Source organism: Rattus norvegicus, chromosome X (assembly GCF_036323735.1).
Source record: "Rattus norvegicus strain BN/NHsdMcwi chromosome X, GRCr8, whole genome shotgun sequence".
Lineage (NCBI taxonomy): Eukaryota > Metazoa > Chordata > Mammalia > Rodentia > Muridae > Rattus > Rattus norvegicus.
In genome coordinates, this window is record NC_086039.1 from 146,630,035 (window position 1) to 146,774,213 (window position 144,179).

The 144,179-nt window shown below is 36.8% G+C and overlaps 1 protein-coding gene across 1 annotated transcript; it reads right to left on the reverse strand.

Annotated features, from left to right (window-relative positions):
• Positions 1-76,110: 76,110 nt before the first annotated feature.
• LOC102547275 (60S ribosomal protein L21-like) lies at positions 76,111-76,419 on the reverse strand. The gene has a single exon (XM_008773584.1). The coding sequence runs from the start codon at positions 76,417-76,419 to the stop codon at positions 76,111-76,113; it is 309 nt and encodes a 102-aa protein (XP_008771806.1).
• Positions 76,420-144,179: the final 67,760 nt, after the last annotated feature.

Genomic DNA, 144,179 nt, shown 5'->3' on the forward strand with positions numbered 1-144,179 from the left:
TTACCGTGAGCAGGACAATTCTACATAGGTTGTCCTGAGATTTATAAGAAAGTAAGCCAAAAAGGAGTACTCCACAGTTCTTGATTAAGTCTGCCTTCAATGTCTGCCTTTAGTTCCTGCCTTGACTTTCCTCACTGATGAAATGTAACCTGGGAACTGTACATTGAAATCAACCCTTTCTTCTTTAAGTTTTCTTTAGTCAATGTTTATTAACTACAACAGAAAGCCAACTAGAACACTGGTGCATCCAGGTTCATACAGAGGTTTGGAAATAATGTTCTTTTGTTTGTGTTGTAATGACTAATGACTGAACAATCTTAATAACCCTACCTTACTATATAGTTCCTTAAACATTAAATTAGCATAAATATTAATATATTGTATAATGGTTTTTTTGTGTATGTTTCCTAGTATATACTTTCATATCTTTTATGCATTCTTAGATACTTTTGTTTTTATACTGAAATAAGACACAATGTATGAGGATATATACATTATGGCTGTGTATAACTGCAGAAAAACTAGAATATACTTATCAAAACTATATGTTAAGTATATGATAAAGTGATATGACTTGATTTAAAAGAACAACCTATATTTTACAAGTTGTTACAATTACTCAAAAATGCTGCACAATCTGACCACTTTTCAAAATAATTTCCTGCAACTCTGCTTGATAATTCCACTGCATTCACACTGACCTCCTTGGTAGTCTTTTAAAACATCAATCAGAAAAGGAATAATGAAAATTTTACTCCTCCTCCTCTTCTTCCTCCTCCTCCTCTTCATCATCATCATCATCATCATCATCACATCTTTTCTTTCTTCTAAGAACAGTAATCCTTAATGGGAGTTGGAATGGAATGTTTCTAAACAAGTATTTTTGCCCTCTGTCACACAAACCTATATCTGTGTGCAAAAAAATATTATCAATTATAAAAATTAGCCTTCATTACTATTTTAGCACTTCTGGCATCACATCAATGTGTGCATGTGTGTGCGTGTGTGTGTTTGTGTGTGTGTGTGTGTTTTCTGTTTGTGGAAACTTGTTTTGCTTTTTCAAACAATATGTTATTCATTTGTGCTCCTGAATGATGCATTTCTAAATCATCCTAGCATTAAGCTGGGAATATGTAACTGCAAAGAAAATAATGAAAAAATAATGATAAATTATTTTGGAAACTCCAACAGTGCAAAAATCTGTATAACATTCCATATTTACTTTCTTACTTTACAATGACCATGAATTTCTGAGTATGGGGTACAGACTCCCTGTGTTTGTCCAAAATGAAAGAAAGTTTTAGGATTGATTTGTTTTGTTTCAAAACAAAGTATGACTATGAATGTAGAGGGATGGCTGAATTCTTTGATCACCCTGTTTCTGTTTTCCAAGGGCTTGAATTGTCATGGAAAATCATATCCTATAATAATCAAGGCCAGAAATCTGATCCAGTTTAGGTATAGAAGTTACTATATTTAATTTTGTATGTAGTCTCAACCTGAGCCAGCTATATAATCTCTTTGAAAAACACTGTTCTAATTATCATTCAGATATATCATGCCGGTTGAATATATTGAGATATAATTCATCCATTCAGATATAATACATGCAGATATAATAATTGGCTGGATAACATCAGTTGAGTCACACATATAATCATTCACTGATATTTGTATTAATTTAATATGGCAATAGGCACACAGTTCAGTTTTGCCTGTGAGGCTATTTCCTTATTGACCACTACATATATGTATTTAAGTTCCTCCTAGTTTTCATCTGTTTCTCAAATTATATATATAACCTTAATTTTATTTATTTTCATTTATCTGTTCTTGAGATATTCATATGATTGTGCTCATACTACCCTTCACAGTCTCCTGAACATTGCTCTTCTTCTTTCTACATTGAATTCTGTACCCATTAAATAATAACTTCTCATTTCTGTTCACTCTGTCCTTTACCAATGACATTTTAAGTTTTGTATTTTTTTAACTTGATGATGTTAGCCATCTCTTATAAATAGAATCTTACCATATTGCCTGTATATGATAAATATATTTAATGTAAGGTAATGCCTTCAATGTCCATGAATGATGTGGTAAAAGTTAGAGTTTCTTCCTGATAACTGAACAAGAATATATTTTATGTACTTAGTCTCTGCTCAATTGCTACGAAGAGGCACCCTGGCAATTCTAATAAAAGAAAAGTTTTAATTGGAAACTTGCCTACAATTTCAGAGGTTTAGTTAATTATCAATATGGTACAGAAAATGGTAATACACATTACAGTTATAGTCTAAGAAAGTAGCTGACATAGAAAGAGAATGGACCTGGCATAGGTTTAGAAATTGCAAATCTCATCCCAAGTATTATACTTCCCCAACAAGTTCACACCTCCTAATCCTTCCAATCCTTTCAAGGAATTGTAGTCTCTGGTGACTAAGAATTCATATATGAGCCTATAAGAGCCATTATTATTCAAGTAACCAAATCTGTATTTTGCATTTTATTTATCCGTGTTTATCACTGGAAATGGTTTTTAAATAACTTTTGACCACTGTTTTTTAAACTTTCTAATTTTGAGATCCTTTAATACAGATTGTCGTATTATGAAGACACCAATATAAAATTATTTTTCTCTCTACTGTAAATTTTATGCTATTAGGAATTTTAATGTAAATACTTTTGTGGACAGAAGTTTGCTATAGGAGCAGTGACCCACCAGTTGAGAACCACTATTTTGATCATTGTGAATATGCTGGCACAAACAAAAATGTAAAAGTAATTGAGTATTTCTTTTCAATGTTTCAAATAAATATTTTAATTTGTTTTGAAGATTTTAGTGCTTTCTATAGTGACTAAATTATTTTATATTCATAACAAAAGTATGTAATGATCCTCATAGATTTCCAATATTCTTGTGTCTTTATTATGGTTTCTATTGCTATGATGAAATATAATGACCAAAAGCAACACAGAGAGGAAAGGATTTGTTTGGCGTACATTTCCACATCACTGTTCATTATTGAAGGAAGTTAGGATAAGAACTAAAACAGGATAAGAAGCTAGAGGCTGGAGCTCATGCAGGACATGAAGGGGCACTGCTTAATAGATTGCTCACAATATCTTGCTCAGTTTGCTTTTTTATAGAACCCAGGATCACAAGACCAGGTTTGACTCCACCCCCAAATGGACTGGGAATTTCTCATCAATGACTAATCAAAAAAAAGTCTACAGGCCGTCCTATAAACCAACTTTACTGAGGCATTTTCTCAAATGAGTCCCTCTTCTCCAGTGACTGTAGCTTGCTTCAAGTTGACATAAAACAAGCCAGTGTATATTAACTTACTTTTCCTACTTTTTAAAATTAGACGTCCTAATAGTAATAAAGTAGTATCTCATTGTTATTTAGATTTGCAAATTATTGGTTATTAACAATATTAAATTATTTTCATGAGTTTCCTGGACATTTTGTATAATTTATTTGATAGACATGTATATTTGAAATCATTTCCAAATTAACATTTTAATTAATTAATTAATTTTTGGACGGAGAATATTTACACCTAGTTTCTAAATCCATCTGGGCAGAACAGTAAGCAGTTTCATGAGTTGGATCTGTTTTAGGATTCTCTTGCCTCAGTGTCAGTAGAGCTGAGGTTAACCAACTTGATTTGTATTTATTTGTTTCTTTCTTTGTTTACTTATTTATTTATTTTATTGGACATTTTCTGTATTTACATTTCAAATGTTATACCCTTTCCATACTCTCCCATCCCCTCACTTCCCCCTCAATACCCTAGCATTCCTTTCCATTGGGGAAATGAGCCTTCACCAGGACCAAAAGTTCCTCCTATTGAAGCCAGACAATGCCATCCTCTTCTACATATGCTGCTGGAGCCATGAGTTCCTCTATGTGTACTCTTTGGATGATGGTTTAGTCCCTGGGTGTTCTGGGAGGTTTGGTTCCTTGATGTTGTTCTTCCTATGGGGTTGAAAACCCCTTCAGCTCCTTTAGTCCTTTCTCTACCTCATCCATTGGAGTCCTCATGCTCAGTCCGATGGTTAGCTGCATACATTCTCATCTGTTTCAGTAAAGCTATGGCAGAGCCCCTCAAGAGACATCTATATCAGGCTGTCAGGAAGTACTTTTTGGCATTATCAATAGTGTCTGGGTTTAATGTCTATGTATAGGATAGATCTCCAGGTATGGCAGTCTCTAGATGGCCTTTCCTTCAGTCTCTGCTCCACATTTTGCCCCTTTATTTCCTCCCTTGAGTATTTTGTTCTACCCTCTAAGAAGGACTGAAGCATCCACATTTTGGTCTTCCTTTTTCTTGAGTTTCATATGGTCTGTGAATTGTTTCTTGGTTAATCCAAACTTGTGGGCTAATATCACCTTATCAAGGAGTACACACTATGTGTGTTCTTTAGGGAATAGGTTACCTCCCTCAGGATGATATTTTCTAGTTCCATCCACTTGCCTAAAAGTTTCATTTAGTCATTGCGTTTAATAGCTAAGTAGTATTCCACTGTGTACATGTACCATATTTTCTGTTTCCATTCTTCTGTTGAAGGACATCTGTGTTCTTTCCAGCTTCTGGTTAATATAAATAAGGCTGCTATGAATGCAGTGGAGCACATGTCTTTGTTGTATGTTGGAGCATCTTTTGGTTATATGCCCAGAAGAGGTATAGCTGGGTCCTCAGGTAGTGGAATGTCCAACTTTCTGAGGAACCTCCAGACTGGTTTCCAGAGTGGTTATACCAGCTTGAAATCCCACCAAAAATGAAGGAGTGTTCCTCTTTCTCCACATCCTCGCCAGCATCTGCCGTCACCTGAGTTTTTGATTTTAGCCATTCTGACTGATGTAAGGTGGAATCTCAGAGTTGTTTTGATTTGCATTTCCATGATGAGTAAGGATGTTGAACATTTTTTTCTTTTTTTCTTTTTTTCTTTTTTGCTTCACTGTGTATTTCTTTTTTTGTACTTTAAAATAATTCTCTTTTTTTAATTGGATTTTTTATTTACATTTCAAATGTTATTCCCTTTTCTAGTTTCCCAGACATAAGCCTCCTATCTCATCCCCTTCCCCTTCTTCTAAAAGGGTGTTCCCCTTCCCATCCACCCAACCTTCCAGGCTCTGTTCTCCCAACATTCCCCTACACTGGGAGTCCAACCTTGGAAGGACCAAGGGCTTCTTCTCCCATTTCTGCCCAACAAGGTCATCCTCTGCTACATATGCAGCTGGAGCCATGCTTCAGTTCATGTATAGTCTTTAGGTAGTGGTTTCGTCCCAGGGAACTCTGGTTGGTTGTCATTTTTCTTATGGGGTTGCAAGCCCCTTCAGCTCTTTCAATCCTATTTCTAATTCCTCCAACAGAGGTCCCGTTCTCAGGTCAATGGTTTGCTGCTAGCATTCACCTCTGTATTTGGCATGCTCTGGCTGTGTCTCTCAGGTGACATCTATATCAGGTTCCTGTCAGCATACACTTCTTAGCTATATCATTCTTATCTAGGTGCTTCTAGGCCATTCGGCATTCCTCAGTTGAGAATTCTTTGTTTTGCTCCCAAATTTTGATAGGATTATTTGTTTCTTTGGAGTCAAACTTGATGAGTTCTTTGTATATATTAGATATTTATTAGCCCTCTATCGAATGTAAGATTGGTAAAGATCTTTTCCTAATCTGTTAGTTGCTGTTTTGTCCTATTGAGAGTGTCCTTTGCCTTACAGAAGCTTTGCGACTGTATGAGGTTCCATGTTTATGTGTTTGTGTCTATGTGAGTATATGCAGTATGTGTGCGTGTAGGTACATGTGTGTGTGCATGTGTGTGTGCATGTTTGTATGTGCTTGTGTGTGTGTGTGTGTGTGTGTATGTGTGTGTGTGTGTGTGTGTATGTGAGTGTTTACTCTCAGAGGTCATAAGGGGTTTATTCTGAGAAGTGTGAGTTGCATGAACTGGATACTGGGAACTGGACTGATGTCTCTGGAAGAGTGGCCAATGTTCAAATCTCTTAAACCATGTATCCACCTCTTTCTTTTTCTTAATTTTGTGGTTTTGTTGTTGTTGATTTGTTGATTTATTTGCATATTCTGAATATCATATCCTGTGTTAATATATAGATAAGTAAAGATTTACTCATAATTCACTGCAGAAAACATTCTCTGTGTTGGTTATACTCATTAGAAATGGTATCATAGTATATCTCATTACTATATTTGTTCACATATAAGGCATTTTATCACTAATCAAATAGTTTTAAATTTTTGAGATCAGGATATTTAACTAAATATTAGTTAACATTTAAAAGCTTCCTATTTATTCATTCAAATAAACATCTCTGTGTATCCACAAGTATTTATCTCAGCTGGGGCTGCAGTGAGTGTAAGTAACAAACATAACAACCTGAAATTTATAGTCAATATCACTGAGAACAGCAATAAAATAAGAAAATCATATTAACATTTCCATTTAGCCATTATGCAGAGTCTATTAGATAAAAAGAAAATAGACAATTTTTTATTATTTATTTAATAAGTAAAGGATAAATCTAAGGCAAAAGCATGTCTCTAATTTCAGCCTCACCACTGGGAAATTTAAGTCATATTTGCTCATATTTACTTTAATTTTTTTAAAAATGTTTTCTAATTTTCTTACTGTATCCGGATAATGATGAACTAAGATAAAATTTTCGACTAAATCTTCTGTAGACTTCCTTTCCAACTGTTTCAAGACCCTAAAAGAGAAGTTGCCCTCAATATCATGAAAGCTCTATGAAAAATCACATGAAACCCTTGGGAAATGTGGAAATTCCCCTAGGTTATTGATTTTCTATTTTATTGTACTGACTATAATTCTTACAGTGTAGCAGTTTGTTTAGAAATAAATAATTTATTGTATTGAGGACTCAACCATCTCTACTGTGAGACTTAACAAGCTTGAGATTTCTAATATTTTCTAAACTGAGAAAGGAGAAAACAACTTGAAGGTAACTTATCCACTACATTAATGAATGAGCAAAGAATAAATACAAGACTGTACAGTATGCTAAAAATGTACATTTTGTTTAGGGTACAAGAAATCTTCAAAATACTGAGAATTTGAAAGAAATACATGTGTTTTGCAAAACAATAATGTATATGGCAAAATCTATGATATTAAATAGAACTTTAACACGATTGCTATTTATGTTATTTATAACAAAGCGGTATCTGGAAATGTTCAAAAAATTTGATAGTTCTAATAATTTTCTAACTGGCATAAATGTGTAATATATGAAATGTCAAATAAAGTTCAATTGAGTCACATTAAATTTTTAAAGATTTTTAATTGATTAAACCCAAGTTAATTAAGATTTAGATTTGACATTAAGAGAATATATGTAATAGATTTCCATATATTATATTTACATTTTATCAGTTCTTTATGAGTCTCATATCATGCACTCAAGTTCTGCGTATTTATTTCCCCACCATTCCCTCATATCTGCTCTTTGCCCTTGTAACCTCTCCCATAAAATTAAAAACACACACACAAACAACAAAAATAAAGTGTACAAAACATCCCATCGTGGAAGCTTTAAGTAAATACAATAAGTCCCACAAGATATGCCTCTGTACACATATCTTCACTCGGCATATTGGGCCACGTACCTCATCTTAGCAACACAGCAGAAGTGACTTTGGTGGAAGGGGCACAGATGATTCTCCAAGAGGGCTAAAGTACCGGATAGCTGGCCTAGCCACTCTTCTAACATGAGATGGCATAGCCGCGAGACTGATGTCCTCCCTCTTCTACTCAAACCACTAGAAGTAGATGAGAGAGCTTCCCCCTCCCCCCACATTTGAGAGAGCTTCCCCCTCCCCCCACATTGGTTGTAGCACTTTGGAAAGCTGGGCACTGCATCTTGCCTAAATGATACAGTGCAGCTGGCCCGATGGATGAGCGAGCTCCCAAGATGCAAGTGGGAGAGCAGGCTTAGCCCCTTACAGGCTGTAGAACTTGAGAGAGCAGGACCTGTGTTTTCATATGGCATCACAGTGGAGCTGACTCTGGAGGCTTGGATGCAGGTGAGCCTGTTCTGAAGGCATGTGATATATTTTGATTATGGTGGCCCTTCCCTTTCCTCATCCCCATTTTCACCTCTCATTTAAATCTATCCCTTCTCTGTCATTAGAAAACAAATCAGCTTTTAATGATTCTCTGTTTTGCTTGTCCTCCAAGAGAATGTCTACCCAGACAGCTGACTGAAACAGATGCAGCCATCCAATGCCAACATTGGAAGGATCTTGGATTCTCTTACTGAAGAATAGGAAGGATTGCAGGCCCTGGAGGGGATAGGAGCTCCATAGGAAGAAAAACAAAGTCAATTAACCTGCACCCTTGGGGACTCTCAGAGACTGAACCTCAGATCATACACAGGCTGGACCTTGGGAGCCCATATATATGTAGCAGATGGGCTGCTCAGTCTTCATGTGGGTCCTGAACAACTGGAGCTGGTGCTATCCTTAAATCTGTTGCCTGTCTGTGGAATCCATTTCCACAAGAAGGCTGCTTTGCCTGGCCTCAGTGGAAGAATGTGCTCCTAGCCTCCTAAAGACTTGTTTAGCTCGGGTAGGGGGATACACAGAAGTGCTCCACCCTTTCAAAGAAGAAGGGGATTTGGCAGGGACTCTATGGGGTGGGGGTAGGAGACAGCACTTAGGATGTAAATAAATAAATAAGTAATAATAGCCAGAAGCTGGAAAGTACCCTGATCTCCTTTAATAAAGAAATGAATACAGAAAAAAAATTCGTACATTTACACAATGGAGTACTACTAAACTATTAAAAACAATGGCCTCATGAAATTCTTAGGTAAACGGATGGAACTAGAAAATATACTGAGGTAGGTGACCCAATCACAAAAGAACAAACAGAATATGCATTTACTGTTAAGTAGATATTAGCCCAAAAGCTCGGAATACCCAAAATACAATTTACAGACCACATTAAACACAAGAAGAAGGAAGACCAAAATGTGGATGCTTCAGTCCTTAGAAGAGGAAACAAAATAGCCACAGGAGGTAATACAGAGACAAAGTGTGGAGCATAGACTGAAGGAAAGGTCATCCAGAGACTGTCCCATCAGGATCCATCCCATATGCAGCCACCATACCCAGTCACTATTGTGATGCCAAGAAGTGCTTGCTGAAAGCTTGATATGGATATCTTCTGAGAGACTTCTTCCAGAGGCTTACTGATACAGATGAGGATGCTTGCAGCTAACCTTCAAACTGAGCACAGAGACAACAATGGAAAAGGTAGAGTAAGGATTAAAGAAGCTGAAGGTGTTTGCAAGCCCATAGGAAGAACAACAATATCAACTAACCAGACCCCCCAGAACTCCAAGGGACTAAACCACTAACAAAAGAGTACACCTGGAGTGACTCAGGGCTCCAGCAGCATACTTAGCAGAGGATGGCCTTGTCAGGCATCAATGGGAGGTAAGGTCTTTTGACATGTGAAAGCTCCTTTCTCCAGTGAAGAGGAATGCCACAGCATGGAGCCTAGAGGCAGTGATTGAAGGGGAGGGGAATGGGATAGGAGATTTCCGGAGAAGAAACCTGGAAAGGAGATAACATTTGAAATGTAAATAAATAAAGAAAAATCCAATAAAAATATACATATGAAATAAAAACGGAAAACAAATCAGCGTAATGTTTTTAAAACAAAAGTTGGTACCAATAGAAATATCTTTATACCTGACTAAAAATATCTGTCAATGGAATTTAGGTAATACATATTTATACTCACATACACACACACACACACACACACACACACACACACACACATACACATAAAAAGACAGCACTAAAATAATTTGTTTGCCTTTTCTGATTTTTTTGAAAAGTAATAATGGACTAATTTCAGAATGCAGTAGTTTAGGATGACCAGGCCAATTCTAAATATTTTAAATTACTTTCATCCAAACAGTAGTGAGTAATTTGATTTCAGTTCTCTTTACAGCTCAAAATACTCTATCTGAAGCATAGATTGGGGTTGGTATATTTTACAAAACATAAACCCAAGATTTATCATACATAAATATAATTGTCCTAAAATTCTGATTTTCATTATGGGTTCACTACTATATGGGATAATATTTTTGATAATAAATTTGAGTTAAGTTTTTTGTTAGATATGGAAAATTACCAGGCAGTAGTAACCCATGATACAGGATGATATAGCTACTTGTAGTGAGAGCCGAATAAACAATAATTAGCAAGATATAAACTATAGTTCATATAAATTAATTTACTTTCTACAATCTATAGTCAAGGATTACTCAACATTCAGTAGAATGTGTTTTGATGTTAAAACAATACTTGGTAATTTGTTTGTATTAGGTATTTTATATCAATATACTTTTTCATAAGACAGTTCAGTATAGGATTCATTCAATATCATTAGTTGCAAGTAAAATAAATGTCTAATATATGTGGATGCCGTATATATAAACATTTTTTAAAAAATGAGGAATGATTGATTTCTTAAACATAGATACTTTTCTGTTTTTACTTTAGTATTTAATTTCTATTTCTTATATATTTTAAAACTTCCTGGATTTAGAGAGATGTAGCAAACAAAGGTAAATGTGGAAAATGTTTTTCATGGGATGGAATAGATAAGACCAACATACAATATGTGTTCAATATAGGATAATTGTATGAAAAAATATGTGTAGACTGTCTAATTTTTGTTATACTGCCAATGTGGACAAAAATCCAACATATAATGTAGAGAGAACAGAATATATTTCCTTGGCTTTAATTTCACTTCCATAGCTTTGATGAAGACAGATACCATCATGAATACTCATTATATACGAGAAGAGAAATGTGATGAGAACCTAATGCTATGAAGGGTTTCATAGGTGAAAGAAATATTAAATCAAATCTTTCCAAATAGCTATATGGGTTAGGAATTGAATAAGTATGGTAATTTAAGAAAGGGAACATGTTAATCATTTGCTTGACGTTTTCCTCCATATTTCATTATAATTTGTGAAAATTGCTGCACTCCATTCCAGCTTTTCGTAGGAAGAACTTACAAGCAATTTCAAAACCAAATCACATTCTTGTTAAAGGGCTACCTCATATTATGCTAAATTAATCCTTTTTACTGTACTTCTTCATGGATATACAAACATTGATGTCAGCTGCAAATATTAAAGCTATCTTTTGATTCCTAATATTTCATTTCCATAGTAGCAATAAAATAAAATAAAATAAATGAAAATGAAGTTTGATTTTTGAAAACTTAATATTTACTAACATCTCTGTAATATTAATTTTATTATGTAAAATGGGTATAACTACTCTTTTCTATGATAATATTATATGATAGAATATGTATTTGTGATAATAACCACTTATATCACTTGATATATGAGATCCTTTCTAATCTGGAAGACGTAATGTATCTAAATGTAGGTACCTTATAAGACAGAAACTATTTTCCAAAAGGGAGAATTCCAGTCAATGAAGTCTATAGGGAATGAGGTAAAATAAGTTTGAGAAAAATAACAGACTTTCTTTTTATCACTATGTGCTTTCTATTTCTAGAAATTCCAAAATATATTTCTTAATGTCTCTGAGACAGCTGTCTAGTTGATCAGGCTAACTCATGAAGCTGTAAAGAAGTCAATGTGGTCACAGCACATGGTTGGAGATGAGGAAGAGGTTCCAAGATGTTAAAACATCTGCTGCTTGGTTACTATGTGACGGATCAATAGACAGTGAAGTCCCATGAAAGGAATGGTTCTTGGGAAATGAACCAGAAACAGTCTAGCTTGATTACTCAGTCCAAAGTTGCACATAAAGAAGCAGAAGCTTTTCTAATCTTTGACTATGGTATAGAAGGAGTAGCAAGATTTATCCTTGAAGAGAATTTAAGAAGAAATATGATATGTCTCTGTAGCTCTTCACAAGTTAAACAACTGCTAAATAATATATGGTGATGCTTCATATAACATCATTCTCAACCATTCCTTTTATTTGGGAACTGGGAAGAACTCACAAATGAAGTTGGGGCAACTAATCATGAAATTTAGTAGTAATGATGACAAAATTTGACTTTCACTGCAGTCATTCTAATACATTAGTTGGTAGGTTATGAAAACAAAATAAAGATGCTCAAGACATAAAAGTTAAATAAATTTATACTACTTCTGCTTTTAAATTTATAGAACTGTATATATCATAAGAATATAAAGGACATAGACCACATACACCTTGTAACATTTTGGAGTCTTATTTAAGGGAGCCACTGTTATTATTATTTTCTTAACTGACTTGTTCTTCTATAATTTCATACATATATAATGTTATTATAATTTGTATGATTTACAATCATAATTTTGTAAGGAAAACAAGCTCTATGTTACCATGCCTGTGAGTCTTCTACTTGGAATGTCGAATTAAGAAGACCAAAATTTTAAATCCACCCAGAGTTACACAACTTATTTAAGACCAGCTTGAGATGCTTTGTCTTAAAACAAAATAAAATAATGGAATAGAAGCTACCTTGAGATGATGCTTCTATTTATCAGTGATAAGAAACTGTGATGAATATCTTTTCACTTATATCTAATCCTCAGAATTATTATTTTGAAATTGGAGTCAGGACTATTGTTAGTTGTCTTCTAATGTTTATTTTCAGAATAGCAATTGGTCAATTGTTATCTTACCATTTTTACCCAAGAATAAGGTTTATCAGACACCTTGCCAAACTGTTACGTGGACATAAATGGTATATTGTTGTTTTAAAGAATATTTCTTTGTTTATTTATTTTATTTCCATAAGGTTTAAAATAAGGTAATACAGGAATGAGAGAATTTTAATATTGTCAAAATACATGATATACTTGAATACTATAAAGCTGGGCCTCCTGCCATAGACCTACCCTTCAATCTATTTCAGAAAGTGAGGCAGGAAATTATAATTCAAGGATTATTTGAGCTACAGAATTAGTTTAAGGACAAGCTTAGACACTTAGAGATAATGTCTCAAAATAGGAAGAAAAAGGAGTACCAAGGATAAAATTCAAGGATAGAATGCTTGCCTTAGCCATGTGCAAAACCTTAATTTCAATGCAGAAGAATGAAACATCACTTTGTTCAAAGAAAAAAACTTTAAAAGACAAAGAACATGCAGTGAAATATATATATATATATATATATATATATATATATATATATATATATATATATAACCTGTGTTATTTTAGTTACTTTTCTTTCACTATGAGGAGATACCATGTCTGATGCAACTTATAAGAGGAAGCATTGATTAGAAGATGTTTGAAGTTTCACAGCTTTGCTCCATGAACATGACAGGCAGACAGGCATAACAGAAGAGCAGTAAATATGATCTCAAATCTGATCCACAAGTCACAGGCAGACAGAGAAAAACTAGGCCTGGTGTGGGCTTTTGAAACCTGAAAGCTCACCTCCAGTGACATACCTCCTCCAACAAGTCTGTACCTACTCCAACAATGCCTCAACTCCTAATCCTTCTCAAACAATTCCACTAATTGGAGATCAAACACCCCTATCGGAGTTTTGTGTTTTTAAACCACCATATGTACACAGACATGGTTGTACATGACTTTCGTCTGACCACTTAGAAGTCAAAGGTAGATAGACTTTTATTATTTAATGAAAAACCTGGTCTACATAAAGCATTTAAGGACATCCATGGCTACATATATAGTGAGATCCTGTCTCAAATAAATAACCTGTATCTAAGAATTTTTATCAAGAAATGTTTGTTATCATTTATTGAGTGACTAATATGTGTTTGTCTGAGCTTTGTTTCTAATGATGTGATAAAACATCATAACAAAAAACAATTTGGGAAGATGCTCCTTTTATCTTAAAACTCTCAGGTCATAGTGTGTCACTAAAGAAAGTCATAGCAGAAATTTGAGGTAGTAACTTGGACAGGAATTAAAGCAGGAACATGGAAAAACTCTTTATTAACTTGCTCCACATGGTTTTTGCTTGCTCCAGCCTGCTTTTTATAGTAAGAAAGACCACCTTGCCAGTGATGGAACTGCCCCCATCAGGCAGGAACTGAAGCAGAAGGCATGGAGGAAGGTTGCTTACATACATTCTCAATGTGGCTTGTCCATCCTGTTTTGTTATACAATTTAGGACTAGCTGCCAGTGGGTGGCATTGCTCATATAAAGAGCTGGGCCCTTTCACATCAGTCAGTCAAGAAATATCCTTCAGACTTGCCTGCAAGCATTATTTTGGAGGCATTTTCTCAATTGGGGCATTTGTCATATAAATTTAATTTGTAGAAAGTTAGCAAAGACTGATCATTATGGCACTGTACATATTCTCAACAATCCTTTTCACAGTCTTATAAAGAAAAATTACTCCTATCCCCATTTTGCAGATAAGTAAAATGAAGTCTCAGTGCTCACTCAAAAGCCCAGTAAATGAATCAGAATGTAGGCTGAGTCACTCTACCTTCAAAAGAGTGATTCTCAATCTTCCTAATGCTGTGGTCTTTTAGTACACTTCCTGAGGTTTTTGGATCCCTGACCATAAAATTATTTGTGTTGCTACGTTATAACTAAAGTTTGCTTGTGTTAATTGTAATGTAAATATCTGTGTTTTTCAATGGTCTTAAATGACCACAGTGAAAGGATCATTCAACCCCTTAAAGGAATTTCAACCCACAGGCTGAGAACTACTGATTTAGAAACATTAAGGTTAACTACTTTATAAAGAATAATGTAATATATGTAATCAAACTTGGAAATATATTGAAAGTTTGAAGCAGTCAAAGCTCACTTGCTTTAGAGTCATCTAAGTGAAGAGTCGAGCAGGTGAATAGTGAGTCATTTATTGTTCAGACACATTCCTCATTCATCAGGATGTTAGTACCTATAGGGTCCATAGAGACTAGCGAAATTAATTTTCTCATATAAATATCCTACATTTAAATTTTATAGAGAGACTTCTTTAACAATTTCTTTGAAAACAAATGAAATTTACAACTAATATTAAAAATTAAAATTTAAAAATGTAATAGGACATACACTTAACCAAATACTGTTATTATTTAGTTGAACAAAAAGAAAATACTAACTTCCATATAGCTCTGGGACAGTTCATAAATCCAGCTCATGTTGTATCTTGTTTCATATCAACAAATAAGACAGTAAAACTTATGGAAGGAAATGTTACTTTGTGGATAAGAAAACTGAGTCACTCTAATGCTAAGACACACATGTTCCAAATAAAAGTCAGTCTGTGACAGAATTATGTAAGTATATGGGGGAGATGTGCATGCACACAGAGGACAAAAAGCAATATTTGGAGTGCTACACTTTCTACCTATTCCTTTGAAATATAGCCTGCCACTGAACTTGAACCTCACCTTGTTTTGAAGGGGAAGGTGAGTAGTCAGTGTGGTCAGCAAACCCCAAAATATCTTTCTGGTTTTGTGATCGCTTTACAACATCACTGGGCTAACACATTCCTGCAGTTATGCACAGTTTTCCTCCATGTGCATGCTGGAGATTTGAACACAGGTCCTCATGCTTGCTTAGCAAGTGTTCTTATCCACCAAACTATCTCCCTCAGTGCATAGTTTTCATTTTTAATTGCAGCCTCAACAATTTCCAAGTTTACTGCTTATAAAATATATTCAAACTCAAAATAGAAGTAATAAAATCTGTGCATTATTGCTATTGGGTTTTAAATATGGCCATAAGTATAAAAACAAAAAATTACAAAGGACAAGCATACAGTTTTGCATAGATACCATAATCGCATTTTATGCTAAAACTCCCAGTTTAAGAAAAACTTTCATTCTAAATGCTCACAGTATTTTCATAGTTTTTCTGGAAACAGAAGACCTGTTTTCATCCATCCAATTGCTTATGTGGAAACAGAAGGACTATTTCCTTCTGAGCAATCTTATAAACATTTCTCAGATCCCTCCATTACCCTGACAATTCCATTAAGGCCATTATATAATTGCATGATGTTGTTTATCCAGTTTCAGGAGTCAAAGTTGAGAGTTGTAGTTAAGCAGCTGCCTGTGAATGGTAATAAAATTATTGATATTTCCAGAATATATGTTTGAATAAATAACTTGACATGTTATATTTTTAGGAGAGGAGTAGACAACAATAATAACAAAGCAAAAATAATAAATTGGATTGTTGATAATCAGTCGCTGATAGAAGACACTAAGTCGTGCGTAAACAAGCACTATTTCGTGGGAAAGAAGACTTGGACTTGGACGTTCTCATCGATTCTCTCACCTGTACCCTCAGTATCTACATGTGCATTATCTGAAGTATGCTCTTAATATTGAATTCATCAGAAATTTATCAAAAGGTCATATTATAGAATGCTTTTTCTAAGAAAATTATATAAACATACAGATTGTTACAAAAGAAGATACCAGGTTACAGAAATAAAACCTAGGAGCATAAAAAAATATTAGTTTGGTAGATATATCAAGGAACAAAGAAGCAGACTTACCTCTCTTCGAGGTTAGAAAGGAGAGACATCTAGCTGTCCTTTTCACCTACATTAGTGCTTCCTTCTGTGACTGCAACACTAAACAGTAATTAGATCAAGGAGAGCTCTGTATGTCCTGCTAAGACATTTAGACAGTGTCCTGAAGGCCATGAAGTCACTAAAGGGTTTTAATTCACAGATGAACACTTACGTGTTAGTTTCAATTATTGCAGATTACTTTCCATGTGCACTTAATGTTGCTTCCAGGCAACTGAACAAAACACTGTAACCCTCAGCTTTTGCTTGTAAACATTTAGTATATTTTATCTTCTACTGAAACAGGAACAGAAAGATAAACTTTGAGTTTATTAACATAAAATATTTGGGGTGATGTTATAAAACTCAGTATTTTTTGGCAAACCAGATACATTATTCTTAACAAGCTGGACACAGAATTCATTACGCTCATTGCCATTTTTCGAGGTCACCAGATATGAAGGCCTCTGGCAGCATTTCTAGTGGGCTAAACACTTTTTAATATATAATGCAAAAGCTTTTTATAGAGGAATGTAACTTTAGCTAGAGTGCCCACTCAGCAGTAAGGCATGCAGGCTTTTTCTCCTGTATTGAATCAAATTTGTTGACATGTTGCTCCTTAGAGTCCTTAAAGTCTGATGGCTTCCTAGATTTATTATAAACTCTGCTCAGAGGATCTTGAACTTCACAGAGCATATCTCTATGCTGCCCTTTCTCTAAAGTAGAGCTGCAATAACTTCATCTGCCTGGAAAGAATTGGCACTATGGAAATGAGACTACTTTTCTTGGCCAGTTAGAGGGCAATGGAAAGAGGTTTACATAGTCCAAACGCATTGATCCATTACGTAAACAATTTGGTTTCTTGCCTCTCAAGAGAATACAAATGTAAGAGGCCGAGCTGAAGCATTTGTGCAGTATAAAGTGCTATCTGTAAGTGGATAGCTATTCTTACTTCTCAGAAAAGGAAAGGTGACTTATTTGAAAACACAAAAACACATTTGTTTTTTTTTTTAATTCTTTAGAATTCTTGCTTTCATAATTGATTGCTGTTTAGATGCAGAGTCTTACTGTGAATCCCAGAAGGCCTAGAACTTTCTATTTAGATCAGGCAAGCCTCAAACTTCTGATGATCCTTCAGAGTTTGGAAGTTATAGTCGTACATTATCTATCACGTATGTCCAAACTGCCAGCCTTCTAGGAAAAAGACCACTGCACAATCTGAATGTCTTCTAATATTTTATAACCATATTCAACAGTACCAAATATTACCATTATCAGTTCCTTGTATTACTACTGAAATGTATTACTGCAAACTTTCTGTCTTTAGAAATTTAAGTCTATTACCCTTCAGTTCTATAGATAAGAAATAGGACCCAACTTCTCTAAATTCAGTTCTCGGGCAAGCTATCTCTTCCTTCCTCGAAGTTTGAGTGGTAATACTGTTTCATTTTCCTTACTATCATCTATAGACTGTTGAAACATTGGCTCATACATCCTTTCTTTCTTAGCTAAAATCAATAGCATACCATTTTCATCTATCTCTGTCTCTGGATTCTGTTTAAATCATGTCCTCTCAGATTAAACTTTCTGATTTTATTTGATAAGGTTCTCACAGTTAAATTGCTAAATAAAAATGTAATCTTAGGATCTTCTGTTTTCTCTATCCCTAATACTTTATTTTGATGTCTCCCTCAACAAATATTTTATATAAACTTAAGTATAAAGATTTAATAGATTATCAAATCTGAGGGAAGTGTTGTGAGAAACATGAAATAGAAAACTAAAGAAAGTGATCAAAGCTAGATGGAAACTTGATAAATTGTAAAAGAACATCAAGTCCATAATATCATTGTTATATATTTAAAGAAATTTCTTTCAAACCCCTGTTTTTCAGGCTTTTTCAGAATAACTCATTGAATTGATCAACCTCACACATATTTATAAAGTCCTACTTGAATTTGATTTTTGGCATTTTGCCAATTGCTGTACTGAGACTTTTCTTTACTCTCAGGTACATATTCTTCTCAGATTTATTCGGTTTCATATCTCAGATCCATCTTAATCCCTATTATTTTAGATTCTCTTAATATTTCTCCCCAAACTACTCAGTCCGTCCTTTATTTTTCTGTTGAATTATGTTCCCCACAAGCTGATTTTTCAATATGTCAAAATTATTATGTTTCTTACTTTAGCAAACTCTAAGTTTCAGAAAAATGGAACTTCAAGTGTTTAAAATTTTGTCAGTATATATCTAAACCTCTGGGTTGTACTACATGGCTTGGGAGATGAACATATATTAACCAAATATTCACTAGGGGACTTAGAGGACTCTTCTGTAGTGCTGTAAAGGACATTTGCTCATTTGGCCTTCTGTTAACATCTCCTTTTTGCTGAAGGTACCATGCAAGCTTCCAAAGGAAGTAAACATTCAATTGCCTTATCACCCATGACAGCTATGGCACAATAACTGTAAGTGTACAGTAGTGGTATACATATTTTAGCAGCTACCAAATAACTTCCATACTAGGCTTAAGTCTTACTAGATAAGAGGGTGTTTGTGTCTGGTAATGGGAACCTAGCTAACTGTTGAGTGCTTGTGAAATCATTTTTACTAGAATAACTCTAAAAACCACAAAATACTAAACATCTATAAAACCTAACAATAATCTATAAAAATATATATTCTTATACTGACAAATAAATGTCTTGATTCCCCATGAAAGCAAATTATTGTTGTAGCAGATGAAGATTATAGCAGAAAATCATAACCGTTTAAAATTCTGAGTTATAGCATCCAGTTTCAATGGGTACATCTACAAAATATTCTGGTATGTAAGGCTTAAAGATCATTGCAGAAAGAGGGGAAAAGAAATATTCTAAGTGCCAGAAAATCATGAAGCTTGCTGTGAAACAGTATTTCCTAGGAATTCCAGGATCTACATCCATAAAGTCTCACCAATGAGATGAGCAGAACAAAGAAAACACCTATAGACATACCTAAGTTGACAGAGCAAAGACCATGAGGCCTCAGCCCTACATACAGAACTACAAGCAACTAATCATTGATGAGAGTGTGAGGGATAGTCTTCTCTAGGGAAGAGTATATCAACTGATTATCGAATACTAGATGGTCAGCCCTGAAAATATACATAGTAGTAACATTATACAGATTGAGCGGGTAATTTTTAGGAATATGTATGTCACATGCATATATGCACATACACATATATGCATATGAATACATTAATACAAAATGAGGCCATGAATTTGAAACCTAGGAAGCTACGTAGGAGGGCTTGGAATAAAGAAAGGGAAAGGGGAAAATCATGTAAATATAATCTCCTAAAAGAGAAAAAAATTAAAAACTCTCATAGGATGTATCACATGGGTTTTAAATGAAGGCAAAACTTACTGTATATCATTAATTTAATGCTTCCTTTTCTTGTTATCCAAAAAGGGGAGCATAACAATATAAGTTACCTTTTGTGTATCAAAGAATTTCATAAGTGTTTTCTTATACAATTTATGATTTTAATCATTTAAGTGAAATCAATGTCCATATGCTTATTTTACAGTGAGGAGGAAATTACCCCTTTTTAAAATTTAAATAAAAATGTCCAATAAAAATTGTCATTTATATAAGATTATATAAGTCAATGTTAAAACTTTGACAGAATCTTGACCCATAATTAATTGATAGCCAAAGCTTTATATAAAAAGACTACCTGAATACATTGAATTGTAAGCGTTCATTTCAGAACTTTCTACCATATCTAATCATAAAGGGACAGAGGAAAACAGAAGTCTGCAACATGGTTCCAAAATCAGAATAGTTGACAAAGCATAAATCTACATATCATATGAATTCTCTGCAAAACTGCCCTGAGTCTCAGTTTATAACTTCAAGAATGGGACTGAATTTTGTTCCAACCAGAACATAATTTTGACATGTAGCATAATAGATTTAAGAATTTTTCATCATTGTGTATTACATACCTTCCAGTAATAGTATGTCTAGACTTGAGTAGACTTAGCAATTAGAAAGAAAATCTGACATGTTAAATTATACTAAATATATTATAGATTGCAAAAATATAATATAGGGAAGATATATAACATATTTAATATGCAATCATGGTCAAAGTGATATAATAATGTCCACAATACGTTGGGGAGGCGGCAATGTGGGTGGATAGGGAGGGGAGCACCCTTATAGAAGGGAGGGGGAGGGCTTAGGGGCTCATGGGCAAGAAACTGGGAAAGGAAATAACATTTGAAATGTAAATAAGAAATACTCAATTTAATAAAAATGGAAAAAATAAGATATAAAAATGAATCTGTTCTTTCCCTTTCAAAATTGTTTCATGTAGCAAATCTCCTTTCTCTGAGATAAAAGATTGATTCCAAATATCATAATCATCACAAATTAAAAAATAACAAAATCCAAAGGAATAACATTTTTTCTTAGAAAAATTGCTTCTGCTTTTTTTAATGAAGACAAGGATAAAAGTACCAAAATTCTGTCAATTCAAGGAAGACCTCCATTCTCCAGCTACCTCTCATCCACCTCCATCAGATTCCTGAACCCTGCAAGTAAGTTTTCCTTCCACCACCCAACTTTTCTGCTGACTAAGCCCTCTGGGCCAAGTCAAGTTGCCATCAGCAGCCTGCCATCCCAGGGAGAACTTCATTCTCCTACCACCTCTCCTCAACATCCATCAGACTCCTGAACTATACAGTTAAGCTTGCCTCCCCCCACCTACATTCCATCCCCTTTGAGCCCTTTAAGTCAAGCCAAGCTGCCATTCTCCTGGCACCTCTATCCACCTTCATCATAAGAGGCTGCTGAGCCATACAAAACTTCAGATCCAGAGGCATGTAGCCCAAAGATAACTAACAGAGGCTTGCCATCCTGGTCTCCACCCCCAGTACCTACTACATCAAGAGTATCTAGGGACAAAACCCATCCAGATGGCTAAATGCCTTTGTAAAACCATAATCAACAAGAGCCATGCCAGTACAACACCTCCATAGCACAGCTAACCCAATGCAGCAAGCTCTGGCTATCCTAAAACAATTGAAACATAAGAAAGTGACCTTAAAACCAATGTTATACAGATGATAGAAGCCTTTAAAAAGGAAATGAATAAATCCATTAAAGAAACACAGGAAAATACATTCAAACACATAGAGGTCTTTAAAGAGGAAACAAATAAATCTTTTGAATCATACAGCAAAATACAATTAAACCAGTGAAGAAATTAAATAAAACTCTGCAAGACATCTGAGTGGAAAAGAGAAGCAATGAATAAAACACAAACTGAGGGAATCCTGGAAATGGAAAACCTAGGTAAGAGAAAAAAAAGGATAGAAAAACTCCTAGTAAAACTAACCAAGAGACAGAGAAACATCCAAATAAACAAATCAGTAAAGAAAAAGGGAAATAGACTGATTTCTCTTATGACCATTGATGCAAAAATACTCAATAATATATTTGCAATCTGAATAGAGAAACACATCAAAAACATCATCCATCAAAATCAAGTAAGCTTCATCCCAGGGATGCAGGGATGTTTCAATACAGGAATTAAGAAAGTAAAAGAAAAAAATCATACAATCATCTCATTAGACACTGAAAAAGCCTTTCATAAAAACCAGCAACACTTCAGGTTAAAGATATTAACAGAATCAGGGACACAGGGCATGTACCTAGCCATAATCAAAGCAATATTCAGCAAGCCAATAGACAACATCAAACTAAATAGAGAGAAACTTAAGGAATTTCCACTAAAATCAGGGACAAGTCAAGGCTGCCTATTCTTTCCCTATCTACTCAATATATTACTTGAAGTACTAGCTAGAGCAGTAAGAAAACTCAAGGAGATTAAGGGGATACAAATTGGAAAGGGAGAAGTCAACATATCTGAATATGTAGATGATACGATAGTATACATAAGCAACCTGAAAAATTTTATCAGCAAACAACTACAGCTCTTAAACACTTTCGGCATAGTGGTTGGATATAAAATTAACTCAAAGATATCAGTATGCATATGATAAACAGGAAGATAAAGAAATTAGGAAAATGACACCCTTTACAATAGCCACTAAAACAAAAACATAAAATATCTTGGAATAACTCTAACCCAGCAAGAGAATGATAAATATGAAAAGAACATCAAGTCCCAGGAAGAAGTAATTGAAGAAGATATCAGAAAATGGAAAGATCTCCCATGCTCATGGATAAGTAGGACTAACAGAGTGAAAATGCCCATTTAACCAACAGCAATCTAGAGATCAATGCAATCCCTATAAAAATTCCAACACAAGTTTTATATACCTTAAAAGAGCAATTTCAACTACATATCGAAAAACAAAAACACAGAATAGCCAAAACAATCCTGAAACAATAAAAGAACTTTGGGAAGAAAAAGCTTTCCTGGACTCAAGCTGTACTACAGAGCAAATGTGTTAAAAATGCATTGTACTGAATCATAAACAGACACGTTTATCAATGGAATCTAATTGAAGGTACAAAGAGAGACCCACATACCTACAGATACCTGATTGTTTTTATAAAGAAGACAAACCATTCAATGCAAAAATGACAACATCTACAACAAATGATATTCAACTACCTGGATGTCTATATATAGTAGAATGAACATAGATCCATACTCATCTTCCTACAAAAAACTAAGTGGATCAAGGACCTCAACCAAAAACAGGTATACTAAATCTCATAGAAGAGAAAGTGACAAATAGCATGAAAACATTAGAATAGGAGACAATTTCCTGAACAGAACATTAGTGGCTCAGGCTCTAAAATCAACACTTGATAAATGAGTTCATTAAACTGCAAAGCTTCTGTAAGGCAAACGATACTGTCCATAGATCAAATCATGAATCCAAAGGATATTCATCAACTCCATATCTGACAGAAGGTTAATATCTAAAATTATAAAGAACCCAAGAAGTTAGACACCAACAGCCCAATTAATCGAGTTAAAAAATGGTATACAGAACTAAAGAGACGTCTCAACAGAAGAATCTTGAATAGTTGAGAAGTACTTAAAGAAGAAGCAGGAAAGGGGATAACATTTGAAATGTAAATACATAAAATACTCGATAAAATAAAAGACAGAATTAGATTCCATTATGACAAAAAGAAGTGGTCAAAGTCCTTAGTCATCAGGGAAATGCAAATCAAAGCAACTGTGATTTTCCATTTTACAGCCATTAGAATGGCTAAGATAAAAAACACAGGCTTGTGAGGATGTGGAGCAAAAGGAACACTTCATCATTACTGATTGGAGTACAAACTTGAACAATCACTTTGCAAATAAATTTGACATTTTTCTCAGAAAACTGGAAATAGTTCTACCACAAGACCCAACTATAACACTCCAGGTCATATACCTAGTAGATGTTCCACCATCTTGCAAAGAAAGACACTTGTTCAACTATGTTCACAGCAGTTTTATTCTTTTTTTTATTGGATTTTTTATTTACATTTCAAATGTTTTCCCATTTCCTGGTTTTCCTTTCATAAACCCCCTATCCCATCCTCCCCTTTCTTCTATGAGGGTGTTTCCCACAACCACACAACCCTTCCCACCTCCCTGCCCTGGCATTACCCTACACTGGCGGTTCCAGACTTGGCAGGACCAAGGGCTTCTTCTCCCATTGATACCTAACAAGGCCATCCTCTGCTACATATGCAACTGGAGCCATGGATCTGTCCATGTGTACTCTTTGGGTAGTGGTTTAATCCCTGGGAGCTCTGGTTTATTGATATTGTTGTTTTTATGGGGCTGCAAGCTCTCTCAGTCCTTTCTTTAATTCCTTCAATGGGGACCTTGTTCTCAGTTCAGTTGTTTGTTGCTAGCATTCACCTCTGTATTTGCCATGCTCTGGTAGAGCCTTTCAGGAGACAGTATCAGATTTCTGTCAGCAAGCACTTCTTGGCTCCATCAATATTGTCTGAATTTGGTGGCTGTATGTATATGGGCTGGATCCCAATGTGAGGCAGAATCTGAATGGCCTTTCCTTAAGTCCCTGTTCCAAATTTCATCTCCATATTTCTTCCTATAAATATTTTTGTTCCTCTTTTAAGAAGGACTGAATCACCCACATTTTGGTGATCCTTCTTCTTGAGCTTCATGTAGTCTGTGGATTGTATCTTGGGTGATTTGAGCTTTTGGGCTAATATCTACTTATCAGTGAGTGCATACCATGTGTGCTTTTCTGTGATTGGTTTACCTCACTCAGGATGATATTTTCAAGTTCCATCCATTTGCCTATGAATTTCATGAAACATTGTTTTTAATAGCTGTGAGTATTCCATTGTGTAAATGTACCACATTTTCTGTATCCATTTATCTGTTGAGGGACATTTGGGTTTTTTTCCAGCTTCTGGCTATTATAAATAAGGCTGTTATCAACATAGTGGAGGATGTGTCCTTGTTATATGGTTTCAACATCTTCCAGTGTACATTTCTCCTATGCATTCTCCATATGATCTCTTTATAACATGATGTGGTGTGACACGGTTTAATCTTTTTAAGTATTTGTGAAAGACTAAAATTTGAGTCAAACTTACTTACAAAATTATGAAAAGTAAGTGTAAATGTGTTAAAATGAATAACAAAGAAAATATAAATTGAGATAGAATTGGAATCAATTAAATTGCATAACAGAATAGTATGCAGAATTGTCAAAGGTAAGTAAATATGTTTGCTTCTAGGTGGTCATGAAAACAGAACTAAGAGAGATTTACATGATCAAATCCTGAGACAATATTTAGAAGTTTCCCAGTGACATGTAACTGATGGCACTAAAGTCTGAAAAAAAAAAAAAAACCTTTGTAGGATTGGTCACTTGCTGTCACTTAAAGTCACTGATTTTGTGAGGAATATAGTTCTTTAAAGTTATGCGGGGCTAGATTTCTTGTGTTTTCTACCACTACATTGAAGGTCTAACCTTCAGAACACAAAGAGTGTACAGCACTCATGTGGTTCAATAATAGGAATCTGACAGAGGCCAAAATAAATGTTTTCTACTTCTCCACCTCTAGATGCTGGCTTGATCCAAAGCCTGACTTTAGAATAGCTAAAGCTGTTACTTTAAATGCCAAACTCTACTCTTCTGAGTCTTGTAGTTGGTTTTGAAACATGTGAGGAAAAATATTTTAGAGTGTGGATTCCAAACTCTGATTTTTTAAACAGCACTGTAATTTTGTGTCTTAATGTTATAATATGATTTCATAAAATATTTTACAATTTACTTGATAACATCAGAGTTTTTAATTTTCTTTAAAGATGGAACATCATCTCAATTTTTTTCTGTAACCCCTCCCCCTCCCTTTCTATATGGGTGCTCCCCTCCCCAGCCTCTCCCCATTACCACTTAAAGTATAGTTGTCAAAGATACAATTTCAATGGTTCTTTTTCCTTGGTTTCTATAAAATAAGTCAAAATCACATGTTACTTCGTATTTTCTATCATTAAATGTAACATAGTAATAAAATACATGGAAAAGCTACTACAGAAATAATCAGAATCACACTTATCACAATGGCTGTGGACGTTTTAATCATTTTCTTAAAAATTATCAAAATAAACATTGTAAAAAATATTTTTCTATTATCAATATGTTGTCACCTGTATTTGTGTATATATATACATTATACTTTATTTTTTTTATTTTTTCTTTCTTTATTTCTTCATTGACCAGGTGATCATTCATTAGAGAGTTGTCCAATTTCCATGAGTTTGTCAGCATCCTGTTTTTATTCTGTTGTTGTAGAAATCCAGCTTTAATCCCTGGTGATCTGATAAGATACAGGGGGTTATTTTAATATTTTTTGAATCTGTTGAGATTTGTTTTGTGAACAAGTATGTGGTCAATTTTGGAAAAGGTTCCATGATGGGCTGAGAAGAAGAGATAGATAGATGATAGATAGATAGATGATAGATAGATAGGTAGATAGATAGATAGATAGATAGATAGATAGATAGATAGATAGATAGATAGATAGATGGATAGATGGATGGATGTTTGGGTGAAATGTTCTGGAGATATCTGTTAAGTCCATTTCATTCATACCTCTTTCAGTTTCATTATTTCTCAGTTTAGTTTCTGCCTGGATGACCTGTCCATTGGTAAGAGTGGGTTGTTGAAGTCTCTCACTACTAATGTGTGGAGTTGATTGTGTGATATAAGTTTTAGTAATGTTTCTTACAAATGTGGGTGCCTTTGCATTTGAGGAATACATGTTCAGAATTGGGATATCATCTGAGATATCATCGTAGGAGGTTTTATACTTTATTTTTAGAAGAGAATTATTTATTCATTTTATGTATATGAGTACACTGTAGCTGTCTTCAGACTCACCAGAAGAGGGAATCAGATTCCATTACAGAGGGTTGTGAGCCACCATGTCGCTGCTGGGAATTGAACTTCAGACCTCTTGAAGAGCAGCCAATATTCTTAAGTGCTAAGCCATTTCTCCAGCCCATACTTTTCACTTTCAAGGGAGAAGCTACCCCTCATCCTCATATATCAGAAAAAGTATTATGAACCCATTACTTCTTGAAAATAGGTAGATAAGAGAATATTTGTTTTTGTAATTCCTGTTATGTTTCTAGTAATTAATCTCAGCAATGTATGTGCATTCTTAAATCATGGCAAAATCCCAAATATTAGTGAATCTAGTTCTTTCTGACAAGATTATTCTAGTTATAGAACATGACCTTCAATAAAGTATTAAAAAAATGCCATGTTTGCTTTTTGTATTTCTTCATATTATAACAGACTATTACAAATCATTTGCTTGCAACATTTATCTACAATTTCAAGATATGGTGGTTTAGAAATCCATACAGAATCTATATTCTGCTCTTGCTTTGGGACTCTCAAGGGGAAACACAAGGAATGTTAAGAAGAAAATCTGTGCTAGGAAACATCATATATAAGCATATATATTTAACCTCTCTAGATTTTGCTGAGTATATGTATGCTACATGTGACTTCTATGTATTGCATATGTAAAATTTACATGTAATGCTCTGTTCAACTTAATTTTTACTTAATCAAACACCTTTTCTCTGAAATATGTGAAAGAGTATTCAGATAGATAAGAAATCAAAATCACACCTATTCTACAGTCATAACTTAAGGGTTGTACTAGAATTATCCTTACTCTACCTTTCTCTCTCTCTCTCTCTCTCTCTCTCTCTCTCTCTCTCTCTCTCTCTCTCTCTCTCTCTCTCTCTCTCTCTCTGCGTTACAGAAGCTTTGCAGTTTTATGAAGTCCCATTTGTTGATTCTTGACCTTAGAGCATAAGCCATTTGTGTTCTGTTCAGGAAATATCCCCCTTTGTCCAGGTATTCGAGGCTTTTCCCTACTTTCGCTTCCATTCTTAATCTGAATATATAAAGTAGAAAGACATACTCTAAACGTTGGGAACACCTTCTTGTTGGAGCCTCAAATAAAATTATATGGAAAAGGAAACATTTGTTTGCCTGCATTCTTAACATCATTTAGCATCTTAGAGCATTCCTTGACTTTTTGAAGTAGATTCTTTGGGTTTTCAATGTAGGTTGACAAAAAGAATGTCTCCAGAAATTCCCATGCACTGGACAGCTCACTATCACCAGATATGGACTGAAATATTTATCCTAATCGATCAAGTGGCTACTGGATTCTCAGCCTCTACAGTACGATCAACTATTGCTGACTTCTTGGACTATACCCTGTAAGCCAATCTAGTATTTTACACACACACATGCAAACACACACATACAATACACACATTTTATATGCAGTACATATAATATATATTATTTAACTTTATATTTATATTTTATATAATACATGTATTTACTAAAATTATATATATATTACTTATGTATATGTGTGTATGTATATAGATCTGTGTTTGTGTGTGTGTATGTGTGTATGTGTGTATGTGTGTATGTGTGTATGTGTGTATGTGTGTATGTGCATGCAAGTGTTCTGAAACGAAGAGTACCAAAGAGGAGTAAATGGAAGTGTATGGAATAAGGAAATATAAGAAGATCTAAAATTAAATCATAATCTCAAAGATAAAATAAATTTTGAAATGGATCATCTCTAAAATCAAACATACTTTCAAAAAGTTATTTGATGTATAGTACATGAAAATGCAAATCATTAATCATTAGGCTTATTTTCATTTTGATTACAAATAGTTGATGCATATTAGTTAATTATCCATAAATCTAGTATGAATTTCAACAGCTCTTTTCTGGTGGGCATAATCCTTTTAGCTGAATACTTGTATTAGAACCTGAAGGTAATCAAGCTCAAATTTTCTATATTGGAAATACATCAATAAATAGTATACTTTGCTTTATTCAGCAGAAGAATGGGAAAAGAGTATACGTGTGTACATAATATGTGACTGTATATGTGCTTAAAAATGTATTAATCCACAAAAGATATTATATTATTTGCACTGACATTAGAAGAAGTGATGGAAATCTTACTAATTAAAATAAGCCAAACTTGGAAAAATAGTATATGAGTTTTTCAGTATGTCCCTATCTAGATTAGACATAGACCACACATATATAGGGCATTACATAGAAATGGTATTATTTACAAGGAGGAAGTTATATAACTAGGTGAGTGAGACAAGAAAAGAAACGAGAATAGGAATGAAGTGAAATAGGAATGTGTGAAAATGTCAAAAGGAAAAATAGTCAATGGGACGTAATGTTTACATGAATTTTAGTGATGTTTTAGTGACAAATTTTATTTTCGACAACTATCAATGTGTCTTTGATATACTGGATATATAATATTTATTATTTTTAAACTTTAATTTTGAGAATTACTTAAACATTCAGAAGTCCACACATAATTACAAACTTGATATTTTTTTTATTAACTTGAGTATTTCTTATATACATTTCGAGTGTTATTCCCTTTCCCGGTTTCCAGGCAAACATCCCCCTCCCCCTCCGCTTCCTTATGGGTGTTCCCCTCCCCACCCTACCCCCATTGCCGCCCTACCCCCAACAGTCTAGTTCACTGGGGGTTCAGTCTTAGCAGGACCCAAGGCTTCCCCTTCCACTGGTGCTCTTACTAGGATATTCATTGCTACCTATGAAGTCAGAGTCCAGGGTCAGTCCATGTATAGTCTTTAGGTAGTGGCTTAGTCCCTGGAAGCTCTGGTTGCTTGGCATTGTTGTACATATGGGGTCTCGAGCCCCTTCAAGCTCTTCCAGTTCTTTCTCTGATTCCTACAACGGGGGTCCTATTCTCAGTTCAGTGGTTTGCTGCTGGCATTCGCCTCTGTATTTGCTGTATTCTGGCTGTGTCTCTCAGGAGCGATCTACATCCGGCTCCTGTCGGTCTGCACTTCTTTGCTTCATCCATCTTGTCTAATTGGGTGGCTGTATATGTATGGGCCACATGTGGGGCAGGCTCTGAATGGGTGTTCCTTCAGTCTCTGTTTTAATCTTTGCCTCTCTATTCCCTGCCATGGGTATTCTTGTTCCCCTTTTAAAGAAGGAGTGAAGCATTCACATTTTGATCATCCTTCTTGAGTTTCATTTGTTCTAGGCATCTAGGGTAATTCAAGCATTTGGGCTAATAGCCACTTATCAATGAGTGCATACCATGTATGTCTTTCTGTGATTGGGTTAGCTCACTCAGGATGATATTTTCCAGTTCCAACCATTTGCCTACGAATTTCATAAAGTCATTGTTTTTGATAGCTGAGTAATATTCCATTGTGTAGACGTACCACATTTTCTGTATCCATTCCTTTGTTGAAGGGCATCTGAGTTCTTTGCAGCTTCTGGCTATTATAAATAAGGCTGCGATGAACATAGTGGAGCACGTGTCTTTTTTATATGTTGGGGCATCTTTTGGGTATATGCCCAAGAGAGGTATAGCTGGATCCTCAGGCAGTTCAATGTCCAATTTTCTGAGGAACCTCCAGACTGATTTCCAGAATGGTTGTACCAGTCTGCAATCCCACCAACAATGGAGGAGTGTTCCTCTTTCTCTGCATCCTCGCCAGCATCTGCTGTCACCTGAGTTTTTGATCTTAGCCATTCTCACTGGTGTGAGGTGAAATCTCAGGGTTGTTTTGATTTGCATTTCCCTTATGACTAAAGATGTTGAACATTTCTTTAGGTGTTTCTCAGCCATTCGGCATTCCTCAGCTGTGAATTCTTTGTTTAGCTCTGCACCCCATTTTTTAATAGGGTTATTTGTCTCCCTGCGGTCTAACTTCTTGAGTTCTTTGTATATTTTGGATATAAGGCCTCTATCTGTTGTAGGATTGGTGAAGTTCTTTTCCCAATCTGTTGGTTGCTGTTTTGTCCTAACCACAGTGTCCTTTGCCGTACAGAAGCTTTGCAGTTTCATGAGATCCCATTTGTCGATTCTTGATCTTAGAGCATAAGCCATTGGTGTTTTGTTCAGGAAATTTTTTCCAGTGCCCATGTGTTCCAGATGCTTCCCTAGTTTTTCTTCTATTAGTTTGAGTGTGTCTGGTTTGATGTGGAGGTCCTTGATCCACTTGGACTTAAGCTTACAAACTTGATTTTAAAAATATAATTTACAAAACATGGCAGATTTAAAGTACTAATATATTAAATTATTCAGGCCCATTAATTTTAATTCACTTTCTTGTTGTAATATTAGTTCAACTTGACACTATCGTGTGGAATTAATAATAATGTGGTGCTGAGCTAGAAATATGATAAAATATCTGATAGCATGTTTGGATTCATGCAGTCTTCCTAATCACACATCTATTCTCTTTTAAAACTATGCCTTAGCTTTTAAGGCTTGGAATTTTTCAAAATTTCCACAGGAAATTTGATTCATAACGTTTGATTCATAAAGTTTCCATACATTATTTATTATCTTATTTATTCCAAATACTAAGTTTGAAATAACTACTGGTCAAAAAGCCCTATTCTTCACTCTTCACTCACTATCATATGTATATGTATTTTGTCTTCTGTGTTGTAAGTTTCTGAAAATGAGATCTTTAAAACAAAATGTCACAGATAATATAAAATATCTTGCAGTAACTCTAACCAAAGAAGTGAAAGACTTTTTTGATAAGAACTTCAAGTTTCTCAAGAAAGAAATTGAAGAAGATCTTAGAAAAAGGAGATATCTCCCATGCTCATGTATTGGCAGAATTAATATAGTAAAAATTGCCATCCTACCAAAGGCAATGCATAGATTCAATGCAATCTCCATTAAAATCCCAACACAATTCTTCAAAGACTTGGAAAGAGCAATTCTCAAATTCATCTGGAACGGCAAAAAACCTAGAATAGTGAAAACAATACTTAACAATCAAAGAATGGTTGGCTGAATCACCATCCCTGACCTCAAGCTCTACTACAGAGCAATAGTGATAAAAACTGCCTGGTAATGGTGTAGAGACAGACAGCTTGATCAATGGAATAGAATTGAATACCCAGAAATGAAACCACATACTTATGGATACTTGATCTTTGACAAAGAAGGGAAAAATATTCAATGAGAAAAAGAAAGGATCTTCAATAAATGGTGCTGGTCTAACTGGATGTCTGTGTGTAGAAAAATGAAAATAGACCCATATTTGTCACCATACACAAAGCTCAGGTCTAAGTGGATCAAGAACCTCAACTTAAAATTGGATACACTGAGTCTAATAGAAGAGAATGTGGAAAAGAGCCTTGAACTCATTGGCACAGGCAGAAATTTCCTAAACAGAACTCCATTGGCTTATGCTTTAAGATCATAATTTGATAAATAGGACCTCATGAAACTGGAAAGCTTCTTTAAGGCAAAGGACATAGTAAGACAAATTGGCATTCTACCGACTTGGGAAAACAATCATCACTAACACCACATCAAAAAGAGGGCTAATATCCAAAATACTTTAAAAAACTCAAGAAACTTACTGCCAAAAAACCAAACAACCCAATCAAAAAATGGGGTATTCACAATAGAGGAATCTCAAATTGCTGAGAAGCACCCAAAGAAACGTTCAAAGTCCTTAGTGATCAGAGAAATGCAAATCAAAACCCTGAGTTTCCACCTTATGCCAGTCAGAATTGCTAAAATCAAAAACTCAGGTGACAACACATGTTGTTGAAGATGTAGAGAAAGAGGAACACTCTTCCATTGCTGGTAGGATTTCAAACTGGTACAACCACTCTGGAAGTCAATTTGGATGTTTCTCAGAAAATTAGAAATATACCTACCGAAAAACCCAGAAATACCACTCTTGGGAATATACCCCAAAAGATGTCCTACCATGCCAAAGGGGCCCATATTCCATTGTGTTCATAGAGGCCTTATTTGTGATAGCCAGAAGCTGGAAACAACCCAGATGTCTCATGACAGAAGAATCAATACAGAAAATGTGGTTCATTTACACAATGGAATACTACTCATCTATAAAGAATGAGGACATCCTGAGTTTTGCAGGCAAAAGGATGAAAGTAGAAAATATCATGACTGAGGTAACTCAAACCAAAAAGGATATGTATGGTATGTTCTCTCAAAAAAGTGGATATTAGGCAAAAAAATAAAAAATAAAAAAGTACAGAATACCCAAGATATAGTCCACAGGTCACAAGAAGGTCAAGAAGCTGAAGGTCCCAAATGAGGACTCCTCAGTCCCAGTTGGGAAGTTTGAGCAACCACAATGGGGGCAGGGAGAGACAGGGGAGGGAAAGGAGATGGGGGTGGGATGAAAGGGGAACATGATCTCGTATTGGGTCCTGAGTACCATGATCTGGTATTGAAGACCTGCGCTCCAGCAGAAAGAATGGAAACAGGAGACCTGGGGAGGAAGGAGGTTGGGATAACCCTCTAGATTGTACCAGGGACCTGGGAAGTGAGAGACTCTCAGGACTCAAAGGAGTGAACCTAGATGAAATACCCTACAGTGGGGAGAGGAAATTTATTAAATCCACCTCCAGCAGAAAGACAGGTCATCAAGTGAGGGATGGGGTTGCTGCTATCCCACAACCAAATCTCTGACCTATAATTCTTCCTGCCTGAAAGAAATTCAGGGAATAAAATGGAGAAAAGCCTGAAAAAAAGAAGGTCCAGCGACAGGCCCAAAGTAGGATCTAGCTCAAGGGAAGGTCCCAAGATCTGACACCATTACTGAAACTATGGGGCGTTCACAAAAAAAGGACCTACCATGACTGCCCTCCAAAAGACCCAACAAGCAGCTGAAAGAGTCAGATGCAGATATGTACACCCAACAAAAGCACAGAAGCTGCTGACCCCTCTGGTTGAATAAGGGAAAGGGGGAGGAAACTGATGAGGAGGGCAAACCTGTAGGAGGACCAGCCGTCTCTACTAACCTGGACTCCTGAGATCTCTCAGACACTGGATCACCAACTAGGTAGCATATACCAGCTGAGATGAGGCCTCCAACACATATGCAGCAGAGGACTCAGGCAACTGGGTTCAAAGAGGATGCACCTAACCCTCAAAAGCCTAGAAGCCCCAGGATATTTAGAGGTCTAATGGGGTGGGTGGGGTGAGGACATCCTTGTGGAGGCAGGAGCCTGAGTGTGGGGGACAAGGGGGGATATAAAATCTGTAGTATAAAAATAAATAAATAAAATAAATAAATAAATAAAATGTTTTGCCATTTATATGTTATCATTAATTTGTTTTAAACTGTGGTCATAGATAAAAGTCTTAATTGTATTATTTTCTTTGTAGTTATCTATGTCTCAACATATAAAATAATTAAATATTTTTGCATGTTCAGATAACTGAAAAGATAATAGCCATAACTAGAGAAGATCCTGCTTCAGTATCTGCCACTTTGACCATGGGCTTTGTTTACTAGGACATGTAGCTCATTGATAGAGCATATGTTTTACAAGTATGGGGTCCTGAGTTTGATCTCTAAGACTTCTGAGTTTTGCTTTTCAGATTCTCTTTCTATACAAGGAAACCCAAACTAAGTTCCAATTACACATAGATAATTATTGGATTGAAGTGCTCATCTGTGATTGACAAGTAAGCTACCCACGTTTTAACAAAGCTTAATGATAAGTCTGTTTCTGGCAGAAAATTATGTTATCTTTGTGGGTAAGTGAAAAATGTTTGAGTCCATATACATATAAAATTCTCAACATAACTATAGATAATTAAAGTACCTCTTCATCTTTCTCAAGTCTTTCAGTACCATTCTATGAATATATATTTACTGGGTAGTCTCAGTTTAGAAAGAACAACAGTTAATTGGTTAAGGCAAAAAGTTATTTGGACCTGCTCCTCTTTTTCTTATTACACTCACTTATGTACTATTGTATTTCCATCCATGAAAGCAATTGCTTGGAAGTTATTTATTTCTCCACCTAGCAAACTTTGGTATTTGGATGTGGTAGTCAGGACTGAACTATTTTTAAGTTGGTTAATCAAATACTTGTATTTGAAATAAATTAGCCATTAGGCCTTTCTTATGAATATTGAGTAAACTAACTGACCTACTCAAAAAGAAATGGGTGGTATAAGATTTTACTTCAAGCTTTTATCAAATGGCTAATATTTAATTAATAATCCTTCTATGAATATATAAAATTACATTTGTGTCAACCTACACAACACAGTTTTAGCCAGACAACTTCATACTGAATTTCTTGACATCAATAATAATAATAATAATAATAATAATAATAATGATAATAATAATAATGGTAATAATAATAATATTTAAAACTGACTGCAAATTCAGAAACAATAATAAAAATTTGTATGGAAGGAAAATACGTAAAACAGAAAGACAAAGAGTAAATGTGGCATCTTCCTTCAGAAACATGCCTGGCACATAGCAGACAATACAAAATAGTTATTTACAACAGTTTACAACACATAGCCGTACCTTATTTTGTTATTACATTATGTTAATGTTAGATGTGAATAATATAAATATATCAGTAATTTTGTTGCAGTTATAAAGTATTTAGGAAAAAATGATGATGAAACCACTATATCAAAATACATATTTTCATCCAATGGGGATTTGTATGACAGAAGGAAAATGGAAATTAGTGAGAGAAGTGATGGTTCAAAAATATAAAATATTTGCCATAGACAAAATGGAAATAAAGCAAGGAGAAATGCTATAGAATAGTGATTAGAGAATAAAATTATACAAAACACTCAATAAAATTCAAAATCTCTGCTGGGAACTGGTGACACATACATTTAATTCCAGAACTTGGAAGACAGTGACAGGTAAATCATTGTGAGTTTAAGGCCAGCCTGCTCTGCAGAGTGAGTTCCAGGACAGCCAGGGCTACACAGAGAAATTCTGTCTCAGAAAACATAAACAAACAAACAAACTCAAAGATTCAATAAAACAAATCTAAACAGGAAATACATATACTAAGAACATTTCCCTTGGTGTTTGTTATTAGATTTCAGTTTTTTTGTTTTTATATCATTTTTTCATCTGAGGCCTAAATCCCAACGTTTGTGCTTGTTAACAAGTGCTCTAATTGCAAACATCAAAACAATTTTTTTCTATGATAAGTATTGTGAGAATATTGTAAAACTCATCACCCTTCTTAAAACAATATAAAATCACATGTCTGAAAAAATACTGATTTCTTATATAAGGCAATGTGACAATTTAAGAACATTGACAAGTTATATAAATTCACTGGAGTCAAAGATACCTGATATAGCTACCCTGTGCCTTACAAATATACAAAGTATTACATTTTTAAAGTATCTTTAAAAAATATTCTAAGGACAATTATTTTTCTAAGAGAACTTTTAAAAACCAACAAGAAAGAAATGTTGTTCTCTTTGTTTTGTTGGACCAGTTTAACTTAGCATCACTTTACAGGAGCAGTCTAAGGAAATTATGGAAGGGCTGGAAACATGGCTCAGCAATTACGAGCACTTGTTTTACTAGGGTTCCCAGCAGCTATGTTTTGGCTAATAATTGGAGGTAAGACTACGGTTAGAGCATCTGACACTTCATGAAGACAAAAACAGTTATTTACACAAAGTAAAATAAATATATACAAACACTTGCCTTTACTAATTTTTAAGAATACAAAATAGAATATTGACATATTTAATTCAACATGAATAAAATGAGTCATCATAATAAATGAATTTCTACCTCAGATTTGTGAGAATGTGTCCACAGTAGAAACTGAAAAAATTCAATACCTGAAATGAAATAAGTATAGATTAAATGCTATGAATAATCTATGAATATAATACTTTATATTAGTTGTATTATTATTATTAATCTGTAACAAGTGGAATTTTGTATTATGATTAAGACCTATCATTTACAAGTTAAGGTCAGGTCAAATCGAAATTAGTATTGGATAAACATCAAGTTCAAGGTATGTGTCTTTGTTACACGTTAGAGCATCTTTTGAGTATATACCCCGGAGTTGTGTAAGCTGCGTCCTCAGGTAGTACTTTGTCCAATTTTCAGAGGAACTGCCAGATCTGTTTCAAGAATGGTTGACCAGTTTGCAATCCCACCAAGGGAAGAGTGTTCCTCTTTCTCCACATACTTACCAGCATCTGCTGTCACCTGAGTTTTTGATCTTAGCCATTCTGACAGGTGTAAGGTGGACTCTCAGGGTTGTTTTGATTTTCATTTCCCTGATGACTAAGGATGTTGAACATTTTTAGGTACTTCTCACCCATTCAATATTTGTCAGCTGAGAATTCTTTCTTTAGCTCTGTACTCCATTTTTAATAGGGTTATTTGGTTCTCTGGAGGCTAACTTCCTGAGTTCTTAGATATTAGCCATCTATCGGATGTAGGATTGGTAAAGATCTTTTCCCAATCTGTTTGTTGCCATTTTGTCCTAATGACAGTGTTCTTTGTCTTACTTGGATTACCCAAGATACAATGCACAAACCACATGAAACTCAAGATGAAGGATTACAAAAGTGTGGATGCTTCAGTCCTTCTTAGAAGGGGGAACAAAAATATTCATAGGAGGAAATATGGAGACAAAGTTTGGACTAGAGACTGAAGGAATAGCCATTCAGATCCTGCCCTACCTGGGGATCCAGCCCATATATATACAGTCACCAAACTCAGAAAATATTGCTGATGCCAAGAAGGGCATGCTGACAGGAGCCTGATATAACTTTCTCCTGAGAGGCTCTGTCAGAGCCTGACAAATACAGAGGTGAATGCTCACAGTCAACCATTGAACCGAGAACAGGAGTCCCCATTGGAGGAGTTAGAGAAAGTATTGAAGGAGCTGAAGGGTTTGCAACACCATAAGAACAACACCAACAACGAACCAGAGTGCCCAGTGACTAAGCAACCATCCAAAGTGTACACATGGACAGACCCATGGCTCCAGCCTCGTAGGTAGCAACAGATGGCCTTGTTGAGCACCAATTGGAGGAGAAGCCCTTGGTCCTGCCAAGGTTGGACCTACCAGTATAGGGGAATGTCAGGGTAGGGAGGCAGGTTGGGGTGGGTGGTTGGGTGGGGAAAGGGAATAACATTTGAAATGTAAATAAAAAATCCAATAAAAATAATATTAATAAATAAGGGACAAAATGAAATATTATATAAAATAATTATAAGTAATATAAATTGTTGTATATGTAGGTTAATTATATAAAATTTAAGAATATCATAATTAATAGGAAATTCCACTTCTTATATGTAAAATTCATGCATTTACTATTAATGCATATATCTTAAAACTGATTAAAATAGTCACCAGTAGTTACCATGCTAGTGTGAAATGAAGTAATCACATGGAGATCCATTCCAAAATGAAGATGTACAGATAATTCGTGGCTGCTGGGAGGAAAAAATTAGAATTTCCTGAGGATAAGCCCCCTAACTGCTTATGCAATAAGAATCAAATCCAAAAACTATACAGATGAATTTGAACAATAGAAGTGGACTCAGCAGGTTGTATCTAAATATTCATTCATGTATATATATATATATATACATTAATATATAATATATATATAAATTGGAAACAAGACCATGACCAAGAAAAAAAAAAAGAAAAAACTCCCACTAAATACATCAATACACTTACAATTAAATATATAAAAATATATTTTATAGAGAATGCATAGGATTAACATATATTTAACAAATTAAAGATATATAACTCAATCTCAAAATTAAGAATTTTAACATATTCTCAGAAAATTCTATCATACTGATGTTAATCCCTTTAAAACTGATTTAGGATTACAATGTACTCACAACAGGACTGCAGATAGGATTAAATAGGGCTTAAAAAGCCAGTTTAATCAAGGAAAATGCTGAGAATAATTGATTTCTGAAGAAAATATACAAGTAGAGGAAGATTTTCATATTAATCACCAACATGTTACAGAGGGAATTTATTAAAATCATTCAAACTTTCACAAGCATAATTGAATCAGAGGAAATGGTAGGAAATTCAGAAACTGTTTCATCAATGGATAACATAAGTGTAACAGAATGGTATCAGAGTATTTTTTAACAATGTTATCATAACTTTAAACTTGGCAATTCTTCTGACTGGCTGTGTGACTGACATGAGAGAAATAACTTACTATTTCTTATATCATTTCACTTAATATTAAGGAATTTATATTAAAATAGATATAAATTTATGTTAAAATATACTGCATAAATTATTGTAACTATTTTAGCAGACAAACATATAATACTATGAACATAGGCTGCTAGTATATGACAGATATAGCAGTTGGAATTTTAATAAATCTTCTACAAAAAATAAGGCGTACGTACACAGGTATGGTTATGTACAACCAAGCATCTAGTACTCGATAGATAAAGTTAGAAAGATAAGGATTTTCAGGTCATTCTTGGCTGCATGGTGACCTTGAAACCATTTTTGGGCAGGTAACAATAATTGCAACAGAAGCCAACATTATAGCAAAAGTATGTTTTAATAAGTACAACAATTATAAAAAAATCAGAATAGAAATATATTTTCCAACCACTTAAAAATAAAATGTTTATAAGCAGTACATACGGAGAAAGGGGAAATGGAAATAGAAATAGTAACAATTTGACATCAAGATAGAACTTTTCTCTAAGAGAAAAATAAAATCATTTGTCAGTTATAATCAGTGAGGTGGAAAAATATGTGAAACATAGATACAGAGTAATGTTTAACATCCTTTGTGTAAAGAAATGGCTGAGAAGATGCAATTTACTGAAGAAACACACAAGGAAAGTGAGACTAGGGTTTTACACAGAAGATTTTTAATATAAAGAATATTTCTACAGTAATATCAGAGATATACTATACTCATGTATGTTGTGAGAATTCTAAAAGTACAACAATTTCATGTGGAAGGATATGGCCAAAAATTAATTTTCTTCTAAACTAAAAATGGTCAAAAAATGTTTAAAACCAATCTGAAGAAGAATTTATAACACCACACAATAAACATGTATTTTTTATAAATAGGAATTGCATTCCCTATGTGCCACAAAGTTAAATATTAAAAATGTATATACAAATATAAAAATGATAAAACTGTGCTGTATCTCTTATGGAATGAATTGTGCCTTTCTATAGGAATTGCATAATTGAGCACCTAACCCCAGTATATCATTCAACTGGAGATAAGAACTTTAAAATGTAATTGTTTAAATGGTGCCATTAGGGTAGTCCCTAATGTAACATTAATATTATCCTGAGAAGAAGAATAAATGTGCATACACAGGCAGACCCGGAATGCATGCATGTTAAGAATATATGAGGACATATTGAAAAGTTGCCATCTGGACGCTGAGATGAGAGACCTTATTAAAAAAAACTTGTATTCATATTACAATAGACATCTAGCCTTCAGAACTGTGAGGAAATTATAGAATAATGCACCCTGTCTGTGGTATTTTTTTAATAGTGATCTTAGCAAATCAATACAATTACATAAATAAAATGTTGATATATATTGTGGTTTATGTTGGGAAAAGCTCAAACATTATACACAATCCTCATTCTTACAGTAGTAGTAGAATATGACAGAATTAAAGGTGTGGAAACTAATAGTTGTCAAGTATGTCGTTTTACTTGTTGAGTTTGATATTGATTATATAAAGTTAGTTTCCTAGAAATGAATATAGTATATATTAAAAAAAACTAACAAACTTGATCTTGATGTCTTTATTTCTGTCTTACCATATGGTCTTGTCTTTAGGTGACTCCTTCTTTTGTTTTCTCTTTTATGTCATGAAAATATTGGTGGTTATTTACCAGAAGCATGACCAGACCAGGTAGATGAAACTGCCATATCTTAAAACGTAGCCCTACACTCACCAAGAAGTACATTTATTTAATTCATAAAATGCCCAGTTTCAGGTATATTGTGATATCAAGAGAAAATGAAGTAAAACCTATAACATATTTTTACATCAAAATGACGTACACGAGGGGGTAGAAAGATAATTCATCTGTAGTGACTGTTTCATGCTCTTCTAGAGAAGTTGAATTCAGCTTTTAGTACCTAGATCAGGAGGCTAGAAACACCTAAAACTCCAGCTAGAGTGCATCTGATTCCCTCTTCTGTCCACCATGGTTATCCCCAAGCTTATGCACACATGTACACACACACACACACACACACACACACACACACACACGCACGCACACAGGCACGCACGCCCATGCATTCATGTGCACAGAATGCACACACAAAGACATACTCATGAGTAAAAATTCAAATGATAAATTTTAAAGTAATGCAGAAAACATAACTATTAGCCAGGAGATAGAAGAAAATCTAAAACAGTTCTGATACAGGGAGATGACCAATTTTCAAGAACTTAATGAACCCAGTAAGGATTTCAAATTATGACATATAGGAAAATGTGAAGTTTGACTAAAATTATCTACTTTTTTCCTTGCCTGAGATTGGGCATTTGTATACCGGGAATAACAGTCTCTGTCACCACAGAGAACTGGAGAGCAAATGAGCTAATATGCTTAATTGTGCTTACCATAATGTCTGATATAACACACAGTGTAAATTTTAGTTTTATAAAAATACAATCATATGAATAAAATAAAGGATGTCAATGAGTATAACTATGAGGATGATTATATTTGGAAATTATTCTGAGTCAAATGTGGCAGTGTTTCTGTTTGTGTGATATTTAAAACTATCTGCAATTTCATTTGTGCTTTTCTAGATGCTTGGAATGCATTGAAACTTATAAAAAGACCGAGTCACTTCAGAGATTTAGAAAGTGTAAGAGGCAATAACTTTAAGGTTGTATTGAAATGATAAAACAACCAGAATTACCAAATACGGACTTTTTATTATAGTCTCAGCTCAGTTCTGCAAAGCTCTTCGAAGATTTACAGAAGCCGTTTGAGGCACTGGAGCAATCTGAGTCCGGCTTAGAGAAAAGACCAGACAAAGCATTATGTATTGGGCCAGGAACTGACACTGGATTCGAAGTTATAAAACCAGCAATTTATTCTCTATATGGAGAAGAGAGAAAATGTATTTTAGCTCTACCAGGGACACTGAGGTGAAGTATATTGAATATGCAATGGGAAAAAATAGTTCAAATATCTCTGTTTCTTTAAAATATTGATGAGGGCTGGAGAAATAGAAAATGCAAATAAATATGTGTGATAAAGGGAATTGATGAGGAAAACATAATCCTTACAAAAAATTGTTTGTAATATGAATGAAAGAAAATATATTTTTTCATAAGGTCAGGGCTATATTTGTTTTATTTTCCAATTAATTGCCTAATTCCCACGTCCACACCTTTGTGGATTATCCACTTCAGAAGTAGACTCAGTGTGTTTATCACAATATTCTAATAGGTGAAATGCATGGCCTTAGTTTTGCAATCACTCTTAACATTGGTCAGTTTTATCATTACTGAATATTTTATGCTATGCTTCCTAAACCTTTGAAGCTAATAGCTTACCAAGTGTTTATGGATAAAATGAATCTACAGGAAGCTAATGCATTAATAAAAGAGCATGCACATTGGTACCTCAGCAATTTGAGGAAATCAGGAGGAGGAATGGTGTAAACAAATGAATCCTGTTAAGATTACACTGAAGTCTGCATTTGAATCCACAGCTTTTATGTTGGCAAAGCCTCAGGCCATGTGAATTTCCTTCTTCAAAAGCACAGTTGTTTGAACCAGAAAATCCATTTTAGAATTCATTTTTTATTTTAGTTTTAGAAAAAGTTTTATTAAGCCTGAGAGCTTTCTAATAGACTTTACACGGTCTTCTAAGTAAAGAATCTCATTATGGGCACATAGGGAGAGTGTGACTTCTTTCCTTCTTAGTGTTCTGCACTTTATGTCTTTCTCTTTGTCTAATTGCTGCAGCTAAGAATTTCAGCTCTATACTGAATAAAAGAATGGGCATGTTTATGAAGCTCCTGAATTTAGATCCAATGTTCTCCATTCGTCTCCATTTGATATAATGTCAGTTATAGGGTTTGTTATTTTGATATATGCTCTACATATTCTTAAACTTTCCAGAACTTTTCCTTTATTAAAAATAATTTTTTCTCATACAATATATCCTGATAACAGTTTCCCCTTCCACTACTTTTCCTACTACCTCATCACATCTCTTACCATCCAGATCCACTACCTTTCTGTAACCCATTAGAAAACAAAGGGTAAGAATAAAATAAATTAAAATAAAATAAAATTAACCCATTGTAATTGGAAAAATCAAACAAACAGAAAGAAAAGAGCCCAAAGGAATGTACAAGAGAGAGATGCTCATTCATTTGGACACTCAGAGAACTCTTAAAAACAAAACACTAAACTGGAAGTCATAATATATATGCAAAGGACTTGATGCAGTCCTGTGCAGGAGTGGTCCTTAACTTAAATCAGATATTTCTACTTGATTTGTGTGACCACTGGATTATCATACCCTGCAACCAAGAAACCACTGTAGTTCAAAGTGTTTGTGCCTGCGTTGCTGGGAGTGTCCCTTTTGGTGGCTTGCAGACTATATTCCTATACTGAAGACACTAGAATCTAACGATAAAGTTTCTATGTATTCACCAGCTCATACTCTCCCTCTTCAATGGGTTGTGTGAATATTGCCTTCAGAAGTGATGCTTTATTGCAAGTTTGTAGAGAGCAACTTATAGTCATGGCAAAAGCTGGTGTTGTTCAGAGATTTCTATGGGTTGCCTTTGGCCAACAAATTAATTGTCATCTAGTTTGAGTACTTGAAGCTTCATTTGGTGACAAAAGATGGCTAGTAGGTGTATAGTCTCCTCCATTACTTGGTAATTTCACTAAGATTACCTTCATAGATGTATGTACTTTAGGAAGCTTTTACTGCATTAAGTTTGCATACTATCCCTCAAATGGTCTGCAATCTTAGCTGGCTTTCATTGTACTCATTCACTCATTCCTCTTGTTCCCACTTCCCCACTTGATACCTCTTATTTCAGCTTCCCATATCCCTTTCCCAATCTGTTCTTGCCAATTACTTACTGTATACCTAACTTTTGTGACTCTACAGAATGTACCTTGGTTATTTTTGACTTAACAGCTAAAATCCTCATACAGGTGCACACCATGTCTCTTCCTCTGGGTCTGAGATTGCTCAAACAGGATGATGCTTTCTAGCTCCATTTGTTTGATGGAAAATTGCACAATTTCATTATATAACAGATGAGTAAGTACTCCAATCCATAGATGTGCCGCATTTTCTTTATGTATTCTTTTGTTGACAGACATCTAAGTTATTTCCCGTTTCTGTCTATTATGAATTGAGTAGGTAGGATGATAAATCCTTTAGGTTTGTTACAAACAGTTGGAGTTTGAATAAGAATGGCCCCAATAGGCTCATATGTTCACACAAATTGTGTCCAGTTGAGGAAAATTTTTGAAGGATTAGGAGGCTTGGCCTTGTTGGAGTCGGTCTGGCCTTGCTGTTGAATGTGACACTGGGAGTGGGTTTTAAGTTTTCAAAATTCCATGCCAGGCTCAGGCAATCTCCCTGCCTCATGAGTTTCATTCTGTCAATGTCTATAGGCCTAATCTTATGCAGATATCCTTATAGGAAACCACAGCTTCAGTGAATTAATGATGCTAATAGCCATGCAATATCAAGAAGACATATGCCCTTCTTTCTCTTATATTTTTCAAGACCCCTTTTCATTATGTTTCTTAAACCTTTTAGGGATTGACTAAATATCACTTTTGGGTGTCAACACTTATTAGTAATATATATTCATCCGTTAGTGCCATGATGTCTTAGTGTTCACCACTGCACACTGCAAGAAGAAGGTTCACTGATCAAAGCAGAGAGCACCACTGGTACATAGGTATAAATGTAAATATTTAGAAAACAATTCAAAAACATGTCCTTTTAGCAAAACACCAATGATAGGTTATCATCTATGGTCTATGGCCTCCCAATCTACTGAATTTTAAAGAAGTTTTTAGTATCAAGCATGAATTCCATCTTATAGAGCAGGCCATAAATCTATAAAGAAGGCAGTTCATTATTACCACAGCAGTAATACCACTATTTTACTAGAGGTACCTACTGCCTGGCTTTATCCAAGGGCCATGCTGAGTAGACTTCTGATGTCTTTTCACTCTCAACAAATTGTCTATTTTCTTCCAACACTATTGAAGCTGGAATGTTTGGGAAGAAGCATCCTTCTTAATTTTTCTATGGCTTTCTGCCAAAGTAAGTTAATTTTCTGATAAGACAACATTAGTCAAAGAATTTGGTATGGGATTAGTAAGGATCTTGTTTTGAATTATGAGCATGGGAAAGAAAAAGAGGTTTGATAGATAACCCATGAAAATTTCTGAGCTTACTATAATTACTTTTCTGGTGAATGAAAATTACATATCACATATTTAATTATAATTATTAATATTCTCCATTTCATGCATATACCTGGTGTGTAACTACTTCTAGCTATTTCCTAAAACCTTTTAAGTATTTGTTGGTCATATTGTCAGTGTCCTATCTCTATGTAATAAAAGAAATATAAGATGCTAGTGCTCAAGCATCTATTCCACATTATATTTGATATAAGTTTTATTTCATCTAAGTTCTATCCTCAAAATTTTAGCTGTAAATAAACACAAAGTAGAGATATACACCAAATGTTTGTAGATAAATTTTATTAAAACAAAAAACAAGTTCATAAATTTTGATAATATCTATTTCCTTGACTTCTCTTTCTTTGTATGATATATGAATGAGTGATTTGGCCCTAATCAAGGGCCATATAGTAATCATTAATAAAAGATTCATATTTCTTAAGCTACTATTAAACATAGAAGAACACAATAGACATGGTAACATGGAAGGAGAATAATTTCATTTGTTCCAACCAATAGACGAAGTACTCCAAAATATTATGCCTGCTAGAAAGAGAATTAACCTCTCCCAGGGATGAGCCTCCTTATGGACAAGCCAGTGACGATTACTTATTCTGAACATATATACAAACATATTGCAAAAATATACTAAGGACATTATATTTATACATTTGTACATAAAATGCACATGTACATATGTCCATGTGTAAAAATAATAATGGAAAATAGGATATCATTTTAAGAGAATTGGGAGGAGTTGGAGAGAGGGAGAACATGGAAGGGATCTAAGAGAGGAAAAGGAGAGAATGTGATGTAATTCTATTCTAATTAAAATATAATTTAAAAATGAAAAATGGAGGATAACCTAAGCTATGAATCATATCAGGATTTTGAAATTAGCACAAAATCATCTGGAAGAGAAAAGAAAAGGTTTACTATTAATTCATAGATTAATTTGACTCTATTATTCAAGGTCATCTGTGAAACAAACACCAGTAAAGAATTGGTCATGTAAATGACTATTTTTTTCCTATTTAAAAAATAGTTATTTATAGTGTTTTAATTTTTGTTGAATATCTTTTTTTAGATTTCAAAAGTTATCCCTTTTCCCGCCCATAAACCCCCTAAACCATCCCTCCTTTCTCTTCTTCTATGACGGTGTTTCCCCCCAACTACCCACCCCTTCCCCACTTCCTGCCCTGATATTCTCCTACATTGGAGGGTCCAGCCTTGGCAGGACCAACCGCTTCTCCTCCTATTGGTGCCCAACAAGGCCATCCTCTGCTACATATGCAGCTGGAGTCGTGGGTCTCTGGTTGCTCGTATAATCCTTGGGAGTTCTGGTTAGTTGGTATTGTTCTTATGGGGTTGCAAGCCCCTTCGACTCCTTCAATCCTTTCTCTAACTCCTTGGACGGGGATCCTGTTCTCAGATCAATGACTGGCTGCTAGCATTTGCCTCTGTATCTGGCAGAGCCTCTCAAGAGACAGCTATATCATGCTCCTGTCAACATATACTCCTTGGCATCTGCAATATTGTCTGGGTTTGGTGGCTCTATGTTTATGGGTTGAATCCCCAGTTGGGGCTTGCTCTGAATGGCTATTCCTTCAGTTCTGTTCCAAACTTTGTCTCCATGTCTCCTCCTATAAATATTTTTACTCCCCCTTTTAAGGACTGTTCAATCGTGTTTTACAATCCAGAATATATCCCCCTCCCACTCAACCCTCTGATTGTTCCACATCCCATACCTTCTACCCCCATCTCCACAAGGATGTCTCCACCCCCTATCCCCCACCCCCCCAGACCTCTCCACTCCCTGGGGGACCCCTGTCTCTTGATGTTTAGGTGCATATTCTCTAAGTCCAAACCTGGCAGTCCTCTCCTGTTGGGGGCCTCATATCAGCTGTTGTATGCTGCATGGTTGGGGGTCCAGTAATTGAGACTGCTGTTCCTCCTATAGGGTGGTCCTCCTCCTCAGCTTCTTCCAGCTTTTCCCTAATTCAACCACAGGGGTCAGCAGTTTCTGTCCATTGGTTGGGTGTAAATATCTGCATCTGATTCTTTCAGCTGCTTTTTGGGTATTTCTCGGGGAAGTCATGAGCACAACATAGCCTCAGAAATAGTGTCAGTCCCTGAAGCCACCCTGTGAGCTGGTTCCCACTTTGGGCCAGTCACTGGATTTTTTTCCTTCAGGCTCTTCTCCATTTGCATCCCTGCATTTCTTTCAGACATGAAGGCATGGGTCGGAGTTTTGACTGTGGGTTAGCAAGCCCATCCCTCACTTGATGCCCTGTCTTTCTGCTGGAGGTGTGTTCTACAAGTTCCTTCTCCCCACCATAGGGCTTTTCATCTATGGTCCTTCCCATTGAATTCTGAGAGTCTTTCACTGCCCAGGTTTCTGATACATTCTAAAGAGTCCCCCCACCTACTACCTCCTGAGATTGCCTCTTTCCATTCATTCTGCTGGCCTTCAGGTATTCAGTACTTTTCCATCACCCAATACCTGATCATGTTCCCCCTCTTCTTCCTGTGCCCTTTCCCACCCAGTTTCCTCCCTCCATCTTCCCTCCTGTGATCGATCGCTTTCCAGTCCCTCTCAAGTGAGACTGAGGCATGTTCACTTGGTCTCTTCAGCTTGTTAACTGTTTTGAGTTCTATGTACTGTATCCTGAATATTCAGTCCTTTTTTGGCTAGTATCCAATTAGTGAGTAAATACCATGCATGTCCTTTTGGGTCTGAATTACCTCACTCAGGATGATATTTCTACTTCCATCCATTTGCCTACAAAATAGCTGAATAGTACTCCATTGTGTAAATGAACAATATTTTCTGTATTCATTCTTCTGTTGTGGGACATCTGGGTTGTTTCTCACTTCTGGGTATTACAAACAAATCTGCTAAGAATGTAATGGAGCACATCCCTGTGGCATGGTGGGGTATTTTCTGGGTATATGCCCGAGTGATATAGCTGGATTTTCAGGTAGATCTGTTTCTAATTTTCTGAGGAATATTCAGACTGATTTCAAGAGTAGATGTAACAGTTTGCAATCCCATCAGCAAAGGAGGAGTGTTCTTCTTTCTCTACATCCTCACCAACACATCCTGCCATCTGAGGTTTTGATCTTAGTCATTTTAACTGATGTATGGCAGAATCTCAGGGTCATCTTGGTTTGAATTTCCCTGATCACTAAGGACTTTGAACATTTCATTAAGTGATTCTCAGCCACTGGAGATTCTACTGTTTTGAATTCTCTCTTTAGTTCTATATGCTGTTTTTGATTGGGTCCTTTGGTTATTTGGTGGATAACATCTTGAGGCCTTTATATATTTTGGATATAACCCTTGTAATGTGAGGTTAAGGAAAAAATTTTCCCAATCTGTAGGTTGCTGATTTGTCCTTTTGACTATGTACTTTGCCTTACAGAAGCTTTTTAGTTTTATGAAGTCCCATTTATCAATTCTTGATCTTAGAGCATGAGCCATTGGGGTTCTATTAGAAAATTTGCCTCCGTGCCATTGATTTCATGGCTCTTTCCCACTTTTTTCTTCTATTAGGTTCAGTGTATCTGGTTTTATGTTGAGGTCCTTTATCCACTTGAACTTGAGCTTTTTGCAAGGTGACAAATATGAATATATTATCATTTTTCTACATACAGACTGCCAGTTAGACCAGCACCATTTATTGAAGATACTTTATTTGTCCCATCATATACATTTGGCTTTTTGTCAAAGATCACATGTCCATAAGTGTGTGGTTTTAGTTCTGGGTCTTCAATTCTATTCTATTGATCTATCTGCCTGTCTCTATACCAATACTATGCAGTTTTTATCACTATTGCTCTGTAGTAAAATTGAGGTCAATACTCCAAGAGATCTTCTATTGCTAGGAATTGTTTATACTATTCTGGGTGTTTTGCTTTTCCAGATGAATTTGAGAATTACTCTTTCCATATCTTTAAAGAATTATGTTGGGATTTTGATGGGGATTGCATTGAATCTGGAGATTGCCTTTGGGGGGGATGTCCCTTTCTATTATGTTAATTTTGTCCATCTATGAGCATGGGAGATCTCTCCATTTTCTGAGATCTTCAATTTCTCTCTTGAGAGACTTAAAGTTCTTGTCATACAGATCTTTCACTTGTTTTGGTTAGAGTTACTCCCAAGACATTATATATTATTTTTGGCTATCATAAAGCAATTGTTTCCCTAATTTCTTTCTCAGCTTGTTTATCATTTGTATAAAGGAAGGCTATTGTTTTATTTGAGTTGATATTATATTTAGCCACTTTGCTCAAGTTATTCATCAGCTATAGAAGTTCTCTGTTTGAATTTTTGGGGTCACTTATGTATACAGTAATATTATCTGCAAACAGTGATACCTTTACTACTTCTTTGCCAATTTGTATCACTTTGATATCTTTTTGTTGACTTATATTTTTAGCTTGAACTTTGAGCATTATATTGAATAGATATTGGGGGAGTAGGCACTCTTCTCTTGTCCCTGATTTTAGTGGGATTGCGTCAATATCTCTCCATTTCATTTGATGTTGGCTGTTGGTTTGCAATAAATTGCTTTTATTATTTTTAAGTATGGGCCTTGAATTCTTGACCTCTCCACTACTTTTAACATGAAGGGCGTTTGCATTTTGTCAAATGTTTTTTCAGCATCTAATGAGCTGATAATGTGATTCTTTTCTTTGAGTTTATTTATGTAGTGGATTTTCTTGAACTAACCTTGTATCCCTGGAATTAATCATACTTGATCATGGTGAATAACTGTTTTTATGTATACTTGGATTTGTTTTGCAAGATTTTACTGAGTATTTTTGCATTAATATTCATAAAAATAATTGTTCTGAAGTTCTTGTGTGTGTGCGTGTGTGTGTGTATGTGTGTGTGTGTGTGTGCGTGCACGCATGTGTCCGTGTGTGGTTTAGGTATCAGAGTAATTGTGGCTTCATAAAATGAATTAGGTAATGTTCCTTTTGTTTTTATTTTATGGAATAGTTTGAGGAATATTGGTATTAGATGTATTTTTAAATGTCTGGTAGAATTCTGCACTAAGGCCATCTGGCCCTGAGCTTTATTTGATTGGGAGAATTGTAATGATTTCAATTTCTTTATGGGATATGGTCCTATTAGATTGTTTACTTGCTCTTGATTTATCTTTGGTATGTGATATCAGTCTAGAAAATCATCCATTTCATCTAGATTTTCCAGTTTGTTGAGTGTAAGTGTTGGTAGTAGGATCTGATTATGTTTTGAATTTCCTCAGTTTCTGTTGCTGTCTCCATTTTTATTTGTAATTTTGTTAATTTTGATAATGCCACTGGGCACTTATTTAGTTTGGCTACAGGTTTATCTATCTTGTTGATTCTCACAAAAGAAAAAAAGCTTTTGCTTTTCTTGATTCTTTGTATCATTCTCTTTGTTACTATTTCGTTAATTTCAGTCCTGATTTTGACTATTTCCTGCTTTCTACTCCTCTTGGGTTTGTGTTTGTGTGCTTCTTCTGTTTCTAGAGCTCTCATGTGTGCTGTTATGTTGCTAGTATAGGATCTCTCTAATTTCTATGGCAGGGCACTTAGGGTTATAGCTTTTCCATTTACCCCTACTTCCACTGTGTCCCATCAGTATGGTTATATTGTATCATCATTTTCATTGAATTCCAGGAAGTCTTTAATTTCTTTACTTCTTCCCTGACTAAATTATCATTGAGTAGAGAGTTGATCAGTTTCCAGGTGTATATGGGCGTTTTGTTGTCTTTGAAGACCAGCCTTAGGCCACAGTGATCTGATAGGATGCTTGGGATTATTTCAGTCTTCTTGTACTGTGTAAGGCCTGTTTTCGACCAAGTACATGGTCAGTTTTGGAGAAGGTACCATGAGGTGCTGAGAAGAAGGTACATACTTTTGTTTTAGGTTGGCATGATATATATATATATATATATATATATATATATATATATATATATATATGTTAAATCCAGTTGGTTCTTAACGTTTATTAGTTTCACTACGTCTCTCTTTAGTTTCTTTTTCGTGATCTGTCCTTCACAGGAGTGGGATGTTGAAGTGTCCCACTGTTATTGTGTATGGCTCAATGTAGGGTTTGAGCTTTAGTACAGTTTATTTTATGAAAGTGGGTACCCTTGCATTTGGAGCATAGACATTCAGGATAGAGAGTTAATCTTGGTGGATTTTACTTTGATGAATATGAATTGCCCTTCCTTATTTTTTTGATAACTTTTGGTTGAAAGTCTATTTTATTCAATATTAGAATGGCTACTTCAGCTTGTTTCTTGGGACCATTTGCTTAGAAAACTCTTTTCCAGCCTTTTACTCTTAGGTAGTGTCTGTCTTTGTCACTGAGGTATGTTTCCTCTATGCAGCAACATGCTGGGTCCTCTTTACATATCGAGTTTGTTAGTCTATGTCTATTTATGTGGAATTGAGTCAACTGATATTAAGGGATAGAAAAGAATAGTGATTGTTGTTTCTTGTTTTTTTTTTTTGTTAGATGTAGAATTATATTTGTGTGGCTCTTTTGGGTTTGTTGCAAGAAGATTACTTTCTTGCTTTTTCTAGGGTGTAGTTTCACTTTTTGTATTGTAGTTTTCCATCTAATATCCTCTGTAGGACTAGATTTGTGTAAAGATACTGTGTAAATTTGGTTTTGTCATGGGATATCTTGGTTTATCCATCTATGTTAATTTGAGAGTATTGTAGCCAAGGTTGGCTTTTGTGTTCTTTCAGGGTCTGTATCACATCTGCCCACCAACTTCTTGCTTTTACAGCATCTGGTGAGAAGTCTTGTGAATTCTGATTGTTCTGCCTTTATATGTTACTTGACATTTTTCCCTTACTGTTTTAAATATTCTTTCTTTGTTTTGTGCATTTGGTGTTTTGACTATTATGTGACAGGAAGAATTTCTTTTCTGGGCCAGTATTTTTTTTTTTGGTTCTTTTTTTTCGGAGCTGGGGACCGAACCCAGGGCCTTGCGCTTCCTAGGCAAGTGCTCTACCACTGAGCTAAATCCCCAACCCCTATCTGGGCCAGTATTTAGAGTTCTGTAGGCTTCTTATATGTTTATGGGCATCTCTTTCTTTAGGTTAGGGAAGTTTTTTTCATAATTTTGTTGAAGATTTTTACTGGCCCTTTATGTTGGGAATCTTCACTCTCTTCTATACCTATTATACTTAGGTTTGATCTTCTCATTGTGTCCTAGATTTCCTGGATGTTTGGGGTTAGGAGCTTTTTGCATTTTATATTTTCATTGTTTGTGGTATCAATGTTTCCTATTGCATCTTCTGTCCCTGAGATTCTCTCTTCTATCTCTTGTATTCTGTTGATGATGCTTGTGTCTATGACTCCTCATCTCTTTCTTAGGTTTTCTATCGCCAGGGTTGTCTTCCTTTGTGCTTTCTTTAATTGTTTCATTTTCCATTTTTATATCCTGGATGGTTTTGTTCCATTCCTTCACCTGTTTGTGTTTTCCTGTAATTCTTTAAGTGATTTTTATGTTTCCTTTTAAGGGCTTCTACCTGTTTACCTGTGTTGTCCTGTGTTCTTTAAGGGAGTTATTAATTTCCTTTTTAATGTACCCTATCATCATAATGAGATAATATTTTAAATCCAAATCTTGTTTTCCCAGTGTGTTGGGATATCCGGTATTTGTTTTGGTGAGAAAACTGGGCTCTGATGATGCCAAGTAGTCTTTTTTTCTGTTGCTTTGGTTCCCGTGCTTGCCTCTCACCATCTATTTGTCTCTGGTATTAGCTGGTCTTGCTGTCTCTGACAGTGACTTGACCCTCCTGTAATCCTGTGTGTCAGCACTGCTACAGACCTGCTTTCTCCCAGCAGGATCTGGGTACAGAGAGCTATTGCACTGGCTCAGCTCTGCATGCTGGCAGAAATTGGAAGGGTCCTGTCCCTGGCTGCTCCTGGGTTCCTGTGCCCTGAGGGCTCTAGAGGGTTCCTTGGAGCAAAAGTGGTGGTCTTACATCTGCTCCCATGTGGGTCATCACTCCTTGTGACTAGCTTTCAGCTCTGGGCACAGGCAGAGATGAGAAGGGTCTTCTCCCTGACTTTTACTAGGTTCCTGTGACCAGAGGGCTCTGAACAGGTTCCTCTAGGGCCAGGAATATGAGCAGAAATGGTGGTCTCCCCTGAGCTTTCAGGATTGTCTGGACTTCTGAGAGTCCAACTCTCTCCTCCATGGGATTTGGGTACAGAGAGTGTGGGACCGGTTCAGTGCTGGGCAAAGGCAGAAATTGGAATTGTTCAGTCCAAACTGCACCTGGATTTTTGTTTCCTGAGGGCTACAGGCAGGTTCCTTATAGCAGAACTGTAGGTCTTCTATAAGTCACCCACTATTAGTTCAATGTAGACTCTGAGTTTTAGTAAAATTTCTTTTATGAATTTGTGTACCCTTGCATTTGGGGCATAGATGTTCAGAACTGAGACTTGGATTTTTCCTTTGATGAATATGAAGTGTTCTTTTTTTGTTAACTTTTTTGTAAGTCTGTTCTATTGGATATTAGGATGGCAACTCCAGTTTGTGTCTTGGGACAGTTTGTTGGGATGACTTTTTTCCAGTCTTTTACTCTGAGATAGTTGCTGTCTTTGTTATTGAGGTGTGTTTCTTCCACGCAGCAAAATGCTGGATCCTGTTTGTATATAAAGTCAGCTTATGTCTTTTTTTAATAGGTGAATTGAGTTCATTAATATTGAGAGATATTAAAGACAGATGATTGTTAGTTCCTGTTATCCTGTTATGTTTGTATAGGTGACATTATGAACATGTGGTTCTCTCCATTTGTCTTTGCAGGGAGATGATTTATATCTTGTCTTTACTTTGGTATAGATACCCTCCTTGTATTTGGATTTTCCTTATAGAATCTTTCGTAGGGAAGGATTGATAGAAAGATACTGTTTGCATATGGTTTTGCTCTGGAATATTTTGGATTTTTCATATATGCCAATTGATGGGAATAATGATCTGGGCTGAAATTTGTGTTCTTTTAGAGTCTGCTTGACATCAGCATACAAATAAATTTGAAACGTACTACTAACAGATAGAAATAAAAGACAGTATGTTAGAAAAAATCGTTGAACTGACTTTCATATCTAGACTTCATGAAGAAGCAGTGATGGACAAACTGTATTACTGTGTCATAAATACTGAATGAATCTAAGATGATAATCTTCAAGGTACATTCAGCTATCATAACATTGCTGAGTCTCACAAAGTCTGCTCTGCTTCCAAATTCCTACTGTTTTTCATTAATGACTAAGAATGGCTCAGACCAAAGAAATGCCATAATGAAGGTAATTTTAGATTTCAAATTCAGCAACGATGGGTGAGTATCAACTTCATGTCAGAGTGCCCTCATGTATCCACAAGCTTGGTTTGGATACCTCAGAATCTATTTTATACTCAACAGTCAGCTGAACAATTGCTCAAATAGTCACTACTATGTGTTACAAAGTCACTTCCCACCCTTTTGAAAATATGTACTTTGAATTATTAACCTCTAGTGTGATGGTATTAGGAGTAAAGCTTTTGAGAAGTAGTTGGCCTTAGATGGGGTCAGGAAATTTGAGCTCTCATACTGAATAAAACATCAGAGATTTTTCTGTTCTTATTATTTAAGGACATAGAAGGATAGGAATATTTGAAAGTCAGGAATGTAGTCCAAATTGGACACTCAATATCCCTGTATTTTTTCATCTTTTTCTTAATTGAAAATAGATCATTTTCTCATACAGTATTTCTTGATTTTACTTTCCCTGCCCTCTACTACTTGAAGTTCTAAGCTCATCTCTCCTCACCTCCAGATCTTTCTTTCTGTTTCCAATTAGAAAGGAAGAGGGTTCTAAGAGGTAACGATGAAATCTTACAAATTAAATTATAAAAGATGAAGCAAAAACTACCATATTAAAGTGGAAGAAAGCAACCCAACAGCAAGAAGAGTCCTAATAACAGGAGCAAGAGTCAGATAGTTACAATTTCTCACTCAGGAAGCCCATAGTAAGCTAATAAATCACCCTTTCTCACAGTCAGGAAACCCATAATACTAAGTTAATTTATGCAGAGGACCTTGTACAGACCCACATAGACCCTGCGTTTGCTGCTTCAGTCTCTGTAGGCTCTTATTGGGTTGCTTAGTTGATTCAGAGAAACTTGTTTTCCTGGCATCACATATCCCCTCTAACTTTTCCAATCTTGATGGAATATCAGAAACAACCATCTGTTATTTAGACCATCACAGCATTTTATTACTGCAAAACAAGTACAGTGAGATATATGATACTCAGAGAGACGACATCAGTTGTACCCTAAAGGTGGTAACAATTTAGTACTGAAAGAATGTACTCTCAACAATAAAAAAGAACATGAGAAAAGTGTAAAATAATAAACAAACCTTATGCAGTGGTGTTAGAGAGAGTTACAACCGGTTAAAATCAATTCATCTAGGTACTTTGAGATAAGGTTCAAAGATAAAGATTCATTTAATTTTACTTTCAATGAAGAAGAATTTTTATAGGAGACAAAATATAGAAAGACACACTAAGATGCAGTGAAGAGTATAATCAGATAAAAATAAAGACTAGGAATGTTTCAGAAAAATGAAAACAAAAACAATGCTAAGCCAGTTTTATGGAAGCTTAAAGGTTTTCTTTTTTGTTATGGAAAATAGTATAAAGATGTGAATTAAAGTTGGTCATAGCTCCTCATCCTTCCTTAAAGTACAAGCCTGTGATATATAAATATACCTGTGTGTGTGTGTGTGTGTGAATGTGTGCTCTTGCTTTATTTCTTCCTAGAAATTCTTGAAGATTTATTCAAAAAGGATTCTGTGCTTTGAAATGGTTATACTTATATAGCAACATTTCTTTACTCCATGTAGTAGAAAATGTTTGAGATGAGACAGAAGAGAATAAAGGTACTGAAGACAAGGAAATCCCTCATTGCTGCACTGCAGAAGGCAAAGAACATGTCAAACTAAAGATGTTAACTATGAACAGTGTGGCAATAATCTGTGATATATCTCACAGTTAGAATTGACAGGAGTTGAGTAGTGACTATGTAGAAGATATCAGCATAGAGATATTATGATCATTGAAAACTGTTGCTCTATTCACAAGCTGCAGCGCTATCTATAATGAATATACTTTATCTACCATCAGGAAACCCTCTATTTAATTAATTGGACTCAATTGTTTAGCCAAGTATATATCACAGGTATATTCATAGATGGTTGGTATGTTGCTTTATTACCATAGTTTGTGGAATTTTTTGAAGGATTTACACCATCTCATTTAATTTGAATTTATAATATTTTTCAGAATAGTGCTGACTCTTCAAATTCACTGTATCCATTTTAGATCATGCCTAATATGACATCAGATATCTTTCTTTGATATTTTTTGTCTCAATTGAAAAGGAATCAAATGAGTCAACAAATAGAAGTGTTCATGAGCATGTGATAATTGTGATATCTAGTCTTTAGGAAATTTCTTGATTTTTTTTTTTGTCTGTTTAACTCCATTCTATTTCCCACGTCTGCGTGCTATATGTGCCCATGTTTTGGGAATATATGCCATGACCTCAAATGTGCAGAGGACAGAGGTAGACAATATCTTTCTTTATCTACTACTTTATCTATTACTCTCCACATGTATCTTTCAGGGCTAGATCTTTCACTGAAACCAATACCCACTATTAAGCTATAGATGTTATCTAGGAAATTCTACAGATAAATCTGTCCCCTTCCTTCACCTGTGTGTGGGTTAGAATCATAGAAGACATAGTCTGCTATTTTATGTGAATGCAGGATATTTTTTCATTAGTTTATATATTTATTTTCTTTATATCCCAATTACTGCCTCTTTCCTGGTCCCTCCCTCACACAGTCCCTAACCCTCCATTCTTCCATACCTTTTTCTCTGAGAGGGAGGAGGATCCCCTGTGTTTTCTCCCACCCTGGAACATCAAATCTCTGCAGGGTTAGGCACATCCTTTCCCACTGAGACCAGACATGGCAGGGCAGTTAGATAAATGGATTCTGCAGTCAGACAAGAGTTTTAGGAACAGCCCTGCTCCAGTTGTTGGGGAAAACACATGAAGACAAAGCTGCATATCTGTTAGAAATGTGCACAAGGCATAGGTTCAGACCATATATGCTCCTTGTTTTGTGATTCAGTCTCTTAGAATCCTCAAGCATCCACATTGATTGTATTCCTCTGGAATTCTGAACCTCTTAGGGACCTCAGTCCTTCCCCAGCTCTTCTATTAGATTCCTTAAGCTTCTTGTTTGGCTGCAGATTTTTGCATCTGTTTCAGTCAACTGCTGGGAGGAGCCTCTCAGATGATAGTTATGCTCAGCTCCTGTCTGCAAGCATAACAAATTAACATTAACAGTGTAAGTGATTGGATCTTATTCATGGGATTTGTCTCAAGTTGGGTCAGCTATTGTTTGGCCATTTTCCCAATCGCTGCTCCATCTTTGTTGCTATATTTCTTGTTGACAGGATGAATTTTGTGTCAAAAGTTCTGGAAGTCCTATTTATTAATTGTTGATTTTAGATCCTGAGTCATTGGCATTCTGTTCATGTAATTTTTTCCTATGCCAGTGTGTTCAAGGCTACTTCCCACTTTCTCTTCTTTTAGATTTAGTGTATCAGGTTTTATATTTAGATCTTTGATCCACATTGACTTGAGTTTTATGCAGGGTGATAAATATGAATCTATTTTCATTCTTCGACATACAGACATCTAATTCAACTGAAAGATTCCCGAAGGGAGACCCTTACTCAACTCTTGGGAAATCGCAGACCCCAGACACAGAGAGACCATTTTAGATATAATACGCAAAGGTGAGGTTTATTATGGAGATCTGTTATGGAGATCTCCGGGCCCACATGTATCCCACGAAGGAGACAGAGGTGTCGAGCCCAAGTGGCTGGGAGAAGTGCTTTTTAAAGGAAGAAGTCACAAGCTCCAGGAGATGAGGGGATGTCAAAAGGAAATACCAAAAATGTCACAAGGGGAAACTCTCAAAGTCGCAGGATTGTTCTTAAGACTCTAGGGTTTAAATGAGGGGAAAGGTCAAGCTCTCATTCTCCTGAGGACAAATCTTCATTGTTGTTTAGGGTAAATGTTTGTCAGAGTTGATGAGGCATCTGCATCTGAAACACATCTGGTTAGGCTTAGGCCTGGTTTCCTGGAATACTCTCTGCAGGACACAATGGCTAGAGGGCACAATGGGGGCTTGAACAAATATCACAGGATCAGAACAGAACCCATTACTCATTTACTCACATCTGGTGATAAGTGAAGTGTCAGTGAATCTGTACCAGTTCTCCTGCATTTTTAACAATCTGTCTTCCAGAGTCAGATCCTGTTGCTGAGTTTTGAGCTAATTTAAAACTCTATCTTTCACAACAACAGTCATTTATTGGAGATGCATTCTTTTTTCCATGGTTGCCTCTTTGTCAAAAATCAAATATCCATATGTATATGGATTTATTTCTGAAATTTTGAGTCAATTCCATTGACGAAGCTGTCTCATTCTACATCAACATAATTCAGGTTTTATCATTATTGTCCTGTAGTACAGTTTGAGATCAGGGATGGGTATATCTCCAGAACTTCTTTTATTGTTCAGGACTGTTTTGACTCTCCTGGGTTTTTTGTTTCGGCATATGAAACTGAGAATTGCTTTTTCAACATATGGAAAGCAATGTGCTGGAATTTGATGGGAATTATATTGAATCCATAGATTGTTTTTGGTAAGATAGTCATTTTCGCTATTAATCCTACCAATCCATGAGCATGGGAGATCTTTCTGTCTGAGGATATCTTCTTCAATTTCTATTAAGAGACAAGAAGATTGTGTCATATAGATTTTTAACTTGATTGGTTAGAGTTCCAAGGAAATATTTTATATTATTTCTGGTTACTGTGAAGGGTCTTTTTCCATAATTTCTTTCTCAGATCTCATGGAGAGCTTTTGAGGCCTGCTTCTAGGAATTTGGCAAGAATTTGACATTTAGTTAGGACAAAGCAGTAGGCTCCATGTAAATACAGCCAAGGAATGTATGGCATTCCTTTTATCTTGGTAATCCTAATAAGTCCCTAGACACAGTAATGAAGGGACTTTGCTTATTGCCTTGTATGTTTACTTCGTTTACTGCCTTGTTTGATTACTTTGTATTTGATCTAACAACTAACCATATTCTTTGCAAGTACCCAGAATGATGTAAAATTATACAGGGAAAAAATAAAACCAATTCAGCTTCAGAACTGGCTGGAGTCATTTTAAATGTTGTCTAATTATCTTTTCTTTTTTCAACTCTCCCTCCCTCCCTTGAGACCCTGTTGACTGATTGAGCTGCCTTAATAAACTGTGTTTATCATTTGTACAAAGGTGGAGCTACTGATTCTTTTGAGTTAATTTTGTATCCAGTCAGTTTTGTAAAGTTGTTTATAAACTGTAGGTATTCTCTTGTAGAATTTTGGGTTGCTTATGTATACAATCATATCCTCTGTGAATAACAAGGCTTTGACTTCTTCCTTTCAAATTTATTTGTATCCTGTTGATTTCCTTTTGTTTTCTTATTGCTCTAGTTAGAAATTCAAGAACCATATTGAATAGATAAAGAATTGGCAGTATTATTTTGTCCCCGATTTTAGTGAAATTGCTTTAAATTTCTATCCATTTAATTTGATACTAGCAATTTGTGTGCTGTATAGTGCTTTTTTTATATTTAGGGATGTTTCTTGTTTGCCTAATCTCTCCAAGTCTTTTAACATGAAGTGGTGTTGGATTTGGTCAAAGGCAAAGATCGTTTATCAAAGATAATCTAATGATGATCATGTAGTTTTCTTTCAGTTTGTTTATATGGTAGATGAGGTTGATGATTTTCCATATTGAAGCATCCCTGCATTCCTGGGATGAAGCCTATTTCATCAGAGTGAATGATGTTCTTCATCTGTACTTGAATTAAGTTTGCAAGTCTTTTATTGAGTATTTTTGCATAGATATTTGTAAGGGAAATTGGTCAGAAATTCTCTTTCTTTGCTGAGTCTACTTGGCTTATCCATCAGGATGTTGGTGGCCCCTTATACTGCATGTAGCAGTATTCCTTCTGTTTCTATTTTGTGGAATAGTTTAAGAAGTATTGGTATTGGCTCTTTTTGAAAATCTGGTAAAATATTGTGCTAAAAAAACAGTCCACTGTCTGGGGACTATTTTCGCGTTGGGAGAATTTTCATGAGTGCTTCTATTTGCTTAGGTGTAATAGGGCTGTTTAGATAGTTCACCTCATACTGATTTAACTTTGCCATAAGGTATCTGTCTAGAAAGTCATCCATTTTGTTTAGATTTTCTAACGTTGTGGAGTAGAGACTTTTGAAGTAACTCCTAATACTTTTTGGAATTGCTTAAACGTCTGTCGTTGTGTCTCCTTTTCATTTCTTATTTTGTTAATTTGGATATTATATCTTTACCCTTAGTTAGTTTAGCTAAAGCTTTATCTATCTTGTTGATTTCTCTCAAAGAACCAGCTCTTGGTTTTGCTGATTTTTTTAAAATTTTACTCTTTGTTTCTAATTGATTTATTGTAGCAACGAGTTTGATTATTTCCTGCCAGTTACTCCTTTTGGGTGTGTTTACTTCTTTTTATTCTAGGGCTTTCAGGTGTGCTGTTAAGTTGTTAGTATGAGAACTCTAATTTCTTTATGGAGGCACTTAGTGCTATGAACTTTACTCTTAACACTGCTTCATCAAGTCCCAGAATTTTAAATATGCTGTACCTTAATTTTTCTTAAATTGTAGAAAGTCTGTGATTTCTTTCCTTAGTTCTTCTTTGACACGGTGGTAATTGAGAATAGAATTGTTTAGTTTCCAAGAGATTGTAGGCTTTCTGTTGTTGAATTCCAGTTTAATCCATGAATATCTAATAAGATGTAAGGGATTATTGCAAACCTATTTTTTTTTCTGTCAATGTTTGCTTAGTTACTGAAGATATGGTCAATTTTGTAGAAGGTTCCATGAGGTGATGAGAAGAATGTATATTCTTTTGTATTTGAGTGAAAGGTTCTGTAAAAATCTATTATATCCATTTGCTTCATAACTTCTGTTTGCTTCATTTTTTTCTCTGTTTAGTATCTGTTTCAATGACATGTACGGTTGTGGTTCAATGTGTGATTTAAACTTTAGTAATGTTCCTGATATGAATGATGGTGCCTATGTATTTGGGTGGAAGATGTTTAGAATTGAGACATCAGCATGGTGGATTTTTCCTTTGATGAGTATGGAGTATCCTTCCACATTCTTGATACCTTCTGAAAAAAAGTCTATTTTATTAGATATTACAATATCTACTTCAATTTGTTTCTTTTGTCTGTCTTCTTGGGAAAAAAAATTTTCTAGACCTTTATGCTAAAGTCTATCATTTTGTTGAGGTGTTTCCTTTATGCAGCAGAATGCTGGATCCTGTTTATAAGTCTACTCTGTTAGCCTGTGTCTTTTTTATTGTGGAATTGAGTTCATTGATGTTGAGTGATATTAAAACCAGTGATTGTTGGTTCCCGTTATTTTGTTGTTTGAAGTGGTATTGTTTGTGTGGTTCTTTCACTTGGGTTTGTTGTGAGATGATTAATTCCTTGGTTATCCGTGGGTATAGTTTTCTTCCATGTGTTGGAATTTTCCTTCTATTAGCCTCTATAGGACTGGATAAATATAAAGATGTAGTTTTAATTTAGTTTCATCATGAATATCTTGGTTTTTCTACCTATCATGAATGAAAATTTTGCTGGGTATAGTAGTCTGGGCTGATAACTATAGTCTCTTTTTGTCTACAAGTCTTCTCTCCAAGCCACTGTGATTTTTAGAATCTTCGTTGCCAGGCATAATTCTTATAGGTCTGCCTTTACGTGCTCCTTGGCCTTTTCCCTTTCCTGCTTTTAAAATTCTCTCTTTGTATACTTAATGTTTTGATTATAATGTGAGAGGATTTCATTTTCTGGTCTAATCTGTTTGCTGTTCTCTAAGATTCTTTTATCTTTATAGACATCTCTTTCTTTAGGTTAAGAAAATGTTCTTCTAGGATATTGTTGAAGATGTTTTCTGGGCCTTTGAGTTGAGAATGTACTTCAACTCCTGTAATTCATAAATTTGGTCTTTGATAGACTTCAAAATTTCCTGGATGTTCTGTGTCATGTATATTTTTTATTTGGAATTTTTTTTGAACAATGTATCAGGGTTTTTTTTTTTTGTTTTTTCCTACTGTATCTTCTGTGTCTGGAATTCTCTCTGTCATCTCTTTTATTCTGTAGATGATGGTTTTCTGACTCATAGAGAAAAAGGTTTTACAGTACAAAGTCTCAATTAATATCAGTAAGAGATATATTTATCTAATAGTGCAGTGAACCAAAAGTATTGCAACTTTCCTTGAGGAATTTCATATATTAGTATCATCAATATGTATGTAAATGATACTGAAGGAGTAACTTGGATCTCATCATTGACCTTCCTTATGTTAAAAAGTGTAAGTTTTTTTTTTATTGTTGTTGTTGTTGTTGTTTGTTTTGTTTTGTTGTTTTTTTTATTTTTTTTATTTATTTATTTTTTTTGCTTTTTACTTGAGACGATTTACTCTAGATTTGGACTTTCCTTTCTTGCATGCAATTCTTCTACCAAAGTCATCATCCCAGAAGTGGAATTACATCACAACCTAGGGATCACCATGGTTTCCATACAGTATTGCATTTAACCATGAAATTCAGTGTGCCTCACTAGAAACAATTTTCACATACCCATAGGATTCACTGATTTCCTCTAGTCCCTATTACCTTGAAGTGTTTGGTTTGATAGAATAGCAGAAAAGGATTTTGAAGATTATCTTATAGCACCATGTAGGTGGCCATCCTTGTATGACCAACGTAGAGTTTTTCAGAGATTTATCATAGTATACATGCCTCTTTTCTCCGGGTTTTGGTTGCTTTTTGTAAGATTTTATCTGTTTTTTCCCCCAAGTTACTTTAGTTTCAATGGAAATGATGTTTACAGCATGATAAACAATTGGATACTAAATATACTATGGAGCCTCTTTGAGTTTATCATGTTTTTGAGTCAGCATTACTCTTATAGTAGCAGGTAGAGCAATTGACTTGGGCCTTCAGTGGGAATTCTTTCTTCTTTATTTGGTATTTAATGGAAAATTGCAGGGAAAAAATTGAAGGTGTGTTAAAAAGATAATTTATTTTTAAACTGACAGAATTTTCATGTGAAGATATATTGATATTTTAACTTTATTTTATCAATTAAACATAACATTCAAATAAAATCTTTTTGAGGATCAGTCAAACATATGAGCTTGTTTCATAACTAAGAACTGAAAATAATTCATTCATTTTAATGTGTTTGTATATTTGTTGGATATCAAATATTGTATAAATATGTTTTAAAAATATAAATATTTTGTGACTAGAGAGATAGCTCAGTAGTCAAGAGCAGTTGCTGTTCATTCAGAGAACAGGGTTTCAGTCTTCAGCACTCATATAATGACTAACAGTCCTTAAAAATTTCTATTAGAGGGATCACATTAACACTGTTTTGGTCTCTTTGAGCACTTCAAAAGGTGTTCATACATAGATGCAGGCAAGATACTCTCAAACACACACACACACACACACACACACACACACACACGTGTGTGTGTTTGTGTAAAATGTAAAAATAAAGTAAAATTGAAAAGATACTACGTTCTCTGTCATCCTTTACCTGAATGGCAGGTTTGTATTTAATGTTTGCATTTTTAATTTAAATATCATGTTTGTCTCAAGTATTCAATTGTCTATTAGATATAATTGTTCTCATTAATATTTATTTTTATATAAAGTTTTCTTCAACACTGTCGTTGTCAACCTTTTTTCATTTGTTTTCACTGTAGTGTCTCCAGAATTTTTTTTTTGCAAGCCTTTTCTCCTAGTAGCTCTTATATTGCTTTATAACTAACTATAATTCTGTTTTAGTTACTTGCATGTAATATTGTCAGGGATCAGAACCCCATTTTATTCTTTATTGTTTTCCTAGCAGATGTTGAATACTTACTTAACATTTAATGAAAAGGAGGACATGTTTTCCAGACCTCTGTGTACTTGACATTTGCCTACCAGATATTTCTTGAAATATTATTTTCCTTCAGTTTCCATAGTATATTTCATTTCTGAGAGTTTCTTCTATATTTTAGAACAATATTCTATTTTTTTAAGTCTATGTTCTTGTACCATCTCCTTAAATTCTATTATGTTTAAGGGCCTGCCTTTTTTGTTTGCTCTTTTCAATGTTGAGCATTCTTAAACAGTTCATTTGAGACCCTTGATCTTTTCCTACCATCCATGTAATAATAATTTCAAAGTAAGTACCTGTATATCATATTTTTTAAACTCCTAAACTATCAGCATTACTCAAATATAATGCAAAAATCAAAGAACATTCTTGGGACTAGGAAGAGGATAATATTTGTTTATGTAACTGGTTGACCATAATTGCATTTGACAATAATAAAAGACAAACTTTAGTTATTGTTAACGTCACAAGTTACCTACATAATTTAAGCAAATCACTGGTCATGCTCAAGCATGACAAATCTGATTTCCCCTACTTTAATATGTTCCTTTGTGGGGTTGGGGATTTAGCTCAGTGGTACAGCGCTTGCCTAGCAAGTGCAAGGCCCTGGGTTCGGTCCCCAGCTCCGAAAAAAAAGAAAAAAGAAAAAAGGGAAGTCCCACACCCGCGGATCCCGGCCTGCAGCAGCTCTCTGCCCCCAGACCCTGTGAGAGAGAGACCCAACCGCTGGTCAGGTGGGCACTCCTGAGGCTGCAGAGCAGAAGAGACCACCAACACTGCTCACCCCTGCCCACGTCCCTGGCCCAAGAGGAAACTGTATAAGGCCTCTGGGCTCCCGTGGGGGAGGGCCCAGGAGCGGCAGGACCCCTGTGCCTGAGACACCACCAGAACCTGAAGGAAACAGACCAGATAAACAGTTCTCTGCACCCAAATCCCGTGGGAGGGAGAGCTGAACCTTCAGAGAGGCAGAAAAGCCTGGGAAACCAGAAGAGACTGCTCTCTGCACACACATCTTGGACGCCAGAGGAAAAAGCCAAAGACCATCTGGAACCCTGGTGCACTGAAGCTCCCAGAAACGGCGGCACAGGTCTTCCTGGTTGCTGCCGCCGCAGAGAGCCCGTGGGTAGCACCCCACGAGCAAACTTGAGCCTCGGGACCACAGGTAAGACCAACTTTTCTGCTGCAAGAAAGCTGCCTAGTGAACTCAAGACACAGGCCCACAGGAACAGCTGAAGACCTGTAGAGAGGAAAAACCACACACCGGAAAGCAGAACACTCTGTCCCCATAACTGACTGAAAGAGAGGAAAACAGGTCTACAGCACTCCTGACACACAGGCTTATAGGACAGTCTAGCCACTGTCAGAAATAGCAGAACAAAGTAACACTAGAGATAATCTGATGGCAAGAGGCAAGCTCAGGAACCCAAGCAACAGAAACGAAGACTACATGGCACCATCGGAGCCCAATTCTCCCATCAAAACAAACATGGAATATCCAAACACACCAGAAAAGCAAGATCTAGTTCCAAAATCATTTTTGATCATGATGCTGGAGGACTTCAAGAAAGACGTGAAGAACTCCCTTAGAGAACAAGTAGAAGCCTACAGAGAGGAATCGCAAAAATGCCTGAAAGAATCGCAAAAATCCCTGAAAGAATTACAGGAAAACATAAATAAACAAGTAGAAGCCCATAGAGAGGAGACACAAAAATCCCTGAAAGAATTCCAGGAAAACATAAATAAACAAGTAGAAGCCCATAGAGAGGAGACACAAAAATCCCTGAAAGAATTCCAGGAAAACACAATCAAACAGTTGAAGGAATTAAAAATGGAAATAGAAGCAATCAAGAAAGAACACATGGAAACAACCCTGGATATAGAAAACCAAAAGAAGAGACAAGGAGCTGTAGATACAAGCTTCACCAACAGAATACAAGAGATGGAAGAGAGAATCTCAGGAGCAGAAGATTCCATAGAAATCATTGACTCAACTGTCAAAGATAATGTAAAGCGGAAAAAGCTACTGGTCCAAAACATACAAGAAATCCAGGACTCAATGAGAAGATCAAACCTAAGGATAATAGGTATAGAAGAGAGTGAAGACACCCAGCTCAAAGGACCAGTAAATATCTTCAACAAAATCATAGAAGAAAACTTCCCTAACCTAAAAAAAGAGATACCCATAGACATACAAGAAGCCTACAGAACTCCAAATAGATTGGACCAGAAAAGAAACACCTCCCGTCACATAATTGTCAAAACACCAAACGCACAAAATAAAGAAAGAATATTAAAAACAGTAAGGGAAAAAGGTCAAGTAACATATAAAGGGAGACCTATCAGAATCACACCAGACTTCTCGAGAGAAACTATGAAGGCCAGAAGATCCTGGACCTATGTCATACAGACCCTAAGAGAACACAAATGCCAGCCCAGGTTACTGTATCCTGCAAAACTCTCAATTAACATATATGGAGAAACCAAGATATTCCATGACAAAACCAAATTTACACAATATATTTCCACAAATCCAGCACTACAAAGGATAATAAATGGTAAAGCCCAACATAAGGAGGCAAGCTATACCCTAGAAGAAGCAAGAAACTAATCGTCTTGGCAACAAAACAAAGAGAATGAAAGCACACAAACATAACCTCACATCCAAATATGAATATAACGGGAAGCAATAATCACTATTCCTTAATATCTCTCAATATCAATGGCCTCAACTCCCCAATAAAAAGACATAGATTAACAAACTTGATACACAACGAGGACCCTGCATTCTGCTGCCTACAGGAAACACACCTCAGAGACAAAGACAGACACTACCTCAGAGTGAAAGGCTGGAAAACAACTTTCCAAGCAAATGGTCAGAAGAGGCAAGCTGGAGTAGCCATTCTAATATCAAATAAAATCAATTTCCAACTAAAAGTCATCAAAAAAGATAAGGAAGGACACTTCATATTCATCAAAGGAAAAATCCACCAAGATGAACTCTCAATCCTAAATATCTATGCCCCAAATACAAGGGCACCTACATACGTAAAAGAAACCTTACTAAAGCTCAAAGCACACATTGCACCTCACACAATAATAGTGGGAGATTTCAACACACCACTCTCATCAATGGACAGATCATGGAAACAGAAATTAAACAGTGATGTCGACAGACTAAGAGAAGTCATGAGCCAAATGGACTTAACGGATATTTATAGAACATTCTATCCTAAAGCAAAAGGATATACCTTCTTCTCAGCTCCTCATGGTACTTTCCCCAAAATTGACCATATATTTGGTCAAAAAACGGGCCTCAAAAGGTACAGAAAGATAGAAATAATCCCATGCGTGCTATCGGACCACCACGGCCTAAAACTGGTCTTCAATAACAATAAGGGAAGAATGCCCACATATACGTGGAAATTGAACAATGCTCTACTCAATGATAACCTGGTCAAGGAAGAAATAAAGAAAGAAATTAAAAACTTTTTAGAATTTAATGAAAATGAAGATACAACATACCCAAACTTATGGGACACAATGAAAGCTGTGCTAAGAGGAAAACTCATAGCACTGAGTGCCTGCAGAAAGAAACAGGAAAGAGCATATGTCAGCAGCTTGACAGCACACCTAAAAGATCTAGAACAAAAAGAAGCAAATACACCCAGGAGGAGTAGAAGGCAGGAAATAATCAAACTCAGAGCTGAAATCAACCAAGTAGAAACAAAAAGGACCATAGAAAGAATCAACAGAACCAAAAGTTGGTTAGATAGATAGAGATAGATAGATAAACCCTTAGCCAGACTAACGAGAGGACACAGAGAGTGCGTCCAAATTAACAAAATCAGAAATGAAAATGGAGACATAACTACAGATTCAGAGGAAATTCAAAAAATCATCAGATCTTACTATAAAAACCTATATTCAACAAAACTTGAAAATCTTCAGGAAATGGACAATTTCCTAGACAGATACCAGGTATCGAAGTTAAATCAGGAACAGATAAACCAGTTAAACAACCCCATAACTCCTAAGGAAATAGAAGCAGTCACTAAAGGTCTCCCAACCAAAAAGAGCCCAGGTCCAGACGGGTTTAGTGCAGAATTCTATCAAACCTTCATAGAAGACCTCATACCAATATTATCAAAACTATTCCACAAAATTGAAACAGATGGAGCCCTACCGAATTCCTTCTACGAAGCCACAATTATTCTTACACCTAAACCACACAAAGACACAACAAAGAAAGAGAACTTCAGACCAATTTCCCTTATGAATATCGATGCAAAAATACTCAATAAAATTCTGGCAAACCGAATTCAAGAGCACATCAAAACAATCATCCACCATGATCAAGTAGGCTTCATCCCAGGCATGCAGGGATGGTTTAATATACGGTAAACCATCAACGTGATCCATTATATAAACAAACTGAAAGAACAGAACCACATGATTATTTCATTAGATGCTGAGAAAGCATTTGACAAAATTCAACACCCTTCATGATAAAAGTCCTGGAAAGAATAGGAATTCAAGGCCCATACCTAAACATAGTAAAAGCCATATACAGCAAACCAGTTGCTAACATTAAACTAAATGGAGAGAAACTTGAAGCAATCCCACTAAAATCAGGGACTAGACAAGGCTGCCCACTCTCTCCCTACTTATTCAATATAGTTCTTGAAGTTCTAGCCAGAGCAATCAGACAACAAAAGGAGATCAAGGGGATACAGATCGGAAAAGAAGAGGTCAAAATATCACTATTTGCAGATGACATGATAGTATATTTAAACGATCCCAAAAGTTCCACCAGAGAACTACTAAAGCTGATAAACAACTTCAGCAAAGTGGCTGGGTATAAAATTAACTCAAATAAATCAGTTGCCTTCCTCTATACAAAAGAGAAACAAGCCAAGAAAGAAATTAGGGAAACGACACCCTTCATAATAGACCCAAATAATATAAAGTACCTCGGTGTGACTTTCACCAAGCAAGTAAAAGATCTGTACAATAAGAACTTCAAGACACTGAGGAAAGAAATTGAAGAAGACCTCAGAAGATGGAAAGATCTCCCATGCTCATGGATTGGCAGGATTAATTTAGTAATAATGGCCATTTTACCAAAAGCAATCTACAGATTCAATGCAATCCCCATCAAAATACCAATCCAATTCTTCAAAGAGTTAGACAGAACAATTTGCAAATTCATCTGGAATAACAAAAAACCCAGGATAGCTAAAGCTATCCTCAACAATAAAAGGACTTCAGGGGGAATCACTATCCCTGAACTCAAGCAGTATTACAGAGCAATAGTGATAAAAACTGCATGGTATTGGTACAGAGACAGACAGATAGACCAATGGAATAGAATTGAAGACCCAGAAATGAACCCACATACCTATGGTCACTTGATTTTTGACAAAGGAGCCAAAACCATCCAATGGAAAAAAGATAGCATTTTCAGCAAATGGGGCTGGTTCAACTGGAGGGCAACATGTAGAAGAATGCAGATCGATCCATGCTTATCACCCTGTACAAAGCTTAAGTCCAAGTGGATCAAGGACCTCCACATCAAACCAGACACACTCAAACTAATAGAAGAAAAACTAGGGAAGCATCTGGAACACATGGGCACTGGAAAAAATTTCCTGAACAAAACACCAATGGCTTATGCTCTAAGATCAAGAATCGACAAATGGGATCTCATAAAACTGCAAAGCTTCTGTAAGGCAAAGGACACTGTGGTTAGGACAAAACGGCAACCAACAGATTGGGAAAAGATCTTTACCAATCCTACAACAGATAGAGGCCTTATATCCAAAATATACAAAGAACTCAAGAAGTTAGACCGCAGGGAGACAAATAACCCTATTAAAAAATGGGGTGCAGAGCTAAACAAAGAATTCACAGCTGAGGAATGCCGAATGGCTGAGAAACACCTAAAGAAATGTTCAACATCTTTAGTCATAAGGGAAATGCAAATCAAAACAACCCTGAGATTTCACCTCACACCAGTGCGATTGGCTAAGATCAAAAACTCAGGTGACAGCAGATGCTGGCGAGGATGTGGAGAAAGAGGAACACTCCTCCATTGTTGGTGGGATTGCAGACTGGTAAAACCATTCTGGAAATCAGTCTGGAGGTTCCTCAGAAAATTGGACATTGAACTGCCTGATGATCCAGCTATACCTCTCTTGGGCATATACCCAAAAGATGCCTCAACATATAAAAGAGACACGTGCTCCAATATGTTCATCGCAGCCTTATTTATAATAGCCAGAAAATGGAAAGAACCCAGATTCCCTTCAACAGAGGAATGGATACAGAAAATGTGGTACATCTACACAATGGAATATTACTCAGCTATCAAAAACAACGGACTTATGAAATTCGTAGGCAAATGGTTGGAACTGGAAAATATCATCCTGAGTGAGCTAACCCAATCACAGAAAGACATACATGGTATGCACTCATTGATAAGTGGCTATTAGCCCAAATGCTTGAATTACCCTAGATCCCTAGAACAAACGAAACTCAAGACGGATGATCAAAATGTGAATGCTTCACTCCTTCTTTAAATGAGGAAAAAGAATACCCTTGGCTGGGAAGGGAGAGGCAAAGATTAAAACAGAGACTGAAGGAACACCCATTCAGAGCCTGCCCCACAGGTGGCCCATACATATACAGCCACCCAATTGGACAAGATGGATGAAGCAAAGAAGTGCAGGCCGACAGGAGCCAGATGTAGATCGCTCCTGAGATACACAGCCAGAATACAGCAAATACAGAGGCGAATGCCAGCAGCAAACCACTGAACTGAGAATAGGTATCCAGTTGAAGGAATCAGAGAAAGAACTGGAAGAGCTTGAAGGGGCTCGAGACCCCAAAAGTACAACAATGTCAAGCAACCAGAGCTTCCAGTGACTAAGCCACTACCTAAATACTATACATGGACTGACCCTGGACTCTGACCCCATAGGTAGCAATGAATATCCTAGTAAGAGCACCAGTGGAAGGGGAAGCCCTGGGTCCTGCTAAGACTGAACCCCCAGTGAACTAGACTATGTGGGGAGGGCGGCAATGTGGGGAGGGTTGGGAGGGGGACACCCATAAGGAAGGGGAGGGGGGAGGGGGATGTTTGTCCGGAAACCGGAAAGGGAATAACACTTGAAATGTATATAAGAAATACTCAAGTTAATAAAAAAAGAAAAAGAAAAAAATATGTTCCTTTGTTTACTGAATCTCTGTTGAAGTCTCCAAAGAATACCTTATACTTAAAATGTCTGAACCTGCTTTATACCTCTGAACTGAAAATAATCCTTTGTGTGTTCTTCATTTCAGTGAATTCTATTACTATCTAATAATATTTTTAATACCAAACCAACCAACCAACCAAACAAGCAAACAAAAAACAAACCAAAGAAACAAAACCACTAAACAATTACAATCTCAATATTGTGTTAGTTGTTTTTTCTTAATTTATCACATTTGAATAGTTATGCAGATGATATTCATTTAATTTAAACTAAAAATTAAACTTTCTCTTTCTCTTCATTTTTCCTGAAACCTCATCAAGTATATCTTTCTGATGACTGAAGCAACATTTGTTGAACTATAACTTACCCATATTTAGCACAGGATAATTTAAATCACCCTTGCCACAACCCTCTCTACAGTATGTATATAACTTCTCTGTTTATGTTTGTCTTTGTATTCTACCATATGACATACAAGTAATTTGTTTGAACTGTGTCCAGGCTGGCTTCAACCTCTTGATCGTCCTCCCTCCCTTCAGCATCTCTTACAGGCATACATCACCAGGCTTTGTTCAGTGTATGTAAACATAATATGAAAACAGTACTGATGTTGATCTCATTTATCATATTTTGAACTCTACTAATCTGAAAAGTTAGTAAGATGCCTTTACTAAATGTTAATTGAATGATATAAAATAAAATATATACAATATATATATAAAGACATACTAATAAAGGACAGGAATATCTCCTCTGATTTGTTAAGTTTGCAAAATAAAGGTTTAATTGTTAAAAGAAAAATAACCTTATCAGAATTGAAGAGATAAATAATATAAAAAGGTCCTTGAGGAGATAACATGGTATCCAGACACTGAACAAATATAGACTTGTATGTCATACTGCTGATGAAGACATATCACTATAAGATGTATCAGAAACCCCTAAAGCTCAACACACTTAAAATGTAATACATCATTTTTGTCAAGACAGAAGAATCCCAAAAGCAAGAAAAAGCTAAGATTTTATGAACTCCAGAATATCTCAGTAAGTTGGGACATTATCAATTTAAGCACCCAGTTGTAAATGTGTGGTTACTCGTAATTTCTCAGTTTTTTAGCTTCTACAATTGATATGTTAACCCTCCTTCTTGCATTTATCTACATGTATCTCCCCCCCCCATAATAAGAATTTGTGCTCAGTGAGAAAAAACTCATAACAATCCTATATTAGATCTTTCTTTTTCTTATCAGGTCTTTAGAACCTATGAATGTGCTTGAAATACAGAAATGACCAAATAACAATTACTAAAGAAATGAATAAAGGAAAATGTGATTTTATTCATATCAATTATTATCATAACATAAACTTGGACATTTTCATTATTTATGTGATCATCAGAAAACTAATTATTTATTGCTTTATTGTTACACATAGACACATTCAAGAGAAGGAGGAGGAAGAAGAGAGAAGAGTACAGAGAAGCTTAGGAAATGAGATTCCAAGATCTGAAATTCAAGCAGCCTGTTTTCTAGGGCAATTTTTAGTATATCATCCACAGATTTCAAATTGTTCAATTTGTCCTCTTGGCAGCAGACTACAGTCACTAAGTCTTTCTTCAAAAAAAAAAAAATCAGTGTGTTTATCTGCTACTAAAATGACGAGTGTACCATGTACTCAGACGCTTGTTTTGCAGAAGTGTTACTGGAGAGTCCAGATGCTACTCAACATATCATTGTCAACTTTAAAGTATAGATTTTTACTAGTCACTAACCTAATCTCAGACACAATGTGATCCTTTGTACTTTCACAAATGCCAGTTTTCCATAGAGATGCTTCAGAAATTAAGACTACGTACATAGGTTCTGCAGAGAGCTTCCTTTCTTTACCGTGCACCCACCAAAGGCAGGTCACAATTGTGTGTAATCCAAGCTCTAGAATTTGATGACTTTTCATGGACTGCAAGGGCACCTGCCCTCATGTGTGTAAAATATATACCTGTAAAGATGGCTAAAAATAAGATTTTTGAAATATAAGAAGTTGAACATATCATAGCATTCATTTGTTTTCTTGCAAGTTCATTTCCCTGTTGTGAAATCAGAAGAAATAGATAGGAAAAATAAATAATGTGTTTTAAATAAGTAAAAGTATGAGTTCCATATTGGGGATTTAAATAAGCAAGTATATGAAAGAAGTGTCTGATAAACTATTAAACTAAAATATGTTAAGAATTTTGTTATGTTCTAATTTATAAGACAGGATCTATTGTTTCAGTTGCATACTTTCTATGGACTACATTCAGAAAACTGGTCTGGATTTATCCTCACCAAACCTGGGCTGTCTTAATTTTTCTGAAAAGCCAAAGAAAGGAAAAATCTCTTTCTTCCATTTTTCCCAGTAGAAATCAATTGGGCGAGCATTGTTTTGTATGTTCACAACCATAAAGCCATGTGGATTCAAGATCATAGTCAATGAATGTCATGTATTACCATGTAACTTACACACACACACACACACACACACACACACACACACAAACACACACACACACATATGGAGAGAGACAGAGAGAGACAAAGAGAGACACAGAGAGACAGAAAGAGGAAACACAGAGAGATCTTATTGAAGAACAATTGTAACACACTTTCTAAAAGGTGCTTAGAGTGTTGCAGTATATCTGATCCTACTGGGAACCCTGAAATTTTATACTATATAAAACGTCTCTACTTGTGGTATGGATCAGCTCAAGCACCCACCTTTAATCTAAGAGCACTGTAGAATATTTTATCCCATTGTGACATTGTGTACTGGAAAAAAAGTTGTTTCTAATTGTGGTATGGCTTAGCCCAAGTAAATATCTTCAATTCTGTTTATTGTAAACAAGATTAAATAAATTCAACAATAGGTCAAGAGGCAGAACAAGCAACCAGTTGATAGGGAGTGAACATAGGAAAAAAATAGAGAGTTGGAGGAGGTCAGGAAGAAGAATAGAGAGAAACAGTGGAAGTAGAAAGGAGGGGGCATTCGGTTTAAAGGGTTTTTAAGACAGCAAGAATGTGCTTTTTCCTTCTGGGTCATCAGTGGAAGAGGAAGGTTAACTGCATGTTTTTCTGACTAACTGAGCTAGTAGATTTTCACCCTAGCATCTAGCTCTTGAGTCTTCATTTGGTAAAATTGAATGATTGGGATTTTGTTTTTAAAAACAACAGTAGAGTTAACTATGTTGCCCAAGATGCTAATGGCAGTAACGAAGCTGAAAACACAAAGCTGCAATATACACTCAGATAAATGAATGGTATGCTTCTGCCTCTACAAAATGTTTCCACATGGTTTCTTGCTTTGGTTTCATATCTATCTTTGTAATAATTATATTTATTTATTTTTATTGTATTCCGAATCAGGCATAGCATTAGAGCTAATTATAATAAGTTGAGGTTTCAAGTAAAAACAGCTTATTTTTCTAAGCTTTTTTCTCATTATGTATATTCTGCACACATACACATATTTTATATGTATATATGTACACGCATGCAAAAGCACATGACTGTTGTTGTTTCAGCATTATATTCTTTTGTAAATGATTATTGTTGTCTGTATCTATATAGTAATAAATTCATTTACATGTGAGTACATGCATTGTATTTCTCTCTGTATATTGTCATCACGGAAATACAGGTTACAATCCAAAGGAATGGAAATAGAAATGCTTACTAGGTCAAAATAGATACAGAGAAGAATAAAGGAAAGAGAAACAGAGACATAGCAGATATATTCTCAGAGATTCACTTCCTGAGATAGAATGGATATTATTTATATAAAGGATAAATGGAATTTACTTGTTTTTCTTCACGTGCCTTTGTGTGAAGTAGATATCTGTATAGATAAGCAGGCATCTCACTACACTGTTAAATAATAAAATATAAAGAACTAATAGTCTTCTTAAAACTGACCAACTGTTGTAAGGGAATATGGGCTATTAGAATTAGGCTCAGATTATTTGTATGAAGCATCTCAAGTCATTGGCATCTTACACAAAATCATCAGGGTGTACTTGTTGAGGTGTGAAAATACATGCTTTCATTTTTTCCTTTTGGTCTTTTCATAATTACTTAGATATTAACATTTATGTATTATACATGCATATATGAATATAGTACAGTCCTTTCTTTCTCACTGTCCTTTTTAACACTTTTCAGTCCGGGTCCTTTATTTCGTTTTTTACATTAGACCATGATTTCCTACAGAATGACCCCCAGCAGCTCATCCTACTTTCCATTAGTCCTCATAAAGTGTGCTTCTTTGGGTGGCACAGGCTGGCACTTCAGCTGAATCCAGGAGCCCTTCTCTTTGGCATTCTTATTCCTCTGATCGGTCTCCTTCACTGGCTTCAGGAAGCTGTATCTGCTCTTCCAGTGCTTGATCTGCTCAATCTGCACATTGATCCTCATGACAAGAATCTTGCCTTTAACTTGTTTGTGTGCAATAGTGCCAATGACATGCTGGGTGACATTATAGGCTCTTCCAGTTTGGCTGTGGTAACACTTTTGGGGCATTCTTTTTTGAACTGTGCCCATTCCCTTGATGTCTATAATACCACCCTTGTTATAGATTTGCATATATATGCAAATTTTACAAGGAAAGGTTTGGATATATATATAAAGGAACAACTACGTGTTTCCTAAAAGGCTAGAGAAAGGCCCTAGTGATTGCCCCTCCTCTTTCCCTTTGTGTTGGTCATTTAGGCGAGTCACTGGAAGATGGCTGCCAAGGCCAAATACTCCTTATTTCTTCTTTATTTTTCTATTCTAGTTTTGATCTATCAACGTTTCATAATACACTTACCAGAACCCAAGAAGTTGAGGCGCACATTCAGAGTGCATGTATTATTTCAACAATAACCATTCAATTCTGACAGCAAAAGCTAGTTACCTCCTTACATTATTTTGCTACTCTATAGTTATATGGACAGTGAAAGGTTCTTCATTCTGCTTGAAGGATCAGGGAAGGATAAATAAACGTGCCCAAATACATTTGTAGATAATAAATCTAGAGTCTATGAATGAAGGAAGCCACATGTTTGGAGCCCTATGATGAAAATTTTATGTTCTTGTTATCTCCAAAGAGTATCACTGTTGGAGTTAATTACCTAAAGAGCCCTGCACAGAATCCATGTAGCAGTGTCATGCTACTCTTCTAAACTACAGCAGTGTAATTATAACATAAAATAAGTCTTTGTGTTTACTCTAATGAGCTTGCTTCTGAGTTTTACTAGTGACATGAAAACTAATAGCAGGGTCGATACAATGTCTCTACGGCAATTATCATGCCACTTCTCCTTTTTTCCTATATTCTTCTCATGTAGCATTTTAATGTATTTCTGCTCAAGTCAATTCAATTTATCAGGAGGCAAGAGGCATGAAACAGGGCTGATTTGCTTTGGATCTACTTACAAGTAAACTAGAAAACTCAATTTTCAAGTTGAGTTTTCAATCAGATTCACATGGGAAGGATAACTGATTTTAAGGAATGCAGATATTTACCAATGTTTAATATGATCCAGATACAAGGGGTAAACCACTTGTTTCCCTTCATGCTTAGCCACTAAAAATTCATTTTATGGTTTGGATCTATAATAACTCATTACTGTCTTGGGGCCATAATGAGAAGACATATGGGAAACCCTCCAGTGAAATTATGTAGTCACAGTATAGATATCCATGAAGACTTGTGGTACTGGGTGGGTTTTGCTCCAAGAAAATCTATTCCTAGTTTATCTCTTTCTAAGTATCATCTGTCTTAAATTGGATATCCCTTTAGTTTAAGCTGCAGGCTTATTCCATTTTCTCACCTCACTTTTAACTCTTGAACTTTTCTAACATTACAAAATAAAGGTTCTATTTTCAATTTTCCACTCACATCACAGCACAGGGTAATCCTTTGGGCACAGAAAATGACTAAAGCACTAAAGACGGGTATACACTAGAATGATATTAATAACTGTTGACAATGCAAATCATGTTTTCACTGGGTTATATGCTTCTTGTAATCCTTGAGGCTTCTGTACTTTCAGTTTTATTACATTGAATGGAACCTTACGTCATATAACAGATAATAAACCTTTATCATATCTATGGAATAGGTCAAAAGAGTGAAAGGTGTCACTAAAATATAGCTATTCATTTTTATACTGTACAAATAAAAACAAAGAAACTATCAAAAGTGCACATGTGAACCCAGAATGAAAAACCTGAATGACTAACGAACTTAGTTATAGCAAAACTAATATTTCCTTAAGGAAATCTAGAGTCAATCAAAAACTTACTTATTTTTGTTTCATTAAAATGCATTTTGCAAGAATTAATTTCGTTGCACATTTTATTCAAATGTATAATTAGTTTTATATAACCAACTGGATCCTCTTGAACAAGTGGAAAACAGAACTTACCACAAATAATATTTTTTCAAAACAAATTATATATTTTGAAAAATTTTAATAAACATGTAATATACTCTATTCTAATTATCTTTCTATGAAGTAAATAAAAGTTGATATTCAATAAATAACCTAAGAATTAAATATATTTTATAAACACAAAATTTTACAAGGAAAGGTTTTATACATTATAAGTCAAAGGAACAATGTCAAATATTTGACAGTCTTAGTATTATTCATGTAATTTGTAGTAGATAATAGAGTGCATCCAACTTTCTTAATATGGGCATATTATTTCATACATCAAAAAGGATAATGTAATACTTTATTTGATTAAAATTAGTTTTTTGGATTATGTTCTAAAGGATGACCCCTGTTTCCATTTAAATGAACAGTGAAAATTTTTGTATTAATATTATATACATGCCAAAGTTTTTTTGTAAAATAATTTCAATAAAATAGTAAATTTTATTAAATGAAATAAATTTAATGAAAATACCTCACAGATAAAACCATCACCTAGTTATATGAAAGTAGCAGTTTCAAGCTCTAGCCATGCCAGTGAACTCCAGTGCAGTTCAAATGGCAGTTAGAGTCCAAGGTCAGATTGTGGGATGGTCTGTGATTCTGCTTCAGTTAAAATCCACAGAGATTATTTCAAAGGTTTATTTTTTTAACGTTGTTTGTTTTAGTTAATAATATCCCATACAGTTTGATTAACATGATTTTGATACAATAATTTCTATGTGACTTTAAAAGTAGAAAACTTTTAAATGAAACCTTACAAGGAATAGCACACTCAGTGGTAGATGTGCTTGGCAAAGGTATTCTCTCCTAATATAAAGGTATTCTTTTCCCTCAACACTCTAACTTCCACAGAACCCTAGATGTAGCTTCTTTAGGAAACAGTTTTCAAGTCACCGATCTAGTGTAGCTTGTTAATTTATTGGTTGACACGGCTTTCAGAAAATGAATAGATTGCAGTGTTAGCTAAGATATAAGAGCAGTTATCTTATACAAGGTCTATTACTTTATGTAAAAGAAAATGTATGTTTTCACTGTAAAAAACAATAGGTTTCATTGTGCCACTTTTGTAGAAGTATTTAGATTGTTATCACTCCCAATTCCTCTCTCTTCTCTTTCTACTTTGAAAGTCATTTGAAATTCTGTCGAACAGTATTTTATTCTTGCTGGTAACAATGTAACAATAAGAAGTCTCATTTCTATCTGTCTATTAATACAGTACTGTCTTCAGATTAATTCTATCATCAAAAGGTTACATCATTTCCTATTTCTGATTTAATACCAAAGCACTAAGGAGATCTGCAGCCCTGTGCCATAAATCATGAAAAAGATGATTTATTTAGATCAGTATGGCAACTGAAGTTAGCCAACTACACTGCCTGAAAATTCCTTTTGTTAGCTGCATATGTACATAGAAAATACTTTCACTATTCTTGATGTAATTTTTTTCTTTGCTTTATATCTGACTTGTCTCTGAGCACTACAGATTTTTCTTTTTGTAATACTTCTCCAGGCTCAAACAACTCATTGCACGTTAACTCTTCTCACCTACCTGATTGACCCTCCTCATGGATACCTGCCTTGACTTTGTCTTAGTCTAACTATGTGTTTGTCTTGTGTATGATTCACTTATCCACTTTTCCCTTGAGTCTTTTCCAAATACTTGCCTCTCAAAATAATCCATTCTTATCATTACCATTTATCTTCACTTCATTTGGACTTGCTACCATTTATTTTATTGCATTTATGACCCATTTTTCTTTCTGTTACATAGACAGATGAGTTTCAGAAAACAAGGAATTTTAAAGTAATAATTAAAATGTGTAAAATTTGATAAAATAGAAAAAAGTCTCGCAGGGTTAAAGGTTTAAAGCATCTGACCATAAAGCGTTCTACTTATAGAAAACATTCTAGTATTGAAAACAATAATCTAGGAAGAAGATAAAGATTATAGAGGGTTCAAGTTACATAGTTTGATTTTGATTTAACGCTGGGAAGTGGTTCCTAATGAAAAAACTATCCATTTCTTTTAGATTTTCTAATTGGTGGAATAAAGGTTTTTTTTTTTTAATGCATTTTCCCAGCAAGCCCAAAGAAGAAAAATGCACGAGTTCTGACTTGTGATGCCTGTATTCTCATTGGAGTATGGCTAAACTCTTATTGGTCAACCCTGAAAAGAAAATATAGTCTTTCCCTGCCCTCCTGCCTGAAGTCAACTGTGATAAACTACACTTTAAATTTCTTACAATTTTTAAACATTCTTGTAAATAGCATCTTATATGGACTATTCCTTTCCTTTTGGTTTTAGTGGTAGGAAATGTTTTCACAGAAAGCTTCAATGTCACAGAAACCATAGCTGAGTACAGGCTTTTAAAGCATATCCTTTGGATTCTTTGTATTTCCTCACTGTCAAGCACTAAGATCCACAAATGAAAAATGGGAAATGGGCACAGGTCTTCCTGGTTGCTGCCGCTGCAGAGAGCCCCTGGGCAGCACCCCACGAGCGAACTTGAGCCTCGGGACCACAGGTAAGACCAAATTTTCTGCTGCAAGAAAGCTGCCTGGTGAGCTTGGGACACACGGAAGCAGAATTTCTCTAGAACCGGGCACGTTCTGTGTTTACCGGAAGTCCCACACCCGCGGATCCCGGCCCGCAGCAGCTCTCTGCTCCCACACCCGGTGAGAGAGAGACCCAACCGCCTGGTCAGGTGGGCACTCCTGAGGCTGCAGAGCGGAAGAGACCACCAACACTGCTCACCCCTGCCCACATCCCTGGCCCAAGAGGAAACTGTATAAGGCCTCTGGGCTCCCGTGGGGGAGGGCTCAGGAGCGGCAGGACCCCTGCCGGAGACACCGCCGGAACCTGAAGGAAACAGACCGGATAAACAGTTCTCTGCACCCAAATCCCGTGGGAGGGAGAGCTAAACCTTCAGAGAGGCAGACAGGCCTGGGAAACCAGAAGAGACTGCTCCCTGCACACACATCTCGGAAGCCAGAGGAAAAAGCCAAAGACCATCTGGAACCCTGGTGCACTGAAGCTCCCGGAAGGGGCGGCACAGGTCTTCCTGGTTGCTGCCGCTGCAGAGAGCCCCTGGACAGCACCCCACGAGCAAACCTGAGCCTCGGGACCACAGGTAAGACCAAATTTTCTGCTGCAAGAAAGCTGCCTGGTGAACTCAAGACACAGGCCCACAGGAACAGCTGAAGACCTGTAGAGAGGAAAAACTACACGCCCGAAAGCAGAACACTCTGTCCCCATAACTGACTGAAAGAGAGGAAAACAGGTATACAGCACTCCTGACACACAGGCTTATAGGACAGTCTAGCCACTGTCAGAAATAGCAGAACAAAGTAACACTAGAGATAATCTGATGGCGAGAGGCAAGCACAGGAACCCAAGCAACAGAAACCAAGACTACATGCCATCATCGGAGCCCAATTCTCCCACCAAAACAAACATGGAATATCCAAACACACCAGAAAAGCAAGATCTAGTTTCAAAATCATATTTGATCATGATGCTGGAGGACTTCAGGAAAGACCTGAACACACTTAGGGAAGCACAGGAAAACATTAATAAACAAGTAAAAGCCTACAGAGAGGAATCGCAAAAATCCCTGAAAGAATTCCAGGAAAACACAATCAAACAGTTGAAGGAATTAAAAATGGAAATAGAAGCAATCAAGAAAGAACACATGGAAACAACCCTGGATATAGAAAACCAAAAGAAGAGACAAGGAGCTGTAGATACAAGCTTCACCAACAGAATACAAGAGATGGAAGAGAGAATCTCAGGAGCAGAAGATTCCATAGAAATCATTGACTCAACTGTCAAAGATAATGTAAAGCGGAAAAAGCTACTGGTCCAAAACATACAGGAAATCCAGGACTCAATGAGAAGATCAAACCTAAGGATAATAGGTATAGAAGAGAGTGAAGACTCCCAGCTCAAAGGACCAGTAAATATCTTCAACAAAATCATAGAAGAAAACTTCCCTAACCTAAAAAAAGAGATACCCATAGACATACAGGAAGCCTACAGAACTCCAAATAGATTGGACCAGAAAAGAAACACCTCCCGTCACATAATTGTCAAAACACCAAACGCACAAAATAAAGAGAGAATATTAAAAGCAGTAAGGGAAAAAGGTCAAGTAACATATAAAGGGAGACCTATCAGAATCACACCAGACTTCTTGCCAGAAACTATGAAGGCCAGAAGATCCTGGACTGATGTTATACAGACCCTAAGAGAACACAAATGCCAGCCCAGATTACTGTATCCAGCAAAACTCTCAATTAACATTGATGGAGAAACCAAGATATTCCATGACAAAACCAAATTTACACAATATCTTTCTACAAATCCAGCACTACAAAGGATAATAAATGGTAAAGCCCAACATAAGGAGGCAAGCTATACCCTAGAGGAAGCAAGAAACTAATCGTCTTGGCAACAAAACAAAGAGAATGAAAGCACACAAACATAACCTCACATCAAATATGAATATAACGGGAAGCAATAATCACTATTCCTTAATATCTCTCAATATCAATGGCCTCAACTCCCCAATAAAAAGACATAGATTAACAAACTGGATACGCAACGAGGACCCTGCATTCTGCTGCCTACAGGAAACACACCTCAGAGACAAAGACAGACACTACCTCAGAGTGAAAGGCTGGAAAACAACTTTCCAAGCAAATGGTCAGAAGAAGCAAGCTGGAGTAGCCATTCTAATATCAAATAAAATCAATTTCCAACTAAAAGTCATCAAAAAAGATAAGGAAGGACACTTCATATTCATCAAAGGAAAAATCAACCAAGATGAACTCTCAATCCTAAATATCTATGCCCCAAATACAAGGGCACCTACATACGTAAAAGAAACCTTACTAAAGCTCAAAACACACATTGCACCTCACACAATAATAGTGGGAGATTTCAACACCCCACTCTCATCAATGGACAGAACATGGAAACAGAAATTAAACAGTGATGTAGACAGACTAAGAGAAGTCATGAGCCAAATGGACTTAACGGATATTTATAGAACATTCTATCCTAAAGCAAAAGGATATACCTTCTTCTCAGCTCCTCATGGTACTTTCTCCAAAATTGACCATATAATTGGTCAAAAAACGGGCCTCAACAGGTACAGAAAGATAGAAATAATCCCATGCGTGCTATCGGACCACCACGGCCTAAAACTGGTCTTCAATAACAATAAGGGAAGAATGCCCACATATAGGTGGAAATTGAACAATGCTCTACTCAATGATAACCTGGTCAAGGAAGAAATAAAGAAAGAAATTAAAAACTTTTTAGAATTTAATGAAAATGAAGATACAACATACTCAAACTTATGGGACACAATGAAAGCTGTGCTAAGAGGAAAACTCATAGCGCTGAGTGCCTGCAGAAAGAAACAGGAAAGAGCATATGTCAGCAGCTTGACAGCACACCTAAAAGCTCTAGAACAAAAAGAAGCAAATACACCCAGGAGGAGTAGAAGGCAGGAAATAATCAAACTCAGAGCTGAAATCAACCAAGTAGAAACAAAAAGGACCATAGAAAGAATCAACAGAACCAAAAGTTGGTTCTTTGAGAAAATCAACAAGATAGATAAACCCTTAGCCAGACTAACGAGAGGACACAGAGAGTGTGTCCAAATTAACAAAATCAGAAATGAAAAGGGAGACATAACTACAGATTCGGAGGAAATTCAAAAAATCATCAGATCTTACTATAAAAACCTATATTCAACAAAATTTGAAAATCTTCAGGAAATGGACAATTTCCTAGACAGATACCAGGTATCGAAGTTAAATCAGGAACAGATAAACCAGTTAAACAACCCCATAACTCCTAAGGAAATAGAAGCAGTCATTAAAGGTCTCCCAACCAAAAAGAGCCCAGGTCCAGACGGGTTTAGTGCAGAATTCTATCAAACCTTCATAGAAGACCTCATACCAATATTATCCAAACTATTCCACAAAATTGAAACAGATGGAGCCCTACCGAATTCCTTCTACGAAGCCACAATTACTCTTATACCTAAACCACACAAAGACACAACAAAGAAAGAGAACTTCAGACCAATTTCCCTTATGAATATCGACGCAAAAATACTCAATAAAATTCTGGCAAACCGAATTCAAGAGCACATCAAAACAATCATCCACCATGATCAAGTAGGCTTCATCCCAGGCATGCAGGGATGGTTTAATATACGGAAAACCATCAACGTGATCCATTATATAAACAAACTGAAAGAACAGAACCACATGATCATTTCATTAGATGCTGAGAAAGCATTTGACAAAATTCAACACCCCTTCATGATAAAAGTCCTGGAAAGAATAGGAATTCAAGGCCCATACCTAAACATAGTAAAAGCCATATACAGCAAACCAGTTGCTAACATTAAACTAAATGGAGAGAAACTTGAAGCAATCCCACTAAAATCAGGGACTAGACAAGGCTGCCCACTCTCTCCCTACTTATTCAATATAGTTCTTGAAGTTCTAGCCAGAGCAATCAGACAACAAAAGGAGATCAAAGGGATACAGATCGGAAAAGAAGAGGTCAAAATATCACTATTTGCAGATGACATGATAGTATATTTAAGTGATCCCAAAAGTTCCACCAGAGAACTACTAAAGCTGATAAACAACTTCAGCAAAGTGGCTGGGTATAAAATTAACTCAAATAAATCAGTTGCCTTCCTCTATACAAAAGAGAAACAAGCCGAGAAAGAAATTAGGGAAACGACACCCTTCATAATAGACCCAAATAATATAAAGTACCTCGGTGTGACTTTCACCAAGCAAGTAAAAGATCTGTACAATAAGAACTTCAAGACACTGAGGAAAGAAATTGAAGAAGACCTCAGAAGATGGAAAGATCTCCCATGCTCATGGATTGGCAGGATTAATATGGTAAAAATGGCCATTTTACCAAAAGCAATCTACAGATTCAATGCAATCCCCATCAAAATACCAATCCAATTCTTCAAAGAGTTAGACAGAACAATTTGCAAATTCATCTGGAATAACAAAAAACCCAGGATAGCTAAAGCTATCCTCAACAATAAAAGGACTTCAGGGGGAATCACTATCCCTGAACTCAAGCAGTATTACAGAGCAATAGTGATAAAAACTGCATGGTATTGGTACATAGACAGACAGATAGACCAATGGAATAGAATTGAAGACCCAGAAATGAACCCACACACCTATGGTCACTTGATTTTTGACAAAGGAGCCAAAACCATCCAATGGAAAAAAGATAGTATTTTCAGCAAATGGTGCTGGTTCAACTGGAGGGCAACATGTAGAAGAATGCAGATCGATCCATCCTTATCACCCTGTACAAAGCTTAAGTCCAAGTGGATCAAGGACCTCCACATCAAACCAGACACACTCAAACTAATAGAAGAAAAACTAGGGAAGCATCTGGAACACATGGGCACTGGAAAAAATTTCCTGAACAAAACACCAATGGCTTATGCTCTAAGATCAAGAATCGACAAATGGGATCTCATAAAACTGCAAAGCTTCTGTAAGGCAAAGGACACTGTGGTTAGGACAAAACGGCAACCAACAGATTGGGAAAAGATCTTTACCAATCCTACAACAGATAGAGGCCTTATTTCCAAAATATACAAAGAACTCAAGAAGTTAGACCGCAGGGAAACAAATAACCCTATTAAAAAATGGGGTTCAGAGCTAAACAAAGAATTCACAGCTGAGGAATGCCGAATGGCTGAGAAACACCTAAAGAAATGTTCAACATCTTTAGTCATAAGGGAAATGCAAATCAAAACAACCCTGAGATTTCACCTCACACCAGTGCGATTGGCTAAGATCAAAAACTCAGGTGACAGCAGATGCTGGCGAGGATGTGGAGAAAGAGGAACACTCCTCCATTGTTGGTGGGATTGCAGACTGGTAAAACCATTCTGGAAATCAGTCTGGAGGTTCCTCAGAAAATTGGACATTGAACTGCCTGATGATCCAGCTATACCTCTCTTGGGCATATACCCAAAAGATGCCTCAACATATAAAAGAGACACGTGCTCCACTATGTTCATCGCAGCCTTATTTATAATAGCCAGAAGCTGGAAAGAACCCAGATGCCCTTCAACAGAGGAATGGATACAGAAAATGTGGTACATCTACACAATGGAATATTACTCAGCTATCAAAAACAACGAGTTTATGAAATTCGTAGGCAAATGGTTGGAACTGGAAAATATCATCCTGAGTGAGCTAACCCAATCACAGAAAGACATACATGGTATGCACTCATTGATAAGTGGCTATTAGCCCAAATGCTTGAATTACCCTAGATCCCTAGAACAAACGAAACTCAAGACGGATGATCAAAATGTGAATGCTTCACTCCTTCTTTAAATGAGGAAAAAGAATACCCTTGGCTGGGAAGGGAGAGGCAAAGATTAAAACAGAGACTGAAGGAACACCCATTCAGAGCCTGCCCCACATGTGGCCCATACATATACAGCCACCCAATTAGACAAGATGGATGAAGCAAAGAAGTGCAGACCGACAGGAGCCAGATGTAGATCGCTCCTGAGAGACACAGCCAGAATACAGCAAATATAGAGGCGAATGCCAGCAGCAAACCACTGAACTGAGAATAGGTCCCCTATTGAAGGAATCAGAGAAAGAACTGGAAGAGCTTGAAGGGGCTCGAGACCCCAAAAGTACAACAATGCCAAGCAACCAGAGCTTCCAGGGACTAAGCCACTACCTAAAGACTATACATGGACTGACCCTGGACTCTGACCCCATAGGTAGCAATGAATATCCTAGTAAGAGCACCAGTGGAAGGGGAAGCCCTGGGTCCTGCTAAGACTGAACCCACAGTGAACTAGTCTATGGGGGGAGGGCGGCAATGGGGGGAGGGTTGGGAGGGGAACACCCATAAGGAAGGGGAGGGGGGAGGGGGATGTTTGCCCGGAAACCGGGAAAGGGAATAACACTCGAAATGTATATAAGAAATACTCAAGTTAATAAAAAAAAAAAAAAAAAAGAAAAATGGGAAATCATGAAACTAAAAAGCTTCTAGATGACAAAGGACACCATCAGTCAGACAAAAGTGGCAGCCTACGGAATAGGAAAATATTTTATTCTTTTACTATTTTAACAAATCCATATCTTATGTAACGCTAATATCAAAAATATATAAAGAATTCAATAAAGTAGATATCAAAGACATAATATTCCAATTAAAATGGAGGACTTGTTATTTAGATGTAGGTATCTCAAATGGCTGAGTAACATTTAAAGAAATGTTCATCATCCTTAGCCATCAGGGAAATGCAAATCCATAGTACATTGAGATTTCATCTTATACCTGTCAGACAAATAATACAAGTGACAGCTCATGCTGGAAAGGATGTTGAGTAAGAGGAACAGTTCTTCCACTGTTGTTGGGAGAGCAAACTTCTATAGACACCATGGAAATCAATATGGTGGTTCCTTAGAAAATCAGGACTCAATCTATATCTAGACCTAACTATATTACTCTTGGTTATAAAGCCAAAGGGTGCTCCATCCTACCACAAGGACACATACTTGTTCAACATTATTCATTTTGACTTTGGTCATAATATACAGATATTGGAAACAACGTAAATGTCCCACAAACAAAGAATGAGTTTTTAAAAAAGATATTCATTACACAATGGAGTATTACTCAGCTGTTTAAAAGTAATGATACTATTATATTATTAAAGTCACAGACGAAAGGATGTAATTAGAAAAAAAATCATCATGAATAAGATAACCCAGATGCAGAAAGACAAATCTTGTATGTATTTACCTATACGTAGATATTAGTTGTTCAGTAAAGGGTAATCATGTGAAAGTCAACAGTTCCAGAAAGATGAGGTAAAAATAAGGGATTTATGCATATATCTACCTGGGAAGGGGAAATAGAACAGATTTTACATATACACTGGGCAATGGGGGAGCAGGAACAGTGGGGATCAATTCGGAAGATAGGAAGGATAGAAGGAGAGAATACTGATAGAGATGGCTAGAATTGGGGTGCTTTTGAAGGGCAGTGTGTAAACCTAGTTCAGTAGAAACTTCCTAGACTCTATGAGGCGATCCTACTAAGCCTTCTAATCATGGGGTATATAGAATCTAGATTGAGCTTCTCTAAATCCAGGGAAGTTACCATAAATGGGTCTGGGTTTCACTTGATTGAGTTCCTCAAAATATTCAGCTGCTTTGAGGGCAATATTGTGCTCTCTACAAACTGATAGGACCCCATTGCCAAGGTCAACATCCACACACAACTCATCGAATGTGGAGAAATGGTGCGGGCTGGTGCCTACATTGAGCCTTCGCCTTTGCATTATAGTCTCTTCGGTGAAAGAAGGTACTCTCCAAGCTAAGAGAGAAGAATGTGGATACCAACACAGCCACAAAACCATTCACCTACAATCCGTCCTACATGAAAAATCTGATAGGTCAATGGGGCACAAAATTTGTGCGAGTAGCCAACCAATGCTGATTTAACTTAAGGCCCCTTCTGTGAGTAAAGAACCCATACCCAACAATACTTTGGTAACTAAGAATGAGAAACTAGATACCCAAATATCTAGGGTACAAAATATATCTGGAAAAAAGAGGAAAACAATAAAATGATTGTAAACAATAATCGGCTATACTCATAAATCAATGCCTTATCCATTCTTCATCAGAGAGGCGTCCTCAGACAGGAAATGAGAACAGATGCAGAGACCCACAGCCAGATATTATGCAGAGAGACTTCAAATTGGAGGTCTCCATCAAAAATCCTCCCCTGAAAGCTCAGGGAATCCATCAGAAGAGGATGCTGAATGATTTTAAAAGCAATAAGGAATTGGAGACACCAGAAGGACAGAGCCCTCTGCATCATCTTATCAAGGAGAATCTGAGCTCATAAATACTAAGGTAGAAAGCCCAGGGCCTACACAGGTCTGCACCAGGTCACTCTGCTTATATATGATAGATATGATCTTATCACTTTATTGGACTCCTGACTATAAGAAAAAGTTGGTCTCTGATGATATTGCCTGCCTGCTCTTGGGATTCTTTCCTTCTTGGTTGCCATGTTAAATATGATATCAAAAAACATTTCATCTCATTTTGTTTTATTTTACCATGCTTTGATTTTATTTCTTAGAATCTATTCTTTTCTAAAGAGAGATAGAAAGGGAGCAAAATGAAGATGGGGAGAGAAGTGAGGAAGAACCAGGAATTGAGGGGTAAAAACTATAGTCAGGATATATTATATGGGAAAATATATTTTCAATAAAAAGTAGATAGGTTCTTAATAATTCCTTCATGGTAAGAAAGAAAGAAAACCAAGTGAAACAAAGATTATTCGATAGACAATATAATACAATTAAATGCAACCAGATTTTAAAAATAAGACTCAAATGGAAATCTTCATGATTGCTACTGTGACAGACTAAATATTGTCAGCTGTGTTGCTTGGTAACCCTCAAAAGAAATAAGTCCAATGTTAATGGAAATACTCTGTCTTCCTTACAAGTGAAACTTGAATGTTACAGACAATGGAACTTGTGTTTCAAAATGTATAGTGTATTATCAGCCTAGTAACGGCATTTAAATTCAATTCACAAAACCACTTTAGATTAAGGCGGCATTAAAATGGAAAACTGTCAGTGGCAACGCTGAGAAGCAACCAAAATTGAATTTTTACTGTGCACTGCAAAATCTAAGGTGTCTGTATGCAGTTTAATACGTTTATTATGTTATTTCTTATGGAAATTTCCTCCATGGTGTTAATTACTAGACAATATGCTCATCTAATTGCCCCCTCCATCCTAAGATTCGGTACATTGATGGTATACTCATGAGAAATAAAAACTGGAAAATCTACCTTTAGATTTATTTATAGATTTTTACTCACATATTGTAATCCTAAATACCCTCTCAAAAGTACATTAACATATTTAACTTGTTTTGAAAACATTATTGTGCCTTAAATATGCTATTAAAAATATCAAAAGATCTTTCAGAACTATGGATGAAGTCATCAGATGACAGAGAATGAGAACTGAGAGCCAAGTAGCAAATTTCCAACATTCAACCAAAGTTACTTTGTTCACTGAAAGCAATTAGGTGCTTTAGGAATATCCCTCACTTACAATGGCAGAAGGCTTACTGTGTAGCCCACAGATCCTTGTTTGGGAAGACACAACATGGCTCTATATAAATGAATCCAGATCAATGGAGTATCTTTCATCTGGACATTGAAAGTTTATGAAGCCAATGCCTAGTGTACTGGCTAGTTTTTAATGACAACTTGGCACAAGCTAGGGTTATCTGAAAGCAGAGAAGCTCAATTGATAGAATGCCTCCATAATAAAAGACTGTAAAACGTGCTCCACTATGTTCATGGCAGCCTTATTTATAATAGCCAGAAGCTGGAAAGAACCCAGATGCCCTTCAACAGAGGAATGGATACAGAAAATGTGGTACATCTACACAATGGAATATTACTCAGCTATCAAAAACAATGACTTTATGAAATTCGTAGGCAAATGGTTGGAACTGGAAAATATCATCCAGAGTGAGCTAACCCAATCATAGAAAAACATACATGGTATGCACTCATTGATAAATTGATATTAGCCCAAATGCTTGAATTACCCTAGATGCCTAGAACAAATGAAACTCAAGACGGATGATCAAAATGTGAATGCTTCACTCCTTCTTTAAAAGGGGAACAAGAATACCCTTGCCAGGGAATAGAGAAGCAAAGATTAAAACAGACACAGAAGGAACACCCATTCAGAGCCTGCCCCACATGTGGCCCATACATATACAGCCATCCAATTAGACAAGATGGATGAAGCAAAGAAGTGCAGGCCGACAGGGGGCCGGATGTAGATCGCTCCTGAGAGACACAGCCAGAATACAGCAAATACAGAGGCGAATGCCAGCAGCAAACCACTGAACTGAGAATAGGACCCCTGTTGAAGGAATCAGAGAAAGAACTGGAAGAGCTTGAAGGGGCTCGAGACCCCTTATGAACAACAATGCCAAGCAACCAGAGCTTCCAGTGACTAAGCCGCTACCTAAAGAGTATACATGGACTGACCCTGGACTCTGACCACATAGGTAGCAATGAATATCCTAGTAAGAGCACCAGTGGAAGGGGAAGCCCTGGTCCTGCTAAGACTGAACCCCCAGTGAACTAGATTGTTGGGGGGAGGGCGGCAATGGGGGGAGAATGGAGAGGGGAACACCCATAAGGAAGGGGAGGGGAGAAGGGGATGTTTGCCCGGAAACCGGGAAAGGGAACAACACTCGAAATGTATATAAGAAATACTCAAGTTAATAAAAAAAAAAAATCAGGCTGAACAAGCCATGAGTAACAAGCAAATAGGCAACACCTTTCAGTAGATTCTGCATCAGTTCCTGCTTTCAGCTTTGGGATCTAATTGAGATGGTATCACAACATTGTATTAAAGGGATGTCACAGCATTAGGAAGATTCCAAATGCCTACACATGAAGCTGCATAGAATTCCTTTCCTTAAGCATCTTTCTGCAAGCAGAATTTATAAGGTATACTAAGTAAACAAGAAGCAGCCTTATATAATATGTTAGTATCATCAAGAATAAATCCCTTTTCTTTTTCCATGCATCACTTTTTATAAAGAGGTCATAGACCTATCCTACTCAAGAAAATCTGATTCTAGAAAGAATTGAGTACAAGGGTTGGAGATTTATGAGCCTCCTGATGAGGGAGACTAAGTGAGTTAAAATGTCATTTATTAAGTTGAACAAATAAGGATACATCAATTGTACAGCAGGGTTAAATGTTGCAGTCTTAAAGTGTGAAACTTGAATTATCAGGGGGTATGTGAGTCACGCACTATTTATTGTGTATGTATCGAGATAGATAGGTAGATAGATAGATAGATAGATAAATAGATCTAAAATATACATGTAAGCATGTGTAAATATATCAGTACAACTTGCTCCATCTATTTGCTATTACTTGTTTGAAGACAATTTACATGATAACTACTTGGCATTGCATTGCCAATTACTGGGCTGACCATTATAACTCAAGAGGCTGGCTGCCTAAGTAACACCTGAAGAAATATAACAACACTAGATATGCTAACATAAAGAGGTAAAATCTTATAGCCCCTTCCCCATAGACAAGGAACTATGGGCACCTAAGAAATTCTGAGAGAAGATGTCAAATATTTACAGGCAAATATATATTCCACATCAACTGTGGCAGGGATTACTTATGTTGTTATCTGATATATATATGTGTGAAATTCGGATGATTTCAGTGGTGGTGGACAATATAAAGAGTGGTAACTTCTTTTAGATACAGGAAATATATTATGAATATAGTATCATTACTAGTATATACTAGGTATTAAATCGACTATAAACTAAAGAATTCAACTCTATTATCTATTGGAAATATATTTGTATGTCCATGCACATAGCATATACAAGGAATGGGAAACAACGATGTTCTGAGTTATTATTCTTCTTTATCCACCTAAGGATGTTTATGAATACTTTTCCAGATTGCAGAGTTACCTTTTAAGATGTAATGAAATGGCACAACTCATCATCTAAGGAATATAACGCTTCCAAAGAATCAATAAAAACACCCTGAAGGAAACAAAAGATATCACTTGAAGACAGTCTTTGTGAAAACATAATTCTTTCTGATTTTCCATATCTCGTTGTGCAGTAGACTTAAATATCTACCTATACATCAGGTTATATATATATATGTATATATATATATATATAACCTTTTCTTAAGGTTATATAGACTAATTTTTGTTGCTTCTAGAGGAAATAGGTATAGATTACTAACAGTACATATAAGCTAAGAAACTTAAATTGTTTCTAGTTTAGATTTTTAATTGAAATGACGTCTGAAACCAATACTTATTCTCAAGATTATTTATTTATGAGTAATTTGGGAAAATAAGTAAGAAAATATACTAGGGGAATATAAGATGAGAATCTTCTTTAATTTATTATTTTTTTCTTTACATAATTAAAAAAGCTAATCAAATAGCTTTTACATTTTAAAAAAGGTATTATAAGAATCTCACTAAATCTTGAGATGCAGATATTTACAAAAATTAATTTAAACTTGAAACAACTCAGAAATAAACAAACAAAATGAACAAAGTGAAAAGAAACAGCTTTTTCTATGTTGAAATATCAAGAACTTCTGGGTTGTATATCTTGTACCTATACTATGATCAATAAAACTTACCAATATGTAAATGAATGTGGACTACCAGGGAAATGATTACTTTTGACAGCTTTGGTGAGTTACAAATGAGTTTTAAGAACTTCCTGGAAATTTTAGTTGGAATATAGTACTATAATGCATGCCTCTCAACATCAAATTGAAAATAGTTTATTTGTACAAGGTACTTAATCCTTTCCAGACGTATGTTTTACATGACATTTTTTTACGATTTTTCCCCATCAAATACAAAAGAAAACACATTTGTCTTTTTTTATACTTAGAACATGTGATAAATTAGTTTGTAGATATCAAATATATGAAGTAATATAAATTAATTCTTCTACTCTTTTGTCCCAATTTTATTTTCTACCTTTCTAAAGATTGTTACTTTCTTAGATTTTTTTTCCTTTTTCTCAGGAAGTTTTTTTCTGCTGTGAAGTAATAGCTTATCTACTTTATGAGTCTTATAGCACCAGTATTGAAACAAGGAGCCAAGACTAAGAGAGACAAATAGCAATGAAAATACTGGGATACTTGTATATTTTGTTTTGAATATTATGTGGTGGAGGAATTTTCTTTTCTGATCCAGTCTACTTGGTGCTATGCAAGTTTCTTATATGCTTATATCTCTTTTTCTAGGTTAGGAATATTTTCTTCTCTGATTTTGTTGAAGATATTTTCTGTATCTTAACGTTGGAAATCTTCTCTTTCTCATGTTCCTATTATTCTTAGTTTGACCTTTTTGTATTGTTTCAAATTTCCTGGATAATTTGTGTTAGATATATATTTTTAGATTTGGCATTTTCTTTGACCTATTCTTCTATTCTTCAATTTCTTCTACTGTGTCTTCTATTCTTAAGGTCTCTCTTCCATTGCTTGTATTCTGTTGTTGAGATGTGGCAACTGAGTTTAATCATTGTTACATATGTGAGTATGGTTCAATGTGCTACTGACTGGAAAATAGAAAACTTATTAGTGGCTATACCACTGAAGAAATAATGTCTGAAACCTCTGGGAGAAATGTGTACTTAGGTTCATGGCACTCTTTAATGAAGGTTGATGTATTGAATTGTGCAGGTCATCTGCATTTTTCATCCTAGTTGCTTAGACAACTGAAGTGTGCAATATTTGTATCTTTCCCAAGACAGTAGGTTTCTACAGCACTGACATCTTCTTCCAACTTTTGGATTCTTGCCCCTCTACTGAGATGTTTCCTCAGTTTGGTGTGTGTGTGTGTGGGGGGGGTTAATATAGATGTACTGGTTAATTCTAGGCACTCAAGAGTAATTCATAGGTAGCAATTGAAAGACCCCTTCCAGAAAAGGGATTATACAAGCCTAGCCCTAGGCCCTCAAACATAGAAATGACAGATGAGTTTTAATACACAGGCCTGGAACTAAAATAAGCCTTATGAGAAAGTTCAAGAAGTTCATATGAGTCCCAAGCTTTGTGGGACAAGCTGACCCAACATTTAGACAAAATAGCCCAGAAAAGAAAACAAAATGCAGAAACTAGACTAAAATATGGGCATTGCTCCATGGGCCACCTGGCAGGGAAAAAGAAACAGTCCCTGACCCCCTGGGAGACCCGACCACCATGTGCTTTTTGCTAACTCATTGTTATGATTATAGCCAAAATAGGTAATGTACATGTATGTTTCATTTACTCCACCAATCACATCCCTGTAACCATGCATCTGCTTCTGTAAGCCTGCTTCTGCTCCCCAAAATACTATAAAAAGCCTACCCTGGCTCTGTTAGGGGCGCCAGTCTTCCGAATTGACTGGGACGCCCACAGATACCTGTGCTTCCTGATCAATAAAAATCCTCTTGCAAATTGCAGCCTGTGGACTCGGACTGGTCACTGGGGCTTGAGGATCTCCCTCCTGAGGGAAGATTCTCGATGAGAGTCTTACACAATGAATAGCCTAGTAGGGGCACCAGTGGAAGGGGAAGCCCTTGGTTCTGCTAAGACTGAACCCCAGTGAACAGGATTCTTGTGGGGAGGGCAGTAATGGGGGGAAGGATGGGGAGGGGAACACCTATATAGAAGGGGAGGGAGATGTTGGCCTGGAAATCAGGAAAGGGAATAACATTGGAAATGTAAATAAGAAATACCCAATTTAATAAAATGGGGAAAAAAAGATTTTAGTTTGAGATCCTAAATTTTTCAGTTACAATTGTGACTTCAGTTTTGCTTTTCTTTATTGATTCAGCTCCTACTTTCATGTTTTGAACTTTTTTCTTAAATTCATTCTACTGCTTGTGTTTTCATGTATTTCATTAATAGATGTATTTATGTTCATATTAAAGATCATGAAAATATCCATAATAAAAAAAGAGTAAATTATTTTCAGCCCTTTAGACAGTCAGCATGGATTTTCTAGATATTTCTGAAGAACTGGTGGTTAAATTAGCACTATGATTTTATAGCCCTGATGTATTAATCTAATAGGAAGTATTGAAGTGAGATAAATGAAGTAGTAGTTCCAAATACAAAAGGATAACGATTTATGCTTGTACAGTAAGATCTAATGCACTCATTAGAAAATGTCCTTTCCATTCAAATCTTCCTCTGGACTAGCAGTATGCAGTACTTTTTCCTTTTAGTACTTCTGGGCAGTGGCAGCAAGCAACAACCATCCAAGAGCCATGTAAACAAGAGTGGCATTACAGATGTAGCTAAAGTATAATGGTCAGTCGATTAGGTCCATTTTCAAAGATAGTCTTATTAATCTTGCTGTTATCTTCACATGATGACAGAAATACATTAAATTCTAGAATATATATGATTCATTGCTACAGAATATGAATAGTTTGTGGATTAAAACAGATTATGGTGGAATTATATATCAGGTAGGAATTTGATAAATAACTATTATGTCCTTATACAAGTTATTATGCCACAGTTTTTACATATATATATATATATAATGTTTATCTATTCTATGAAGGCATTTATATATTCATTTTCATTTATCCTTGGTATTTATAGTATGGTTTCACTACATATAGTATTTTTTTGCAATCAAAGTAAGAGGTACTAGTGTTGAGAAGGATACAGAAGAAGAATGATGGCCAGGGTGAAATAAGAAATAACTTTCTTTGTATTAATTGTATAAACTATCAGTCAATAACAAGTAGACAAAAGGGCGTTCCCCCTATTTCTTCCTATACAGTACATAAGATACTACAAAAACAGCCCAGCTTCATTCTTACTGAGAAGGAAAACTTACCATTTCTTCACTTCTACATATTTTTTCTTTACTTAAAAAAAATCAGTAGACAATACTGAAAAAATGTGATAAGCAAATCTATGAGCATAGACACTTTTTTTTTTTTAGTAGAGAAAGTGTCCTTTTCAATAGAAGAAATTTTTGTGGAAAAGTAAGTTCTCTTGGTTGGAATTCAAAACATATGTATTTAGATCCAAGAAAAAACATGTGGGTTTCACCAGTGAGCAGTAATCATGTCTTTCAAGAACATGAGAAAAAATATCAGTTTCAAAAGGCATACATGGATGACTATGAATATACTTCTTGATTAATTCATGAAAATTAGCTATTGAAGCTTTGAAGCTTATCTTGCATTTAGATGAAGTATCCCCGAGTCAAACTCTTTGTTCACTTCTCATTTTGATCCTTGATTTAGAGTAATCAGCTTGTTTTTAATATGAAGCGAACACTTTCATTTATGATCCTTTTATGATATTGTATCCCTAATCTCAAATTTCTGAGCCTTAAATTATTATCTAGGCTAGAGCATAGCTAAGAAAGAGAAGTAATCATCAATTATGGTCCTCAATTTGTATTTTCTAGATGGGGAATATGGCTCAAAGAAAAGCAGTATTTTCACACACTATTACAGAGAAGGGTGACATTATACATCCATATTCTGTATGTTTCAACAAGATAGAAGAAAGTGTTTTATGCTCTTTCTCCAATACAAAAGAAGAATAAATGTTTCAAGTGATGTTTCCTTGATTAAAATACGTAGAAATATATAGATGTAAGGAAACATCATATTGGACTTCCTAAGTATGCAAAATATTTATTTGCATTTATTATTTAAAGTAAGTTAAATTGTAAAAAAGCAATACATTAATTCACTAATGTACATACAAATATTACATATATATGTATATGCTAATTTAACCAAATACATAGTTTGTTTGTGGAAGTAATAAAAATCTTTATATCCAGACTCCTGCTGCGTTTCTCTGAAGCATAGCCAAACTGCCACTAATGCTGAAGTCTGTTTTGTATTTTGTTTTTGTTTGTTTGTTTGTTTTATCTTCTTTTTTCATTTTGATAAAGTGATTTGAGCTATGATGAGATTCATTTAAGTTATTGCATTCAAAATAAAAGTGTTTTCTTTTTTACTGGATATTTTTTATTTACATTTCAAATGTCATCCCCTTTCCCAGTTTCCCCTCCATAAGTTGCCTATTCCATCCCCCTCCCCTTCTTCTATAAGGGTGTTCCCCCTCCACAACAACCTCCCTTTCTGCCACCCTACCCCGGCATTCCCCTAAACTGGGGGTCCAGCCTTGTCAGGACCAAAGACTTCTCCTCCCATTGGTGCCCAACAAGGCCATTCCATGCTACATATGCAGCTGGAGCCATGGGTCTGTCCCTGTGTACTCTTTGGGTGGTGGTTTAGTCCCTGGGAGCTCTGGTTGGTTGGTATTGTTGTTCTTATGGGGTTGTAAACTTCTTTAGCTCCTTCAATCCTTTATGATGTATATGTTCTGGTAAAAATTAGAAAGGAATGTTTTCTATCAGTTCCCACCGAGGTGGATTTGCTGACTCTGGATACTACTCTACCATGAGGTCTGCAAGCTGCCTTCTCCCAGCTGTCTTCTTTTAACTTCCCTCTCCATGTGGTCCCCTAGGTGTAATTGTGTAGTTATCACACCTGGTACACACACACACACACACACACACACAGACACACACACACAGACACACACACACAGACACACACACACACACACACACACACACACACACACACACACACACTTTTGGTTTTGCTGGACCTAGCATGTTCTTACTCCACACTGACAACAGAACCAGATTCACATGCTCCAACTGCCTCTTAGCCAATTCTTTCACACACTGTCCTCTTTAGCCCTGCAGCATCAAAGTCCCAGAAACTTGTAATTTAGCTATTAGACTTATATGTTAAATATTCAATCCACAATTCATCCACACAATAAATTTACTGCCAATTGATAAAGATATAAACTGCTCACCTAGACAAGATATACTCGATCTACTTTGCCTAAATCTGAACCATCCTCCTCCGTAGACTCCATCTTGATTCTTCTTTCTCCTCCTCTTCCTCCTCCTCCTTCTCCTCCTCCCTGCTTCCTAGATTTTCTCTGCCTACCCTTCCTTCTCATCCAATGATAGGCTTTGCCTTATCCTGGACTTGCCTTGCTGATAAATGACATCATATTATATGTACATGTTATTTTATTTATTTTTTTTTGTTTTAGTTCACTTTTTTTCTTTTATGTCATGAACTATGTCTATAAAATAGGTTAGTGTTTGTACTGGAGTCCTAGAAGCATGAAGGCGACTGAGCTAGGTGTCAAGAAGGAGCTCATTTGGCAGAAAAGATAAGAGGAATTATTGAACTTCTCCAGACCAAAGCATATTTTACCAGAATGAAATTTTGATCTGATGTTATACAAACTACCAGCAAATAACTGCAAGGTACTTTCAATCGGATTTCCATAGATAATTATTTTATAAATTTGCTGTAAGCTGATATCTCCCATACATGGTTAAAGAATGATGTATAACTTCATAAAGTATCATTATAATTATAATACTGAATTTATAATTGTTTCTCCATATTATAAATATAGTAGATGTTAATTGTAAAATAGGAAAGTATATTTATGTTTTTTTCATCTTTATTAACTTGAGTATTTCTTACTTACATTTCGATTGTTATTCCCCTTCCCGGTTTCCTGGCCAACATCCCCCTAACTCCTTCCCCTCCCCTTCTGTGTGGGTTTCCCCTCCCCATCCTCCCCCCATTACTGCCCTCCCCACAACAATCACGTTCACTGGGGGTTCAGTCTTGGCAGGACCAAGGACTTCCCCTTCCACTGGTGCTCTTACTAGGCTATTCATTGCTACCTATGAGGTTGGAGCCCAGGGTCAGTACATGTATAGTCTTTGGGTAGTGGCTTAGTCCCTGGAAGCTCTGGTTGGTTGGCATTGTTATTAATATGGGATCTCAAGCCCCTTCAAGCTCTTTCAGTCCTTTCTAAGATTCATTCAACGGGGATCCCGTTCTCAGTTCAGTGGTTTAATGATGGCATTTGCCTATGTATTTGCTGTATTCTGGCTGTGTCTCTCAGGAAAGATCTACATCCGGTTCCTGTTGGCCTGCACTTACGTTTTTCAATAAGAGGTAACTCTTGAATTGTGAAATGTATTGAAAGTTTCATTCATAAATTCAAAAAGATATACCCATGTAATATACATAATACACATGTTATTAAAATGTTACCACCTGTGTTCTGGGGTACAGTACAATATTGTGAGGATTTTTAAAGCCAGTGTAGATACTTTCTGAATGACATCATGATGAATATGTAGGATTGTGATGTTTATGAAATATTTGGCTATCATTGTTTATCAATTCTGCTATTTGTGATAGCTAAATTTGATATTATAAACAATGTGGTATACAATATCATAGAAATTAAATTTTATTATTTATTTTAATGTCAGTATGCCTTCCTAGATATTGAATTGTTTGACCACATGACATAATGATTGAGATTATTGGGGTGAGAGAAGTTGTTCAGCTGTTAAAATCATGTATTGTTCTTGGAAGACTAAAAATTAGGTACCCAGAAGTCACATAGGCAATGCAGAGCTGACTGTGACTCCAGAAGATCTGACACCAATTTCATTCTACCACAGGCACTACACTCATATACACAAAACAACATGCAATATATGTAATTAAAAATAAAATAAATATATAAAAATTGAGATATTTAATATATATTCCAGTTTCTTGCCCATAAATTGTTCCTGTTGGTAGTGGATTTTGTATCTGGTATTAACTGTGCGGTGTCAAAATTTGTTTCAAGCTCAGGGATTTACATGATTTCCTCATGCTGTTGAACTAAGTCATTGTAGGATCTCATAGCTTAAAGTCTAAGATTTCCTGGGAACATTGGGTTAATTACACAGTTTTTTACTAATTTGGGTTTTTGATATTTTGAATTTTTTTCTCATCTTTACTTTTATTTATAATATTTTATAAAGTTTCTTGTTATAAAACATGATAAAGAGGTGGGCACTCCTGAGGCTTCGGAGCGGAAGAGACCACCAACACTGCCCACCCCTACCCACATCCCTGGCCCAAGAGGAAACTGTATAAGGACTCTGGGTTCCCGTGGGGGAGGGCCCAGGAGCGGCAGGACCCCTGCACCTGAGACACCTCCAGAACCTGAAGGAACAGACCAGATATCCAGTTCCCTGCACCCAAATCCCGTGGGAGGGAGAGCTAAAACTTCAGAGAGGCAGACACGCCTGGGAAACCAGAAGAGACTGCACTCTGCACACATCTCTGATGCAAGAAGAAAACACCAAATGCCATCTGGAACCCTGGTGCACTGAAGCTCCTGGAAACAGATCTTCCTGGTTGCGCAGATCTTCCTGGTTGCTGCCACCACAGAGAACTCGTGGGCAGCACCCCGCGAGCAAACTTGACCCTCGAGACCACAGGTAAGACCAACTTTTCTGCTGCAAGTGACCTGCCTGGTGAACTCAAGACACAGGCCCACAGGAACAGCTGAAGACCTGTAGAGAGGAAAAACTACACGCCCCAAAGCAGAACACTCTGTCCCCATAACTGGCTGAAAGAAAACAGGAAAAAAGGTCTACAGCACTCCTGACACAGGCTATAGGACAGTCTAGCCACTATCAGAAATAGCAGAACAAAGTAACACTAGAGATAATCTGATGGCGAGAGGCAAGCACAGGAATCCAAGCAAAAGAAAGCAAGACTACACGGCACCATTGGAGCCCAATTCTCCCATCAAAACAAACATGGAATATCCAAACACACCAGAAAAACAAGATCTAGTTTCAAAATCATATTTGATCATGATGCTGGAGGACTTCAAGAAAGACGTGAAGAACTCCCTTAGAGAAACACAGTAAAACATTAATAAACAAGTAGAAGCCTACAGAGAGGAATCGCAAAAATGCCTGAAAGAATTCCAGGAAAACATAAATAAACAAGTAGAAGCCCATAGACAGGAGACACAAAAATCCCTGAAAGAATTCCAGGAAAACACAATCAAACAGTTGAAGGAATTAAAAATGGAAATAGAAGCAATCAAGAAAGAACACATGGAAACAACCCTGGATATAGAAAACCAAAAGAAGAGACAAAGAGCTGTAGATACAAGCTACACCAACAGAATACAAGAGATGGAAGAGAGAATCTCAGCAGCAGAAGATTCCATAGAAATCATTGACTCAACTGTCAAAGATAATGTAAAGCAGAAAAAGCTACTGGTCCAAAACATACAGGAAATCCAGGACTCAATGAGAAGATCAAACCTAAGGATAATAGGTATAGAAGAGAGTGAAGACTCCCAGCTCAAAGGACCAGTAAATATCTTCAAAAAAACCATAGAAGAAAACTTCCCTAACCTAAAAAAAGAGATACCCATAGGCATACAAGAAGCCTACAGAACTCCAAATAGATTGGACCAGAAAAAAAACACCTCTCGTCAAATAATAGTCAAAACACCAAACGCAAAAAATAAAGAAAGAATATTAAAAGCAGTAAGGGAAAAAGGTCAAGTAACATATAAAGGCAGACCTATCAAAATCACACCAGACTTTTCGCCAGAAACTATGAAGGCCAGAAGATCTGGGACTGATGTCATACAGACCCTAAGAGAACACAAATGCCAGCCCAGGTTACTGTATCCTGAAAAACTCTCAATTAACATAGATGGAGAAACCAAGATATTCCATGACAAAACCAAATTTACACAATATCTTTCTACAAATCCAGCACTACACAGGATAATAAATGGTAAAGCCCAACATATGGAGGCAAGCTATACCCTAGAAGAAGCAAGAAACTAATCGTCTTGGCAACAAAACAAAGAGAAGAAAAGCACACAAACATAACCTCACATCCTAATATGAATATAACAGGAAGCAATAATCACAATTCCTTAATATCTCTCAACTTCAATGGCCTCAACTCCCCAATAAAGAGACATAGATTAACAAACTGGATACCTAATGAGGACCCTGCATTCTGCTGCCTACAGGAAACACACCTCAGAGACAAAGACAGACACTACCTCAGAGTGAAAGGCTGGAAAACAACTTGCCAAGCAAATGGTCAGAAGGAGCAAGCAGGAGTAGCCATTCTAATATCAAATAAAATCAATTTTCAACTAAAATTCATCAAAAAAGATAAGGAAGGACACTTCATATTCATCAAAGGAAAAATCCACCAAGATGAACTCTCAATCCTAAATATCTATGCCCCAAATACAAGGGCACCTACATATGTAAAAGAAACCTTACTAAAGCTCAAAACACACATTGCACCTCATACAATAATAGTGAGAGATTTCAACACCCCACTCTCATCAATGGACAGATCATGGAAACAGAAATTCAACAGAGACCTAGACAGACTAAGAGAAGTCATGAGCCAAATGGACTTAACAGATATTTATAGAACATTCTATCCTAAAGCAAAAGCATATACCTTCTTCTCAGCTCCTCATGGTATTTTCTCGAGAATTGACCATATAATTGGTCAAAAAGCGGGCCTCAACAGGTACAGAAAGATAGAAATAATCCCATGCGTGCTATCAGACCACCACGGCCTAAAACTGGTCTTCAATAACAATAAGGGAAGAATGCCCACATATACGTGGAAATTGAACAATGCTCTACTCAATGATAACCCGGTCAAGGAAGAAATAAAGAAAGAAATTAAAAACTTTTTAGAATTTAATGAAAATGAAGGTACAACATACCCAAACTTATGGGACACAATGAAAGCTGTGCTAAGAGGAAAACTCATAGCGCTGAGTGCCTGCAGAAAGAAACAGGAAAGAGCATATGTCAGCAGCTTGATAGCACACCTAAAAGCTCTAGAACAAAAAGAAGCAAATTCACCCAGGAGGAGTAAAAGGCAGGAAATAATCAACTTCAGAGCTGAAATCAACCAAGTATAAACAAAAAGGATCCTAGAAAGAATCAACAGAACCAACAGTTGGTTCTTTGAGAAAATCAAGAAGATAGATAAACCATTAGCCAGACTAACGAGAGGACAGAGAGAGTGTGTCCAAATAAACAAAATCAGAAATGAAAAGGGAGACATAACTACAGATTCAGAGGAAATTCAAAAAATCATCAGATCTTAGTATAAAAGCCTATATTCAACAAAACTTGAAAATCTGCAGGAAATGGATCATTTCCTAGACAGATACCAGGTACGGAAGTTAAATCAGGAACAGATAAACCAGTTAAACAACCCCATAACTCCCAAGGAAATAGAACCAGTCATTAAAGGTCTCCCAACCAAAAAGAGCCCAGGTCCAGACAGGTTTATTACAGAATTCTATCAGACCTTCATAGAAGACCTCATACCAATATTATCCAAACTATTCCACAAAATTGAAACGGAGTACTACCGAATTCCTTCTATGAAGCCATAATTACTCTTATACCTAAACCACACAAAGACACAACAAAGAAAGAGAACTTCAGACCAATTTCCCTTATGAATATCGATACAAAAATACTCAATAAAATTCTGGCAAACCGAATCCAAGAGCACATCAAAACAATCATCCACCATGATCAAGTTGGCTTCATCCCAGGCATGCAGGGATGGTTTAATATACGGAAAACCATCAACGTGGTCCATTATATAAACGAACTGAAAGAACAGAACCACATGATTATTTCATTAGATGCTGAGAAAGCATTTGACAAAATTCAACACCCCTTCATGATAAAAGTCCTGGAAAGAATAGGAATTCAAGGCCCATACCTAAACATAGTAAAAGCCATATACAGCAAACCAGTTGCTAACATTAAACTAAATGGAGAGAAACTTGAAGCAATCCCACTAAAATCAGGGACTAGACAAGGCTGCCCACTCTCTCCCTACTTATTCAATATAGTTCTTGAAGTTCTAGCCAGAGCAATCAGACAACCAAAGGAGGTCAAGGGGATACAGATCAGAAAAGAAGAAGTCAAAATATCACTATTTGCAGACGATATGATAGTATATTTAAGTGATCCAAAAGTTCCACCAGAGAACTACTAAAGCTGATAAACAACTTCAGCAAAGTGGCTGGGTATAAAATTAACTCAAATAAATCAGTAGCTTTCCTCTACGCAAAAGAGAAACAAGCCGAGAAAGAAATTAGGGAAACGACACCCTTCATAATAGACCCAAATAATATAAAGTACCTCGGTATGACTTTAACCAAGCAAGTAAAAGATTTGTACAATAAGAACTTCAAGAAACTGAAGAAAGAAATTGAAGAAGACCTCAGAAGATGGAAAGATCTCCAATGCTCATGGATTGGCAGGATTAATATAGTAAAAATGGCCATTTTACCAAAAGCGATCTACAGATTCAATGCAATCCCGATCAAAATACCAATCCAATTTTTCAAAGAGTTAGACAGAACAATTTGCAAATTCATCTGGAATAAGAAAAAAACAAGGATAGCTAAAACTATCCTCAACAATAAAAGGACTTCAGGGGGAATCACTATCCCTGAACTCAAGCAGTATTACAGAGCAATAGTGATAAAAACTGCATGGTATTGGTACAGAGACAGACAGATAGACCAATGGAATAGAATTGAAGACCCAGAAATGAACCCACACACATATGGTCACTTGATTTTTGTCAAAGGAGCCAAAACCCTCCAATGGAAAAAAGATAGCATTTTCAGCCAATGGTGCTGGTTCAACTGGAGGTCAACATGTAGAAGAATACAGATGGACCCATGCTTATCACCCTTTACAAAGCTTAAGTCCAAGTGGATCAAGGACCTCCACATCAAACCAGATACACTCAAAATAATAGAAGAAAAACTAGGGAAGCATCTGGAACACATGGGCACTGGAAAAAATTTCCTGAACAAAACACCAATGGCTTATGCTCTAAGATCAAGAATCGACAAATGGGATCTCATAAAACTGCAAAGCTTCTGTAAGGCAAAGGACACTGTGGTTAGGACAAAACGGCAACCAACAGATTGGGAAAAGATCTTTACCAATCCTACAACAGATAGAGGCCTTATATCCAAAATATACAAAGAACTCAAGAAGTTAGACCACAGGGAGACAAATAACCCTATTAAAAATGGGGTTCAGAGCTAAACAAACAATTCACAGCTGAGGAATGCCGAATGCGGAGAAACACCTAAAGAAATGTTCAACATCTTTAGTCATAAGGGAAATGCAAATCAAAACAACCCTGAGATTTCACCTCACACCAGTGAAAATGGCTAAGATCAAAAACTCAGGTGACAGCAGATGCTGGCGAGGATGTGGAGAAAGAGGAAAACTCCTCCATTGTTGGTGGGGTTGCAGACTGGTACAACCATTCTGGAAATCAGTCTGGAGGTCCCTCAGAAAATTGGACATTGAACTGCCTGAGGATCCAGCTATACCTCTCTTGGGCATATACCCAGAAGATGCCCCAACATATAAAAAAGACACATGCTCCACTATGTTCATCGCAGCCTTATTTATACTAGCCAGAGGCTGCAAAGAACCCAGATATCCTTCAACAGACGAATGGATACAGAAAATGTGGTACATCTACACAATGGAATATTACTCAGCTTTCAAAAACAATGACTTTATGAAATTCATAGGCAAATGGTTGGAACTGGAAAATATCATCCTGAGTGAGCTAACCCAATCACAGAAAGACATACATGGTATGCACTCATTTATAAGTGGCTATTAGCCCAAATGCTTGAATTACCCTAGATGCCTAGAACAAATGAAACACAAGACAGATGATCAAAATGTGAATGCTTCACTCCTTCTTTAAAAGGGGAACAAGAATACCCTTGGCAGGGAATAGAGAGGCAAAGATCAAAACAGAGACTGAAGGAACACCCATTCAGAGCCTGCCCCACATGTGGCCCATACATATACAGCCACCCAATTAGACAAGATGGATGAAGCAAAGAAGTGCAGACTGAAAGGAGCCGGATGTAGATCGCTCCTGAGATACACAGCCAGAATACAGCAAATACAGAGGCGAATGCCAGCAGCAAACCACTGAACTGAGAATAGTACCCCCGTTGAAGGAATCAGAGAAAAAACTGTAAGAGCTTTGAGGGGCTCGAGACCCCTTATGAACAACAATGCCAAGCAACAAGAGCTTCCAGTGACTAAGCCGCTACCTAAAGAGTATACATGGACTGACCCTGGACTCTGACCTCATAGGTAGCAATGAATATCCTAGTAAGAGCACCAGTGGAAGGGGAAGCCCTGGGTCCTGCTAAGAGTGAACCCCCAGTGAACTAGACTTTTGGGGGGAGGGCGGCAATGGGGGGAGGTTTGTGAGGGGAACACCCATAAGGAAGGGGAGAGGGGAGGGGGATGTTTGCCCGGAAACCGGGAAAGGGAATAACACTCGAAATGTATATATTCAAATAAAAAGACCCAAATCCCGTGGGAGGGAGAGCTGAACCTTCAGAGAGGCAGACAAGCCTGGGAAACCAGAAGAGACTGCTCTCTGTACATACATCTCGGACTCCACAGGAAAACTCCAAAGGCCATCTGGAACCCCGGTGCACTGAAGCTCCCGGAAGGGGCGGCACAGGTCTTCCTGGTTGCTGCCGCCGCAGAGAGCCCTTGGGCAGCACCCCGCGAGCAAACTTGAGCCTCGGGACCACAGGTAAGACAAACTTGTCTGCTGCAAGAGAGCTGCCTGGTGAGATCGGGACACACAGAGGCAGAGTTCATCTAGGACCGGGCATGTCCTGTGTTTGCTGGAGGTCCCACGCCCGCGGATCCCGGGCCCGCAGCAGCTCTCTGCTCCCAGACCCTGTGGGAAAGAGACCTCACCGCCTGATCAGGTGGGCACTCCTGAGGCTGCAGAGCGGAAGAGACCACCAACACTGCCCACCCCTGCCCACATCCCTGGCCCAAGAGGAAACTGTATAAGGCCTCTGGGCTCCCGTGGGGGAGGGCCCAGGAGCGGCAGAACCCCTGCCTGAGACACCACCGGAACCTGAGGGAAACAGACCGGATAAACAGTTCTCTGCAGCCAAATCCTGTGGGAGGGAGAGCTAAACCTTAAGAGAGGCAGACACGCCTGGGAAACCAGAAGAGACTGCACTCTGCACACATCTCTGACGCCAGAGGAAAACACCAAACGCCATCTGGAACGCTGGTGCACGGAGGCTCCCAGAAAGGGCGGCGCAGATCTTCCTGATTGCTGCCCCCGCAGAGAGCTCGTAGGCAACACCCCGCGAGCAAACTTGAGCCTCGGAACCACAGGTAAGACCAACTTTTCTGCTGCAAGTAACCTGCCATGTCAACTCCAGACACAGGCCCACAGGAACAGCTGAAGACCTGTAGAGAGAAAAAACTACATGCCCGAAAGCAGAACACTCTGTCCCCATAACTGACTGAAAGAGAGGAAAACAGGTCTACAGCACTCCTGACACACAGGCTTATAGGACAGTCTAGCCACTGTCAGAAATAGTAGAACAAAGTAACACTAGAGATAATCTGATGGCGAGAGGCAAGCGCAGGAACCCAAGCAACAGAAACCAAGACTACATGGCATCATCGGAGCCCAATTCTCCCACCAAAGCAAACATGGAATATCCAAACACACCAGAAAAGCAAGATCTAGTTTCAAAATCATATTTGATCATGATGCTGGAGGACTTCAAGAAAGACATGAACACACTTAGGGAAACACAGGAAAACATTAATAAACAAGTAGAAGCCTACAGAGAGGAATCGCAAAAATCCCTGAAAGAATTCCAGGAAAACACAATCAAACAGTTGAAGGAATTAAAAATGGAAATAGAAGCAATCAAGAAAGAACACATGGAAACAACCCTGGATATAGAAAACCAAAAGAAGAGACAAGGAGCTGTAGATACAAGCCTCACCAACAGAATTCAAGAGATGGAAGAGAGAATCTCAGGAGCAGAAGATTCCATAGAAATCATTGACTCAACTGTCAAGGATAATGTAAAGTGGAAAAAGCTACTGGTCCAAAACATACAGGAAATCCAGGACTCAATGAGAAGATCAAACCTAAGGATAATAGGTATAGAAGAGAGTGAAGACTCCCAGCTCAAAGGACCAGTAAATATCTTCAACAAAATCATAGAAGAAAACTTCCCTAACCTAAAAAAAGAGATACCCATAGGCATACAAGATGCCTACAGAACTCCAAATAGATTGGACCAGAAAAGAAACACCTCCCGTCACATAATAGTCAAAACACCAAATGCACAAAATAAAGAAAGAATATTAAAAGCAGTAAGGGAAAAAAAGGTCAAGTAACATATAAAGGCAGACCTATCAGAATCACACCAGACATCTCGCCAGAAACTATGAAGGCCAGAAGATCCTGGACTGATGTCATACAGACCCTAAGAGAACACAAATGCCAGCCCAGGTTACTGTATCCTGAAAAACTCTCAATTAACATAGATGGAGAAACCAAGATATTCCATGACAAAACCAAATTTACACAATATCTTTCTACAAATCCAGCACTACAAAGGATAATAAATGGTAAAGCCCAACATAAGGAGGCAAGATATACACTAGAAGAAGCAAGAAACTAATCGTCTTGGCAACAAAACAAAGAGAATGAAAGCACACAAACATAAACTCACATCCAAATATGAATATAACGGGAAGCAATAACCACTATTCCTTAATATCTCTCAATATCAATGGCCTCAACTCCCCAATAAAAAGAAATAGATTAACAAACTGGATACGCAACGAGGACCCTGCATTCTGCTGCCTACAGGAAACACACCTCAGAGACAAAGACAGACACTACCTGAGAGTGAAAGGCTGGAAAACAACTTTCCAAGCAAATGGTCAGAAGAAGCAAGCTGGAGTAGCCATTCTAATATCAAATAAAATCAATTTTCAACTAAAAGTCATCAAAAAAGATAAGGAAGGACACTTCATATTCATCAAAGGAAAAATCCACCAAGATGAACTCTCAATCCTAAATATCTATGCCCCAAATACAAGGGCGCCTACATATGTAAAAGAAACCTTACTAAAGCTCAAAACACACATTGGACCTCACACAGTAATAGTGGGAGATTTCAACACCCCACTCTCATCAATGGACAGATCATGGAAACAGAAATTAAACAAAGATGTAGACAGACTAAGAGAAGTCATGAGCCAAATGGACCTAACGGATATTTATAGAACATTCTATCCTAAAGCAAAAGGATATACCTTCTTCTCAGCTCCTCATGGTACTTTCTCGAAAATTGACCATATAATTGGTCAAAAAACGGGCCTCAACAGGTACAGAAAGATAGAAATAATCCCATGCGTGCTATCAGACCACCACGGCCTAAATCTGGTCTTCAATAACAATCAAGAAAGAATGTCCACATATACTTGGAAATTGAACAATGCTCTACTCAATGATAACCTGGTCAAGGAAGAAATAAAGAAAGAAATTAAAAACTTTTTAGAATTTAATGAAAATGAAGGTACAACATACCCAAACTTATGGGACACAATGAAAGCTGTGCTATGAGGAAAACTCATAGCGCTGAGTGCCTGCAGAAAGAAACAGGAAAGAGCATATGTCAGCAGCTTGACAGCACACCTAAAAGATCTAGAACAAAAAGAAGCAAATACACCCAGGAGGAGTAGAAGGCAGGAAATAATCAAACTCAGAGCTGAAATCAACCAAGTAGAAACAAAAAGGACCATAGAAAGAATCAACAGAACCAAAAGTTGGTTCTTTGAGAAAATCAACAAGATAGATAAACCCTTAGCCAGACTAACGAGAGGACACAGAGAGTGCGTCCAAATAAACAAAATCAGAAATGAAAAGGGAGACATAACTACAGATTCAGAGGAAATTCAAAAAATCATCAGATCTTACTACAGAAACCTATATTCAACTAAACTTGAAAATCTTCATAAATGGACAATTTCCTAGACAGATACCAGGTACCGAAGTTAAATCAGGAACAGATAAACCAGTTAAACAACCCCATAACTCCTAAGGAAATAGAAGCAGTCATTAAAGGTCTCCCAACCAAAAAGAGCCCAGGTCCAGACGGGTTTAGTGCAGAATTCTATCAAACCTTCATAGAAGACCTCATACCAATATTATCCAAACTATTCCACAAAATTGAAAGAGATGGATCACTACCGAATACCTTCTACGAAGCCACAATTACTCTTATACCTAAACCACACAAAGACACAACAAAGAAAGAGAACTTCAGACCAATTTCCCTTATGAATATCGACGCAAAAATACTCAACAAAATTCTGGCAAACCGAATCCAAGAGCACATCAAAACAATCATCCACCATGATCAAGAAGGCTTCATCCCAGGCATGCAGGGATGGTTTAATATACGGAAAACCATCAACGTGATCCATTATATAAACAAACTGAAAGAACAAAACCACATGATCATTTCATTAGATGCTGAGAAAGCATTTGACAAAACTCAACACCCCTTCATGATAAAAGTCCTGGAAAGAATAGGAATTCAAGGCCCATATCTGAACATGGTAAAAGCCATATACAGCAAACTAGTTGCTAACATTAAACTAAATGGAGAGAAACTTGAAGCAATCCCACTAAAATCAGGGACTAGACAAGGCTGCCCACTCTCTCCCTACTTATTCAATATAGTTCTTGAAGTCCTAGCCAGAGCAATCAGACAACAAAAGGATGTCAAGGGGATACAGATCGGAAAAGAAGAAGTCAAAATATCACTATTTGCAGATGATATGATAGTATATTTAAGTGATCCCAAAAGTTCCACTACTAATGCTGATAAACAACTTCAGCAAAGTGGCTGGGTATAAAATTAACTCAAATAAATCAGTTGCCTTCCTCTATACAAAAGAGAAACAAGCCGAGAAAGAAATTAGGGAAACGACACCCTTCATAATAGACCCAAATAATATAAAGTACCTCGGAGTGACTTTAACAAAGCAAGTAAAAGATCTGTACAATAAGAACTTCAAGACACTGAAAAGGAAATTGAAGAAGACCTCAGAAGATGGAAAGATCTCCCATGCTCATGGATTGGCAGGATTAATATAGTAAAAATGGCCATTTTACCAAAAGCAATCTACAGATTCAATGCAATCCCCATCAAAATACCAATCCAATTCTTCAAAGAGTTAGACAGAACAATTTGCAAATTCATCTGGAATAACAAAAAACCCAGGATAGCTAAAGCTATCCTCAACAATGAAAGGACTTCAGGGGGAATCACTATCTCTGAACTCAAGCAGTATTACAGAGCAATAGTGATAAAAAGTGCATGGTATTGGTACAGAGACAGACAGATAGACCAATGGAATAGAATTGAAGACCCAGAAATGAACCCACGCACATATGGTCACTTGATTTTTGACAAAGGAGCCAAAACCATCCAATGGAAAAAAGATAGCATTTTCAGCTAATGGTGCTGGTTCAACTGGAGGGCAACATGTAGAAGAATGCAGATCGATCCATGCTTATCACCCTGTACAAAGCTTAAGTCCAAGTGGATCAAGGACCTCCACATCAAACCAGACACACTCAAACTAATAGAAGAAAAACTAGGGAAGCATCTGGAACACATGGGCACTGGAAAAAATTTCCTGAACAAAACACCAATGGCTTACGCTTTAAGATCAAGAATTGACAAATGGGATCTCATAAAACTGCAAAGCTTCTGTAAGGTAGAGGACACTGTGGTTAGGACAAAACGGCAACCAACAGATTGGGAAAAGATCTTTACCAATCCTACAACAGATAGAGGCCTTATATCCAAAATATACAAAGAACTCAAGAAGTTAGACCACAGGGAAACAAATAACCCTATTAAAAAATGGGGCTCAGAGCTAAACAAAGAATTCACAGCTGAGGAATGCCGAATGGCTGAGAAACACCTAAAGAAATGTTCAACATCTTTAGTCATAAGGGAAATGCAAATCAAAACAACCCTGAGATTTCACCTCACACCAGTGAGAATGGCTAAGATCAAAAACTCAGGAGACAACAGATGCTGGCGAGGATGTGGAGAAAGAGGAACACTCCTCCATTGTTGGTGGGATTGCAAACTGGTACAACCATTCTGGAAATCAGTCTGGAGGATCCTCAAAAAATTGGACATTGAACTGCCTGAGGATCCAGCTATACCTCTCTTGGGCATATACCCAAAAGATGCCCCAACATATAAAAAAGACACGTGCTCCACTATGTTCATCGCAGCCTTATTTATAATAGCCAGAAGGTGGAAAGAACCCAGATGCCCTTCAACAGAGGAATGGATACAGAAAATGTGGTACATCTACACAATGGAATATTACTCAGCTATCAAAAACAACGACTTTATGAAATTCGTAGGCAAACGGCTGGAACTGGAAAATATCATCCTGAGTGAGCTAACCCAAACACAGAAAGACATACATGGTGTGCACTCACTGATAAGTGGCTATTAGCCCAAATGCTTGAATTACCCTAAATGCCTAGAACAAATGAAACTCAAGACAGATGATCAAAATGTGAATGGTTCACTCCTTCTTTAAAAGGGGAACAAGAATACCCTTGGCAGGGAAGAGAGAGGCAAAGATTAAAACAGAGACTGAAGGAACACCCATTCAGAGTCTGCCCCACATGTGGCCCATGCATATACAGCCATCCAATTAGACAAGATGGATGAAGCAAAGAAGTGCAGACTGACAGGAGCCGGATGTAGATCGCTCCTGAGAGACACAGCCAGAATACAGCAAATACAGAGGCGAATACCAGCAGCAAACCACTGAACTGAGAATAGGACCCCCGTTGAAGGAATCAGAGAAAGAACTGGAAGAGCTTGAAGGGGCTCGAGACCCCATATGTACAACAATGCCAAGCAACCAGAGCTTCCAGGGACTAAGCCACTACCTAAAGACTATACATGGACTGACCCTGGACTCTGACCTCATAGGTAGCAATGAATATCCTAGTAAGAGCACCAGTGGAAGGGGAAGCCCTGGGTCCTGCTAAGACTGAACCCCCAGTGAACTAGACTGTTGGGGGGAGGGGGACAATGGGGGGAGGGTGGGGAGGGGAACACCGATAAGAAAGGGGAGGGGGGAGGGGGATATTTGCCGGGAAACTGGGAAAGGGAATAACACTCGAAATGTATATAAGAAATACTCAAGTTAATAAAAAAAAAAGAAATGAAAAAAAAAACATGATACAATAGGGTTATATACTAAATAATATACCTTCCTCCATACTCCTTTTAAATGGCTAATTTGTCACTTTGCGTTCATATATGGAAAACTGGTCCAAGTGCTACATTAGGCACTATCTTACTATCTGCTGAATAACTTAACTAATTACAGCTCATCTTGGGTCTTCTTCTATTAAGGCCATTTGGTAAGACAAGCTAGCACGTATAGTCATTGGAACATGAAAAGCATATTCAGATTCTAAAATTTTGACAATTTTACTCTGAGAATTTTTCCAAAACCTATTTCTAGAGCCAGCATGCACACACCACATGCCCACTTGCCCTGCCAGTAAAGTTTGCTTGCAATAATATTGTATTCCCCAGTGTCCATCCACAATAATGAAAAATGAAAAAAAAATCATGTATCATGTGTATACCAGATCATCCTCCAGATACTATCTCATTCTACAGATTCTGTTGAGAAGTACAAATAATTCCACAATTATCAGAGAAGGAATCCAAAGCCATAGGAAATGGAAAGGATCTCTTTAGAGATACTCAAATGCTAAGAGGCAAAACATGTCTGACTTTTCAAGCTGAGATTTGATGTAGTGTTCCAAGATGCCTATTAATCCATGACAATAGTTTTCTTTATTTATGTTCAAGCTGTATTTCTTTGAAAGCTTCTGAACCAGAAGCAGTATATTATATATACGACATGCATCATTTTACTGACAAATGCTCACCCACAAAGTCAGTCCTTCTAAACTGTAGTCCTTATTCAGACTATCTTATCCAGACTATCTTATCATAGAGTAAAAAACTCTAGAAAAAAAGGAGCCTGCACTGTAAAAACTAACACTTACAGATTCATAAACAATGATTATTTATAAGTATGATTTAAATGAGATGTTGTGATCAATGTGACTTAGTAACACACTAATTACCTATCACTTCTATTTTATGATAATATATTATAAATTTTAGATTATTGTGAAATTTGTACTTTTTTTTTACTCTGCTCTGTAATAGTTCTGCATAGTTATTTTCATTTTGTTTATTGGATTTTTTATTTATATTTCAAATGTTATCCCCTTTCCCGGTTTCCAGACCATAAACCCTCTATCCTATCCCCCGACCCCTTCTTATATGAGGGTGTTCACCCACCCATCCACCCACCCTTTCCTGCCACCCAGAACAGACATTTCTTTACACTAGGGGGTCGAGCCTTGGCAGGACCAAGGGCTTCTCCTTCCATTGGTGCCCAACAAGGCCATCCTCTGCTACATATGTTGCAGGGGCCATGGGTCTGTCCACGTGTATTCTTTGGGTAGTGGTTTAGTCCATGGGAGCTCTGGTTCATTGGTATTGTTGTTCTTATGGGGTTGTAAACCCCTTTAACTCCTTCAGTCCTTCCTCTAATTCCTCCAATGGGGACCACATTCTCAGTTCAATTGTCGGTAGCTGGCATCAGCCTCACTATTTGTCATGCTCTGGCAGACCGTCTCAGGAGACAGCTATATCAGGCTCCTGTCAACATGCACTTCTTGGCATCAGCAATCGTGTCTGGGTTTGGTGGCTGTATGTTTATGGGCTGGATACCCAGGCGAGGCAGTGTCTGAATGGCCTTTCCTTCAGTCTCTGCTACAAACTTTGTCTCCTTGTCTCCTTCAATGATTTTTTTGTTCCCCCTTCTAAGAAGGACTGAAGCAGTCACACTTTGGTCATCCTTCTTGAGCTTCATGTGATCTGTGGATTGTATCTTGGGTAATCTAAGCTTTGGAGCTAATATCGACTTATCAGTAAGTGCATACCCTGTGTATTTTTATGATTGGGTTACCTGATTCAGGATGATATTTTCTAGTTCCATCCATTTGCCTACGAATTTCTTGAAGTCATTGTTTTAATAGCTGAGTAGTACTCCATTGTGTAAATGTACCACATTTCCTGTATCCATTTTTCCATTTAGGGACATTTGGTTTCTTTCCAGCTTCTGGCTATTATAAATAAGGATGCTATGGACATAGTGGAGCATGTGTCCTTGTTATATGTTGGAGCATCTTTTGGGTATATACCAAGGAGTGGTATATCTGGGTCCTCAGGTAGTTCAATGTCCAATTTTCTGAGGAACCTCCAGACTGATTTCCAGAGTGCAAACCTATTTACTTATCTTATACTTTGACGAGCACATCTCATATTCCCACAAACTCTACATTTATGAGCTTATTTTTTTGCTTCCATATGTAAGTGTGATTATATATTTTTGTTTTCCATATTTTAGATATCATAATATCTTCTAAACCCATTCATATTATCACAAGTAACAGTCTATTTTCCTTTATATTCTTTATACATCTTATCTTAGATTTGTAAAAAACACTATAACAGACACCATGAACAAATAAAAGATGTAACACACCATGACCAAATAAATTTCAGTAGGAAAGGATTTATTTGGTTTATATATCTGTCATTGGAGGAAGTCAGGAGAGGAATTCAAATAGGGCAGGAACCTGGAGGTAGGAGCTAATACAGAGGCCTGAAGAGATGCTGCTTGTAATTCTCCCTCTCTCTCTCTCTCTCTCTCTCTCTCTCTCTCTCTCTCTCTCTCTCTCTCTCTTTCTCTCTCTCTCTGTCTCTGTCTCTCTCTCTCTCTCTAGATGGATGATATAGGGTCAGAATATTTTAACTTAGATGTTAATTCTTCCTGTAATATTTTGACAAACCTCAATATTATTTTCTATGATTCACAATTGCCACAATTATCAATTTATTATACCCTTATATGAATAATACATGTACAAAAATTTCCATTTTTAACACTGTAACTGACATTGTCATCTCCTATTCTTTTCTTTTTTATAAATTTTAAAATGTATTCTTGTCTATTGCATTTTATTCTGGTAGCAGTTTCCCCTCCCTTTACCCATTCTTATGAAGTCCCCCCGCCCCCCACAATTACTACCAGGTCCACTGCTCCATTTCCCTTCAGAAAAGAGCAGTCGCTCTCTGCTCCCAAACCCCGTGGGAGAGAGACCTCATCGCCTGGTCAGGTGGGCACTCCTGAGGCTGCAGAGCGGAAGAGACCAGTGAACTAGACTTTTGGGGGGAAGGCGGCAATGGGGGGAGGATAGGGAGGGGAACACCCATAAAGAAGGGGAGAGGGAGGGATTAGGGGGATGTTTGCCCGGAAACCAACCGGGAAAGGGAATAACACCAGAAATGTATATAAGAAATACTCAAGTTAAAAAAAAAAAACAACAACAACAACAAAAAAAAAACAAAAAGAAAGAAAGAAAAGAGCAGGCCTCCCAGGGATAACAACCAAACATACCATAAAAAGTTACAATAAGACTCAGCACTAGTTCTCATATCAAGGAGGGCTTTAAAAAAAAGTAGGAAGAAAAGGATCCCAGGACCAGGCAAACGAGACAGAGCTCAGGAAGCTCAGAGAGAATGGAGACAATCACAGGCCTTGATATATGTAGTGGTGGATTCTAATAGTTTTAATGTTCTTATCCTTAAAGAATAGTCACTGCAACAATTTTTTCATGTATTTGTTGGATATTTTTATATCTTCCTTTAAGAAACAACTGTTGGGATGCTTTAACCATTTTCAAACCAGGATATGTGTCTCTTCTATTCTGAGTTGAGCCTCTTCTATATTTTGTGAATCAATCTGTTATCAGCTACAGAGTCATAATAGAGCTTAATTTTATCTTCACAGCTCATAAACTGATAACATGTCTGAAATTTTTTCTCAGAAAACACAATGAATGCTAATTATACTTACAGAAAATTTGTTGCACATTTTTAAAGTAAGGGTTCATACAAATTAATAAACAGAAATGAACTAAAGCATACATATATGTTCATACTATACTCTGAAAAACTTATAAACTTAGGAACATAAACTATATTTAATATGTAGATTAAAGCTTTTCCTTTTAAATATTTTAATAATTAAGAATTTAATCATATTTTGATTATATTTTTAAGACTGTAGTATTATTATTTTTATTAAATCCCTGCTTGGGGTTACTTCCCACATCAATGTTTTGTGTTTATTTTTTAAATTGGATATTTTCTTTACTTATGTTTCAAATGTTATTGCCTTTCCCAATTTCCCCTCTGGAGTCCCCCTATTGCTTCCCTCCTCCCCCTACCTCAATGAGAATGTTCCCCTACCCATCCATTCCCTCCCATCTCCCTACCCTGGTTTTCCCCTACTTGGGGGAATTGAGCCTTCACAGGCCAAGGGTTTCTCCTTCTATTGATGACCAATAAGGCCATCCTCTGCTACATATGCAGCTGAAGCCATGGGTCTGTCCATGTGTAATCTTTGGGTAGTGGTTTAGTCCCTGGGAGCTCTGGGTTGTCTGGTTATTTGATATTGTTGTTCTTTCTATGGGGTTTCAAACCCCTTCAGCTCCTTGAGTCCTTTCTCTAACTCTCCATTAGGGACCCTGATCTCAGTTAATGGTTGGCTATGAGCACCTGCCTTTGTATTTGTTGGGCTCTGGCAGAGCCTCTCAGAAGACAGCTATATCAGTCTCCTGTCAGCATGTTCCTCTTTCTCAACATTCTCATCAGCATCTAATGTCACCTGAGTTTTTGATCGTAGCCATTCTGACTGGTGTGAGATAGAATCTCAGGGATGTTTTGATTTGCATTTCCCTGATGACTAAGGATGTTAAACATTTCTTTAGGTGCTTTTCGACATTTTGATTATATCAATCCCCTTCAAGATCCACCTCTTTTCTCTACACATGCATCTTCAAGTTTCTGTTAAAAATATCTCCAGTCCCATTAGTATAACCCTCATTATATGAACTCCAGAATGTGTGGTTATCCACTGAGCATGTCTGACTTATGAGTACTCATGCACTTAAAACAAGTTAATTTTCTCTCTCTTGGAAGCTATAAATTATTCATAACATGGTGAACAGTTAAAACTTTATGTTCTATATCTCTCCATGTTGAGATTGGCCCTGGCTTGCTATAATAACTATTGTGATTTTATATGTTCAACTGCCTGGATGTATCTGGTCCACACTGGTTCTCTACAGTAAGTTATGCTAGGAACTAATTCCTCAGTATGCAGGGTTTTAGGGACTTATCAAACCATGCTAAAATAGATAAGGATGGCTTCCATCATTTTAGTAGATCTAGAATAAATTCATCATAAAATTAAATTATTCCACTTGCTTACTTCTGTATTTTTCTTCATTCTGTGGAATACCCTTTATTTGTAGAAAAGTAAGGAGATATAGGTCTGTTTGTGATCCTTGTGTCAAAGGCTTGGGGTAAAAGATATAAATGTCAAAGTTTCTGGTAAGCAGTAATAACTGAGGTGCATTAGTACATACAAAAATATAGTTTATTGACAAAGTAATGTTGAAGTAGGATTTTTACATACATATTTTGAGTAAAATGCAGAGAAATTCAGTGACATTATTTTAGTGACATAGCAAGTACACAGCAGATTCATATTAGAATGTCAGCAAGCTTAATGCCAGAGTCTGTGCTGAACCATGTAGCAACTACGACTTTTATTCCTCTTTATACCACAATGTACTTTGATTTTTCTTGTTTAGTTATTTAAAAAATACAGAGCTTCAGTGAAAAAGCATTTATGAAAATCTTATTTATATTGTATTCTTGTAAAAACTAAAAAATATTTGATGTGATATTTCAAATATAAACAAGCTAACTAAAAACACCAAATGTATTAAAATGATTTTATTCATAGAAACATTTATAGTTTATATGCATAAAATGCCTTTGAAAATATAATTACTATGTTATTTATACTGATATCTTGGACTTTGACATCTAACCAAGGATTCAGAAACATATAATGTGTTCAATCCCGAAGCAGAAATTGTACAGGTGTTAATAAATGTTCAGAAAACATTCTCTGGGATTTGAAGAAATAGAACTAGGTCTCCACAGGAAAATGAGTGCCTTCTTGAAGGGCAGTCTATATAGCATCAATTTCAAAAGAATTAATAACTATCATTTGAGCAAAGAGGGGGAGGATATTAGACACTAGGTGAACAGTTGGGTAAAATTCAATCATATTTGATTTAAGCCTATTTTGTGATGACTCTCTTGAGAAGCCAATATGAATTCAATTGCTTGTGCTCTCTCTTGTAGGTCTCTCCCCACTTCTTTTAATGATTATAATTAAATCTATAGGAAAGCCTATTTTTAATAAAATCCAACTTCACTTTGATGAATAAATAAGTAGTGCGCATATTTATAAGTAAAACTGGTCTGGGTCCTGGTCACCATTCTGTTGATGAGAATGCATGTCAGCATGACCATGTAATTTGATCTCATTTACTAATCATGATCACATTAACAACATCGTGAAAATTTTTACATTTCCATAATAAAAGGAGAAAGCATTAAAGTGAATGATCTGACAAGGTACAGAAGAAAATTTTCTCATAGGAACCTTGTGCAAAAGATTCAGACAGTAGCTCATAAGTCAGACATCAGTGTCTTTAGGATGGAGGAAATAGTAATAGTCATAAACTTGGCCAGTCAAACACACTTTTCTGCCTTTACTCAAAATAATGTCATCCATAGTATCTAAACTCCTCATAAAATCATACCTAATAGTTTGAGGTATAGGCTTCAATTTAATTAAATGATTAATCTATCTTTTGGTTTAATAAGCCACCATTCACCGAATCATCACCAAACACCAAGAAAAGAGGTAGAAAGAGGGGAACACAGACAGTAGGCCTGCACAACAGGAGTGTGTGTGTGTGTGTGTGTGTGTGTGTGTGTGTGTGTGTGTGTGCTGTGCGCATGTTTGTTGCATACTTCAAATATTCTTGGTCACACATGGTTGAAGAGGTTATAGGTCCCAGCACTAAAACTGCTAATATTATTTTCTCAGTGGACAAAGTATCAAACAGTCCTGTAAGTTTATATCTCTTTACCTATACATAAATACAACTCTCAGACTTTGTCAGAGGAGATTATTTCTTTGTGAAAGAGATGATAGTTAATTTAGAATCCTATAGCCAGTCAAAATGCAGAAATAAATGACTGAGAAATAGCTATCCACAAATGAGTATCCATATCACAATCCTTCCCAAGACTTAGAAACCATTGCTGAATAGGGAGCAAAGAACTGTAGGAGAATATACTATATTATGTTGTAAACAATTCCTAGATACATCCAATTTCCCTACCTCTCCCGAATCCATGTCATTTTTTTCTTTTTCTTTTATAAAATTCATTCCAAATTTGCACTGTCCATATGGAGTGTAGTCAGGCCAACTACTGGAGTATGTTTAACCAACTAGATGCTGTACCTTTAAAGAAAATTTCCTCTCATCCTCTTGGACTCTTATCAACTATCCGCAGCTCCTCTGTCAAAAGAAAAACTAACAAAGACGATCCCACCATTTTAAACCTGATCGAATGATACTGCATGAAAATGTCAAGGAAATATTAAATCGTTTGTTTAAAAACTCTTAACAAAGCACTAAGGCTTTCCACACTAACACATTCTCGATCTTTCAACTGTGACATACAATATGTAGTTATACTGCAGGAACAGACTCTGAGATCCCGAACATCATTTTACATCTTATTCAGTATTTCAAAAGGCATATATCTAACTGTAGTGTTTTATAAATGGGTCATGTTTCTGATATTTCAGAGTTGAGTCTATCTAACCTAGCATTTGGTGAGGCCTTTGAAGGGTGTAATGAGGAAGGAGATCAAATATAAATCATGGTCCAAATGATATAGGTAGAAAAATTTCAAACAGTTATGGAAGTTTTCCCAAATATAGAAGGATCTTTAGAAAAAAAAGTTATTCAAAGTCAACTCAGTATTGTCCAATTAGTAAAGGTATACACATTATTAATTGAATTTAGATGAAAGCACATATAGTGAACAGTTACCAGAGAACTGACAACAGTAGATAGGGGTTTGAAAGAACAAGAAAACAATTTATATAAATAATATAATAATAATATAGTTACTTATATTTCAACCACATTCATGACCCTACAATATGTATTCCATTGTCTGAATATTAATAATTATTACTCACATGTGTATAGTACAGAACAGTAATTGAACATAAATATATTTGAGGATCATAGCAGTTTTCTTGGCACATCCTGATGAGACCCAACATCTCTATGAATTCTTTCTTTTGAAGGCAGCTACCATCAATCCACAGAATCTCGTTTATCCTCTCAAACATTGCATTACTTTTTTTTTCAAGATTCCACTGTCCTTGGTGCTACAGATCTTGTCTTTTTATGTAATGCTTTGATTTAATCCTTAGGTTTCCAGCAATTTTTCTCCAATACTATTCTAAAATTTTCCTAAGTCATCTTGATCGCCTGCCCTGATTCTTGGCCCAACTCACTTCTGTCATGGCCCCAGAATTTATTTTCATCCTTAGATTCTGTTCTCAATCCAGGAAAAGCACTAACTTTCTCCTTATTTCAAAATGAAAATAATGTGTTATGAATGTAGTTCAGATGATTGATGACATAGAATTTAGAAATCCCAGGGCTCAATTGTCAGTACCACATAAAGTGGGTTATGCATTTGAAAGATAGAAATATGAGGATTAGAATGTACATTAAGATCATTTCTTACTACATAGACATTTCAAACCTACCTGAGATACATGAGATCTAGTCCCAGAAGAGAGAGAGAGAGAGAGAGAGAGAGAGAGAGAGAGAGAGAGAGAGAGAGAGAGAGAGAGGCGGGGGGTGGGGAGGTAATGCAACATTTTCAAGAGCAAATTGTTCAGAAATCAACTGTTCCTCACTTAATGCTAGATATTCTTCGACGGACTGAATGCCGGATATTCCTATGCACAACAGTTATGTGCTATTGAGTTTATAATTTCCATTGCCTATAGGGAAAATGTGTTCAGAGAGTTAGTCATTTGATCAGTTGCACAGAAAATAAGTGCATTTTGTACAAGAAGAACACCATTATAAAGCCCTGACTCACCCCAAATAGCCCTTCCACTTTTATTCTGGGAAGTTTCTTTCTTGATCATGTCAAAGGGTCCTCAGGGAAAACATTTTCAGTTACTTCAAGTACTTATTTTGGTGTATGATTTCCAGGTTTCTTCTTATTTAGTTGTTTTACTTTGAACAGAATCTACTATGACTATATACCTATATAATCAATTGCCTGCATGCACACTGGCAAATGTAAGCATACTTGACTTTCTGTGTACTTATTCCCCTGAAAATTACTATTGACTTTGCTAAAAGAATGCTGTTAACCTTTGCCCTTTTCATCACCTGTGCAGCTATCTAAAGCACAGAATGCTAATTTAGTCTATAAGTAAATAGAAATTATTCTAACGTGAGTATCGTTTCTTTAATGATTTTTACCATGTGTTGAAATCAATGTAGATGGATGCAAGTTATCATACTTTACCGGATTAGGATTAAATTCACTATAAACAAAAACTGAATTTTTAATGCAGGGTGAAGGAGGCAATTTTCTTTAAAAGCTAATAATTTGCTACTAACTGTTCAAGGAAGAAGCTGTTTCTTTGTTGGCCTGTCTCCATTGCCAATCTATTTGTCTAACATTGCAGCTACTTAAATAAAATTAAAAAATGAAGGAGCTATAGAACATCTCCAGATTTCAAATCCAAAATATATAATAATTTTGTAGTACAAAGTCACCCTGTAATCTCTATTTTACATTTCTACTGCAAAGCCAGAATCAAACCATTGAAGAGTTCCCACTATAGCAAAAGTCTCTTTAGATGATGTGTCATAGCTCATAGAAGACAGTGTAACCTGTTCCAGAATGTCAGAGAAAGAGCACTTGAAAGAAGCTGACAGAAATATTATTTCAGAAAACTATTGTATGAAGGGAAGAGAAAGAACAACCATTTTTCAAGTGTTTACCCAAGCAAATATTGAAACTTAGATACCTACCTAAATTAGGTAGGTAAACAAGGCTTTAAAATAAAAGCCTTGTTTATAATTAAATTAAAAACAAGGCTTTTACTCAATTTTCTTGAAAATAATACTTTATGATAAAAGTAAGAATAAAAATATTGTGATGTGGGTAAGAGGAAAGGATAGCATTGTGTCTCTTCTTGCTTACTATACATTATATTGAACAGATCATCTCTAAAAAAGTCATATTATTGTAAGCTTAGCAATTTTAAACTATACAAGTTAGAGAAGATATACTACATTTCACACTGTTTGGAAAGCATAGTGGTGGATTGAAATCTAATTTAAAACTCCAAGATTTTGTTTAACATTATCAAAGGTTACAAAATGTGATTTAGAAAAATTTCATTGGATTCCTGTTAATGTTAGATTTGTTTATTTTTGCTGCTTTTTCACAGTTTAAAATATTATATCTGAAGTAATGTTTTTTCTATGTTCTGAAATAGGTTTTCATGATATCAGATGAATGTTTATCAGAGGATATATTTCTTTCCCCAATGTATTAAGCTATTTCCTCATGCACGCTGTACCTATTCATACCATAGTAGGTTTTACATTTTTAGTATTTACCTTTAAATGTATAATTAGTCAAATACATTGCATTTTAAAATAACATAAGTTTTACCCATTCTGATCCAGAACCCATTTGAACATATTATCAATGGATAAAGACTGATAGTATAAATATATTATAAATGAAGGTCATTAAAATTTAAATTTAGAGTATCAAACCTGAACCTTAGTATTTTTCATTGTCAGTGCTTTAAGAAGGAGGAAAACTTACAGGAACACAATTTATTGGCAGTTCACTGTGAAAAGATTTGCTAAGTTGCTTTGTGACCTTGCATAAGTAACTTATCCTCTATGGACTTGCGTTTTCTCATCTAAAGAGTAGGGAAAAATGTAACATGAACTGTAGTGACCCTTGCAGCTATAATATTCTATGAATTTTTTTACATTGAATAAAGTATGCTAGCACTGAATATCTCTAGATGCTAGTAAATAAAGTAAGGCACATTTACTAGTGAACAAAAATATATCTAAAATTATTCATCATCACCTATTTAATTTGTACTTCTGCCCTCAGTTAAAATGTCATCTACAATGAAGGAAAAAAAGTTTGTACAAAAAAAAACACATAACAAAGGAGCACATTTATTAAGGGAACTGGCAAAGTTTTAAGAAAAACAAAGAATACAGTTTCCAGTTAGTTCTCCATCTTTTATTCTTTAATACTGTGATCATAGCCTTTTTCAGTTTATTTGCTTTTCTTTCCTTTCTTCCTGTGTGGGATTAATTGAATTTCTTCTCTGCAAGGTTTATACACTCAATGAAATGCATTTTTATTACTCCCATTCCTGACCCCTCCTTTTTCCCCCTCAGATCCCTGTGAACCCCAGAGCTTTCTCAAAAATCCCTTTCCTCAAATGTTGTCTACTTTGTGGTTCAATGAGTTTCAGCAGGTATACATTTGGAGCCCTAGGTGGATAACTAGTGTCTACTTAGTTTACCATTGGGCATACAGCTGAAGTCGACAACTGCTCTTATTTAAGAATACATCAGTAGTAAATACCTCTCCAGGGAAAGGTAGGTTCTGGTACATCCCTCTGTTAAGCAAGACCCATTGTGACATGCCAGGTTTTGTACAGTTCCAGTTCAGAGGTTACAGCTATTACAAATATATTACTATAATGGTTGTGACATGCCTAGAACATGAAAATTTTAAGCCCTTCTGCATATGTTACACCATTTTTGATATATTTTAAGATTTGGCTTTATTTTACATTTTATTTATTGGATAAATTTTATATACATTTCAAATTTTATCTACTTTCCTGGTTTCCTATAACCCCCTATGCCCTCCCCCTCTCCATTCTTCTATGATCGTGTCCCCCACCTATCTACCAACCCCTTCCCACCTCCTCACCGTGACATTCCCCTACATTGGGGAACAAACCTTGGCAGGACCAAGGGCTTCTCTTCCCATTGGTGCCCAACAAGGCCATTCTATGCTATACATGCAACTGGAGCCATGGGTCTGTCCATGTGTACTCTTTGGGTAGTGGTTTAGTCCCTAGGAGCTCTACTTGGTTGGCATTGTTGTTCATATGGGGTTGCAAACTCCTTTAGCTCCTTCAATTCTTTCTGTAATTTCTCCAATGGGGGATCCATTCTCAGTTCAAAGGTTGGCTGCTAGCATCAGCTTTATTCTTTGTCATGTTCTGGCAGAGCCTCTCAGGAGACGGCTATATCATGCTCCTGTCAGCATGCACTTCTTGGCATCAACAATGTTGTCTGTGTTCAGAGGCTTTATGTATATGGGCTAAATTCCCAGGTGGGGCACTCAGTGAATGGCCTTTCCTTCCATCTCTGCTCCAAACTTTGTCTCCATATTTCCTCCTATGAATATGTTAGTTCCCCCTTCTAAGAAGGACTAAAACATCCACACATTATCCTCCTTCTTCTTGAGATTCATGTGGTCTGTGGATTGAATCTTGGGTAATCCGAGCTTTGGAGCCAATATTGATTTATCAGTGAGTGCTTACAATGTGTGTGTTTTTTAGTGATTGCGTTACCTCACTCAGGATATTTTCTGGTTCCATCCATTTGCCTATGAATTTAACAAAGTTATTGTTTTTAATAGCTGAGTAGTACTCTATTGTGTAAATGTACACATTTTCTGTATTCATTCCTCTGTTGAGAGACATCTGGGCTCTTTCCAGCTTCTGGCTATTATAAATTAATTTGCTATGAACATAGTAGAGCATGTATCCTTGTTAAATGTTGAGCATCTTTTGGGTATATGCCCAGGAGTGATACATTTATTCTGTGGAACCACCAGACTGATTTCCAGAGTGGTTGTACCATATCTGCAATCCCAACCATAAACATAGCAGTGTTCCTCTTTCTCCACATCCCCGATAGCATCAGTTGTCACCTGGGTTTTTGACCTTAGCCATTCTGAAAAGTGTGAGGTGGAATCTCAAGTTTGCTGTTTTGTATTTTCCTGATGACTAAGGATGTTGAACATTTCTTTAGATGCTTCTCAGCCATCTGCTATTCCTCAGCTGAGAGTTTATTGTTCAGCTATGTATCCCATTTTTAGTAAGGTTATTTGATTATTTGGAGTCTAACTTCTTGACTTCTTTGTATATATTGGATATTAGCACTCTATTGCATGTAAGATTGGGAAAGAACCTTTCCCAATGTGGCGGTTGCCATTTTGGCATATTGACAGTATCCTTCTTGTTATATAAGCTTTGCAATTTATGAAATCCCATTTGTCCATCCTTGATATTAGAGCAAAAGCCATTGGTGTTCTGTTCAGGAAAATTTCCCCTGCGCCTATGTATTTGAGGCTCTTCCCCATTTTCTCTTCTATTTATTTGAGTATATCTGGTTTTATGTGGAGGTTCTTAATCCACTTGGACTTGAGCTTTGTATAGGTGATAAGAATGGATTGATTTGCATCCTTTTACATGCTGACTGCCAGTTGAGCCAGTAACAATTTTTGAAAATGCTATCTTTTTTCTATTGGATGGTTTTAGCTCCTTTGTCACACACCAAGTGAACATAGGTGTGTGTGGTGTGTGTGTGTGTGTGTGTGTGTGTGTGTGTGTGTGTTCATTTCTGGGTCTTCAATTCTATTCCATTGATCTACTTGCCTGGCTCTGTACTAATACCATACAGTATTTGTTACTATTGTACTATAATGTAGGGATGATGATTCTCCCAGAAGTTCTTTTATTGTTGAATATAGTTTTCCCTCTCCTGGGTTTCTTGTTATTCCTGATGAATTTGCAAATTGCTTTTTCTAACTCTATGAAAAATTGTATTGAAAGTTTGATGGGGATTGCATTGAATCTGTGTATTGCTTTTGGCAAAATGGCCTATTTTACCAAATATTTATATATTAATCCTGCCAATCCATGAGCATGGAAGAACTTTCCATCTTCTGAGATCTTCAATTTCTTTCTTCAGAGACTTGAAGTTCTTGTTATACAGATCTTTCACTTGCTTGTTTAGAGTCACACCAAGGGATTTCATGTTACTTGGGACTATTGTGAAGGCTATCATTTCCCTAATTTCTTTCCCAAGCTGTTTATCCTTTGAGTAGATGAAGGCTACTGATTTATTTGAGCTAATTTTATATCCAGACACTTTGCTGAAATTCTTCATCATGTTTAGGAGTTCTTTGGTAGAATTTTTGGGATCAATTATATATACTATTAAATCATGTCCAAATAGTGATGTTTTGACTTCTTCCTTTCCAATTTGTATCCATTTGACCCGCTTTTATTGTCTGATGCTCTGGCTATGACATTGAGTAGTATATTGAATAGGTAGGGAGAGAGTGGGCAGCCTTGGCTAGTACCTGATTTTAGTGGGATTGTTTCAAGTTATTTCCATTTACTTGATGTTGGCTTCTGGTTTGCTGTATATTGCTTTTACTATGTTTAGGTACGGTCTTGAATTCCTGATCTTTTCAAGACTTTTATCATGAAGGGGTGTTGAATTTTTTCAAATTCTCTCTCATCATTTAATGAGATGATCATGTTATTTTTTTCTTTGAGTTTCTTTATGGAGGGTATGACATTGATGGATTTCCATATATTGTATCATTCCTGCATTCCTGGGATGAAGCCTACTTGATCAAGATGGATGATAATTTTGATGTGTTCTTGGATTCAGTTTGCAAGAATTTAATTGAGTATTTTTGCTTCTATATTCATAAAGGAAATTGGTCTGAAGTTCACTTTCTTTGTAGGGTCTTTGTGTGGTTTAGATATAAGCATGATTGTGCCTAGATAGAAGGAATTGGGTAGTGTTCCTTTTGTTTCTATTTTGTGGAATAGTCTTCTATGAAGGTGTGATAGAATTCTGCACTAAATCCATCTGGTCCTGGGTTTTGTGGTTTTGTTTTTGTTTTTTGTTTGTTTGTTGTTGTTTTGTTTTTGATTGGGAGACTTTTAATGGCTACTTCTGTTTCTTTAGGAGTTTTGGGACTGTATATATGGTTTATTTGATCATGATTTAACTTTAGTACCTAGTATCTGTCTAGAAAATTGTCCATTTCACCAGATTTTCCTGTTTTGTTGAATAGGGTCTTTTTTTTTTCATTTTTCCCATCTATATTAAATTGGGTATTTCTTATTTGCATTTCTTTTTCTTTTTTTTTTAATTGATTTTTTTTTATTAACTTGAGTATTTCTTATATACATTTCGAGTGTTATTCCCTTTCCCGGTTTCCGGGCAAACATCCCCCTCCCCCCTCCCCTTCCTTATGGGTGTTCCCCTCCCAACCCTCCCCCCATTGCCGCCCTCCCCCCATAGACTAGTTCACTGGGGGTTCAGTCTTAGCAGGACCCAGGGCTTCCCCTTCCACTGGTGCTCTTACTAGGATATTCATTGCTACCTATGGGGTCAGAGTCCAGGGTCAGTCCATGTATAGTCTTTAGGTAGTGGCTTAGTCCCTGGAAGCTCTGGTTGCTTGGCATTGTTGTACTTTTGGGGTCTCGAGCCCCTTCAAGCTCTTCCAGTTCTTTCTCTGATTCCTTCAATAGGGGACCTATTCTCAGTTCAGTGGTTTGCTGCTGGCATTCGCCTCTATATTTGCTGTATTCTGGCTGTGTCTCTCAGGAGCGATCTACATCCGGCTCCTGTCGGTCTGCACTTCTTTGCTTCATCCATCTTGTCTAATTGGGTGGCTGTATATGTATGGGCCACATGTGGGGCAGGCTCTGAATGGGTGTTCCTTCAGTCTCTGTTTTAATCTTTGCCTCTCCCTTCCCAGCCAAGGGTATTCTTTTTCCTCATTTAAAGAAGGAGTGAAGCATTCACATTTTGATGATCCGTCTTGAGTTTCGTTTGTTCTAGGGATCTAGGGTAATTCAAGCATTTGGGCTAATAGCCACTTATCAATGAGTGCATACCATGTATGTCTTTCTGTGATTGTGTTAGCTCACTCAGGATGATATTTTCCAGTTCCAACCATTTGCCTACGAATTTCATAAACTCGTTGTTTTTGATAGCTGAGTAATATTCCATTGTGTAGATGTACCACATTTTCTGTATCCATTCCTCTGTTGAAGGGCATCTGGGTTCTTTCCATTTTCTGGCTATTAAAAATAAGGCTGCGATGAACATAGTGGAGCACGTGTCTCTTTTATATGTTGAGGCATCTTTTGGGTATATGCCCAAGAGAGGTATAGCTGGATCCTCAGGCAGTTCAATGTCCAATTTTCTGAGGAACCTCCACACTGATTTCCAGAATGGTTGTACCAGTCTGCGATCCCACCAACAATAAAGGAGTGTTCCTCTTTCTCCACATCCTCGCCAGCATCTGCTGTCACCTGAGTTTTTGATCTTAGCCAATTGCACTGGTGTGAGGTGAAATCTCAGGGTTGTTTTGATTTGCATTTCCCTTATGACTAAAGATGTTGAACATTTCATTAGGTGTTTCTCCGCCATTCGGCATTCCTCAGCTGTGAATTCTTTGTTTAGCTCTGAACCCCATTTTTTAATAGGGTTATTTGTTTCCCTGCGGTCTAACTTCTTGAGTTCTTTGTATATTTTGGATATAAGGCCTCTATCTGTTGTAGGATTGGTAAAGATCTTTTCCCAATCTGTTGGTTGCCGGTTTGTCCTAACCACAGTGTCCTTTGCCTTACAGAAGCTTTGCAGTTTTATGAGATCCCATTTGTCGATTCTTGATCTTAGAGCATAAGCCATTGGTGTTTTGTTCAGGAAATTTTTTCCAGTGCCCATGTGTTCCAGAGGCTTCCCTAGTTTTTCTTCTATTAGTTTGAGTGTGTCTGGTTTGATGTGGAGGTCCTTGATCCACTTGGACTTAAGCTTTGTACAGGGTGATAAGGATGGATCGATCTGCATTCTTCTACATGTTGCCCTCCAGTTGAACCAGCACCATTTGCTGAAAATGCTATCTTTTTTCCATTGGATGGTTTTGGCTCCTTTGTCAAAAATCAAGTGACCATAGGTGTGTGGGTTCATTTCTGGGTCTTCAATTCTATTCCATTGGTCTATCTGTCTGTCTCTGTACCAATACCATGCAGTTTTTATCACTATTGCTCTGTAAAACTGCTTGAGTTCAGGGATAGTGATTCCCCCTGAAGTCCTTTTATTGTTGAGGATAGCTTTAGCTATCCTGGGTTCTTTGTTATTCCAGATGAATTTGCAAATTGTTCTGTCTAACTCTTTGAAGAATTGGATTGGTATTTTGATGGGGATTGCATTGAATCTGTAGATCGCTTTTGGTAAAATGGCCATTTTTACCATATTAATCCTGCCAATCCATGAGCATGGGAGATCTTTCCATCTTCTGAGGTCTTCTTCAATTTCTTTCCTCAGTGTCTTGAAGTTCTTATTGTACAGATCTTTTACTTGCTTGGTTAAAGTCACACCGAGGTACTTTATATTATTTGGGTCTATTATGAAGGGTGTCGTTTCCCTAATTTCTTTCTCGGCTTGTTTCTCTTTTGTATAGAGGAAGGCAACTGATTTATTTGAGTTAATTTTATACCCAGCCACATTGCTGAAGTTGTTTATCAGCTTTAGTAGTTCTCTGGTGGAACTTTTGGGATCACTTAAATATACTATCATGTCATCTGCAAATAGTGATATTTTGACCTCTTCTTTTCCGATCTGTATCCCTTTGATCTCATTTTGTTGTCTGATTGCTCTGGCTAGAACTTCAAGAACTATATTGAATAAGTAGGGAGAGAGTGGGCAGCCTTGTCTAGTCCCTGATTTTAGTGGGATTGCTTCAAGTTTCTCTCCATTTAGTTTAATGTTAGCAACTGGTTTGCTGTATATGGCTTTTACTATGTTTAGGTATGGGCCTTGAATTCCTATTCTTTCCAGGACTTTTATCATGAAGGGGTGTTGAATTTTGTCAAATGCTTTCTCAGCATCTAATGAAATGATCATGTGGTTCTGTTCTTTCAGTTTGTTTATATAATGGATCACGTTGATGGTTTTCCGTATATTAAACCATCCCTGCATGCCTGGGATGAAGCCTACTTGATCATGGTGGATGATTGTTTTGATGTGCTCTTGAATTCGGTTTGCCAGAATTTTATTGAGTATTTTTGCGTCGATATTCATAAGGGAAATTGGTCTGAAGTTCTCTTTCTTTGTTGTGTCTTTGTGTGGTTTAGGTATAAGAGTAATTGTGGCTTCGTAGAAGGAATTCGGTAGGGCTCCATCTCTTTCAATTTTGTGGAATAGTTTGGATAATATTGGTATGAGGTCTTCTATGAAGGTTTGATAGAATTCTCCACTAAACCCGTCTGGACTTGGGCTCTTTTTGGTTGGGAGACCTTTAATGACTGCTTCTATTTCCTTAGGAGTTATGGGGTTGTTTAACTGGTTTATCTGTTCCTGATTTAACTTCGATACCTGGTATCTGTCTAGGAAATTGTCCATTTCCTGAAGATTTTCAAATTTTGTTGAGTATAGGTTTTTATAGTAAGATCTGATGATTTTTTGAATTTCCTCTGAATCTGTAGTTATGTCTCCCTTTTCATTTCTGATTTTGTTAATTTGGACACACTCTCTGTGTCCTCTCGTTAGTCTGGCTAAGGGTTTATCTATCTTGTTGATTTTCTCAAAGAACCAACTTTTGGTTCTGTTGATTCTTTCTATGGTCATTTTTGTTTCTACTTGGTTGATTTCAGCTCTGAGTTTGATTATTTCCTGCCTTCTACTCCTCCTGGGTGTATTTGCTTCTTTTTGTTCTAGAGCTTTTAGGTGTGCTGTCAAGCTGCTGACATATGCTCTTTCCTGTTTCTTTCTGCAGGCACTCAGCGCTATGAGTTTTCCTCTTAGCACAGCTTTCATTGAGTCCCATAAGTTTGAGTATGTTGTATCTTCATTTTCATTAAATTCTAAAAAGTTTTTAATTTCTTTCTTTATTTCTTCCTTGACCAGGTTATCATTGAGTAGAGCATTGTTCAATTTCCACGTATATGTGGGCATTCTTCCCTTATTGTTATTGAAGACCAGTTTTAGGCCGTGGTGGTCCGATAGCACGCATGGGATTATTTCTATCTTTCTGTACCTGTTGAGGCCCGTTTTTTGACCAATTATATGGTCAGTTTTGGAGAAAGTACCATGAGGAGCTGAGAAGAATGTATATCCTTTTGCTTTAGGATAGAATGTTCTATAAATATCCGTTAAGTCCATTTGGCTCATGACTTCTCTTAGTCTGTCTACATCACTGTTTAATTTCTGTTTCCATGATCTGTCCATTGATGAGAGTGGGGTGTTGAAATCTCCCACTATTATTGTGTGAGGTGCAATGTGTGTTTTGAGCTTTAGTAAGGTTTCTTTTACGTATGTAGGTGCCCTTGTATTTGGGGCGTAGATATTTAGGATTGAGAGTTCATCTTGGTTGATTTTTCCTTTGATAAATATGAAGTGTCCTTCCTTATCTTTTTTGATGACTTTTAGTTGGAAATTGATTTTATTTGATATTAGAATGGCTACTCCAGCTTGCTTCTTCTGACCATTTGCTTGGAAAGTTGTTTTCCAGCCTTTCACTCTGAGGTAGTGTCTGTCTTTGTCTCTGAGGTATGTTTCCTGTAGGCAGCAGAATGCAGGGTCCTCGTTGCGTATCCAGTTTGTTAATCTATGTCTTTTTATTGGGGAGTTGAGGCCATTGATATTGAGAGATATTAAGGAATAGTGATTATTGCTTCCCGTTATATTCATATTTGGATGTGAGGTTATGTTTGTGTGCTTTCATTCTCTTTGTTTTGTTGCCAAGACGATTAGTTTCTTGCTTCTTCTAGGGTATAGCTTGCCTCCTTATGTTGGGCTTTACCATTTATTATCCTTTGTAGTGCTGGATTTGTAGAAAGATATTGTGTAAATTTGGTTTTGTCATGGAATATCTTGGTTTCTCCATCAATGTTAATTGAGAGTTTTGCTGGATACAGTAATCTGGGCTGGCATTTGTGTTCTCTTAGGGTCTGTATAACATCAGTCCAGGATCTTCTGGCCTTCATAGTTTCTGGCGAGAAGTCTGGTGTGATTCTGATAGGTCTCCCTTTATATGTTACTTGACCTTTTTCCCTTACTGCTTTTAATATTCTTTCTTTATTTTGTGCGTTTGGTGTTTTGACAATTATGTGACGGTAGGTGTTTCTTTTCTGGTCCAATCTATTTGGAGTTCTGTAGGCTTCTTGTATGTCTATGGGTATCTCTTTTTTTAGGTTAGGGAAGTTTTCTTCTATGATTTTGTTGAAGATATTTACTGGTCCTTTGAGCTGGGAGTCTTCACTCTCTTCTATACCTATTATCCTTAGGTTTGATCTTCTCATTGAGTCCTGGATTTCCTGTATGTTTTGGACCAGTAGCTTTTTCCGCTTTACATTATCTTTGACAGTTTATCAATGATTTCTATGGAATCTTCTGCTCCTGAGATTCTCTCTTCCATCTCTTGTATTCTGTTGGTGAAGCTTGTATCTACAGCTCCTTGTCTCTTCTTTTGGTTTTCTATATCCAGGGTTGTTTCCATGTGTTCTTTCTTGATTGCTTCTATTTCCATTTTTAATTCCTTCAACTGTTTGATTGTGTTTTCCTGGAATTTTTTCAGGGATTTTTGCGATTCCTCTCTGTAGGCTTCTACTTGTTTATTAATGTTTTCCTGTGCTTCCCTAAGTGTGTTCAGGTCTTTCTTGAAGTCCTCCAGCATCATGATCAAATATGATTTTGAAACTAGATCTTGCTTTTCTGGTGTGTTTGGATATTCCATGTTTGTTTTGGTGGGAGAATTGGGCTCCGATGATGCCATGTAGTCTTGGTTTCTGTTGCTTGGGTTCCTGCGCTTGCCTCTCGCCATCAGATTATCTCTAGTGTTACTTTGTTCTGCTATTTCTGACAGTGGCTAGACTGTCCTATAAGCCTGTGTGTCAGGAGTGCTGTAGACCTGTTTTCCTCTCTTTCAGTCAGTTATGGGGACAGAGTGTTCTGCTTTCGGGCGTGTAGTTTTTCCTCTCTACAGGTCTTCAGCTGTTCCTGTGGGCCTGTGTCTTGAGTTCACCAGGCAGCTTTCTTGCAGCAGAAAATTTGGTCTTACCTGTGGTCCCGAGGCTCAGGTTTGCTCGTGGGGTGCTGCCCAGGGGCTCTCTGCAGCGGCAGCAACCAGGAAGACCTGTGCCGCCCCTTCCGGGAGCTTCAGTGCACCAGGGTTCCAGATGGTCTTTGGCTTTTTCCTCTGGCGTCCGAGATGTGTGTGCAGGGAGCAGTCTCTTCTGGTTTCCCAGGCCTGTCTGCCTCTCTGAAGGTTTAGCTCTCCCTCCCACGGGATTTGGGTGCAGAGAACTGTTTATCCGGTCTGTTTCCTTCAGGTTCCGGCGGTGTCTCTGGCAGGGGTCCTGCCGCTCCCCCACGGGAGCCCAGAGGCCTTATACAGTTTCCTCTTGGGCCAGGGATGTGGGCAGGGGTGAGCAGTGTTGGTGGTCTCTTCCGCTCTGCAGCCTCAGGAGTGCCCACCTGACCAGGCGGTTGGGTCTCTCTCTCACCGGGTCTGGGAGCAGAGAGCTGCTGCGGGCCGGGATCCGCGGGTGTGGGACTTCTGGTAAACACAGAACGTGACCGGTCCTAGAGAAATTCTGCTTCCGTGTGTCCCAAGCTCACCAGGCAGCTTTCTTGCAGCAGAAAAGTTGGTCTTACCTGTGGTCCCGAGGCTCAGGTTCGCTCGTGGGGTGCTGCCCAGGGGCTCTCTGCAGCGGCAGCAACCAGGAAGACCTGTGCCGCCCCTTCCGGGAGCTTCAGTGCACCAGGGTTCCACATGGTCTTTGGCTTTTTCCTCTGGCGTCTGAGATGTGTGTGCAGGGAGCAGTCTCTTCTGGTTTCCCAGGCTTGTCTGCCTCTCTGAAGGTTTAGCTCTCCCTCCCACGGGATTTGGGTGCAGAGAACTGTTTATCCGGTCTGTTTCCCTCAGGTTCCGGCGGTGTCTCAGGCACAGGGGTCCTGCCGCTCCTGGGCCCTCCCCCACGGGAGCCCAGAGGCCTTATACAGTTTCCTCTTGGGCCAGGGATGTGGGCAGGGGTGAGCAGTGTTGGTGGTCTCTTCCGCTCTGCAGCCTCAGGAGTGCCCACCTGACCAGGCGGTTGGGTCTCTCTCTCACCGGGTCTGGGAGCAGTCTTATTTGCATTTCAAATGTTATTCCATTCCCAGTTTCTGGGCCGAAATCCCCCTATAGTATACAAAAGGAGCCTAAATATTTTGCCAGGGAATTTCTACAACTCAAAAACACACTCAGGAAAGAGGTTGGATAGAAATTTAACTTTAAAAAAAATCAGTAGCATTCTTATGGCCCGACAAGGAAATAAGGAAAACAACAACTTTCACAATAGCCATGAACAATATAACATACCTTGGTGTGATTCTAACCAAACAAGTATAAGACCAGTATGACAAGGACTTCATGTCTTTTAAGACCTGGAACTGACATAAACTAATATTACAGCTCCTTGCACCCAAATTCCATGGGGGAGAGAGCTGGGCCCTCAGAAGTGAGAACCCAGAGGAGACAAATACTTTCTGCCCACATTCCTGAACTGAGAGGAAATCACCTAATGCCATCTCTACCCCCTAGGCACAGGAATCTAGGAGAAGTCAGGGGCTGGAGCCTACACCTAGAGTTGAAAGTCAATCTTCAGGAGTGCCTACACACCTGAGAGCAGATGTAAGACAAACTTATCTGCTCCAAGTGACCTGCCTGGTGTCCCCAGGACACACAAAGGCGAAGTCCTCTGGGACAGGACACTTCCGGTTTCTGTCTGTGCTGGGAACTGAACTGAACCAATTCTACAGCTCCCTGTACCCAAATCCCCAGGGGGGAAAGCTGAACTCCCAGAAGTGAAGACACTCCTGAGACCTCAGGTCAGACCGCTGTTTCTGCCAACCCTTGCCCACATCCCTGGCCTCTGAGGAAACTGCATAGTGCCTCTGGATACAGGATCATAGGAGCAGTCAGCAGCAGGAACAGGCTGGTTTCTGCCTCAGCCAGGAAGTGAACAAAACTGAACTAGAACCACAGCTACCTGCACCCATATCCCATGGGGGAGAGAGCTGGACCCTTAGAAATGTGGACACTCCTGAGAACCCAGAGGAGACAAGTACTTTCTGCCCATATTCTTGAACCAAGAAGGAATCTCATAGTGCCATATGTGCCCTCTGGTCACAGGAGCAGGACCCTTCAGGTTTCTGCCTGCAGCAAGAGTTGAAAGCCAGTCTTCAGGCGTGCCTACAAAATTGAGAACAGAGTTCTCTGTTCCCAGATCCAACTGTAAGAAAACAGGTGTACAAGAGTTTTGACACAGAGGCCTACAGGAGGGTCAAGCCACTGTTAGAGTCAGCAAGAGAAGTTAACACCAGAGACAAGGAGATGGTCAGAGGCAAGTACAGGAACCTAAGCAACAGAAACCAAAACTACATGGCATCAACAGAGCTCAGTTCCACATCAAAGCAAACACTGGATATCCAAACACACAAGAAAAGCAATATTTAGATTTAAAATCACATTTTATCATGATGATGGAGGAATTTAAGAAGGTCATAAATAACTCCCTTAAGGAAATATAGGGCAACATAAGTAAACAACTAGAAGTCTTTAAATAGGAAACACAAAAATCACTTTTTTTCTTCCTTTTTTGTTTTTTTGTTTGTTTGTTTGTTTTTATGGATTTTTTTCCTCCATCTTTATTAACTTGGGTATTTCTTATTTACATTTCAAATGTTATTCCTTTTTGCGGTTTCCAGGCCAACATACATCTAACTCTTCCCCCTCCCCTTCTAGATGGGTGTTTCCCTCCCCATCCTACCCCATTACCACCCTCCCTCCAGCAATCACCTTCTCTGGGGATTCAGCCTTGGCAGGACCAAGGGCTTCCCCTTCCACTGGTGCTTTTCCTAGGCTATTCATTGCTACCTATGCAGTTGGAGCCCAGGGTCAGTCCATATATAGTCTTTGGGTGGTGGCTTAGTCCTTGGAAGCTCTGGTTGGTTGGAATTGTTGTTCATATGGGGTCTCAAGCCACTTCAAACTCTTTCAGTCCTTTCTCTGATTCCTTCAATGGGGGTCCCGTTCTCAGTTCAGTGGTTTGCTGCTGGCATTCACCTATGTATTGGCTGTATTCTGGCTGTGTCTCTCAGGCAAGATCTATATCCAATTCCTGTCAGCCTGGATTTCTTTGCTTCATCCATCTTATCTAGTTTGGTGGCTGTATATGTATGGGCCACATGTGGGGCAGGCTCTGAATGGGTGTTCCTTCTGTGTCTGTTTTAATTTTTGCCTCTCTATTCCCTGCCAAGACTATTCTTGTTCCCCTTATAAAGAAGGAGTGAAACATTCACATTTTGGTCATCCTTCTTGAGTTTCGTTTGTTCTGTGCATCTAGGGTAATTCGAGTATTTGGGTTAATAGCCACTTATCAATGAGTGCATACCATGTGTGTTTTTCTGTGATTGGGTTACCTCACTCAGGATGATATTTTACAGTTCCATCCATTTGCCTATGAATTTCATAAAGTCATTGTTTTTGATAGGTGAATAATATTCCATTGTGTAGATGTACCACATTTTCTGTATCCATTCCTCTGTTGAATGGCATCTGGGTTCTTTCCAGCTTCTGGCTATTATAAATAAGGCTGCTATGAACATAGTGGAGCAAGTTTCTTTGTTATATGTTGGGGCATCTTTTGGGTATATGTCCAAGAGAGGTATAGCTGGGTCCACAGGTAGTTCAATGTCCAATTTTCTGAGGGACCTCCAGACTGATTTCCATAATCGTTGTACCAGTCTGCAATCCCACCAACAATTCCACTTTCTCCACATCCTCGCCAGCATCTGCTGTCACCTAAGTTTTTGATCTTAGCCATTCTGACTGGTGTGAGGTGGAATCTCAGGGATGTTTTTATTTGCATTTCCCTTATGACTAAAGATATTGAACATTTCTTTAGGCGTGTCTCAGCCATTTGGCATTCATCAGCTCTGAAATCTATGTTTACCTCTGAACCCCATTTTTTAATAGTGTTATTTGTCTCCCTGCAGGCTATCTTCATGAGCTCTTTGTATATTTTAGATATAACCCCTCTGGCAGTAAAATCTTTTCCCAATCTGTTGGTTGCCGTTTTGTCCTGACAACAGTGTCCTTTGCCTTACAGAATCTTTGCAGTTTTATGAGATCCCATTTGTTGATTCCTGATCTTAGAGCATAAGACATTGGTGTTTTGTTCAGGAAATTTTCTCCAGTGCCCATGTGTTCGAGATTCTTCCCCACTTTTTCTTCTATTACTTTGAATGTATCTGATTTTATGTGGAGGTTCTCGATCCACTTGGACTTAAGCTTTGTATAGGGTGATAAAAATAGATTGATCTGCATTCCTCTACAAGCTGACCTCCAGTTGAACCAGCACCATTTCCTGAAAATGCTATCTTTTTTTCCATTGGATGATTTTGGCTCCTTTGTCAAAACTCAAGTGACCATAAGTGTGTGGGTTCATTTCTGGGTCTTCAATTCTATTCCATTGGTCTATCTGCCTGTCCCTGTACTAGTACCATACAGTTTTTATCACTATTGCTCTGTAATACTGCTTAAGTTCTGGGATAGTGATTCCCCTAGAAGTCTTTTTATTGTTGAGGATAGTTTTAGCTATCCTGGGTTTTTTGTTATTCCAGATGAATTTGTAAATTGTTCTGTCTAACCCTATGAAGAATTTGGTTGGAATTTTGATGGGGATTGCATTGAATCTGTAGAACGCTTTTGGTAAAATGGCCATTTTTTCAAAATTAGTCCTGCCAATCCATGAGCATCATGAGCATGGGAGATCTTTCCATCTGCTGAGATCTTCTACAATTTCTTTCTATAGAGGCTGGAAGTTCTTATCATACAGATCTTTCATTTGCTTGGTTAAAGTCACACCGAGATATTTTATATTATTTGGGACTATTATGAAGGGTGTCATTTCCCTAATATCTTTCTCGTCTTGTTTCTCTTTTGTGTAGAGGAAGGCTACTGATTTCTTTGAGTTAATTTTATACCCAGCCACTTTGCTGAAAGTGTTTATCAGCTTTAGTAGTTCTCTGGTGTAACTTTTGGGATCACTTAAGTATACAATCATATCATCTGTAAATAGTGATATTTGGACTTCTTCCTTTCCAATCTGTATCCCTTTGATCACCATTTGTTCTCTGTTCTGGCTAGGACTTTGAGAACTATATTGAATAAGTAGGGAGAGAGTGGGCAGCCTTGTCTAGTCCCTGATTTTAGTGGAATTGCTTCAAGTTTCTATCTATTTAGTTTATTATTAGCTACTGGTTTGCTGTATACGGCTTTTACTATGTTTAGGTATGGGCCTTGAAATCCTATTCTTTCCAGGGCTTTTATCATGAAGGGGTGTTGAATTTTGTCCAATGCTTTCTCAGCATCTAAGGAAATGATCATGTGGTTTTTATCTTTCAGTTTGCTTATATAGTGGATTATATTGATGGTTTTCAGTATATTAAACCATCCCTGCTTGCCTGGGATGAAACCTACTTGATCATGGTGAATGATTGTTTTGATGCGCTCTTGGATTCGTTTTGCCAGAATTTTATTGAGTATTTTTTCATCGATATTCATAAGGGAAATTGTTCTGAAGATGTCTTTCTTTGTTGGGTCTTTGTGTGGTTTAGTTATAAGAGTAATTATGGCTTCACAGAAGGAATTCAGTAGCGCTCCATCTGTTTCAATTTCATGGAATAGTTTGGATAGTATTGGTATGAAGGTCTGATAGAATTCTGTACCAAACCCATCTGGACTTGGGCTCTTTTTGGTTGTGAGACTTTTATTGAATGTTTCTATTTCTTTAGGAGTTATGGGGTTGTTTAAGTGGTGTATTTGTTCCTGATTTAACTTTGGTACTTGGTATCTGTCTAGGAAATTGTCCATTTCCTCCAGATTTTCAAGTTTTGTTGAACATAGGCTTTTTAGTAGAATCTGATGATTTTTTGAATTTCCTCTGGCTCTGTTGTTATGTCTCCCTTTTCATTTCTGATTTTGTTAATTTTGACGCACTCTCTGTGTCCTCTGGTTAGTCTGGCTAAGGGTTAATCTTGTTGATTTTCTCAAAGAACCAGTTTTTGATTCTGTTGATTCTTTGTGTAGTCCTTTTTGTTTCTACTTGGTTGATTTTAGCTATGGGTTTGATTATTTCCTGCCTTCTACTCCTCTTGAGTGTGTTTGCTTCTTTTTGTTCTAGAGCTTTTAGGTGTGCTGTCAAGCTGGTGACATATGCTCTTTCCTGTTTCCTTCTTCATGCACTCAGAGCTATGAGTTTTCCTCTTAGCACAGCTTTCATTGTGTCCCATAAGTTTGGGTATGTTGTGCTTTCATTTTCATTAAATTCTAAGAAATCTTCAATATCTTTATTCCTTCCTTGACCAGATTATAATTGAGTAGAGCATTGTTCAACTTCCATGTATATTTGGGCATTCTTCCCTTATTGTTATTGAAGACCAGCATTAACCTGTGGTGGTCTGATAGCACGCATGGGATTATTTCTATCTTTCTGTATCTGTTGAGGCCTGTTTTGTGCTCTACTACATGGTCAATCTTAGAGAAAGTACCATGAGATGGTGCTAAGAAGGTATACTCTTTTGTTTTAGGATAGAATGTTCTATAAATATCTGTTAAGTCCATTTGGTTCATGACTTTTCTTAGTCTGTCGATGTCCCTGTTTAACTTCTGTTTCCATGATTTGTTTATTGATGAGAGTGGGGTGTTGAAATCTCCTACTATTATTTTGTGAGGTGCAATGTGTGCTTTTAGCTTTAGTAAGGTTTCTTTTATCTATGTAGGTTCCCTTGTATTTGGAGCATAGATATTTAGGATTGAGTGTTCATCCTGGTGGATTTTTTCTTTGATGAATATAAAGTGTCCTTCCTTATCTTTTTTTATGACTTTTGGTTGAAAATCCATTTTACTCGATATTAGAATGGCTACTCCAGCTTGCTTCTTCAGACCATTTGCTTGGAAAGCTGTTTTCCAGCCTTTTACTGTGAGATAGTGTCTGTCGTTGTCTCTGAGGTGTGTTTCCTGTAGGCAGCAAAATATTGGGTCTTCATTGCATATCCAGTTCATTTATCTCTGTCTTTTTATTGGGGAACTGAGTCCATTGATACTGAGAGATATTAAGGAATAGTGATTGTTGCTTCCTGTTATATTCATGTTTGGATGTTAGGTTATGTTTGTGCTTGTCTTCTCTTTGTTTTGTTGCAAAACAGTTAGTTCCTTGCTTTTTCTAGGGTGTAGCTTGCCTCTTTGTGTTGGGCTTTACTATTTATTAACCTTTATAGGGCTTGATTTGTAGAAATATATTGTGTAAATTTGGTTTTGCCATGGAATATCTTGGTTTCTCCATCTATGTAAATTGAGAGTTTTGCTCAATACAGCAACCTGGGCTGACATTTCTGTTCTCTTAGGGTCTGTATGACATCTGTCCTTGATCTTCTGGCTTTCATAGTCTCTGGTGAGAAGTCTGGTATAAGTCTGATAGGTCTGCCTTTATATGTTACTTGACCTTTTCCCCGTACTGCTTTTAATATTCTTTCTTTGTTTTGTGCGTTTGGTGTTTTGACTATTATGTGACAGGAAGAGTTTCTTTTCTGGTCCAATTTATTTGGAGTTCTGTAGGCTTCTTGTACGCTTATGGGCAGCTCTTTCTTTAGGTTAGAGACGTTTTCTTCTATAATTTTGTTGAAGATATTACTGGTCCTTTGATTTGGGAGTCGTCACTCTCTTCTATACCTATTATCCTTAGGTTTGGTCTTCTCTGTGTCCTGGATTTCCTGTATGTTTTGGGCCGGTAGATTTTTCTGTTTTACATTATCTTTGACAGTTGTGTCGATGATTTCTCTGGCATCTTCTGCTCCTGAGATTCCCTCTTCTATCTCTTGCATTCTGTTGGTGATGCTTGTAGTCACTTGGTCTTTAAAAAAGGAATTAAAATCATTCAATGGGAAAAAGATAGCATTATCAGTAAGTGGTGCTGGATCAACTGGAGCTCAGCCTGTAGAAGAATGCAAATTAATCCATTCTTATCACCCTCTACAAAGCTTACAACCAAGTGAATCAAGGACCTCGATATCAAACTTATAGAAGAAAATGTGGGAAAGTTTGATCACATAGGAAGTGGGGAAATTTTCCTGAACAAAGTCCAAGAGGATCAAGAACCTCCACATAAAACCAAATACACTCAGACTAATAAAAGAAAAAGTGGGGAAGAGTTTCCAACAAATGGGCACTGGGAAAAATTTCCTGAACAGAACATCAATGGCTTATGCTCTAAGACGAAGAATCAACAATTGGGACCTCATAAAACTGCACAGCTTCTGTAAGGCAAAAGACACTATCATTAGGACAAAATGGCAACCAACAGACTGAGAAAAATCTTTACCAATCTTACATCTAGTAGAGGGCTAACATCCAAAATATACAAAGAACTCAAGAAGTTAGACTCCAGATAACCTAATAATCCTATTAAAAATGTTACAATGCTAAACAAAGAATTCCCATCTGAGGAATAGCAGATGGCTGAGAAGTACCTAAAGAAATACTCAGTATCCTTAGTAATCAGGGAAATTCAAATCTAAAGTACCCTGAGATTCCACCTCAAACGAATCATAATGGCTAAGAACAAAATCTCAGGTGACAACAGATGCAGTTGAGGTTGTGGAGAAAGGGGAACACTCCTCCATTGTTGATGGGATTGCAAACTGGTACAACCACTCTGGAAATCAGTCTGGAGGTTCCTCAGAAAATTGGACATTCCACTATCTGAGGAACCAGCTATACCTCTCCTGGACATATACCCAAAATATGCTCCAACATATAACAAAGACACATGCTCAACTATGTTCATAGCAGCCTTATTTATAATAGCTGGAAGCTGGAAAGAAGCCAGATGCCCTTCAACAGAGGAGTGGATACAGAAAATATGTTACATCTACACAATGGAGTACTACTCTGCTATTAAAAACAATGATTTCATGAAATTCATAGGCAAATGGATGGAACTAGATAATATTATCTTGAGTGGTGTAACCCAATCAGA

What these genes read in the sequence shown, in the direction of transcription:
- LOC102547275 (XM_008773584.1), bottom strand. Translation starts at nt 76,419, where the DNA reads ATGGGCACAGTTCAAAAAAGAATGCCCCAAAAGTGTTACCACAGCCAA.